This window comes from Tenrec ecaudatus, chromosome X (genome assembly GCF_050624435.1).
Source record: "Tenrec ecaudatus isolate mTenEca1 chromosome X, mTenEca1.hap1, whole genome shotgun sequence".
Lineage (NCBI taxonomy): Eukaryota > Metazoa > Chordata > Mammalia > Afrosoricida > Tenrecidae > Tenrec > Tenrec ecaudatus.
This window is the reverse complement of record NC_134548.1, coordinates 142,560,899-142,698,133: the sequence shown is the minus strand read 5'-3', so window position 1 is coordinate 142,698,133 and position 137,235 is coordinate 142,560,899. Positions and strand designations below refer to the sequence as shown.

The following is a 137,235-nucleotide window of genomic DNA, read 5'->3' as shown; positions in this document are numbered from 1 at the left end:
CAAGTGGTCATCTAGCTCAGAAGCAACAAAGCCCACATGGAAGAAGTACACCACCCTGTGCGATCACGAGGTGTCGAATGAATCAGATATAAGGCATCATCAGAACAACAAATTCTTACCATAGTGAATGGAGGGGAAAGTGCAGAGTGGAGACCCAAAGCCCATTTGTCGGTTACTACAGAACCCCTTGCAGAGGGGTCTAGGGGAGGAGATGAGACAGTCAAGGTGTGATGTAGCACTGATGAAAAATACAACTTTCCTCTACTTCCTAAATGTTTCTCACCCCCCCCCCATCCTGTTCAGAATACTACCTTGTGTGTCTGACTAGACCAGAGGATGTACACTGGTGCAGATCGGAACTGAAAATCCAGGGAATCCAGGGTGAATGATCCTTTCAGGACCAGGGGTGTGAGTGGCGATACTAGGAGGGTAGAGGGAGAGTGGGTTGGAAAGAGGGAACCGATTACAAGGATCTACAGGTGACCTCCTTCCTGGGGGATGGAAAACAGAATAGTGGGTGAAGGGAGACGTCGGACAAGGCAATATATGACAAAATAATAATTTATAAATTATCAAGGGCTCATGAGGGAGGGGGGAACAGGGAGGGAGGGGAAAAACGAGGACCAGCTGCCAAAGGCTTAAGTGGAGAGCAAATGTTTTGAGAATGATGAGGGCAATGAATGTACAGATGTGCTTTACACAATTGATGTATGTATGGTTTGTGATAAGAGTTGTATGAGCTCCTAATAAAATGATTAAAATAAACCAAAAAAAGTATGACAAAATAATAATAATGTAAAAATTATCAAGGGTTCATGAGGGAGGAGAGAGCAGGAAGGGAGGGGAAAATGAGGAGCTGATACCAAGGGCTCAAGTAGAAAGCAAATGTTTTGAGAATGATGATGGCAATGAATGTACAAATGTGCTTGATACAATGGATATAAGTATGGATTGTGATACGCATTGTATGAGCCCCAATTAAATTATTAAAAAAAGAGTAGAAAGCCCCATCTTCTCCCAAGAAACAACTGGTGGTTTTAAATCTCGGAACTTGCAGTTACCAGCCCAACGTACAACCACTATGCCACCAGTGCTCCATTTTGACCACAGGATCATAGAGTGACTAAGGCTTGTGGAAGAAATGATGAAGTAAAATTGCTGAACAGGACATTTCAAAGGGCAGCTCCAGATGACAAGTATTAGAATGAAAGGTACAAAAACCTTAGAGTTGGCAAACCAAAATGAAAGCACACGCTTGGCATGTCTTCATTGGAAAGAACTGAAGAAAAAAGATTCAAGTCTCAAGTTGCAATATTTTCCCGATAGAGTCTTTCATTATTACAACTTGAGGCTTTAATTTTCCAATAGTGTTTTAAAAATTACTTTATCTTCCATGAAAAATACACTTCAATTTATTTTCTTGGTGTTAACATGAAAATTTCAATATATATCCTTGTGTTCTTTACATTGAATTGTAATTCATACTGACTGAAACCTACCTTTTTTGTTAGGTGCCATTGGATCAATATAGACTTATGGCGACCCCATGTGGCATAGTACAACTGCTGCACATGGGTTTCTTTACAGAAGCCAATCACCAGGCCTTCCTTCCACAGAAAGGCTGGGTGGATTCGAATCACCAACTTTTCTGTGTGCAGCCAAGCAGTTAAAAGTTGGTGCAGCCCAAACCCCAAAACAAACCCACTGTCGTTGAGTTGGTTTTGAATTAGTGCTCACCTAGGACAGAGTAGAACTACTCGATTTGGTTTCCAAGGCTGCAAATCTTTACAGAAGCTGAATGCCACATCTTTCTCCCACAGAGGAGCTTTAGGGTTCAAAGTGCCAGTCTTCTAGTTCTCCGCCGAGCACTCTAACCACTGTAGCATTAGGGTTCCTTCAAGCCAACCTGAAATGAATATTTTTACCACTGCTTCCAGTAAAGACCTTTAAACACTTAACTCAATTTGTTGTTGTTAGGGGCCTTTGAGTCAGTTTTGACTCTTAGAGACCCTGTGCCCAACAGAAAAAAGCACTGCATGGTCCTGAGGCAGCCTCACCACCTTTCCCACACTTACAGCATCAGGTCATCTTGTGGAGTGCCTTCCTCTTTTTTACTGCCCTTCCACTAAGCAAGCCTGAGCTCCTTCTCCAAGGACTGGCCTCCTGATGGCATATCCAAAGTATGTAAGACGAAGCCTTACAATTCTTGCCTCCAAGGAGCACTCTGGCAGTACTTCGTGAATACAGTTCGGTTCATCCTTTTAGCAGTCCATGATACTTTCAATATTCTTCTTCAGCACCCCAATTCAAATGCACCAATTCTTCGGTCTTCCTTATTCAATGTCCAACTTTGACATGCATATAAGGCAATGGAAAAGACCATGGCTAGAACTCAATTTATTTCCCTGTCGATCGAACTGTTGTAACATGCTCTTGTTGTCATGGCTTTTTGATTCCTTATGTATTTTAAACTCCACAAGGCAATCTCAACTCTGCGTCAAAGTTATAAGTCAAGTAGAAAGAAACACCTCCCCCTCATCCCCCAGGAACCTTGTAAGTTGCTCACATGCTGCCCTATCATTTCCAGATGCTTTCATATGCATTTCATAAGAAACAAAGATTCTGTTATTGGCATCAGCATCAGAAAATGAATGTTGACAAACTACAGACAGTCCTGTCGAGTGAATAATAGCACCATGGAGCAAAGTATTGCTCAGTACAATCAGCCAGACAAGACCAGCAGGAAGCAGTTACCCAGACACAAAGCTCAGGAGGCAGGAAGGGGCAGGAAAGGAAGATGAATGAAAATAGCGAGTTCAGGGAGACAATGGGAAGACTGCTGTTATAGTGAGGGGATTATAGCTCATATCACGCTATGAAATGGGTATAAACTATTCATAGAAGCAAAAAGATAGAGCCAATCTAAATGCCCATCAATGGCAGAATGGATAAATGAACTTCAGTGCATACAAACGTAACATCAAATTAAAGAAGAGCAATCCATCTGTGAAACCCCTCCTCACATGAATGAACCTGGAGAACATCATGCTGAGTGACATTAGTCAATCACAAAAGAGCAAATAACTTTTGAGACCACTATTACAAAAAGTTATATATATATTTAATTTGATGGTTATCAGGGGTGGGAGGGTAAGGGAGAGGAAGTCATTGAATAAAAAAAATAGAAAAGTAAAGGAAAAACAGCTGAATGGAAAACTACCGTAATTTGATCTGCAAACTCTCACACCTACTACAATCACAAGAAAAAAATTAGTGTTGATGGATTCTTCTTGTGAAAGTGCTGTTGATTTTTGACTGATAGGTCCCCCTATCCCCCATTGTGACAGAGTAGCAAACCCCTTTGGTTTTCCAGGCTGTAATATCTTCCCAGGTCTTGCTGCTTATGAAGTTGCTGAATAGGTTCAGTCTGCAGCCAATCACCTAACCATCGCACCACCAGGTCTGCTTATTGGTTCATCAATACCATGCAATCTTCAGGGTTCATCCAAGATCTGTCATCCCCCCCACCCCCCAGTAATGTCCTTTATAGCCAAAGAAGCCAAATCAGTGCCATCACCTAGCATGGGGTTAACATGTCTATTTAACCTTCAATATGCTGGCTTGGGCTGTTAACCACAGGTCAGCAATTCAAACCCACTAGGCACGCTGCAAGAGAAAGATGAGGCTCTCTGCGCCCTTATAGATTTACATACCTCCCCCACCCAGGGGGATGAACAACAGAAACGAGGGTGGATGGCAACATATGTACAAATATGCTTGACACAATTGATGTATGGAATGTTATAAGAGCTGTAAGAGCCCCCCCAAAAAATGATTTCGCATAAAAAGATTTACAGTCTTGGAAACCCACAGGGTAGTTCTACTCTGTCCTATAGGGTTGCTATGAGTTGAATTTCACTTTTCGTCAGTGGATTTTTGCTTAATCTACAGGAATTACTTTGTCTTCCCTTAACTTCCAGGACCTGTGCATATAATATTATTTTAAAATGTTTTGTAAATGGTACCACTATTTTGTAAAATGTTTTCCATCTTTGGTTTATCTGATAGTAGATTTTTTCCCATGAACTTTATGAAGACCCCCATGCAGTTTCTCATTGAACTTCTCATTTATGAATTCATTTATTTAGATCGGTATGGACTCATGGTTTCCTATTTTATTCGATGTGTTTCAATCTATTGCTGTTGTTATTTATTGTGATGCTTAAGTATAGTCATTGGAAAAAATTGGTCTTTGGAAGGAAGCCTGTAAGCTGGCTTCTGTGTATCTTTTTTTGACATTTCCTCATAATTCTCTTAGCACTTCTTTATCTTTAGGAATAGAAAGAAGTGCCAAGTTCAACTTGAATTGTTCCTTCCCTGACCCTAGTATTAGGTTTTGTTTTGATTTTTCCCCTGTGTTAGTCTGGGTAGACTAGAGAAACAAATCCATAGAAAGTCTTGTGAATAAGAAATAGATTTATATACAAGAGCAGTTAAATATTGAGGAAACATCCAACCCAGTCTAGATCAAGTCCATAAGTTCGATAGTAGCCTGTATGTTTGATACCAATCTATAAAGTCCTCTTCACACTCACGAAACACATGCAATGACGTTGAGTGCAAGAAGATCATAGGCCAGTGGGTAGAAAGTCTTTGGATCCAGTAGTGTTGTAAGCATCTCAGCACTGGCAAGGGTCTTCACGTGGCATCTGCAGCTTCAGGGCTGCATCAGAGTAGGTCCATGTGGCTTCTCCAGCTTCCAGGGCATAGTGCCATATGTCTTGTCAGTAGTGTGTCTCCAAGGGAGTGATGTAGTGAGAGAGTCTCTCCTGCCTCCAAGTAGGAAATACCAGAGTTTTCCCAGAATCCTTAGGGGAAGGTCATGCCTACAGAGGCCTCATTGGCTGTGACCTGTTTGACAGACTAGACTCCTCCCCTTCACTCTTAATCCCCTCAAGTACCAAATTGACACCAGATTATGTAACTACCATATCCTCCTTGTGGAACCTTGTTTCTTTTTCGTGAGGAATGATATTTAGAAACTAAGACTTGGGTGCTGGGCATTGCCAGGAGGGTGTTATTGAACCAAGCCCTGTCATTGTGCCAATGGGGAGAAACCTGGTCTCAATTCTCCATAACATACTCACTGTTGCAGTTACATAATCTATTGTCAACTAGAGGAAGGGATGAAGTCCAGTCTGTCAATCAGGTTATAGGCAATGAGGCCTCTGTGTGGGCACGGCCTTCTTCTGAGGATTCTGGGAACTCCTGTCTTCCTCCCTGCAGGCAGGACACACACTCTCTCCCTGTGAGACATTCCTGTTGACAAGCCACATGGAGTTATGCTGATGGAACCAGAGTCCAGGAGCTGGAGAAGCCACGTGGAGACCCACACCAGCACTGAGATGTTTCTTCCGCCATTGGATCTACAAAACTTTTCACCCACTGGCCTATGATCTTCCTGCATTCAGCATCATTGAATGTGTTGTGTGAGTCTGAAGAGGAATTTACAAATGGTATTGGTCATATAGGCTAATATGGACTTGATATGAACTGGGTTGGGATGTTTTCTGAGATAGCTAGTTCACTGTGCCAATTGGCCAATAGACACACGTGGGGTTAATTGAAGGGTGGAGGGATAAATGACTTGGTAAGCCTCGCCTTTCTAGTTCTCGGGTCTCTGGTTTTCTGATGGTCGGACAAAGCTGCAACTGCCTTAACCATTTCCCTGTACCAGCTGACAAGGCTCATTTCCTGCAAGACATCCCCGAGGAGAAACCACATGAACCTACCCCGATGCAGCCCTGGGTGCTGGATCAGCCATGTGGAGACCCCTGCCAGCGCTGGGATGCTTACACACTCACTGGTTCGACTTTCCTCCTGCAGATCCAAGTGTGTGTTTTGTGAGATGGAGGAGGACTGTGTGAATTGGTGTTGAACATAAGGGGTTAATGTTGGACTTGTGGGTTTGGGCAGCACTGGATTGGGGTGTATTCTTGATGTGCACTTGCACTTTATATAAAACTCTCTTTTATACATGAGTTTCTGTGGATTTGTTTCTCTAAAGCACCCGGACTAACACATATCTTAATATATACAATTACTCTTTATATAAAGCTCTTTCTTACACATGAGTGTCTATGAATTTGTTTCTCTAGTCAACCTGTACTAACACACTTACTAATTGGTCAATCCTCCTATAAAAAGTCAATATTCCATTGCTGAAATTCCCCTTTATGTCATTGAACTTTATGAACATATTAAAATATTATTTAAAAGTCTATCTCTGAGAAGGCCAGTATCTGAATCGTCTGCTGATCTGCATCTATTGTCTATTTCTCTCTTGATTTTCAGTTCATGGTTGTCTTTTGACAAGCTTCATTATTATTGACTAAATGCTGGACATTATATAAAACTTACAAAGATAATTTGAGCTGCTGGATGATGATATCTTCTTCAAGGGGCTTTAATATTTATCTGCCAGGCACTCAAAGTAGGGATCCAAACCAAACCATGGTCACCAATTTGATTTTGACTCAATAGCTACCTTATGTACAACCAAAGGAAAACAGATAGCGTCCTCTTTTTCCCTCCAAAGCACTTTGTGGACTTGAACTGCTGACTGTGTGATCAGCAGCCCAATGCTTACTCAACAGCACTTCTGTGGCTCCATAAAGTAGGGATAGATCACATTAATTTAATTAGAGATTGAACTTGATCTCTTGTCTTTAGAGGACTGAGAGATTTCCCATTTGTATTCCTTTGTATGTGTATGTGTATGTGTGTGTGTGTGTGTGTGTGGTGGGGAGTTCTGAGCTGACATTTTGTGGTGTTAACTAGGGCTCTGCCTTTCTCATGGTACTTGCGATCCATTTTCCTCCTCTCACTTCTGTGAAACTTCTGCAAGCTCTGCTCAGTAAAAGGGAGGCATCAAAGATGATTGCCATATTCTAGCTGAGTGTTGTGGTGGAGATGAATAGTAGGTACATACAAACACACACAAATGTGAAACTCTGGACAAAGAGACACTTATTTAGGAGTCTTCAGTCTATGTATGATAGTTGAAATGAAGGTAAATTACTTGTTCGGGACCCTCATCTAGTAGGAAGAAAGACAGCAGAATAGGTACACATCCATGTAGGATTGCAAATTTGGTGGCTGGAATGTGTATAGTATATCTGATGTATGTGGTAGGTATGTGTGTACTGTGTGCATGTAGTGTCAATCAATCTTGACTGACTTTTAAAATGATTCTTTGAAAGTTGTGAGTTAAAAGAAACCATTGTGATGTTGCTGTGCATAAATACCTTTACTTGATAAGCTTCATTGATAACTGCAGTCAGCACTCTGGTACACATAGAGGGCAGATGAGAGCGCCCTACCTCATCGATGGCATTGTCTGAGTAAGGCATGTGTTCGTCATTTGGTTTTGCATTCATTTATAACCTTCAGCAACAATGCCCTACCCAAACACCTTGATGTAAATCTGCTTGGTACTCTAACAGAACTTGTGAATGTTGATACCCTCAAACTGTGGTATCCTAATGTTTCCATAGTAACTAATGCATACCAAGCTGGGAAAGATGGAGCATAAATGACAATAGCATTCTAACAAAATAAGTGAGGGACGAAGAGGTTTTTGACATGTGATTACCTCTTGTTTAGAAATAGAAGGATATTCATATCTTTAATAATGGGGTTATAAAAGTGGTTACAATGAAACTTGTCAACAGCCATTTGGATTCCATTTTTTCACCGTAACCATCACCATCAAAAGCATTTAAATACTTCTTTGCCCAACAATATTGTACGGAGTGAGTTCAGTGGATGGAGTTGCCATTCTTTATTTTTAAACATTTTATTAGGGGCTCATGCAACTCTTATCACAATCCATACATACATCAATTGTATAAAGCACATCCGTACATTCTTTGCCCTCATCATTTTCTTTTTTTCCCCTCTTTTCTTTTATTGCATTTTATTAGGCGCTCCTACAACTCTTATCACAATCCATACATATACATACATCAGTTGTATAAAGCACATCTGTACATTCTTTGCCCTAATCATTCTCAAAGCATTTGCTCTCCACTTAAGCCCTTTGCATCAGGTCCTCTTTTTTTTCCCCTCCCTTCCCGCTCCTCCCTCCCTCATGTGCCTTTGGGTGAACAAGTAAATGTGGTGAAGATAGCTGATGGTGCCCAGCTATCAAAAGAGATAGTGACTGGGGTCTTAAAGGCTTGAAGATAAACAAGCGGCCATCTAGCTCAGAAGCAACAAAGCCCACATGGAAGAACACACCAGCCTGTGTGATCGCGTGGTCCCAAAGGGATCAGTTATCAGGCATCAAAGAACAAAAAATCATATCATTGGCTGCACACCTCCATGATAGTAGCGCTGAAGACAAATGGGTGCATAAGCAAATGTGGCGAAGAAAGCTGATGGTGCCCGGCTATCAAAAGAGATAGTGTCTGGGGTCTTAAAGGCTTGAAGGTGAACAAGCGGCCATCTAGCTCAGAAGCAAAAAAGCCCACATGGAAGAAGCACACCAGCTAGTGCGATCACAGGTGCCAAAGGGACCAGGTATAAGGCATTGCAAAAAAATAGATATATATATATATGTGTGTGTGTGTATATATATATATACATATATATATATATATACATATATATATATACATATATATATATATATCATATTGAATGAAGGGGGAAGTGCAGAGTGGAGGAGTTTAGGAGAGGAGATGGGTCAGTCAGGGTGCGAGGTAGTACCAACTACCATGATCCGAATTCTACCTTGCAGGGCTGGATAGGGCATATGGAGGCACAGGGAATCCACGAGTCTATAATCAAGATAGGCAGGTTAGGCCAATGGTCAGATTCCTGCATGGCAGACAGAAGTTGGATCCAATTGAGATTAAAAGCATCTTGTTCAACCTGGTGGAATCTGTCTGCTTTGGTGAAAGATTTTACCAGCAACTCTACCCTCTCCTGGTGAAGGATGGTGGGCACAAGGTGTGCTGCTGCTCTTCCTTTGCTGTTTCACTGGCCAATCTCCTCATTCCTCCCTAACAGTCTCCCTCCTCCCCATCAATTCAAAGCAACCTGTTGTGCTCCCATAAAATATATTTACATATAATGCTAGGGAAATAGATCTATGTACATACATTTATATGTTAAGTTTTAAGGTAGCAGATGGACATAGGGACTCTACTCAAGTCCTCCCTCAATACTTTGTTCTAATAACTTGTGATGCTCACCTTCCCAACTAAATTGCTGAAGGCAAAATGGGTACGTAAGCAAATGTGAAGGAAGCTGATGGTGCCTAGGTATTAAAAGATATAGCATCTGGGGTCTTAAAGGCTTGAAGATAAACAAGCAGCCATCTAGATGGAAAGCAACAAAGCCTACATGGAAGAAGCACACCATCCTGTGTGATCAAAAGGTGTCAACGGGATCAGGTATCAGGCATCAGAAGACCCCAAACAAACAATATTATCGATATGAATGTGGGGGTGTGGGGGAGAGGAGACGCAAAGCCCATCTGTAGACAATTTGACATTCCCTCACAGGAGGGTGTCACAAGGAGAGACAAACTAGCCAGGGTGCAGTATAGCACCAAAGAAACACAATATTCCTCTAGTTCTTTACTGCTTCCCCGTGCTCCCCACCACCACTATCGTGACCCCAGGTCTACCTTACAAAAACAGCTAGACCAGAACATATACACTGGTACAGATAAGAGCTCTCAATAACAGAGAATCCAGGAAAGACAACCTCCTCAGTAACAGTACTAGGAGTAGCAATACCATGAGGGTAGGGAGAAGGTGGGGGTAGAAAGGGGGAATCGATCGCAATGATCAAAGTATAACCACCACCACCCACAGGATGACGAACCACAGAAACAGGAGGAGGGAGACAGCAGACACCTATAAGATATGAAAATAATGATAATTTATAAATTATCAAGGGTTCATGAGGAAGGGGGGAGGGAGGGAGGGAGGGAGGGAGGGAGGGAGGGAAGGAGGAGAAAAATGAGGAGATGATACCAAGGGCTCAAATAGAAAGCAAATGTTTTGAGAATGATGAAGGCAACGAATGTACAAATGTGCTTGACACAATGGATGTATGCATGGATTGTGATAAAAGCAATACAAGTCCCCAATAAAATGACTTATCAAAATCAAAAAAAGAAAAGTACACGCCACCTTTGGAGTCAGCTTAGCTTCTGTGCAAATGAATTCAGAGAGTAGAAGGAAGATGTGCTAGGAAGTGCCAGCAGTGTGAGGTTCATCAGCAGGACTTACAGCCAGTTTCTTTGGAGTTGCTACGGGCAGGTCCATCAGAATGAAAACAGTTTATCTAGGGTGGCCAGGGGTCTGGTCAGTGCCTTCAAGTTCCCAAGGGTCTTAGAGGTCAGGTGAAGGGCTCCATGTGGGCAAGGGAAACGTCTGTGTTTGTTTTGTAATTTGTGACATTTGGGGAAATGTGGGAATTTTGTCGAAACAGTTCTCAATAAAACATTTCTTTTCAGACCCAGGATCGCTTCTTTTTTTCTATCATGATTATATTCACATTTAAACAATATAAAAAACAGACAAAACTCACTGCCATTGAGTTGTTTCTGACTCATAGTGGCAGTATAGGACAGATTAGAACTGCCCCTGTGGGTTTCTGAGACTGTAAACCTTTATGGGAGTAGAAAGTCTCATCTTTCTTTGGCGGAGCAGCTGGTGGGTTTAAACTGCTGAGTTTACAGTTAGCAGGCCAACTTACAACCCTTTATGTCACCAACCAAGTGACCAACTCATGGCCTTCGAGTAGATTCTGATTCATAGCAACCCTATAGGACAGAGTAGAACTGCCCCCTCTGAGTTTTGGAATTGCAACTCCTTATGGGAGTAGAAAGTCCTGTCATTCTCTGTTGGAGTGGCTAATGAGTTTGAACTGTTGAAATTGCAGTTAGCAGCACAATGAGTAGCCTTAAAACAAGGCAGGGGATTATTTACTCCTGGATAGAAGGTCTCTGTTGTCATTTATGCCATGAAATGCTTAAACTTCCTAGCCATAAATTTGCTGCCAGACATTTCAATGTAATTTATATTTTTGTTATATTTTTAATAACTCTAATTATCCTTAACCATCACTTGTCTGTCAGTCTGTCACACTGTCGTGGCTTGTGTGTTGTTGGAAACTATGTCACTGGTATTTAAAAGCCAGCAGCGTCACCCAAAGTGAAAAGGTTTCAGTAGAGCTTCCAGACTCCAACCAGACCACAAAGAAGGAAGTCGCTGTCCACTACTAAAGAATTACCCACTGAACATCCTATGGATAGCAGCAGAATATTGTCAGATATAGTGCCACAAGATGAACCCCTCAGATTGGAAGGTGCTCAAAACATGACTGAGGAAGAGCTGCCTTGTCAAGGTAGAGTGGCCGATAATGACTTGGATGGAATAAAGACGTCGGGATTTTCTTTACTTATTTGGCACAATTCAAAATGAGAAAAAACAGTTGCAAACATCAATTAATAATTAGAATTTGAAATATGTGATGTATGAATCTAGGAAAATTGGAAGTCCTCAAAAATGAAATGAAACACATAAAGACCTCGATCCTAGAGAAATTTTAGTCAGCTGATGTGGACTGGTATTGACCATTTGGAATCAGACAATCACATGGTTTACTATGCAAGGAATGACACAATTCTCTAAGAATGGTGCTGTAGTCATTGTTAAAAATGACACTTCCGTTGGACAGGGCAAGATATGACAAAATAATAATTTATAAATTGTCAAGGGCTCATGAGGGAGGGGGGAGCGGGGAGGGAGGGGAAAAAAAGAGGACCTGATGCCAATGGCTTAAGTGGAGAGCAAATGCTTTGAAAATGATGAGGGTAAAGAATGTATAGATGTGCTTTACACAATTGATGTATGTATGGATTGTGATAAGAGTTGTATGAGTCTGTATTAACTTAGATGAAACTGATTAAATGATGGTGGTATTTATCAGCATGGAATTGATATAGAATTTTAGCTAATAAAGAAAGAAAATTTTAAAAAAGAGTTGTATGAGTCCCTAATAAAATGTTTTTTTTAAAAGGACATTTCAAAATCTATCTTGAAGTATAATACTATCTGCATATTAGGAAATTCAGTCAATACAATTATTATTCACATTTATGTATGAATAACTAAAGCTATGATTGAAGAATTGGCCAAACATGTAATCAAGATGAATTGATAATTATTAGTAATTGGAATGTAAAAGTTAGAAACAAAGAGGAAGGAATAGCATTGGAAAATATGGCCTTGGTGATAGAAGCAAATCTGGAGATCCCATGATAGAATTTTGCAAGACCAACAACTTCTTCACTGAAAATATCTTTTTCTCAACAACATAGTGAATATACACATGGAAATCAAATTGACTGTATCTGTGGGAAGAAATTGACTGTATCTGTGGGAAGAATGGAGAAAATAAAAATTAGCAGCTAAAACAAGACCATGAGTCAACTGTGGAACAAATCTTTGATTGCTCATATATGAGTTCAGGTGAAAGCTGAAGAAAATGGGAAAAAGTCCACAATAACTAAAATATGACACTGAGTATATCCCACCTGAATATGGAGAATAGCTCAAGAATAAATCTGATGCATTGAACACTAATAATAAGCTGTAGGAGGATATCAAGAACGTCATTCATGAAGAAAGCAAAATGTCATTAAAAAGACAGGAATGCAAGAAAAAATCAAAGTAGATGTCAGAAGAACCTCTGAAACTTCCTATTTTTAAAATATTTTTTGGGGGAACTTGTACAACTATTATTGATTAATTAATTTATTTTTGTTTTCATCATTTTATTAGGGGCTCATACAACTCTTATCACAATCCACACATACATCAATTGTGTAAAGCACATCTGTACATTCATTGCCCTCATCATTCTCAAAACACTTGCTCTCCACCTAAGCTCTTGGCATCAGGTTCTCATTTTTCCCCTCCCTCCCTGCTCCCCCCTCCCTCAGAAACTCTTGATAATTTATAAATTATTATTTTGCTATATCTTCGCCTGTCCGACATCTCCTTTCACCCACTTTTCTATTGTCTGCCCCCCAGGGAGGAGGTCACATGTAGATCCTTATAATCTGTTACCTCTTTCCAACTCATTCTCCCTCTACCCTCCCAGTATCGCCCCTCACGCCCCTGGTCCTGAAGGCATCATCCACCCTGGATTCCCTGTGCCTCCAGCTCCTATCTATACCAGTGTACATTCTCTGGTCTAGCCAGACAAGAAAGATATAATTCGGATCATGATAGTGGGGGTGGGCGAGGAGGAGGAAGCTTTTAGGAACTAGAGGAAAGTTGTATTTTTCATCGTTGCTACATCGCACCTTGACTGACTCATCTCCTCCCCTAGACCTGTCTGAAAGGGGATCTCCAGTGGCCGACAAATGGGCTTTGGGTCTCCACTCTGCACTTTCCCCTTCATTCACTATGGTAAGATTTTTTTTTTGTTCTGATGATGCCTTATATCTGATTCATTCGACACCTCGTGATCGCACAGGCTGGTATGTTTCTTTCATGTGGGCTTTGTTGCATTTGAGCTAGATGGCCGCTTGTTCACCTTCAAGCCTTTAAGACCCCAGACACTATCTCTTTTGATAGCCGGGCACCATCAGCTTTCTTCGCCACATTTGCTTATGCACCCATTTGCCTCAGCAATCGTATCATGGAGTTGTGCACCCAATGATATGATTTTTTGTTCTTTGATGCCTGATAACTGATTCCTTCGGCACCTTGTGATCACACAGGTTGGTGTGCTTCTTCCATGTGGACTTTGTTTTTTCTGAGCTAGATGGACGCTTGTTTACCTTCAAGCCTTTAAGACCCCAGACGCTATATCTTTGGATAGCTAGGCACCATCAGCTTTCTTCACCACATTTGCTTATTCACCCACTTTGTATTCAGCAGTTTTGTCGGAAGGGTGAACATCATAGAAGGCAAATTTAATAGAAGAAAGTATTCTTGCATTGAGGGAGTACTTGAGTGGAGGCCCGAGGTCCTTCTGCTACCTTAATACTAAACCTATAAATATAGGCACATAGATCTATTTCCCCATCCTCACATATATATTTGCATATGTACATGTCTTTGTCTAGACCTCTATAAATGCCCTTTCCCTCCCAGCTCTTTCCTCTATTTCCTTTGACTTTCCTCCTGTCCCACTATCATGCTCCATCCCCACCTGGGTTTCAGCAATACCTCTTTATTACATTACCCTTGATCATGCCCTACCAGGCCTCCCACACCCATCTCACCACCAATTTGGAACACTTGTTGTTTCCTTCTCCCTGGGTTTAACACCACTTCCTTTCCTCCCACCTCCCGCTATCCCATGTCCCCCCCCTTCCCCCCAGCTGTCGGTCCCGTTGTTTTCTCCTCTAGATTGTTTACCCAGCCTATCTTATTTAGATAGACCTGCGGAGATAATAACATGCACAAAAACAAGACAGAACAAAACCAACAACAACAAAGCACTGACAAAGAACAAAACAACACAGAAAGAAAAGCTTGTAGTTAGTTCAAGGATCATTTGTTTGCCTTTAGGAGTGTTTTCCAGTCCAGTCTTTTGGGGCACCACGCCTTGGCCCCAAAGCCCACCTTCAGCATTCCCTGGGGACCTTGCCACTCCATTCCCTTGCTGTTCTGCTGCACTCCCCCAGTGCTTTGCCTCTGTGTGGTGGGATCAGGTCAGGCGCAATTTCCACACTGTGTCTCCGGTGCTGTTCCCTGCAGGGCCATGGGTCAGTATCTCATAGTGGGACTGGCCATGTGGTCCTCTCTGTATACTGGCTACTCTAATTGAGGTCATTGTCCTCAAGGCCTGGTGGGCCAGGATGTGCTCCACTCTCTTCTACTCCCCCTTCATTTGCTCCTGTGTGTTCAGATTACAACTCTTATCACAATCCATCCAACCATCCATCCATTGTGTTAAGCACATTTGTATATTTGTTGCCATCATATTCAAAACATTTTTCTTTCTACTTGAGCCCTTGGTATACACATTTTCTCTCCCTCCCCCAGTCTCTCTCCCTCATGAACCCTTGATAATTTATAAATTATTATTTTTATTTCACGTCTTAACACTGCCCGATATCTCCCTTTAGTGACTTTTCTGTTGTCTTTCAGGGGTTATATGTTGATCATTGTGATAGGTTCCTCCTTTCTTCCCCACCTTCCCCTTACCCTCCTAATATCGCTACTCTCAACATCGGTCCTGAGGGATTTAACTGTCCAAGATTCCCTGTGTTTCCAGCTTTTATCTGTACCCATATACATGCTCTGGTATATCCAGATTTATAAGGTAGAATTGGGGTCATGATAGTGGGGGAAGGACTCATTAAAGAACTAGAGAAAGTTGTATGTTTCATGAGTGCTATACTACACCTTAGCTGGCTCATTTTTTTTCCTTGTGACCCTTCTGTAAGGGGTTGTCCAATTGTCTACAGATGGGCTTTGAGTCTCCACTTCGCATTCCTCCTCATTCACATCAATATGACTTTTTGTTCTGGATCTTAGATTCCTGATACCTGATTCCATCGACACCTCATGATCACTCAGGCTGGTGTGGACTTTGTTTCTTCTCAGTTAGATAGCCACTTTTTAATCTTCAAACCTTTAAGACCCCAGATGCTATATCTTTTGATAGCCGGGCAACATCAGCTTTCTTCATCACATTTGCTTATGTCTTCAACTATCGTGTTGGGAAGGTGAGCATCACAGAATACCAAGTTATTAGAACAAAGTGTTCTTGCATTGAGGGAGACCCAATGTCTATCTATAAATATATGCACATTGATCTATTTCCCCATCATCATATATAAATATATTTACATATGTGCATGCCTTTATTTAGACCTCTATAAATGCCCTTTGCCTCTTAGTTCTTTCCTCTATTTCCTTTTACTTTCTTCTTGTCCCACTATCATGTTTTGACTTCATTTGAGTTTCAGTAATTCCTCTGAGTTACATGCACTTGATCAACCCCTACCAGGCATCCTATGCCCTCCTCACCATCGATTTTAGATCACTTGTTGTTTCCTTGTCCCTGAGTTTGTTAACACCTACTTCCTTTCCCCCTGCCTCTCCATCTCCCCTGTCCCCCTAGAATCGTCAGTCCCATTGTTTTCTGTTCTGGATTGTTTATCCCATGTATCTTATCTAGATAGACATGCAGAGACAATAATAAGCACACACACACACACACACACACACACAGAAAAGACAGAGCAAAAGAAAACAATACAACAACAAAAATGCCAATGACAAAAAAAACATAGTTCCAGGTCTGTCTTTTTACCTGTAGGAGTGTTTTCTGGTCAAGTCTGATGGGGTGTGGTGCCCTGGGCCCAAAGTATTTTTTTGGTGTTCCCCAGGGGCTTCATTGCTTTGCTCCCCTTGCTGCTCTGTTGCATATCCTTAGAGTGAAATTTGCTCTTAATTGTAGAGTAGCTAAACAAATGGAAGAAATTATGGAGTCAAAGAGTTGAAGATAAATTTTCAAAGGGCAGCACAAGAAGACGATGTATTATAATGAAATGTGCAAAGATCTAGAGTTGGAAAAACAGAAAACAAGAGCATGCTCAGCGTATCTTAAATGGAAAGAAGTGAAGGAGAAAGATCAAGCTGGGGGTTGTACTATCAAAGATTCTATGGGCAAAATATTGTATGGCACAGGAAGCATCAAAGAGAAGATGGCAAGGCTTGATGTAATTGAACTATAGAATTGTATGATATGTAAATTATATGTCAATAAAAGTGTTGGAAAAATGTCTTGACACAATGGATGTATTCAAGGATTGTGATGAGTTGTATGAGGCCCCAATAAAATGATTTAAAAAATAAAAATAAATAATTAAAGAGTTGGAAACAAAAGAAAGAAATGCAAAGGATACATTGAGTCACTGTAGCAAGAAGAACTAACCTATATTCAACCTTTTCAAGAGGTAGCATATGATCAAGAACCCGTGGTACAGAAGGGAGAAAGAAGTCCAACTTGCTCTGAAGGCACTAGTCAAAAACAAGCCTCCAAGAATTGACGGAATGCCAATCAAAATATTTCAATAAGCTGATGCAATACTGGAAGGACTCACTCGTCTTTGCCAGGGAATTTGGAAGACAGGTAAGTGAGTAACTTACTGGAAAAGATCCACATTTATGCCCATTCCAAAGAAAGGTGACCCAACAGAGTACTCAAATCATAGAACATTATCATTGATAGCACATACCAGTTAAATTTTGCTGAAGAGGATTCAACGGTTGCAGCAGTATAGTGACAGGGAGCTGCCAGAAATTCAGGCCACCTTCAGAAGAGTACATGGAACAGGGATATCATTGCTGATGTGAGGTCCATCTTGACTGAAACAGAGACTACCAGAAAGATGCTTACTTGAGTTTTATTGACTATGCAAAGGCTTGGGACTGTGTGAATCATAGGCTGGAGAAGAATGGGAATTCCATAGTACTGATTTGTGCTTATCAGGAACCTGTACGTGAATCAAGAGGCAGTTGTGTGAATAGAACAAGGAGATATTGAATGATTTAAAATCATGAAAGGTGTGTGTCAGGGTTGTATCCTCTCATCACCCTTATTCAATCTGTGCTGAGCAAATAATTAGAAAAGCCAGATTAGATGAAGAAGAATTTGGTATCAGGTTTAGAGGAAGGTTTATTAACCACTTTTTACATGCAGATGACACTACCTTGCTTGCTGAAATTGAGGAGGACATGAAACACTTGCTGATGAAGATCAAGGATTGCAGCCTTCAATATAGATTACAAGTTAATGTAAAGCAAACAAAAGTCCTCACAATTGCACCAATAGGGAGCATCATGATAAACAAAACAATGATTTGACTGGTGATGTATTTCCTCTTGCTTGAATCCGTAATCAATGTTCAAGGAAGCAGTAGTCAAGAAGTCAAAAGATGTATCGCATTGGGAGATCTACCACACAAGACCTCTTAGGAGTATGGAACAGCAAGGATGTTACTTTGAGGACTAAGGTGTGCCTCACCCAAGTCCTAGTATTTTCCATGGCCTTGTATGCATGGGCATAAGGAAGACCAAAGAATTGATGCATTTTAATTATGGTGCTGCTGAAGAATCTTGGACTTCCAAAAAGACAAATAAATTTTTCTTGAAAGGAGTATACACAGAATTCTCCTTAGAAACCAGGATGGCAATACCTCATCTCATGTACTTCAGATATGTTATCAGGAGAGACAAGTCCCTGGAGAAGGACATCATGCTTGGTGAAGTACAGAGACAGCGAAAAAGAGAAAGGCCCTCAATGAGATGAATGGACACAATGGCTGCAACAATGGGCTCAAACATAGGAACATTTGTGAGGCTGGCACCACACCCAGTGGTGCTTCGTTTTTTTCATGCATGGAGTCCCTGTGAGAGAACCAACTGGGTGGCACCTCACAACAACAACAATAACAGCTATCCTTAAAGTTGCCACTTTAGTGAAGTGGGCAGACATTATAGTTTTGTCCAGTTTGCTTCTGCCTTATTTCAGGATAATGTAATAAAAATCATATCAACAAGGTATCTATCGTGGCAGATATTCATTACTTTTTAGTTCTCTTTTCCTCAGCATGGGATTCAGTGCCTGACTGATTGCTACAATATATATCATATATACTCGCGTATAAGTCAAGTTTTTCAGCACAAAAAAATGTGCTGAAAAACGGGTTTGGCTTATATACAGGTCAGTGGTACCCCAGCGAGGACAGTGTCTATGATGACCTCACACCAGCTGAAGCTCTGCATTGGGACATGGATGATGATGAGGAATCCAGTTTTGAAGGATTTTAACTCTTTACATTTTAGCTTAGTTGCTGATTGAGCTGAGGGAATAGTACTCTTAAGGTATCATTGTTGATACCTTATTGTTTTTGGTGAACCTATTGAACCTTACTGTGCTGGTTTACTAATGTTAAATGACTTGTTGTCCTTTCACTTATGTTTTTATTTAAAATAAATATTTAAATACATTACCCCTCTGATGTCTCAATTTTAGTAATTTTATTTTCATTTGTTTTGATTATTGAAACTCACCAATAGCTTCTGCATTTTCCACCCTAGGCTTATACTCGAGCCAATCAGTTTTTCTGGTTTCCCAGGTAATAATTAGGTACCTCGGCTTATACTCGGGTCGGCTTATATTTGAGTATATACGGTAGGCCGAATGAAAAAAGATATATACAGTATTTCACCCCTTAGTTGTGAATGTACAATAACTCCAAATTTTGGATAATAATAATTTTTAATCCACTTGTAATTTGCTGGAAGTAAAAAAATCCAAATACTGTCGTTTCACCCAGTACACTGAAGTACAGATGAATGTGTTGTCTATAGCTGACATGACAAGGGGCAGCATGTCCAAGTTATGAAAAGGTGGGCATTGGAACTTGAGTCGACATCCTTCCCTTCAAGGAGCCCTGGTGACATTGTGGTGACATGGTGGACTGCTAACCAAAGGCCAGCAGTCGAAACCCCCCAGCTGCTCCTCAGGAGAAAGATGAAGCTTTCTGCTCCTGTAAAGATTTACAGGCTCAGGAATCAGGTTTGCTATGTGTCAGAATGAAAGTCATGACAGTGAATTTGGTTGGGTTTATCCCTCCCTGATCCCCAAGTTCTCCGATCTCTTCCTTGAAGTTAACCCTTGTGACCAGTTTCTTGTGCTTGCTTCTCCAGACCTTCTGCAGCACCCTGCTTATTGGAACAGGAGTTTGTCTCTTCCCTAGCTGGTCCTCAGGACCTGACTGCACACCAAGTGTGCTCTTTGACATGAAAACAAAAATTCTGAGCAGCAGCATGGAACAGGGCGTCTCCTTCCTATTCCTTATTCCCTTTCTCTGAAACCATATTTCAAGAGCAGGTCATCATTGACGAGAGTTATATGCTATCTTTTACAACAATGAAAGAAACACAAAACAAAAATCTAAGTAGCTGCTTATTGAGGGTGCTTCCAGAAACTCTAAAAGCACTGTCATCACATTGGTGCCCACTCATAGCAACATTGCAGAACAGGGTAGAGTTGGCCCTGTGGGTTTCTTAGACTGTAACTCTTTGTAGGAGTCGAAAGCCAAATCTTTCTCCCTCAGAGAGACTGGTGGTTTTGAACTATTGATCTTGTAGTTGGCAACTTAATGAGTAACTACTATACCCCCAGGGCTCCTGCTGAGTCTGCTAAGGGACAGACAGATACCCCATGGGATGTTGGTCCTTGGCCCGAAAGATTTGGATCATGGTTTCATGGCACATCTCAGTTTATTGGCCTCAATGTATTTAGTGCTTCTATTCTACCCCTTTGTTCACCCAGTAGTACCCGGGGGTCTTAAAAGCACAACAAATCAGAACTCACTGCCATCCAGGCAATTCTGACTCATGGCGGCCCTACAAGACAGAATAGAACTGCTCAGTGCGTTTCCAAGGCTCTCAATCTTTAAGACAGCAGCAAGCCACTCATCTTTCCCCTGAGGGGTGGCTGGAGGTTTCATTGCAGCCACTCTACCCTGAGTACTTCATAAAGAAAGTACACCAGTGGGTCTCTTTTTGTCTGGGACAGATGGAGAGGAAGGTAGGAGGAAGACATGGAAATGTGGCTAATTGCCTCGAGGAATAATTGCCATCTTTGCTATGAGAACAGAAGAATTGGATGGTGCCTGGCTCCTGTTATGAAACAGTTTGAGGATTGTATACAGGTATCGTGATCAAAAGAGAAGCCAGAACAGAATTTCAAATTCTCCTGGACTACAGACTTTCTGAAGCCATGGAGGCGAATAAATCTCTGAACTATTGCCCTGAGATAATCTTTCAATCTCAAACCAAAAATCCCCTCTGAAGTCTTCTTTAAAGCAAAGAACAATCTAGATTAACTCATAAAGAATGTCTGCCTTGAACAGTCTTCTCTTTTAAAAGCTAGCTCTATGATATCAAATGGACAACAGTAGCTCAGAAGATTAGATAACAGCCACAGTGGGCAGGGAGTTGATGCTAATGAGGAGGAACAACTCAGAAAGGGAAGATTGAGAATGCTTGTACTATTTGAAGAATGTTATCAGTGTCTCTGAATTGCTCAGGTAGAAACTACTGAAATGTACAAATGTGCTTGACACAATGGATGGATGGATGGACTGTGGTAAGAGTTGTACGAGTCCCCAATAAAATGATTTTTTAAAAATAAAGGAAGAAAGAAAGAAAAAAGAAAAGAAAAAGAAACTGCTGAATTGGTGTATGTTTTGCTGTGTGTATCTTTAACAACAAAACAAAATGGCAAAAATGGAAATGCTGGAAAAGAGCAGGGTGCAGACATTGGTCTAAATAATTTCTAACTGTTCATGACAGCAATACAGATATATTCATCATGGGCACACAGACAACCCAGACACATGAGCGAGCCACGTGCCCAATATTTACTCAGTGTGTATGTGGAAAAGCAGATATTTAGGGTAGGTTGTTGAGCAAGCAGGGGGCGATGTTTTGAATGCCGCGTGGAACATGTGAAAAATTGTTTCCTCTTGTTCAATGAGTGGGAGAAGATTTCATAGAACAGGTGCTATATAAATGGCAGAAAGAAGAAACTGGCTCAACGATGTGACAGAAAGTGTTCCAGCATCAGTTACGGTGTGGGAGAAATCTCAGAAGTGGGGTTTGGAATAAAAGAAAGAGGCTAGTGTTGAGTGTTGATTTGTGGAGAGTAGAGGGGAGGGATTGGATTGGCAGGAAGAGGCAATGCAGGGGGAGTGATGTAATGTGGGCTGAATGGCTCATTTGCATTCGTGTAGAGTGAAGGCTTGTATAAGGTTCTATAGACAGAGGTCAGTCTATCTATAGTCACTGAGTGCCTGCTGGGTGCCTAGCACTGCCATCAAAACCCTCATGCTGTCTACATTTTGTTCTTTAACAGAGGCACCAAAGAATGATGGGATAGTGTAGTGGTTCTACTTCATTCCATTCTTTTCATGGGTCAAGTCTGTTTACTAACCAGCCCTAACTTTATTTAATTATTTGTTATTGGTCTGTCATCCATACATTCGTGTGAACTAGGGCTTCTCAACCTCCCGTCTATCGACATTCTGGACCAAAGTATTCTTTGTGTGTTGTAGGATGCTCAGCTTTGTCCCTGACCTCTCCACTCCCCACTCCCCTGAGACCAGGGACACCTCTCTATTTGACAACCACCTAATGTCTCTAACCCAAAGCCAAGGTTTTCTGCTCCCATAAATATGCGTATCCTTGGAAACCCTGGGAAGCAGCCTGCTCTGTCCTGCCACTGTTTTTGTTTTTTAACCCTGGTTAAGAGCTGCTAACTAAGGCCTTAGAAACCTGCTTTTTGTTCTGTAAAAAATCCCTTTAGAAAAATTAAGTTGAAAATGTGTTTAACAAAATAATGCTTGCATGTGGATACAATTTAATAAGACAAAAGGACTTAGGCTGAAAAGTAGCTATCTCCTGCCCTACCCCTCACCTGTGGTCTCCTTCTGAGGGCTGCCACTTTTAGCTGTTTATGCTTTGGTCTTTCCTGCCACTTTCACTCTTCCATTCATTTGTCTATTTATCCATCCACTCAAACAAAAGCTTCCTTGACCACCGACCAGATGCCAGGCACTGTTGTAGGCACCTGGGGTAGAGCAAGGAACAAAATATGGAAATTCCTGCTCTTTCGGAGTGTACGTTCAAGTGAGAGACAACAAAAATAGTTATAGTAATTGAAATACATGGCATGTTAAAGGATTCCTGGTGGCATAGTTGGGTACTCATTGGACTGTTAACCACAAAGTCAGCAGTTCAAACCTAGTCACTCTGTAGGAGTAAGTTGAGGCTGCTCCTATGTAGATGTGCAGCCTCGGAAACCCACAGGGGCAGTTCTGCTCTGGCCTGTATGGTTGCTCTGAGTTAGAATTGACTTGATGGCATTTTTAAGATTTAGTGTATTAAAAAATCACTAAGTTCTCTGGAAAAGTAAAGCAGGTAAACAAGATGAGGGAGTTCTTGGGGGCAGGTGTGGAGGTTACAATTTTAAATAGAGTAGTGAAGGAAGATCTAAGTACAGACCTAAAGGAGGTGATAGAATGCGCATGGAAATATCTCCCCCCAAAACACCCCAAACCGAACTCACTACCATGGACTCAATGCTGACTCATAGAGACTCCCTGTGGGTTTCTGAGACCATACCTGTTGACCATAGTAGAAAGCCCAGTCTTTCTTTTGAGGAGCTGCTGGTGGTTTTGAACTGCCAACCATGCATATCGCATCCCAACTTGGAACCACTATACCACCACGACTTCTTTTGGAAATATCTATGGAAAAACAATTCTGTCCAGAAGCAATAAAAGGTGTCAAGGTCTTGAGGTAGAAACATAACTACTTTTTTCAAAGAACATTAAGGAGGCCTCTGGGTCTGGAGCAAATCCTGTCCAGGATACAGCAGGAGATTTAAGGGTCAAGACTGCTAAGGCAGATGATCCAGTAGGGCATAGTAAGCCATTGTAATGACTGTAGCTTTTCTTTGGCATGAGATGAGAAGCCAAAGGACAAATCATGAATGGTGAGGTCTGGGTTCATTTTCTAAGTCTGCCATATGAATGACTGCAAATGGGGTGACTTAAAATCCCAGAAATATATTCTCTCCCAGCCTCAGAACCTGGAATTCTGCAGTCCAGGGGTCCTCAGGGTTGATTCCTTCTGGAGGCTCTGGGATAAAAGCCATTCTGTAGTTTTCTCTTAGCTTCTGGTGACAATTGATAAACCTTGACATTCCTTTGGAGGTACAATCTTCTAGTTTCATGTTACATGGCTGTATTCTCTCTATGTGTTGTCTCTTTCCTGTCCCTTAGAAGGACATAGGGAGGAGCCCTTGTGGTGTAGTGGTTACGAATTAGGCTGCTATCTTCAAGGTCCCAAATTTGAAACCAGCAGAGGCTCTGTGGAGAAAAGATGGGGGTTCTCCTCCAGTGAAGAGTTACAGTCTCAGAAACACACGGGGGCAGGTTTACTCTGTCCCATCGGGTTCCTATGAGTCAGATAGCAGTGAGCTTGATTGTTTTGGGTATAATGACACAAAGGCATGTTGGATTGGGATTTAGGATGATTTTATCTTGAGATCTTTAGCTTAATAATAGTGCGAATTACTCATGTTTACTTACTGATATATAGAGAATGAGATCACAATTTTCACCAGTCAAGATTCTGTTTCAAGATCTGGCTGACATATATTTTTCTTCCATTCCCCCATACCTCCCTGCAGACGAAGAATTTTGTTTCTTATCCACAGTCCCTGACAAGTGTAGAGGACCTAGTAAGCAAAGCAGGTAACCATGGACCATACTTTTACATTGTCATGTTTAATATACACTTTATGCTTGTGATTTGTGTCTAGGTTGGATTGCAAAAGTTGCAATGACTAAAAGTTGCAAATCAACAACACAAACAATAGAATTACCTTATGCCCCAGGGGGATGATTGATAATGTTCTTTATCATAAAATGATAATGATGACTTGAAAATGAACCAGAGACATATATAAACTATAGATATATGAATGAATTTGGGGGCTCACACTTAATTCTAGCCCCAGTCTAAGAACAAGTAGTTCTTATGACATGACCCTGCTTGATGCTCGTCCCCATGAAGAGATCACTGAAGATATGGGTGTTATAGAAAAGTGTGATGAAGACACTAGATTGTGCCCGGCTATCAGAAAGAATAGCATCCATTTTCTCAAGTAAGCAGTCATCTAAATGAAACATCAACTAAGTCCACATGGAAGAAGCACACCAGCCTGTGTGATCCAAGGATTGTAAATAATAAATTCCAAGTCTGAAGTGGGGAATGGTATCAAACTTTAAACTGTGAACACCTAGTTTTGAGAAGGCTGTGGATGACAGTGTAAACCCCAAATCCATCTACACATGGACCCAGTGAATTTCCTCTGTCTATAGTCCAGGAATGTGGATAGCCTTGTTATCAGACAGAGAGCATCTTAAAGTCAATTATAGCAGAGGTAGTTAAGTTAAAACATAATACTTTATCATTTAATCTTCCTTTAGACACATTTTAAAGTTGTTTTAGTTTAAACAAACAAAGTGAAAGAGAAAGACACATGAATTAAGCCTCTGATGAATCCCCTCTGAGGATAGGCCTGGAATGTGAGTAACTTTGCTACCAGGTAGAGAACATTTGTAACGTGTATTATTCTAGATGCATTTAGATTAAAATTTAACTATCACTTGATCTCCCTTTCAACACATTTAAAGTTTGTTCTAGTTCTTAATAGTTTCTGTTTTCTTTTCAATTGAGGTTTTTCTGTTATTGTTGTTATTGTTGTTTTGGGGTATGTTTTCTGTATATAAAATCCAGGATAGGAAAATTTATAGAGACAGTAACTGGATTAATGGTTTCTTGGGGGTAGGGTAAGGGAGGTTGAAGGAAAATTAAGAACTAACAGCAATGAATACAAGAAAAAAGAATGTTCTAAAATTGATCGTGGTGATTATAGTATAACTCTTTAATATAGTTGAACTATTGAAATGTATGATATGTGAGTTATATGCCAATAAAACTTAAAAATATAGTGTTTACACTTCTATGATTATAGAAATTTTTTCAGAGTAAAAGTAAGGATTGTAGTTAGGTTGCATTTTTTTTCTTCTCATAGTTTCAATGCCACAATTTCCATACCCCTCAAAGGAATCTACAGGAGTCCTGATGGGGTAGTGGTTATGTGTTCGGCTTCAATCTGCATGGTCGGCAGTTCAAAACCACCAGCAGCTCCTGGAGAGAAATACTGAGCTTTATACTCTGGTCAACAGTTGCAGTCTCAGAAACCCATAGAGGGTCCGTTATTACTCAGTATTGACTGGATGGCAGTGAAGTTTTTTTGTTTTTTAAGTAAAGAAGTCTACTCCTTGCCTCACACACAAAGTAATTCTTTTTTTTACATAATTGCTCCATATTATTATTTCATGTCTATTTTAATTTTTATAACTAGGTAATGACATTTTTGAACAAGTCTATATTTTCCTGGAATTTCTGATTTTTTTTTTTTGCTGTAGGGAGATGAAATCACTTCCTTTTGGCCATATTTCTGTTATCTTGCAGCTTTTTTCTCTTTTTGTCTATTACTCATTATCAATTTGATTCTTCTTAAAATCCATTTCTTGTGTTCGTTCAGACCAGTTCTTTGCATCTGCTCCGTGAATTCCTTTGCCAGCTTTGTTTTTCCTGGTGTTTCTCATTGCTGCTTCTTTTTGTTTGTCTCTTGTATTCTGTGCCTTTCTCGTAGCCTCACCTTTGCTCCCTACCCCAGCTCTTATCCATGCCACCCTTATTACCTGGTGTTCTCCTTCCGGATTCTTTTTGGTGATTTTCTGGGCGAGTTGGTTACGTGATCAATCATCACATTCTTGCTTCCAATTTCTATCTTCTAGAAATTTGTGAAATATATAATCATTTGATGTACCCCTTCTCGTCTTTGCTTTGGATTTATACCCTGTACTGTAATTCCAATGCTGTATTAGCGAATAAATGTATGTGGTCACTCTGCCAGATTGAATAAGGGTTATGATGCCTTATCATAGTCTGAAAATCTTTAAATTTTCAATCATAAAATTAATGCATGCCTCTTTTTAATGAATTGAGACATTAAAGAAGTGTGTGTTAGGCTTGGTTGACTAGAAAAACAAATCCAGGGATACTCATATATGTGTAAGAAAGAGCTTCATATCAAAGAGTAATTGTATAATAAGAAAACATCCCAGACCAGTCCAGATCCAGTCCATAAACCTGTTATTAGCCCATAAGTCCCTATTCAGACTCACGAAGCCACATGCAATGATGTAGAATTCAGGAAGATCACAGGTTGGTGAATGCAAAATCTTGTAGCTCCTATGGGGTTGGAGGCATCTTCATGGCTCTGGCTACCATCAGCATGGCTCAAAGTGGCTCATCAACAGGATGGTGGAGCAGAGAGGGAGTGTGTGGCCTACCTCTAGGGATAAAGAGGAAGAGGCCAGGCAGGCCTAGAAGATTCATTTATCTTGACTGCCCTCCAATTAAGCTGCCACCTGCTTGACAGGCTAAACTCCACTCCCATGTTCCTACTGGAGCTAAGTTGGCGCAATAACCTAACTATCACAGGGTATATAAAATAAAACACAAAAGGGTTGCACACCATCCTCACTCTATAGCGTTTGGTAGATACTTGTTTGGGTAACTACCTATCCACGGTAAAATCATACACATACAAAATTGGTGTTATATTGTTTCCAAAAGTTGGGTTTTTTTTCTTTGTTTTAAAGTTGGAGTTTTATACATATTTATAAACTTGTTTTTTATACCTAATATACACTGGGAATTCTTGCATGTCAAAACATAGATGCTTACTTGATTAAAAATATATATGTATATTGCAATATCACATGTGCATACAGAAAAGGAGAAAGCCTGCTCTCTTCTTTACATACTTGAAGGTACCTACAGTATAGTGCATGATTTTTAATAACTACATAGTATTCCATTATAGGAATATACAATAATTCATACACTGCTTGCTGTTTATTGTTTCTTCTTCCTACAAACAATGTTACAGTGAACATTCATAGACATACAAGGGGGCTTCAAATTTTGTGAGAAAATGGAATCAGTAGATAATAGAAAATTTCCGCAAACTTCCTGAAGGCCCCTCATCTATCTTTGCACACTTGTACTAACATTTATGGATAGAAGTAGCATTATTGGCTCCATGGTTCTGTAATGAGATGATGCTAAGAAATACTGCCAAATTGCCTTACTGAAAGATTTGCCAATTTACCCTTCTATGAACAGTATTTGAGAAGGTACAACCTTTTGAGGCAAGTTTTCTTGAAGTAGCTGGACATTTTGTTGTGCAGACTTGAGAAATTGACTGCAAAGTTTGTGTGTGTGGGTGTGTGTTTAATGAGTCCACATGTATTAGTCTTTCCTTCCTTAAATGATTTTAAGTTCCTTGAAGGCATAGATGATGTCATATTCTTGTTTGGTATTTCCCATAGTGCCCAGTACAAGCTGGGAAAACTGGGTGCTCAATAGATATTTAATGCTTAATAGATAAACCAGTTTATATTTTTGAGCTAAACTATCTCTTGAGGTCACCTGCTGGAATGAGAGGGCTTGCAGAGTCAGAGACTAGGGCTATGCCCAATTATTAGAAGATGCTCTCACTTAAACAAGTTGAGACCGTGATCTGGAGACCTGGTCTATATAAAGAACCTAGCAAATTCCCAGCTCAGAAGAGGTGCCCACTAATTAGATTGCTATGAGTTGGGATTAACTCAATGGCAGGGGGTTTGGTTTGGGGTTTACTGATGCAATGTGATATTGGGCTGCTAACCACAACGTTAGCAGTTTGAAACCACCTGCCAGCTCTGCAAGAGAAAGAGTCAGCATTGACGTAATGGTTTTGGTTTTGGCTATGTGGTGTCTCTGAGGGGCACAAATGGTTAAGTTCTGAACTACTGTTGGGTAGGTTTGAGGTTTGCACCCACCCAGACGCACCTCAGAAGAAAAGTCTGGCCATATGCTTCTGGAAAGTCATTGTCTTAAAGAGCATGGTTCTACTCTGCAACACGTGGAGTTGCCATGAGTGGGAATTGACCCAAGGGCCATACATACATTTGATCTTTTTGATGTATTGATATTGTTTAATGAGAGACTAGTCTTGGGGCTAATGTCCAGAGCTCAGACAGAACCGACAAGTGATTTTCAGGTGGAGCCAGAAATCCAGTCTGAAGATGAAGTCAAACAAGGAGCCAGATATCAGAGCCAGAGAGACTCTGCCTTCGGCAGTTCAGGTGCATTGTGATGACAAAGTCCAGACGGATCTTAGTGGTTTTTCTATATATTTGACTTTTGTGTGTGGGGCATCTTAAAGGTGCTACTCAGCTTGTGTAAGGAATCAACCTTCCCAGTACAGTCTTATGAACACCAGGGGTATTTAATAAATGAGGCCCCTTTGTTTCTCGCCTGGTGGAACAGAGAACTTTGGCTGCGATGTTGAGGATTCACTTGAGAAGCTGGTGCTGGCGAACAGACATTCAACCAGAACAAGATTCCTGTCCAGGTTTTCTCCCAAGCCGAGGGTGGGCATGGGGGGTTGCAGAACAAATGAAGCAGTCAGGGATGGGTGTAGAGGACCAGCAAGCCCAGGGGCACATGGATAACTCGGGCTCCACCAAGTGCAGAATAAGTCTCAATGTGAAACAAGTTTGTTTTGTTAGTTGCCATCGGGCTGGTGGCAACTCGTGGTAACCCTGTGCATTACAGAGTAGAACGGTCCCATAGTTTCCTTGGTTGTAATCTTTCTGGAAGTAGACCGCTAAGCCTTTTTCTCCTTTGGGATCTGTGGGTTCAAAGCATTAATGTGTAAATTAGCAGTTGAGTACAAACTGCCACCTAGAGGGGAATTTTGGCAATTGCACAGATGGCAGCATAGAGCGCTGACGGTGGTCTTTCGATATGACAGACCTTCAACACACGTTCTCTCTCACCCCTTTTGTACCTCTAACAAAGTAGGTGCCATCACTGTGTTACCCACGAGGAAACAGGTTCACCAAGCACCCATGACTTGCAGAAAGTTACAGAAGCTCTTAAGTAGCAGAGTTGGGATTTGAACCTAGGTCTGCGTGACCCCAAGTGTATGTGCTTTCTACTATAGATATGATCCAGCCGCTTCTGGGTCCAGAGATAGCAACTCAGGCTTCAGAGAAGCATGTTGCTTACAAATACCAGTTGCTCATGTGTGGGCAGGATGCTTCATAGTACTTTCTTTTGCTCATTAAATTAGGTTACAAATATGTGTTTATTTATAGTTCGAAAGCAGGGAAAAAAGTGCAGGTCAGGTAGATGGGGTGGGAAGAGATATGTGTATGGGGAGTGGATGGTGGAGATTAGAGGATATAGAGAAAAAAAGAGCTATCAGAGAGAGAGAGAGAGCAGATGATGCTGGCTTGTAAGATGGGGGTTGATTTCTGGCATCTGTTTTGTATGTAAGGAGCCTGGGGGTATAGTGGTTAGACACTTGGCTGCTACCTGAAAGGGTGGGGGTTTGAACCCACCAGCCACTCTGCAGGACAAAGATGAGGCTTTTAACTCCTATAAAGAGCGACAGTCTTGGAAACCCACAGGGCAGTTCTCCCTGTCCTTTCAGGTCCTATGAGTTGGCACCAACTTCAAGCAGTGGGTCCTTGAAGTGGGTCTCGGCCCTAATGGACAACAGTGACACTGACATCAACTCAATGGTGACACTCGGGATCTGAGATCCTTTAAGAGAAGTTTTCACCTCTTCCATGATCATCAAGTCTATTCTGACTCACAGTGACACTAGAGGACAGTAGAACTGCTCCCTAGGATTTCTGAGACAGTCAGTGTGAATGGAGCAGACAGCCACAGCTTTCTCCTGCAGAGCAACTGGTGGGGTTGGATTGCTGACCTGGGGCTCAGTAGCCCAACTCATAACCTATTACGTCACCATGGCTCCTACTTAACACTGACATACACTCCGGTACACACCCACACCCACACACCACAAAAATGGAGACAGGTATTGTCAAACGCGCACATAGCAATGTATGTCACCACACTTGGGCTGCCTTATAAAGTGGCCAGGCTCTCCCTAGTGCCACCTCATGACTGGAACTCCCCTCCCAAGGAGCCCAGCTTGGAGTAGATGCATAAGGTCTGGGAGGTTTTTGGAAAGGAAAGGAAAGGAAAGGAAAAACAAAACCCAACACCCTCAGTTGAGTTGGACATGTGCGAAGACCTTAATGACTACACTGAGTGATGTGATGACATAGCAGGAAGTGTTATGGAATGTTTGCCCATGCCAATTTCCCTTATTTTTATTTAGTGTGAGCACTAATAATAACAGATTAGAAGAAAACCAGCCCGGTTACACAGCCTCTTAATCCCGGAGGGAATAGGGCCGAGAGCAGGGAGGAATTGAGCTCAGGAATGTGCCGATTCCAGAACGCTCCCGGCCTCACCTGCCCCTGAGCTATGGACGAAGTATGTTTGCTGCCCTGGGGGTTGATACCTGACAGCTCCACAGTCAGGAGGTTGGCAGCTGGGAGGAGGGGGGCTGGAGGCAATTAGGTCCTTCCCAAGCGCATCCAGTGCTGGTGTACACAAACCTGGACATCCAGGGGACTGGTGAGGAGGAACTCTGAGGGCACAGTGATTAAGCATTCAGCTGTTACTCAAGGAATTTGGGGGTGTGACTCCAACAGGTGCTCCGAGGGAGAAAGAGGTGACGGTCAACTTCCCTCAAACCCACGAGGCCATTCTACTCTTTGATCCCGGCTCACTGTGAGTTGGAATCAACTCAATGGCAATGGGATTGGGTTTGGTAGTGGGCTGAGAGGCAGCCCTGGTGGCAGAGTGGATTATGAATTCAGCTGCTAACCACAAGTCAATAACTGTTAACCAGTTGAGAAGAAAGATAAGACTTTTGACTCCCATAAAGATTCACAGTCTCAGAAATCCACAAAAGCAGATCTACTCTGTCTTGTAGCGTTGCTATGGCTGGGAGTCAACTGATGGCAGTGAGTTCGAGTTCTTTTGCAGTGGGCAGAGGGTTCTCGGATGGGTTCCCTTCCACGCCAAGAGGGGGCAAGGCCAGTGCCCTCCAGAGTTCAGAGAGGCTGAGAAATGGATAATCAGGTTTATAAACAAACAGTGACCCACACCTGGGCTCATCTTTCAGTTAAATGAGAAACAGGTCTATAAGAGAGCAATGACAATAGGGAGTTACAAACACCTTAGAACATTCAAGCATCCCATCCAAAGGGCAGTGTTGGCACAGGGAGAGAGGTCCGAAGCCCCGAAAGGGATAGGACAGAGGGTAAGCATAGGCGGCAAGTGGGAAGAGTGCTGTTACAGGGTGAGGACTGCAGCCTATCACAAAACAAGAGCCCAGGTAGTTTAGTGGTTATGTATTGTTAACCACAAGGGGAGCAGTTTGAAACCACCAGCCTCTATGTGAGAGAAAGATGAGGCTTTCTACTACCCGCAGAAGCAGTTCTACCCAGTCTTATAGGGTTGCTATGGGTCTGTAGCGACTTGATGGCAGCGAGTTTAAGCCTGGTCACAAAACAAAATGTCTAGAAATGATTGAATGGGAAGCCAATGGGTTCTAAACTTTCCTCCCAAACACCATAATAATAAAAGATTAATAAATCAATGACTGGAAGCCACATGAATCCTTAGGAGCAATAGAAGCTTTATAAAGTTACACTGTACCAATTAATTATAATGTCTCTTTCACAAGAGAATTACCTAGTGATTAATTATTTTAAAAATTATTAATTGAAGGGTACCATGAACGTGTTAAACGGAATTGTCATTATATAGTTCGTGGCTTCATAGCATGTAGGATCCGCATACCCTGAAGGAGAAATTGGTCATGCTCATGTATATGACCCTTCAACTAGCTTTGCCAGTCTCTTCTGTGTTCACCCAAATGCCCTGACCCTCTCACTTCCATCGAGTCAGTGTTGACTCAAAGGAACCTCCTGTGGAGCAGCTGATCCTTTCCAACTGCTGTCCATGAGGATCGCATCCCAGGGTGTAATCATTACACCACCAGAGTTCCCATTACCCTGACCCTACAACAGCGTTATTCAAGCTGGTTCCTAGGTACGGTCACCCAACTATCTGGCAGGTAAGGAGAGGCCATGCTACTTTCCCTTCTATGGGGAAACCAAGCGCCACACTTGTTGAAACAGGCTTGACCAAATAGCCCATTGCTGTCCAGTGGATTCCAACTCCTGGAGGGCCCACATGTTACTGAAGAAAATTGCTCCACAGGGTTTTCTTGGCCAGATTCTTTAAGAAAGAAGATGGCCAGCCTTTTTCTTCGGAGGTACAAGGTTTCTACAAGGTAGGTTCCAACCACCCACTTTTTGGTTAGTAGCTGATCACAAACCGTGTCACCAAGGCTCACTGAAAGAGCTGCATTGTTGTTAGGTGCCGTCGAGTTGATTTCAACCTGTACAACAGAACGAAACAGCGTCTGGTTCTGCACCAGCCTCACAGTTGTTCTTATGTTCAAGCCCATTGTTGCACAGCCCACTGTGCTGCCAATCCATCTTGTCCAGGATCTTCCTCTTTTATGCTGCTCCTCTACTTTAGCAAGCATGATGTCCTTCTCCAGGGACTGGTCTCTCCTGACAACACGTCCAAAGTATGTGCCATGAAGTCTTGCTATCCTCGCCTCCAAGGAGCACACTGGCTGTCCTTCCAAGACAGATTTGTTTGTTCTTTTGGCAGTCCAAGTTACTTTCAATATTCTTCACCAGCACCCTAATTCAAAAACATCGATCCTCGGGTGCCCTTCCTCATTCCATATCTCACTGTCACATGCATATGAGGCAATAGAAAAATCCATGGCCATCCCCTTACAGAAGGGTGGCAGAGAGGAGATGCACCAGCCAGGGTGCAGGGTAGCACAGATAAAACAAACAACTTTCCTCTAGTTCCTAAATGTTTCCTCTTCCCCCCCCCCCACTATCATGATCCCAAGTCTACCTTAAAAATCCAGCTAGACCAGAGGATATACACTGGAACAGATAGGAACCTGAAACACAGGGAAGCCATGACAGATGATCCCTTCAGGACCAGTGGTGAGAATGGCGATACCAGGAGGGTGCAGGAAAGGTGGGGTAGAAAGAGGGAACCGATTACAAGGATATACATATAACTTCCTCCCTGGGGGATGGACAACAGAAAAGTGGGTGAAGGGAGATGTCGGACAGTGTAAGACGTGACAAAATAATAATAATTTATAAATTATCAAGGGTTCATGAGGGAGGGGTCGCAGGGAGGAAGGGAGGAAATGAGGAGCTGATACCAAGGGCTCAAGTAGAAAGCAAATGTTTTGAGAATGATGAGGGCAACAAATGTACAAATGTGCCTGACACAATGTATGTATGTATGTATGGATTGTGATAAGAGTTGTATGAGCTCACAATAAAATGATTTTTAAAAAAGAAAAGTCCATGACTTGGGTCAGGTGCATCTTAGTCCTTAAAGTAGCATTCTTGCTGGTCAACACTCTACAGAAGTCTTGTGTAGCAGATCGACCCAAACCAATACGTCATTTGACCTCCTGACTGCTGGTTCTGTTAGATCTTTCTGGGGATAGATAGATATACCTCTGTCCTTGGCTCCGTGTGAGAAAGAATTCATGCCGAAACCTGGTTTGTGATCCAAGTGAGTTTTATGAGCATTAAAAGAAGTTTCAGGTTTACACGGGCACCCACAGGACTCCTCACAAACGTGCAGCCTGCCTGGAAGCTGAGCCACACAAAAGTCCCCTGGTTGACTCCGGGCTCCTGCCTTTTCAATGATTCCACATGGAGGCCTAGGTGGGCCAATCCAGGTGCAGCGCCCACCCATGCGTACCTGGTGGGAAACCTGAACCTCTGAGCATGTGCAGTGTGCCACTTCTTTGTTTCCGTAGCTCGGCCCCATGGGCATGCGTTCATGGACGTCCCAGCCCTACGCTGCTCTACCTAACAGTTCCATGAGCATTGCTTGTGCATCAAGGAGGACAAAATCATGGACAATTTCTCCAGTTCACCATTTTCTCTGTTTACCATTTTACCATGATGTTACCTATTGATTCAGTTCTGAGGATTGGGGTCTTCTTTACATGGAGCGGTAATCCATACTGAAGACTGCCATCCTTGATCTTCATCAGCAAGTGCCTCAAGTCCTCACTTACAGCCAACAAGTTTGTGTCATCTGCATATAGAAGGTTGCTAATAAGCCTTCCTCCAGCCTTCTTTGTATAATCCAGCTTCTCGGATGAGGTGCTCAGCACACAGTGTGAATAGGCATGGTGAGAGGGTGCAGTCTTGATGCAGCCCCAGTGCGCTCTTTAAGGTCTGCCATAAAATTTAATCTGAGGGGACTTCAAAAAGTCCATGGGGATAAAGAGAATTGAAAACATAATATATTTTACTGCCCACAATTTTTGGGGGGAAGGCTCATCATATGTGGTCCTCAACTGGTTTTCCCACTCCCATTTCAAACTTCCAAAGAATGGAAGTCTCTCAGATTAGTAGTATTGACTGGTTGTGACATAGAACTGGGGAGGGGTGACAGAAAGAATCAATGTGGCTTGTGGGTGAGGATTCTATCACCTAACCTACCTCCCACTTACACACCCAACTAGCATAAACTCTCCAATTCTAATAGTCAGTTTCAACTTTTTTTGGCATTTGGTACTTCATTATCAACCTGGAAGGAGCCCTGCTGTCATAGCGGGTTATGCATTGGGGTGCTAATCACAAGGTCAGCAGATTGAGCCCACCGGCCACTCTATGGGAGAAAGGGGAGGCTATCTATCCCCATAAAAGATTTACAGTTTCAGAATCCCAATGGGACAGTTCTATTCTGTCTTCGATCGCAGTAGGTTTGGTTTGTTTGTTTTGAAAGGAACCATGGTGGTGCAGATTATTAAGCATTTGGGCTGCTAACTGAGAGGTTGGTGGTTCACACTCACCACCTTTCCAGTGGGAGAAAACCGAGGCTGTCTGCTTCCATAAAGCTTTACAGCTTTGCAAACTCTAAGGAGAAGTTTTACCCTGTCCTACTTTGTCACTATGAGTTGGAATCAACTCAGTAGCAGTGTGTTTAGTTTGGGGTACTAACTTGGACAAAGAGCCCTGGTGGTAAAATGGTTAAGAATTTAAGAGTGTAGCTGCAAACCACAAGGTCAGTAGTTGAAACCCACTAGCTGCTCTGAGGAAGAAAGATGTGGCCGTAACCTTCGGTGAGGATGACAGCCTTGAAAGCCCTATGAGGCCATTCTATTCTGTCTTATAGGTTGTTGAGTTGGAATTGAGCAACAGGTTTGGTTTGGGCTTTGAGTAATTTGGAAGAATTTTTGTTTTGCCAGTGGACTTTCTCTAACTTAGTTACTATCCATTCCTGTTTTCCAGACTGCACAATGATTTTCTTTCTTTTTTGCACAATGATTGCTGTGCTCTCGGGGACACTTGTCTCTTTTGAATTTCTTGCTATGTTTGTTTCCTTTATTCTGAAAGCCTTACATGTGTACACTCAGGCTACAGAAGGGGACTTGCGAGATAAAGAGTAAAACCCACAAGTTGCACTTGCTTTTGATGTAAGTAGGGCTGGAGAAGGAGCCCTGGTGGCATAGCGGCTATGTGATTGGCTGTGATTAGCAGTTTGAGACACCAGCCGCTCTGCGAGAGAAAGATGGGTCTTTCTATTCCGGTAAAGCGTCACAGTCTTGGAAACCCACAGGGGCAGTTCTACCCTGTCTTCTAGGGCCACTATAAATGGAGTTAATCCATGACCGTGAGCTTGCTTTGTAGAGGACTGGAGAAAGAAGCCTTACTGGTGCACTGTTTAAGAGTTCTACTGCTAGATTGCTAACCAAAAAGGTCTTTGATTCAGACGCACCTGGCGTCCCTTTGGAGAAAAATGAGGCTTTCAGTTTCCCTACAGATTTACAGCCTCAAAACCTTACGGAGCAGTTCTACTCAGAGTCGCTGCGAATTTGAATGGAATGAGTCCACGAGGCCCAGGGTAGACCTAATTGGGGTGAGCTGGTGTTGCTTCAGAGTCTCCCCATGTGTGGGTGGAGGCTAGTCCCCGCCCTCTCGGTCCCGTCTGTGTCTGCTTAACTATGAATTCGAGGCAGCGCGCCACGCATTGGCGCTTGGACCCGACAGGGAGGCTGGCAGTGGCTTGGCAGGTGGGCATGGAGCAGGGAGCTGGGTGGGGGAGTGGGGCGGAGGCATCTTCGAGTGGCGTTGACAGTAGCCAGTAGCAGTTTGGGGCAGGGGTGGCAGGGGCGGGATCCAATGACCATCGACCAATGGAGAGCAAGCAACTACTGGAGCGACCTGGTGACGTAAGGAGCGTTCCATTCGGCCAGCGGTGGGCGGCTGCCACAGCTGGTTTAGGGCCCCGATCATTGGGGCCCCTTGACAGGAGGAGGCTGCCTCCCGGCTGGGGAGGACAAATAGCTGTCACCTTTGACGGCCACAAGGATCCCCTGGGACAGGCCACTTTCTGCCCTCTGTCCTCGGTCGAGTTCGGGCTCCCTCTTCAGGTAACGAGGGGATAGGGGCGGGGGGGCACTCTTGGGTTCTGCCGCGTGGCAGGGTACCCCCCGGGCTCCACCAGGATCAGGGGGCGTTGGCACTACCCTTGTCAACTCTGCAGCCCCGAGCCTCCCGGACCAGGGCGCCTACACGTGGCGGCCGAGTGTGTCTGGGTGGCCGTGGCGTGCGCCCCAGCCTCCCGGGGCGGTGGTCCGCGGCGTGGCGGCGGCAGGGCGGGCCCACCGCGGCCGCGCCTGGCCCGGCCTCGGGCACCCCGCGACTCGGTCTTTGGGCGGCGGCGGAATCTGATCTTTGTTCTCTGAGGCCCTGCTCCCCTTCCTGATCTCTCTTCTCCCCGCCGGTCCGGTTGATCAGGAGGAGATTGTTTTCCAGGTTAGTTTCACACAAAGGAAGTGCTCTGGGCACCTCTGGGCCCCCTCCCCTGGTCCCAGCTCTCGATGTCCGCTGGCCGCACGTCCTCCGGGAGCAGCCCTGCCCTCTCCAGCCGGCCAGGCTCTCCAGTCGGCCGATGGTCTTCCTGGCCAGCATGGGGGCAGATGGAGGCAGCGAGTAGAGGCGCGGGCACCACACCTGAGCACTGACTGAGAAAACCCCGCCTGGCAAATCAGGAGGCTGAGTGGGGATAGGACTTAGGACCCCCTGGACGGTCCCAGAAAGCACCTTTAGGACTTTTTCTAGCGGATTCCGTTCCAGGCGCGCCCCCCCGCCGCCCCTCCCACGCCCCTTCGCTGTGCAACTGTCCCGCGCCCCTCCTGCTTAAGTCAGGCTGTCACCTGCAGGTCTGTGATCTATCTGCTGGACTGGGGAAGTTCCCGAGGGTTGGATGAGGCAGTGCAGTGTGTGTCTGTGGAGACTCGGTTCTTAGCCCTGCCAGAGGGTGACCTGGCCCCTGGTGGTATTCACATGTGAAGCAAAAAAGATGAAGCGAAGGGCGGGGGCCGGTGGTGGGGATCGCTCCTTAAAGATAGAAACTCTGTCATTGTCTTCGTGGTGGTTGTAAGGCATCAAGTCGATTCCGACTCATAGCGACAGTGAGGGAAAGGGTGAAACTGTTCCCCCACTCCCACCCCTATCCCATGGGGTTTCCTAGGCTAGACTCTTTAGGAACAGATGACCAGGGCTTTTCTTCCCTCGAACCGCTGCTGGTTTTGAACCACTCGGTGGTTAGGAGCTCTGCAGAGATATTATTTGTAACTCAAAACTCACTGCCATGGAATCGATTCTGATTCCGACTCACAGCGCCCCAACAGATAAAGTGGAACTGCCCCCTGCAGATTTCTGGAGGCTTAAATCTTTACAGGAGCCGCAGCCTCTGCCGTGAACCACCTGGTGTGGAGCCCTCTTAGTGCTGACTAGAGAGCAGTGAGCTAGGAAGGAGCCCTGGGGTAGAGTGGGCTACTGGTTGGGCTGCTAACTTCAAGGTCAGCAGTTGGAAACCACCAGCCACTCCTTGGAAGAAAGATGAGTCTTTCTACTCCCATGAAGAGTTATAGTCTCAGAAATCCACAGGGGACAGGTCTACTTTGCCCGATACGGTCGATGTGAGCTGGAATGGACTTGATGGCAGTGAGGTTTTGGATTTTGGGCATTCTAGTAGAAAGTGTACCAGCCAGGCAGTCAGCAGACTGTCTTGTAAACCTTGCCACGGGGTTTGACCATGGACACGTTATTCCCTCTTCCGGGTACTCACCGAAGAGACCATCCCCTGTACAATCCCTTCCAGTTTCAAAGTTCTATGATGATCCAGATGCCCAGTGATTACATTGGAGGCAGAGAGGTTTATTTGAAAAGAAAGACTGATCCTTTTCTGTGATAGGAAAGGGTTGTTTTTTTCTCCCTTTGAGGACAAGCCCAGATGGGAAAGAAACTTCTCTCACCCCCACCTGGGTTGTCCATCTCTGGGAAAGGAAGGTTGAAAGGGTGCTTTCTGATTCTTGCCTCATTTTGCTTTTCTTCTTGTGCTTTTTCCTCAGAGCGAGAACTTGGACTCTTGATAATGTTTGACGCAGCCGCAGCAATCGCCTGCAACGTGATTTCCAAGCTGGGTGAAGCCTCTGTTTCTTCTTTCTTGTAATCTCCAAGCTCCTTCCGGACCAGGATTTCAATCATGTCTGTGATGGTGGTGAGAAAGAAGGTGACGCGGAAATGGGAGAAGCTCCCTGGCAGGAACACCTTCTGCTGTGATGGCCGGGTCATGATGGCTCGACAGAAGGGCATTTTCTACCTGACCCTCTTCCTCATCCTGGGGACATGCACGCTCTTCTTCGCCTTTGAGTGAGTTGCCATGGGCAGGGTTGCTGGGTCCAGGGGGAGAAATTTTTCTCTTCTTCTGAGGTGTTTATGGGTGGCGTTCGCTGCCTTCTTGAGCAGCATCTATAGCTCATGCCAACTATACCTCCTTGTGTCCACCATAAACTTGGTCTTTCCTCCAAAGTGTAAGATCTTTGAGACCAATTATCTAGCTCTGATTTGGCGCTATCTGTCCCAAACTTGGGAAACAAGAGTGTTTACCTGTATATTCTTTGATGGGGTTTCAAAGGTTCGTGAAAAAATGGAAGTCAGAGATAATGGACATTTTCCACAATGTGTTTATTATTAAACACTTTTATTGGGGGCGCTTACACCGCTTATCACAATCCGTACATTCATCCATTGTGTCAAGCACATTTATACATTTGTTGCCATCATGGTTTTCAAAGCATTTTCTTTCCACTTGAGCCCTTGGTATCAGCTCCTCATCTCCCCCGCCCCCCGCCCGCCTCTCCTGCCCTCCCTTCCTCATAAACCCTCGATAAGTTATAGATGGTCATTTTCACATCTTACATCATCCTCTGTCACCCTTCACCCACTTTGTTTTTGAAGCCCCCCACCCCTTTTTTGGTAGACCTCCCTTTTCGGTTCATCTTTATTTCCCCTCGGGTCTCCTCCAGAGCTTCGGGTTTAATTACCTTTTCCTTTTCCTCCACAAACCACGACCTCACTGTCATTCTTCCACCCAACTGTACTCACCAGTTCTGTTACTCTACTCTGTGTTTCACTTCTTCAAGGCTCAGCTCTTAGCTAGCGTTGGATTGAAAAGCCAGCTCCATTGGGAACTACAGACTGGAGCTTCTGCCGTGGCTGTGCCACAAACTTGCTCTGTGCCTAACATATAAGGTCAGGTGACCAGATGTTCCGCTTTTGGCAGGACAGTCCCAATTTTTAACAAGTTTCCCCGCGTCCTGCGGCGTTAAAAAAAAATCCTGATTTTTGGAAAGAATGCACAACAAGCTAGGGTATACGGTTTTGGGCTGCCATGTGTCTATTTCAGCAGGATATGAGTTTTATCGATGGTGTCCCGCTGGTGTCCCGCTTCACCAATGTTAAAATCTGGTCACCTTAATATAGGTACTTAGTCAATGTGAAGTGCTCTTTCTTTCTGTTAGAGCTGTTCACCAGAAACCACTCTCTGTTCTCTGTGTGTCTGATACTGGCCGGGGAGTTCTTTTTTCCATGAAGTAATGCCTAGTACTAAAGTGACTATTTAAAGGCCGGGTAGGTCACTTCTCAGATGAGGTGGCCAGTTTGGTTCTAGGGTACTGTGGCATGACCGTGGCATATACGGAGAATTCTATGTACTCTAGGGATGAAAGCAATGCTGATGACTGGGAGAAGGACCTTGGGGAGCCATAAGGCAGGTGTGTGTGTAGACTGTGCACCATGGCTGCTGTAATTCATGTACACAGGTGACTTGGAAATGGGGTTCCCATGCTGAGGTGTGGCCAGGGCAGGTAGGAGGGAGCCACTTGGCCAACCTTTGTGGGTAATTAGAGTGAACTCTGATCCAAGAGAGTTCATGCTTGTCCTCCCTCTGTGTCTTAGGATTCCAATGCTGCTGCGAGGGTTCCAGTTGATACACATGTGGCTTCATTCCAAACAAAGCATGCGTAACTACGTCTCTGCCTCAGCGCATGGTAGCAGACAGGTTCTTTCATGCACTTGCCTTAGGCTCCTTAGGGTCCCTTCAAAAAAACAGGTTCATGGAACACAGTGGCTTCTGAGGAGATCAGCTGGGGCCTTTTTAAAGCAGAGAAGTCAGTTCAGAAGGTGTGGTGACTGTTTATTGTTTTGTTTTTTAATTCCAGAGGGGTGATCTGGATAGATTTTCTGAAAGGACACAAAACGATCTTGGGGCTTATTATGAAGAAATGTTAAGAACATCCAAAACTGTATTGGGGTGGGGGTGGTCCAGCAAAGTTGTGAAGAGGAATTTTTATTTTCCTGTAAGGACAATGTACCTGCACAGTCTTCAGGAATGTCCTACCACGATTTCTTTGGCAAACCTTTCCCCATCTCCCTTACATTCCTGACCTTGTCCCTTCAGACTTCTTTTTTATTCCCCCCAACTCCAAGAACATTTCAAAGGCTCATGATTTGAGTCCCCCAAAACTGCTACCTTGACATGGTGAAAATCAAAGGGCACAGAATTCTTTTGGGGGGAAGAGCTAGAGAGATAGGGATACTGCCTTCAGAAGTGTATGTACCTAGATGGGGGATATGCTGAGAAATAATCACCTCACATGTTTTTTAAAAAAAATCATTTTATTGGGGGCTCATACGACTCTTATCACAATCCATACATTCCTCAATTGTGTAAAGCACATTTGTACATTTGTTTGCCTCATCATTCTCAAAACATTTGCTCTCTATGTAAGCCCCTGGCATCAGCTCCTCATTTCCCCCCTCCCTCCTGAACCCTTGATAATTTATAAATTATTATTTTGTCATATCTTACACTGTCCAATGTCTCCTTTCACCCACTTTTCTGTTGTCCATCCTCCAGGGAGGAGGTCATATGCAGATCCCTGTAATCGGTTCTCCCTTTCTACCTCATGTTTTATTCTGTCTTTGTTTTACATTAAATTTTTAAAAATAAATATATCTATGATGTCGTAGCAATGTATTTTGACTTCTCCTCATATAACAGAAGTACCACAAGTGGATGGCTTTAACAAACATCTTTATTCTCTCACAGTTCAGAAGGCTAGAAATCCTAATTCAGGGAAGGCTTTCTCTCCCTGTTAGCTCCCAATGAAGGTTCTTCTTTTCCTTCAACATCTGCAGGCCTGGTGTTCCTTGGAGATATCAATATGTCCTTGGAATCACTCTTCCTCTGGGTCTGGTCTGAGAGGTTCTCACTGTACGGACCCTGGGTCCAAAGGGTGCACTTTGCTCCCAGCTCTTCTTTCTTGGTGATCCTTAAGTCTTTCCTCTGTTGACATCTTTCTGCTTATCTCTTGTCAATTCGAAGGTGATACTGGCTGAATCCCAGGGAGACTCCCTTTAGATCAGGGGTTTGACCTAAGTAAGGGTGTTGCATCTCATTCTAATCCTCGTACAATGAATCAGATCATATCACGCGTAACTGCCAAACCATTGAGCAGCGCGAACCAGTCACATGGACACTTTGGCAGGGTGGGGGTGGGGGGCACAGTTTGATCCATGACCCTTTGTAAGGCTGCCAGGCTTTTCCAGGGCAGCAAGAGAGAAGTTGGGCGTAGCTCTTTAGACCAGGCCCTTTGGCTGCTGCTGTTGATGATTACTGTGAAGCCTTTGGCCAAGTCAGGCAGCTTGTTGAGGGATTCATAGCCGGTCTCAAGTCTAAATTTCATTGCTGAGAGTTGTGCACGTGTACTTGTGTGTGGTACAAGTGAGCTCATGCAGTCAAGCAGGCAGATGCCTAACATTTAAAACAGCCCTCTGCCCCGCCTCCACCCCTTTCCCTCCAAGTTTGCTTTGCTTTGTGCCTGCCTTGCCTCTCTCAGAAGTACAGTGCTGAACTCTGCTCTCTGTCATTCTCCCTCACAGCTGAATCACTAGCTCTTTTTGTCTCCCTCCCCCACCTACCAACCCTGATGGTTAAATTTTTATGATCGAAACCACGGAAAACAAAGATGAGACTTGTTTCCAGACCCTGAGTGAGTTGGACGTTCTGGGCCTTGGAAACCTGTGGTTTGACAGGCGATGGGAATGTGAATTGGGAGCTGTTGGCGGTTGGTGCTCTTCGTAGCTGGGAGCCAGAAGAGAGTCTGATTTGGATCTGGTCCCTTTAGGTGCCTGAAGAAAACCGCCTGTGGAATGAAGCATATCATTAGCCGAGTTACTGTTGGACAGGGGCAGGCTGAGTCTTCTACTAAGATAGCACTCTCCCACCATCACCGTCAAGTTATTTTTTTACACTTAGCCCTCAGGGATGACAGGTGAAATTGTTTGTAAACTGCCCTGACTTCCAACTTGACCATGTGCTAAAGGAAGTAGTTTTGAAGATAGGCCTTGGGGGAGGAGTGTGGGAAGAAGAGGCAGGTGAGAAGGAAGTTGCTATGTTCTCTTAGGAATGGAATGGGGAAATAGAAATCCGAGCAGAGCGGAGAGAACTCTGGTGCCAAAGGCTTTTGACTGGAGCTGGTGGAATCTGGGTCTGTGAGCATGCCTGTGTGTGCATGTGTCTATGGTTGTGTTGCCACACGGACACCCTGGGGTGGGGGCCCCTTGTGCTTAGCCAGTGACCGGCCAGACAAGGGATAACAGCATGCTGCTAAGAGCTTGTCTCTGTCTGCGCACACAGTCAGGAGGCTGGAGTTGGGGGCTAGGGTTTAGGCACCAAGGTAGTGAGGTTTCTGTAAACCTTACCTTCAGGCAGGCTACGTGGCCTAACACTCAGGGATAATTGGCTGCTACATTTTGGTGGAGTAGGAAGATGGTGCACATCTTGGAGTTTATTGGGATCTGCCCTTTGGGGAGCAGGGCTCTGCTTGTATCAGGTGCTTACGGACAACTGTGAAGTGACTTACAGTTTCCCGTCAGCCGGGTGACTGAGGCCTGATCCGGCATGTGGGATCCCATTAATGAAGACTCTGCCATGGCAGCAGTCCTGGAGGAGTGCCTTTGGCTTTAGGATGTCACCTTTCAGGAGTCTAGACTTTTTAAGGGAGCGACTTTGTAATTCTCCATGTGTGAGACAGAACAAAACAGAAGGCTGTCCATCCAGGAGCCAGTTAGCACCTGGCCATTGTTAGAAGGCCTGCAGAAGAAGCTGGGTGGCCGGCTGCTCAAAGCTGCTGTCAAAGAGCAGAATTGGAACTCGAATCTCACTGAAGCCTCTTACACCTCTGAGAGGTGACGAGATCCTGCAGACTTGAAACTCTGTCCCCTGCTGGAAGACTTCAACCCCATGAGCTCCCACCTCTCTCCTGCTCCCGCCCCCCCACCAAAAAAAAAGGAAAGGAAGGAAGGAAGGAAGACAAAAGAGAGTATGGAAGGTTATCATTAGGTAGCTCAATGTATTTGAATTAAAAGTAGAGTGAAAAGTGTATCAGCTCACTGCCATTGAGTCGATTCCAACTTAGAGCGACGCTACAGGACAGGGCAGAACGGCCCCTGTGGGTTTGCAAGACTGTCACTCTTTACCGGAATAGAAAGCCTCGTCTTTCATCTACAGAAAATGGTATCGTGCTTAAGAGAAAAAAAAAGTCCTGATTTTGTCCTTAGCATGAGTTATTTGGGAACTTTGACTGCCTATTCCATGGAGGGCACGAACCATTTTCAGCCCCTTCTGCCCAGGCCCTGCCCAGCTTGTTCAGTGAACACATTAGCTACCCACCTGGACTAGAATCTTAGGACAGGACACTCTAGCAGAGTGACAGGGACAACCTGTGGGTTGTCCCACTGCTGCATGCTTCTTGTGGGCTTTAGTCAAACTCCACTTGTCCTAATGAAAGCATAGTCCTGGGAAAAAGACCAAATACAGAGTCTGCTGGAACGGGCTGCCAAGCCTTCTGTTTTAAGGTTGTGACGAGCTCACCAGTGGTGCTCAAGCTCCTCAGACTTCTCTTGTGATGACAGTGACTGTAACTCGTAACCTCGGAAGCAGCTTGCTGCCGTGCTCGGTGACTATTCTCTCACCGTGCAGATAAAATTCAGAGGCCATCCTTCCCAAGATGCTGCCAAGCCAGTTTCTCTCCGTCTGAGTCTCAGGGGTGCTTTTGGTGGACATGTCGGCAGAGCAGTCCTGGAATCGGAGGAACTTCCCAAGCTCTTTGTAGCCCTGCTGATTAAATGTACCAGTTCCCCTGGCCCATCCCAATCCTACCTCTTTCAAGTTCCTTCTTGCGTCTTCCTTCCTTCAGGAACCCTTCCCAGTAACTTCTGCATGGCTAAGGCTAATTGTCTATAGTTCAGATTTAACAATATGACAGGTCTTCTATTTCTGAGGTCTATTGTTATTGCACGTTTACTCGTTTTTGTCTCTGACAGTCAGATATGCGCTCTTTTAAAATCGGGAACTGTCTCCTGTGTCTTTATAGTTGTGATGATGCCTTCCACTAAGTGATACCTAGAGCAGAGTGAACAGCATCACACGGAGCAGGTAGTTTAGAAATGCTGCTGGGCCCCTACATTTCCGATGTATTTACAGGCGAACAATCTTGACTCGGAATCTTAGAACAAGAGCTGGACAGACCTGTGGAGGCTCTGTCCACCACTTTGCAGGTAAGGAAAGTGGGCCCACGGAAGGAGGTGAACCCAGTCTCTCCACACATGGCCTTTGATCTCATTGGTTCGAAGATGGGCAGCGGACCAAAGGCTAGCCCCACACACTCCAGGCCCTTGCTCCTTAGTGTTTGGGGTATCTAGTGGTGTCTAGGTTATTCGACTCTCCCAACTTCATTCTTCCTCGACAATTGGAGGCATCTCTGAGGACAACTGAGCGAGTTCTGCATGACTCTCTGGTAACTGCAGGAACAGGGAAGCCCACCTCACTTTTGTGAGGTAGCAAGGGACCCCTACCTCTATGGCCACTCCTAGTCCCCGCTACTAGGCCGAGGATGACTCAGAGAAAAATCCTTCACGGTGTGCTTGCTCCCTGCTTTGTGACTCTGCGTGCAATCCTGATGTAGACACATGGACTAGAAAAAGCAAATCTGACCATATGGAGTGACCAAGTTTGAAGAGTCACAGGGCTAGGTAGACCAAAGCCAAATGGTGACACAACAGAATATTGGTACCCGTAATAATAAAAAGGAGAGTCTGGGAAGAGGCAAATGTGAATCTATTAGGAGCTGTCGCAACGAGAGCCTTCCCTGGAGAATTGCTATCTGGATGTCTGTCTTGCGCTTCATGTAGCCAAGAATTCTGTCGGTGACTTGGCCAATGAAATGACACTTTTAAGAAGGTAGAGAGCTGCCTCCTGGTAGCAATCTGTTATAGAATGGAGCTAAACTCTACTTCCTGCAAAAGCACCTTCCCTGTGGGAGGGCTGGGCTATGTCTCCTGAACAGTTTGCTTCCCTTTCACAATTCTTGATGATTCTGTCATTCAGAATGTATCGGTATATTTGCAGCCTCCACTACTTTTGTGGTAATGAGTTTCACAGTGTCAGTCTCCACTGAATACGACTCCTATCTTTTGAGAACGAGTCTTAATTGAGTCGAGTGATCTATTTTTGGAACAGCGAACACAAAGAACAGGGATGTCCCCCACCATGCTGACATCAGCTTAGATGCTTATTGCAAGAGAGAAGATCCCTCCTAAATCTTTCTCCTCAGAGATGCCTTCGCTAGTATTCTGCTAAAGAACAAAGGAGGCACCGTATGCCTCTTTCTCTAGCAAGAAGCTAGCTCATTCAGGGTAATTAGTGTGATCGTCCTGGAATAGAGCAACGAGATTATAAGGCCAGTTACTTCAGGGTCTCTAATTCTGCGTCCGTGGAGCTTGGAGCGACAGAGAACTGTCCTAAGTGCCTGAGCAGGAGTGTATACTATAATTCCTTCTCGAATTTGGCAATAACCGAGCAGGTTTGCCCAGAGATTTCGAATTTCCTCTGTGAGAAAATGGCTCATCACCTCCGAATTGAAAATGTCTCTATTTAGTTCATTCCCCTGCCCACACCCACCACCAGAACGAGACAGGCTTGTGTATTTCCCACTTATCTTCACATAGCAGCCACCTGGAGGCCAATGCTCAACTAGGGTTCTGGTACTCAAAGAAACCTTTCCCCTCAACAGACTCTGAGTGCCCTCAGAAGTGCCTTGAAACAAACAGCCTAATGGGTGATTCAACCTATCGTAACTATTCTGCTTTCAAGGTAGGTCTTATCTAAAAGGGCAGACAGACATCAATCATTATCAGGAAAGACGGAGATCAAATAATATTTCTGCTACATGGCACCACAGGCCTTCGTGGCCTGTGATCCTTGAGCCTTCGTACTGTTCTAAACCTTGCTCATCCTTCGAGCCATCCGTCAGCTCCTGCTATTGGAGCAGTTCCAAGCAGTCACCAGCTTCCCCACGAGAGTTCTGCTCTGACCACGTACAGTCCTAAGAGTCGAAGTCACCATCACTTGATAATTGTCTTTATCTGTCTCCTTAGCTGTTTCGTGTGCTGTTTCCTCCAGTGAAATCAACCCTGATTTCTCTTGTTGTTCCTTTGGTAGGCCCATAAATACTTGTTTGTTGATCGATTGCGCTCATAAAGGAACAAAGAATAGAAGACATGGGTTGGGGGAGATGCTTACCAGGAAGACCTAGAAGCAGAATCTTTTCTGGAACATTCATTCCAGCTGCCGCTGTGAAGCGTGGCCCTACTATGGAATCTGTGCAGATTTAAAAAATATTGTTAAATGCTTTCTCTAGTTATTTTATTCATTATTTATTTGTTTTCTTAGGCACCTTTTTCTTGTGGCTTGCATGATGGTTTTCAGCGTAGGTCATGTTTGACATTCAATGATTCATACATGTTCTGTAACTTCATCCCACCTCTTCCCTGTGTTTCTTGTCTTCATTCCTCCTCCTTTTCTAACCGTACTGAACTTTGTCCTCGGGTCAATGCTCCTCTTTGATCCCAAATGGTTGATTATTTGGGTGCATGCACCTCACTAATGCTATCATTCCCCTTATTATAAAACAAAACAAAACTCACTGCCATCGAGTAGATGCTGACTCACGGTGACCCTATAGGACAGGGTAGAACTGCCCCTGTGCATTTCCAAGACTGTTAACTCTTGATGGGAGTTGAAAGCCTCCTCGTTGTTTATTGTTTGGCTGAAAATTGAGCCAAACAATTTAGTGAGTTCAATTTCAAACCTGAAGAGTAACCAAGGGCCACAGTCTTGAGGGGGCTCCACCAGCCTTATGCAACCAGCTAGTCTTGTCTCCTTGATGACTTTGAGTTTTCTTCCACATTTTTTTACCACTCTATGCAGGATCTTCAAATGCCATCCCTTTCAGAGCAGCTGAGACTAGTATAGCGGGGTACCATCTAGTTCTTTTGGTCTCAGGGTCACAGAGATTTATGTTCTAAAGACACACCAGGGTCAACTGGCATAACATAGACCACAAAGTCTACCTCCTACTTTGGTCAGTAGTGGCCGGGGTCTTAAAAGCTTGTGAGCAGCCATCTAAGGTGCAATTCATGAATCTCTTTTTAGCTTTGATTCCTTTTTGTGTTACTTGAGGTCTGTGTCATTACCACTATCCTGATCCCATGCACTAACATGCTAGGGATGGGGGATGGGACATGACACATCAGCCCAGCCTGGCACTGGTCAGTACCAACATGTGGCCCATGGAAACATGTGGAAGCTCACTCCTAGCTCAGCTATGGAAGCCTGAGGCTAGTCAAGAAGAGGATGGTTTGAAATAATGACGTCACTTCAGGTGAAGGCAATGAAGACCCAGCTGGGATATGACGGCATTTGTAAAATTATAAGGTAGAAAAGAGACTTCCAGCACTTGGAAGGAGAAAGACATCGGTGCTTTGAATACAAAGGAGAGCTCTGTTTCAAGAAGTACACGGATATTAATATTCCAAGAAGTAATCAAGATGGGAAATGTGAAGGGATTTGAAGACATAGTTGGCTGCATTTGTGGTTGACAAATGCAATTGTTCACCAAGACAACTTAGTGATGTTTAAGGGTATGCCTATCTTTTGAGGTTGATATTGAGATTGGCCTCCAAATTGTCACGTCGTGGCTTATTCCTGTGCCATCTTACTGCAATGATGGGACTGTCCTGGGGCAAGCATTTCAGATTATAACCAGGCACGGCAGACACGATGGCTTGTAGTTTGCAACATTCTCAAGCCTCTGCCTCTCTGAATTCCCCCTTACAGAAGAAAGGCCTGCTGGTCCCACATCTGCCTTCCCAGCCACACCCACCTATGAGTGACAACCGGCTGCCCGCAGCCTCATCTCTAGAGGACACGACAATGGGCCTGCTGTGCACTTGTTGACATACAGAGTGGATTGTTTGTAGCAGGTGCAGAAGACAGTCTGTGTGGAGATTACAGAGACCTTTATCCTTGGTGGCGTAGCGTAATCCAAATCGATGTTGTCCTTTGTCTGGTCTTCCAAGCAGGTGTGGGAACTGGATCAAGTTAAGCGCGGGCTCTTGTGGGCCTGGGGGTAACATTCATTTTGGCTCTCTGTCAGTCTCACTCACTCTCTTCCTTGCCTTTCCCTTTAATTGAAAAAAAAACCCAACTCTCTTTTGTGCCCAAGAGACCTCTGAATTTTCTGAGACTTTTGATTAGAGACTGTGGATCCAGGGCAGTTTGAGTTGTTTTCAAACGTTGACTGTGCTGTTGGGGTGGGCATTGAGGGTCTGCTCAGTGTAAGGATTTCCCGTAGAGCCTTGTGTTTCTCCTGTGGGCCTTGGAGTCCCTGCTCAGTGGGCACGACCTTCAGTACTGACTCATTTCTTGACAACCTGTACCAGCGAAGGGGTGCCATGGGAAAGCGGACAATCTCCAAGGCGGTGGGCTCCAAACCATAATGATCCTGAACGAGCTAGGCAGATTTTTCTGTTCTTGGAAGTTTCCCCCTTATTGGGCTTTGAGGAGAAAGCGGTAACTCATAAAAAGGAAGCTTAAAAAAAAAGAGAGAGACCAGAGACCAGGATTTTGTTAAAAAACAAGCAAGAAGCAAGCAAACAAAACAGCCCCTAAAATCATCTTGCAGTCTCAATGCCGATGATCATCATTAAAATAATCTGCTCAGCCTAATATGAGAATTGATTTGCATCCCGCCCCACCCCCACCCCACATGCACTTGTGTGTGTAGTAAGGGCAAGGTTTAGGAGCCCATGGGGGTTGTTCCACAACTGCAGCGAACATACAAGCCAGGGTTAATTGTTTGCTCTGAACTGACAGCAACTTGCTTAATCCCCCTGCTGATGAAGTAAGCCTTGTTCCTAGGCGTACTTTCTCTGGTCTCCCTCTGGTCCTCGCTCATCCGCTTCCAGCCCGCCTCCAACAGAAATTCTCTGTGTCCAAGGAGAGACTGTGCCTCCGGAGCAGAATAAAAAGAGACCAGTACTAACTCTCGTCCCACGTCCCCACTGACTTGGTTTGGAATTCAGTTCTATTCACCAAGTTGTTCCCGTCTTTGTGTTCGGCTCTGGGGGATCTAGAATCGCAATACTGTTGACTGCAGCATTTGCCTCGCATGTGCTACGTGTCAAGCTCAGGGCTAGTACTTTATTTCTATGAACACATTTAATCCATGCAACAGCCCTGTGAGGGCATAGGTTGACCCTGATGACGGTACAAGGAAACACTGCCTGGTCCTGCGTCCTCCTCATTATCGTGCCTGCGTTTGAGCCGTTGCCCCCGTCACTGCATTTTACAGATAAGGAGGCTGAAGTTGGCTAAGTCCCCCAAGGTCACTCATTAGGAGCTGGCAGAGGCAGATTTTGAACCCAAGCATTCCCGCTTCCATAAGATAAGGTATTTCTTCTCTTTGGAAGCAGACAGGCCAGTTGGGGATGAAAAGCTCAATGTGTGGAGGAACAGCTAGGAAACAATAGAAAGTTCTGGCAATGAAGACTGCAGGGGTCAGACTGGAAGATATCACTGCAGTTTATGATGGGGCTTTTGGAGAAGGCAAGTCTTGGGTTCTTTATCTATCCAAAATGGGTATAATAGGCGCTATATCCGAGACATATCGTGCAAAGTGCAGGAGGCCATCTTTGCAAGAGCAGAATGCAGTCCCTGTCAGAGGACGAGTGCTCCGTAAATTGGCGTTGCCATGATGACAATGGGGAGCTTCATACCTCTGGTACTTGGGATGTTCGGAAAGGAAGCGAAGTGGCTTTCCAGGTGAATGATGAAGAGAGGGTGTCAGTGAGTCTGGTTGGGGAAGGGCTAGTAAGGAGATACTATTTTCTTGTTTCCTTGCTTATCATCTGTAGTCGCTTATGGTTGTTGGTTATTGGTGCCACAACCTCCAACTCCTGGGGACCCTGGGTACAACAGAAGAAAGCATTGCTTGAGCAGTCCTGCACCAGCTGCATGATGGGTTGGTTGCAGGTTGTGATCCATTGTGATCCATATGGTTTTCACTTGCTGATTTTCAGTAGATCACCAGACCAGGAAGAAACTTCCACTGGAACCTGGCTAGCAACCTAACGTCATGCAAGCCAGCACTGAGCTAGGCAGTAACGGCACGAGATGGGGTGGCCAGCAATAGAACCCAGGTCTCCACGTGGAAGGTAAATGTTCTTCCACTGAACCACCACAGCCACATAGTCACCTACTAACTCCCCCCAAAACAAAACCCGAAACCAAAAAATACCCCAGTAAAGCCTTTGCCATCAAGTGTACTCAGACTCATAGCAACCTGATAGTCTGGGTAGAATGGGTCGGTAGGGTTTCCAAGGCTGTCACCTTGACAGAAGCAGACAGCCACATCTTTCTCCGACCGAACAGCTGGTGGGTTCAAGCCTTGACCTTTCCTCTGGCTACCGCTGTGCCACCAGGACTTCGACTGACTGAGCTCACAGAGGGGAGAAGAGGAATGTATGTTTTCAAGTCCATCCGCAACCCTGAGGCTTTTCATAGGCCATAAAGCCTGCTGACTCTGTGACCCTGCTACCCGATGGGGGCTCAGTCTATTTTTTCTTCTTCCCATGTAGCTCAGGCCTGAGGAGTGGGTATGGAAAGAAAGCCTCCAATATTCCAGGACTGAGTTCCAGCGGTGGTGCTTCAGTGGCTCCCAGCAGGGTGATGGGAAGGGCTGGGCTGGGGGCTGGGGGCTGGCTGGGGGAGGTCCCTTGAGGTTCTATCATAAGTAAATGATAGGTGGGGTCAATCAATCATTTGTTGAGCTCCTGCTGTGCAGAACAATGTGCAAGCAATCTTGTGTGAATCAAGAGAAATAAAGGCTTGGTCTCTGCCCTTGAGCCACTGTTGACTTTGCTGCGGAGATCCGATTGACTTTCTTGCAGCAGTCCAGGGCATGGAGGGCATCGTGGCTTTGTTGAGGAGCCTGGTGGCGTAGTGGCTGATGCTTTGACTTGCTAGCCACAAAGGCAGCATACGGAACCCATCATCTGCTCCGCAGGAGAGAGATAAGACTTCTTGCCCCAGTAAAGATTTGCAGCATCAGAAACCCACCAGGGCAGTTCTACCCTGTACTCTGGGGACTCTAGGAGTTGGAATCGACTCATTGGCAGTGAGTTTTGCTTAGTTTTGTTTGGGTAGGGAGGGTCAAGTTGATTTCGGCTCATAATGACCTTGTGTACGACAGCTGAAGTACTTCCTGGTTCTGTGCCTTCCTCACTGTCGCTGCTATGTTTGAGCTTGCTGTTAGAGCCATTATGGTAATCCATCCTGGCCGGGCCTTTCTCTTTTTCCTGATCCTCTACTTTACCAAGCATGATGGCCTTCTCCAGGAACTGATCCCTCTTGTTTACTTGTCCAAAGTACATGTGATGAGGTTTTATCATTCTCAATTCTAAGGAGCATTCTGGCTGTACTTCTTCCAACACGGATTATTTGTTTGTTCTTTTGGTAGTCCAAGTATATTCAGTATTCCTCACCAGTGTCCTAATTCAAAGACATCCATTCTTCTTTGGTCTTTCGTATTAATTGTCCAACTCAAATGCATATGAGATGATTAGAAAACCACAGTTTTGGTCATCTGCACCTTTGTGCTCAAAGTGACTGGCACCTTTGCTTTCTCACATTTTTTTTTAACTGTAAACATTTGCATGTTTATTTATAATTACAATTTACATGACTACCAACAGCAATCCCACCACTAGGTTCTCTAATCCTTGGGTATGATGGCCTACAAAAATAAACCCCGGCTTAACAGCAACTGAGTCGGAGTCGAGAAGATACAAGTAAACCTTGACAGCTACTGAAGGGGTTCCGTAACCAAGGTCCTTGTTTTCAACAAAATGCCCGTCATCGGGCTGCATGCTACACTAAAGTCTGACCTGCTCATGCAACCAGTTTATATGCCCGCCTGCCTGCCCTGGGCAGGAACATGAACTATGTACATTGAGAGGGGGCAGGCTCGCTTCCTAAGTGGATGAGGGAGGACCCCACCTGGATGGGCTTCAATCCCACCCCTGTGGAGGCTGGTGCTGCTGGCTCAGAGCAAAGTTTAGGCCCATCTTAACCAGAGGGGCCCTCCCAGTCCTCCTTGCTGCAGATGGCAAGGTGGCCAGATTGCTTTATGACACGATCCCCTGGGCTGGCCCTGGGTAGTGGGGTGGCCACCTCTGCCAGTGTCATGCTTTCTCACATTTTAAAGAGGCTTTTTGTTTCTCTGGTTGTTTGAGATGCTCCTGTTTGTTACTTGGTTCCTAATGACCCCAAATCCATTTCAGTACTTTGTTTGCATCCTCTTTTTTTTTAAAGTCACTCAAACCACAGTTTTGTAGGATATGGGATCTGAAGGGATTTTTATTTTTTAGGGGTATAGTGGTTTCAAAAATATAATTTTTATGTATACACAGCCCATCTCAAGAAATGAAATTGACCAATAGCCTATTAAACCCTCCATATATGTGTTTTTTCCATCCTCCCCAACCCTCTCTCTCCCTGTTCTCGCCCCCATCCCTGGCCTCCTCATAGTCATCAAAGTGCTATCTATTGGTGTATAAACCACATTTCTTCTTGTTTTTTTCTTATAACAATAGTGATATTAAATATTTATCTTGGTAATATTGACTGAGCTTGCTGAGCATAACGTTCTCTAGTTTTGTCCATGTCTTGTGGTGTTTTTATTAAAGGATAAAATTCCATGGTACAAATGTACCAGAGCTTGCTTCTCCATTCTTCTAGAATCAGAATTTTTACTGTTTTCATGTTTTTGCTATTACGGAAATTTCTGTAATAAACATAGCTGCGCACATATCTGTTCACGTCATGTTATTGATTTCTTTGTCATATCTACCCAGGAGAGAGATTGTTTGACCTCAGGCGCTTGTGTCTGCACCTCTTTAAGGAAGTGCCATCTCGATGTCCATAGTGGTTGTACAGTTCCACAGTCCCGCAAGCCATATAAAAGCATTCCTAAAGACATCTTTTGCAGCAGATGTACCCAATGCAATATGTTTTTTTCTTGACTCCTACTTGTAAAGGTACTGATTGTGGATCCAAGTAAAATCAAATCATTGACACCTTCTACATATTTTGTATTCATTACACTGTTGCTTATTGGCCCAGTTGTGAGAGGTTTTTTGTGTGTGGGGGTTATTTTTATGTTAAATTGTAATCCATATCAGAAAAGCTGCAGCCTTTGATCTCCATCAATAAGTGCTTAAAATCCTCTTTGCTTTTTTAGCAAGCAAAATTGTATTATTCTCTAATCCTGATGCCTGTTCTTCTTCATACAGTCCAGTTTCTCAGATTATATGATCAGCAAACAGACTGAATGTGATGAAAAGGGCAACAAATGTACAAATGTGCTTGATGTATAATAGATGCATATATAGGTTGTGCTAAGAGTTGTATGAGTCTCCAATAAAATGATTTTAAAAATACAACTCCGACACACACCTGTCCTGATTTTGGACCATGACGTATCCCCTTGTTCTGTTGAAATGAATGCTTGTCGGTCTATGGACAAGTTCCTCATGAGCACAATGATGTGTCCTGGAATTCCCAATTCTTCACAGTGTGATCCATAAATTGTTATTCTCCACACAATGGAATGCCTTTGTATAGTCAATAAAACCCAAGGAAACCTCTCTGTGGTGATGTCTGCTTTCAGCTGAGATCCATCTGTAGTCAGTCAGCAATGATACCCCTCGCTTCCCATCTTCATCTGAATCTGCCTTGAGCTTCTAGCAGTCCCTTATCTATGTACTGCTGTAACCATTTAAAAATTATTTTCAGCAAGAGTTTACTTGCATGTGATATTAAGGATATTGCTAGATAACTTCCACATTCTTTTGGATCCCAATGTAGAGTAAGTCTAAGGAAATGCTGACTTTGCCTTTCTTCAGGTGCCGCTACCTGGCCGTCCAGTTGTCTCCTGCCATCCCTGTGTTTGCTGTCCTGCTCTTCCTTTTCTCCATGGCTACATTGTTGAGGACCAGCTTTAGTGACCCAGGAGTGATTCCTCGGGCCCTACCAGATGAAGCAGCTTTCATAGAAATGGAGATCGGTGAGTTTCCCAACCAGCTGGCACGCTGCTGTGTGGCCCTAATCAGCACAGGGAAGGATAGAGAATAGTAGTTACAGATTAACAGTCATATTTAGCCATGCCCTCTGAGATTCTGATTTTGTGATCCTAACCATGCCCTGAGTCAGGTAAGGAGGTCAGAGTAGCAAAATTCTAAAGTCAGCTGTATCATTCTCCGTGGTGGGATTTCATAGCAAGATCTTGCTGTATTGTTCCTAAGAGGATGCTTTCTTAAACCTTGTTGAGATTTTCTTGAAAGCTGTAAACTGTCTCCCCATAAAACTATTCTTATCCATATACACAGTTCGGGGTGTAATTTCACGTATTCAGACATCTACTGAAGACCATTTGGCCCATCCCAGCCTAGAATCTCTATTTTAGGGTATCATGCAAGGTGAGAAGGGGACAGCTATTGTGTCAAGAACTGCAACAATTCTAAAGGAGATAAAGGAAGCAATTATAAGAGCAGTACAGGGCAGTTTTGCAGCTCAGGGTAGGAATGTTTGGGGCATAGATAAGGTGTTACATTGCTCTGGAGCCAGGATATCTTCAAGAGTTGAAGCAGAACATCCTAGGGTCAGAGAAGGGGATGTCCTGGGTTCTAACATTGGAAAAGAAGGCTCTGATGTCCGTGCTAAGAGGGACTGAGAGGTCACCAGATCTAACAGTAATGCCTCAAGTTGAGGTACCCAGTAGCTTCACTCATTTTATGTTAGGCTGGGTTCTCTAGAGAAGCAAAACCAGTGAAGCTTGTGTGTGTGTGTGTGTGTGTATGAATTTATATCAAGCAAATGACTGACACAGTTGTAGAAGTGGGCAAGAGCAGGTCCAGGCAAGTTTCAAATCTGTGGGTTATGAGTTGAAGGCTTCTCTTGGCTTGAGTAGCTGTGGGCACTGATGAACTTAAGATCAGCAGGAAGACAGTAGGCTGGAGGTTACAGATGGGAATGAATTCAAGTTTGGCAGGTCATTGATGACTACCAAGATTGTCAGGCAATATGGCAGGCCATTCATTAGCTTAAGTCCAAAGAACTAGAGGTCCATGAGCCAAGTGTAGGATTCAATCCCAACAAAAATCTAGCAAGCTTTTCCATTTCAATTGAAAGCAGGCCATACTCCCTAGGAAACTTCCTTTCAGTTGATTGCATCTGGGTTGTGATCTGTGTAAGGGTGTTGTATCCTACTTTAATCTTCTGATAAAACAGATTCCATTATGGAGTTGATTACATTGTGTTAGGTCATATCATGGGAATTTCTAGGTTTTAAGTGCCAAACCACCGAGAATCTTAACCCAGCCAAGTTGACATAAAACCTTAACGATCATAGTATCCAATCCAGATGGAGTACTGGATGCTACTGGTACTTGTAAGACTAAAGTTATGTCAAGGAGTCGATCTGTGGCTAGCCTTTAGTTTCATGAGGGGCCTTTGAAGATGTCTATGCTTCTGTACTTCTTGTATTTATTTTATCTGTCCTTCCCCCTTAGCTTATTAGTGAATTTCTTTTTGAAAACTTTTTGCCAGGGGTTCAGGAGACGGGGGGTGGGGGAGGTTGGGGCGGTGCCAGGGTGGAGTACTACATAGACGAGCATATTTTTGAACAGTGAATTTGGACAACATTGTAGTAGTCAACGCATGACAGTAAACGTTTGTCCAAAACCCATAAGACTATATAATAGTGAAGATGAACGTAAACTCTCGACTTTAGTTAATAAACAATGCATCTATAGCAATGGGTTTGTCAATTGGAGCAAATGTCCCATGGGAATGTAAGATGCTCAAAGAAAAAACAGGTGTAGGTAGGAGGGGATATAATGGAGCTCTGTGGGCTTCCTGTAGTGATTTTTCTGTGAACCTAAAACTAGTGGGAAGAATGGGAAGAAAGCAGAGGCTAGAGGTGTTGGCTAGCTTTCTAGGGAGATGAGAGCATGAGAGAGAGAGTTGTGATTGCTGCTTCTATTCTTTTATAGTCCCTTTCCATGCCCCCATGGAGAGGCTGAGGGGTCACGCCCCTGTCTTTAGGAGTTTCTTGTATCTCATAGTAATTTGTTGAAGTGACCAGCTCTTTGTGTCAGATCACTGAACTGAAGGCCCAGTCTCTCACAGTCTTGTGGTGACCCACGGATTGACATGTTAATATTGAGTTCACACTTATACTTATGTCAGCAAGCTTTCATCAACCTGTCTTCAGCCTGTATTGAATCTGCTGTGGATGGGGCATGGGGGTGGGGAAAGATGAAGACACGTGACTCTCTCCTCTCAGAGCTCCCCAATGGGTGGGGGAGCGAGGTGTTGTCTTTCCCAGGTGTCCTTATTTAAAGTATATGCAAAGGAATCTGAAGGTGGCATGTCTGAACATCCATCGTCCTCTCAGGAATAGCTGTCCCCATCCTTTTCAGATGTGTGACACACTGTTATTGTTTGATTTCACAGCATCCACCTCACTCCTCAGAAAAAGGAAAAATGTTCCATATGGCAGATATTTTTAAAATAAAAAACTATTCTGTTTTTAGAATTATGCTGCACAGTACGGGTGCAACCGACACTGGAACGCTCAGCTGCTGCCGGGGGTGGGGGGTGGGGAGGGCCTGCCATCACCACAATCTGTGTGGGAAGCCCTTTGACAATAAGTAATTTGGGCTTTAAGGGTGCATACTTTTGACCCAACAATTCTACTTCTCTAAAGTGTCCATTTAAATGAAATAAATAGAGATTTATACAAATTACTGTAGAAGGATTTTTATTACATCATTTCCCCCCTCTTCTTAACATGGGCACAGCTATTTTCATGGCAGCAATTTCATCTATTATTGCTTAGATTTCAGCATGCTTTTTTCTCCCTTTTTTCTGTTTTGGAAATCAATTTTAACAACTGAATATATTTTTTGGAGAAGGGAGGAGGGGACAGGTACTAGGACTGGGGTGGTGACCCGAGGGAATTGCAACTTTGTCCGTGAGAAAATGGTATGGAGGTCACATCTGAAGGAGAGTCCAACTCCCCAACAGCTCCAGGCCTATTGCCACAAGGCAGAGGTCAGACATGCCTCCACCCTTTTCCCTTCTTTTGCCGTATTCCGACATCAGCGATTCCTCCCATGGCATCATAGGTCTCTGCTGGGTTCCATAATCCCTTGTAATGGCTACACATAACTCACAGACAAGACGCATGATGATGAGAGTTTATTAGGGAAGTTAACTGGTTACCAAACCAGGGTCAGAAAACAGTCATCATTTGTCCACAGTAGCACCTCTTCTCAGCCAGCAACCAAATCTCTCTCTGGCTCTCAGCCTCTCCATCATGCAGTCCCTTGGTCTCTGCCTCCGTGGGCCAACAAACTGGTCTGCCGCCCTGCCTCACTGCCGCATGATCTCAGTGGAAAGGCTCCTCTGCTCTGTGTCATGGTTTTTGTGCCAGTCTTTGCTGCCTCCTTAATTTCAGACAGGGATCTCACATGCATGTCACTGGTGCCTCCTCTAGCTTGATTGTCCCCAGGATTCCCTCTCTACCTGCTTCTGAGATGGCTCTCTTATATTCAGAGGAATGGTAAAAACTGACCAATACCTGAGTTAGAGTTTTCTACACCTTATTTGCATGCTCCTACCTAATCATGTGATGGAAGTTACCGAGAAATGGATAGAAGAGCCATATGTATGTAATTTCACTTCACCACAATCTGCAATGTTTTGATTTTTTTACAGGCAGCATCACTTAAAACAAAACAGAAAAAAAACCAAACACAGGCAATGTAAATACCCAACAACATGGAATAGTTAAGCAAAACACAGTACATTCATAGGTCTACTATCTATGGAGTATTACATATATAATATATAATAAGATGGAGTATTATATATCATATATAATAATAATGGGCAATTATTCAGTGGAAATGACAGGGTACAAAATTATACTTATATCATCTCAAGTGTTTAGAGAGCATGAATGTTTATCTGTTAAATAATGTTTAGAAATAAATACACCAAAATCATTCCTATCACTGGCATTGAGAGATCATCTGTGATTTTCACTTTTCCTCTTTATTTTTTCTGTTTTGAGTCTCTAAATCTTCTGCAATAAAAATGTTACTTTAATTTTTTTTTAATTATCTAAAAATTTAATTTCCCCCCCTAATTATAAGTTTTTCCAGGCTTTTTTCTGTACATATACTATGCTTTTGCAAATGAACAGTCTTTCATGAATTTGATTTTGGCTTATATTTTCAGTTTGCAACATATTGTGCCTATTTTCCTGGATCACCACTTGTCTATACTTCATTTTATTTTTAATTTTTAATTAAATCATTTTATTGGGGGCTTGTAAAACTCTTTTCACAATCTATATGTACATCCATTGTGTCAAGCACATTTGTTGCCATCATCATTCTCAAAACATTTGCTTTCTACTTAAGCCCTTGGTATCAGCTCCTCATTTTCTCCCTCTCTCCCCCACCACCCTCCTTCCCTCACGCTTGCTAATTTATAAATTGTTATTATTTTTTCTATACTCCATTTTAAACGGCCCCATATAATTCCATTCTATGTCAGTATTATGCTTTATTTAACCTATCTCTTATTAACTCATGTAACTACCTAGCTTAATGAACCTCACTTTCATTAACATTGAGGTTATTTTTTCCATTTTTAAAATTAAAAGTGACTCTATGACAAATAGCCTTATAGAAATATCTTCTATACATGTCTTTGTGATTTTGGTAAGTTTTTAGATTCTAGAATCTAGAAGATCATATAAAAATTTAAAAACTGAGGGAGTGGGGAGTGGGGAGGGAAGGGGAGGGGAAAAAGGAAAATGAGGAGCTGATTCCAGGAACCCAAGCGGGAAGCCAATTTTGAGAATGACAAGGGCAACGAATGTATAAGCGTGCTTTGCACAATTGTATGGATTGTGATAAGAGTTCTATGAGCCCCAATAAAATGATTTTAAAAAGAGAGAGAGAGAATCTAAACAAAACAGTGACTTTCCAGAGGATCTGCTGGGTCAGTTCAGATGGTTATGGAGACTGCTTTTTTTGGTTTTAATTCCTAAGATGGTGTGATCTTGATAGATTTTCTCAAAGGACATAGGATGATCACAGGGGCGTACTAGAAAGAAGTCTGAAGAAAGCGGAAAACTGCGTTGGTGAGAAAAAAAGCCAGGAATGTGGTGTCAAGACATTGTTTTCCATCATGAACCATGGCCCTGCTCATTCTTCAAGGGTAGCAAGGGCTGGTTTATGAAGACGTTTGAGGGCCACCTTACTTCATCCATTCCACAGCCCTTCCGACTTCCTGTTTTCTCTCAAACTCAATGAAAATAGAAAAGGAATACAAATGGACCCCCTGAGGAAGCCACAGCTGCTGTTTGGCCGTGGTGTATTGGAAGAGCACAGAGTTCATCACAGATGGGGTTAGAGACTTGGAAATACCACCTTCCAAAGTGTATAGACTTAGAAGGCAGGCTGTCGAGAATTCAATAGCTTTGCCTTTTGACATTTTTGTTTAAAAAGCTTTCTAGAATTTTGCAGCAATATTTTTAACTTATCCTAATACTAACATTCGTTGAATTATAAAATGGTGAATTTTCTTATAAGTGAATTGTATCCCTATTAAAAAGATAAAAGACTGAAAAAAACTAAAAATATAAACACAGTTATCTTTATCTGAAATTTTACCCCATTCCTTTTTCTCTTGTACTCAGAATGTTACATAAATATCCTTATGCCTCAAAATGTTTTACTTATCCTTGCCTCCCCTTCTGCAATAAAAAAAGAGAAATTTGATTTAAAAAAAATTTAAAACTCCTGATAACATGGGTGAAACTGAAGGGCATTATACTGAATGAAGTAAGCCAATCAATCACAAAAGGACAAATATATTTTATGACCACTGTTATATAAAAAGTCCAGAAAAAGTTTTCACACAAACAGAAACATTTTTTTTATGGCTACCAGGACAGGAGGCAAGAGGAAGTTGAATCACTAGCTAGAGGGCAGATACATATTAACTTGGGTGTCCGGTAAGACTAAAACCAAAAATTGAATCAAAAGAAAACAGTACTGACTCATTATTAACTAAAGTGAAATAAATAAGTACAGTTTGGGCAACTACTGACATGTGCAGTAGTTACCAAAATTGTAAGAGTTACAGGCTCAGCAACTCAAAGAGGCTGTTCGACTGTGTCCCATAGGGTCACTATAATTAGACTTGACCTGATGGCAGCGAGTACATGTAGTATAGTATACTGCCATCTGCAAACCTCGTGGTGTAGTGGGTTATGCTTTGGGCTGCTAACTTCAAGGTCAGCGATTTGAAACCACCAGCTGCTCCATGACCAACGAGGCTTTCTACTTGCATCGAGTTCCACAGTCTTGAAAATCCATAGGGGCAGTTCTCCTCTATCCTATAGGGCTACTATGAGTTGGAATCAACTTGATGACAATGCGTTTGTTTTTTTGGGTTTCGTATATGAGACTGGTCTTTTCCTCAAAGCTTTCCCAACACTGAGTATTTTTATTCTTTTACATATATGTTAGTAGAATAGGTGGCACTATCTTTGTGTTTTAATTTTTGTAATTTTGATAATTTGTAAAGTTGAATGTTTTCATCTCATATATACTTGAGCCATTTTTATTTCTTGTTTTATGAATGTTTTTCTCGGGAATGAGACCAAAACACCCCTAAAGAAATCCTTTTTCATATGCATACAAAAGAAGTGTATGTTCTTCAGTGGGATTGTGGAAGGCACACTGTGACATAGAAAGTCCAGCCTGGAAATCCTAGTTTGAAATCAGAGAACCTCAAATAGGCATAGCAGGACACATTGGGCTGCTAAGTGCAAGCAGGGTCAGCTGTTCAAAACCACTAGCTGTTCCCAGGAGAAAGATGAGACTTTTTATTCTCATAAAGAGTTACAGTCCCAGAAACCTATAGGGGCAGTTCTACTTTGTGCTAACGGGTCGCTATGAGTTGGATTGACTATATGGCAGTGAGGTTTTTTTTGTTTTGTTTTGTTTTCCAAATGATGTCAACCTTCTTTACTGACTTACAGAAGCTACCAATGGTACGGTACCCCAAGGCCAACGACCACCACCTCGTATCAAGAATTTCCAGATAAATAACCAGATTGTGAAACTGAAATACTGTTATACATGCAAGATCTTCCGGCCTCCCCGGGCCTCCCATTGCAGCATCTGTGACAACTGTGTGGGTAAGTAAAGCCAAGGGGACCTTGCCTGAGGGGAACACTGAGATGCACAAGAAGAGGGTCAGGCTACCTGGCAGCCCTCAAGACTTGAAGGACTGCCAGTGTCTCACAACACTCTCGCGAGAGTCAGTTGCACTGAGTTATTTTTACTGCTTTACACTTTAACTGTTCATTTCTTGTATTATATATCTATCTGTATATAATTTAACTGTTCATTTGTGTTATATATATCTATCTTTATATATATAATTATTAGCATTCTGGTTTTCTCTTGAGAGAATCCTAACACACTAACCCTAACGCCTCACCCTCACCCCCAACACTAACCCCTCACCCTAACCCTAAACTTAATCCCTAACCCTCACCTTCAAACTAACCCTCACCCTAATCCTAACCCCTAACCCTAAACATAGCCCTCACCCTAACCGTAACCTGACCCCGAATCTTAACCCTAACAGCCCTAACCCTAGACCCTAACCCCAATCCTCAAAACCTAATCCTAACCAACACTAACCCTAACCCTGATCCTAACAAGCCTAACCCTAACCAACCCTAAACCTAACCTTAATCAACCCTAACCCTAACAACCCTAGCCATAACAACCCTAACCCTAAAAACCCTAACCCTAACCCAGTAGGTTAGAATGTTCTATGCCTAATCCTCACCCTAACAACCCTAACTCTAATGCAACCCTTATAACCTTAACCCCCAAACCCTAACCAAACCTTCACTCCATAACCCTAACTACCGTAACCCAAACCCTATCAACCCTAACCCCAATAACCCTAACAACCCTAACCCTAAGACCCTGACCCCCCCCAAAAAAAAGATTAAAAAAAAGAAGAGGGTCAGGTTGGTCACCAATTCTTGAGTAAAACCAATGGGAGAGAAAAATTAGATTCAAAATCGCTTTAGATAAGAGGAAAACTCGGGAACAACTGGGAATCAATTGTACGTGTCTACAACAAATTGTAATTTAAATATCCCGGTGGCAGAGTACTTAAGCATGGGGACTGTTAACCGGGTAGTGGATGGATTGAGCCCATCAGTTCCTCCGCGGGAGAAAGATAAAACTATTTGCTTCCATAGAGACTCACAGCCTTGGACATCCCATAGAACAATTCTAATCTGTCTCATAAGATCGCTATGAATAAAAATAAAAAAAGATCGTTATGAATAGGTATCACCCCACTGGCAGTGGGTTTGGTTTTGGAGTCTAAAGTTGAAAAACAAACCCTCAAACTAGCCTGTTCTGCAAAATCTCGGTTTTCTTCTGCTGGATCTGTTTCAGGCAGGGTCCACCTTGCATAAGAGGATGAACCTAGTCCACTGGAGGGCAGCATTGGGGAAGGAAGGGCCTTAGAACAAGCAGTGTGTTCTTGAGCGGCTACTACATACTAGGCACGGTGTGAAATGCTTGACTTTTCTCTTCAAGATTCCTAACTACCCCATGCGATAGGTCATCCCCATTTTACAGATGAGGACTTGGGTGAAGCAACTTTTATGTAGGTACATGTAATTAGGATGAGAAGGAGCTGGCTCAGGTCTGATTCCCAAACTTGCATTTACTCTATCTCTGCTGCTTCATCTCACCTACTTTGGCCATGTGATCAGGTGGGACCAGTCCCTCAATAAGGACATCATGCTTGGTAAAGTGGATGGTCAGCAAAAAAGAGGAAGACCCTCAACGAGATGGATGGACACCGTGGTCATTACAATGGGCTCAGACATAAGAGTTGTGAGAATGCTGCAGGACTGGGTCATGGTTCATTCTGTTGTACATAGATAGAGTAATTATGAGTCAGAACCAACAACATTTTAACATGAAAAAAGGTCATCTCTCCGGATAATCAGAGGAATAAAAATTAAAGCAAGAGTCTTTCATTTGTAAAAGACTTTATTTTTCAGAGCAGTTTTAGGGTTATGGGAAAATTGTACAGAAAGTACAGGACATTCCAGTATACCGTGCCTCCTGCAAAGCCTTTATCACAGTGTTAGGTGTTGGCTGTCACCTTCATGGAAGCAGACCACCAGGGCTTTGTCCTGTGGAAGAACGGGGTTGGTTAGTAGCCAAGCACTCAATAATTTGTGGGTATTTTTTATTTAAAATCTTTTATTGGGGGCTCTTACAGCTCTTATCACAATCCATTGTGTCAAGCGCATTTGTACATATGTTGCCATTATCATTATCAAAAGTTGTTGATACTTGAGCCCTTGATATCAGTTCTTCATTTTTAGTCTCCTTCCTCCATCTTCCCTCTTAATCATCTGTTTTAACAGAGCTTCCAAAATCAGCACAAAGTTGTTTCCTATGAAGTAGAGGTAAACAATATCCCAAATGTTGAATTTCTCCAAATTGCTGTACCACTCCGTCATCTCTAAGACCAGCTCTAAGACAAGCTCTGCCCCTCTCCTCAGTACACTTCCTCCTGTCTTTGGGTTCAGTAATTTGCAATAACATCACATATATATCGCTAAACTACATCTACAATTATGGAGTTTATTAAGGAAGTAACAGGTTACAACCTGAGATAAGGATCAACTTGTAGTAGAAATAACTCAGAATAAAGTTCTTGGATCAGGACAACTTCTTGGCTGCTGACACTGGGCCCTGCTCAGGGACTGGATACCACTGCGCACTGCTTGGGCAACTATTATAACTCTTAGTTCCATGGGCCAGTAAACCCCACTGGGGCCAGCTTGCACTACCTTATGCCACTGTCACTTTTGCTATGAAATCTCTTGTGTCCGGCTTATTCTCTCTCTCTCTCTCTCTCAATTTCACTCTCTAAAGTCTCTATCAGAGACACTGGTTATATAACAATCTCCATATTAATTTCCAGATATGTCCTCTTCCAATAAGACGATGAACTAACTAATCTCCTACAAAGGTTCCGTGTACTTTATTTGCATCAACACACCGTCCAGTCCCTGTAAGAGATTCTTTTACCTCATTTGCACAATTCTGGCCAGTCATTTAATGGGAGTAATGAGACCATAAATAGCTCAAACTCAACAGACTCACTGCCATGGAATTGATTCTTACTCGTAGTGACCCTATAGGACTGAGTAGAACTGCCTTTTCGGGTTTCTGAGATTTTTACACCTTTACAGGAGTAAATAGCGTCATCTTTCTCCTGCAGAGCAACTGGTGGGTTCGAACCACTGACCTATGGTTAGCAACTCAATGTGCAGCCCCATGCCATACACCAGGGTTCTCAAGACTATAGCTACAAAGGCCAGATAAAAGCGATTAATTACACCACACCTAGTGACTTCGTATATTCCTGTGATACACTTGGTAGAATTGAGCCCATGTTTCTATGAACTGAGTCCATTAGGATTCACTCTGGGTTGTGCCCTTCTCCGTGTTTTGAAAAATACGGAGTGGCATGTGCCACCATCACTGTATTATTCAGCATAGTTCCCTTGCCCTAAAAATGCCCAGCACTTTACTTATTTATCCCCCCTGACCCCTTGGCAACCACTGATCTGTTCATTCTGCATAGTTTTGTCTTGTCCAGAATGTCATATAGTGAGAATTCTACAATATATAGTTTCCCCAGAATGGTTTCGTTCACTTTTTGTGCCTTGGTAGCACCTACTAAAGAGCAGGACACCTTTTTTTAACTTAGAAAATTAGCTCAGAAAAATTCATAATGCCTAGTCCTACAATGGTAGGAGTATAAATTAGAACCAACTTTGTGGATAACAACCAAGTAAGATGCACTAAAAGCTTTAAAACATATTTAGAACAATATTTACCTCTATTGCCTTTGACTCTTACACACTTCTCAGCTTCTTCCTCTTCCTCCATCATTTTTGGCTGACCTCCCTTTCCCCGCCCTAGTTAACACGTGTCTACCCTCCAGCCAGTAGCTTCCCCTCCCTGGCTGTCCCACCCCTAGTAACCATCACATAATGTTTCTCTGAATGTGAAAACCTTTGTTGGACTTTTACACTAGTGGTCTCATGCAGTATTTGTCCTTTTGTGATTGACTGATTTTACTCCGCATAATGTCCTCCAGATTCATTCATGCTATGAGGTTTCTTGCAGATTCATTGTTAGTCTTTAAAGTTGTGCAATATTCCAATGTGTGTCTGTACCACAGTTTGTTTACCCATTCTTCCACTTATAGACACTTAAGTTGTTTCTACCATTTTGCTATTGTGAACAGTGCTACAATGAACATCAGTGTGCATATATGTATTCTCAGTGCAGCTTTTAATTCCCTAAGATATATAGCAAGTAGAGGGGTGGCTTGGTCATAGAGTATTTCTATTTTTTTAACTGTACTATTTATTCTAGGGTGGGGAGATAACTCATTTTATTTTGATTTGCATCTCTAATGTAGCTAATGATTATGAGCATTTCTTCATACATTGCTGGCCACCTGTATGTCTTCTTTGGTGAAGTATTTATTCATGTTCTTTGCTCATTTTTTATAACAGTTTTATTGACATATAATTCAGATATCATATTACAAAGAGTTGTGAAGGCACCACCACAATAAATTTTAGAACATTTTATTATTTCTTGTACTCATTGTCATCAGCTCCCCATTTCCCCTCAACTTCCCCTGCCAGACATCCAAGAAGCCATTAATCCAATTATTATCTCTAACATAGATTTACCTATCCTGGATTTCACATACAGAAAACCATACAAAGAACAGAAACAAACAAACAAACAACTCATCAACAGTAACAAAATAGAAAAACCTCAATGGATAACAAAGCAGACAATATTTAAAACTAGAGCAAATTTAAAATGGGTCAAAGAGCAGATCCAATGATAAGGCATTACATTTTAACCTAACTACATTTGCAATAATCTACCTGATAATGCACTCTGTCTGCTAGAAAGGCTGTTCACAAGGCCGGTCTATGGTCAGAGGGTATTCACCAGAGGGTAATCCCCACGAAGATGCTGCAAATGAATTTTGGGATTTCGCTGTCATCCCGGTCTTCTGCAAACTGAGTGCTCACAATTTTCTTTTTAAAAATAATTTTATTGGGAACTCTTACAGGTATTATAACAATCCATAATTCAATTAGATGAAGCATCATTGTACAATTGCTGCCACCACCATTTTCAAAACATGTTCTTTCTTCTTGGACTCTGTGATGTCCCTTTATCCAGTCCCTCCCCACCCTACCCCCCAGGATTTCTTCTTCTTATATTATTATTTGCCTTATCTTATACCATCCAATGTATCTGTTCATCTACATTCTGTTATTCGTCCATCTTGAGTGGAGTTACACAACTGCTGTTGCTATTGTACCCACCCCTCTCCCCATACCTTCAGGGAATCATTACTCCCATTGCTATTTCTGAAGGGTTTAGCTATCTTGAATTTCATGCTTTGAATGACCTTAATTATACAAATGAACAAACACAGGTCTCACAAGAGTAATGAAGTAAAACTAACACCAGAACAGTAAAGGGAGGAAATATTAAAGAACTAGAGGATAGTTATATGTTTCACCAGTGCTATACTACACCCTGGATATATCATCCCTTCCATGTGGTCCTTCTGTGAGGGATTAGACTGTCCAATTATCGTACAGGTGGGTTTTGGGTCTCCACTTTGTCTATATTCCTTCATATCAATTTGATGACTTGTTTTTGAATTTCTGATATCTATTCCCATTGACACCTCATGACCACAATGGCTGGTGTGCTTCTTCCATGTGGGCTTTGTTGCTTCCCTGAGAGATGGCTGCTTGTTTAGCTTGAAGCCTTTAAGACCCCAGATACTGTATCTTTTAATAGCCAGGCACCATCAAATATCTTCACCACATTTGCTTATAGTGCTCAGAATTTAAGATCTAATACTGTTCCCTTTTCTGGTCTTAGATTTTATTTTTTCCAATCCTTGAATCACATGGATTGGTGTCTGCTCATTTTTAATTGGATTGTCTTTTTCTTGTTGAGGTGTTGAAGCCTCTTATACATTTTAGAAAGTGGTCCCTTTTCTGGTAACATCATCACTACAATTTTTTCCTTAGTCTGTGGGTTCTTTTTCTATATTTTTAGTGCCATATTTTGATGCACCCACATGTCTACTTTTAGGGGGTCCCAGTTATCTATATTAACTTTTGCTGTTTGTTTTAAATTAAGTTTGATAATATATTTGTGTCATGAATTATGAACTCTAAATTTGTCCCTATTTTTAATTGATGATCTTTATAGTTTTAGCTTTTTTTTTCTTTTTTTACATTTTATTAGGGACCCATACAACTCTTATCACCATCCATACATATACATACATCAATTGTATAAAGCACATCCATACATTCCCTGCCCCAATCATTCTCAAAGCATTTGCTCTCCACTTAAGCCCCTTGCATCAGGTCCTCTTTTTTTTTTCCCTCCCTCCCCTTTCCCCCCTCCCTCATGTGCCCTTGGTAATTTATACCTCGTTATTTTGTCATATCTTGCCCTATCCGGAGTCTCCCTTCCCCCCTTCTCTGCTGTCCCTCTCCCAGGGAAGAGGTCACATGTGGATCCTTGTAATCAGTTCCCCCCTTCCAACCCACTCACCCTCCACTCTCCCAGCATCGCCCCTCACACCCTTGGTCCTGAAGGTATCATCCACCCTGGATTCCCTGTACCTCCAGCCCTCATATGTACCAGTGTACAGCCTCTGCCCTATCCAGTCCTGCAAGGTAGAATTCGGATCATGGTAGTTGGGGGGAGGAAGCATCCAGGATCTGGGGGAAAGCTGTGTTCTTCATCGGTACTACCTCGCACCCTAATTAACCCCTTTCCTCTCCTAAACCCCTCTATGAGGGGATCTGCATTGGCCGACACTTGGGCCTTGGGTCTCCACTCTGCACTTCCCCCTTCATTTAATATGGTATATATATACATATACATATACACATATATACACACACTTATATCGTTGTTGTGTTTTTTTGCATGATGCCTTATACCTGGTCCCTTGGCACCTCGTGATCGCACCGGCCGGTGTGCTTCTTCCATGTGGGCTTTTTTGCTTCTGAGCTAGATGGCCGCTTGTTCACCTTCAAGCCTTTAAGACCCCAGATAGACCTCTTTTGATAGCCGGGCACCATCAGCTTTCTTCACCACATTTGCTTATGCACCCATTTGTCTTCAGCGATCCTATCATGGAGGTGTGCAGTCAATGATATGATTTTTTGTTCTTTGATGCCTGGTAACTGATCCCTTTGGGACCACTCGATCACACAGGCTGGTGTGTTCTTCCATGTGGAGTTTGTTGCTTCTGAGCTAGATGGCCGCTTGTTTATCTTCAAGCCTTTAAGACCCCAGTCACTATCTCTTTTGATAGCCGGGCACCATCAGCTTTCTTCACCACATTTACTTGTTCACCCACTTTGGCTCCAGCCGTTGTGTCGGGAGAGTGAGCATCATAGAGTTCCAATTTAATAAAAGAAGGTATTCATGCATTGAGGGAGTGTTTGAGTAGAGGCCCAAGGTCCTTCCGCCACCTAAATACTTGACCTATAAATATAGACACATAGATCTATTTCCCCATCTTCCTATATATATTTGCATGTACATGTCTTTGTCTAGACCTCCATGAATGCCCTTTGACGCCTAGCTCTTTCCTCCATCTCCCTTGACTTTCCTCCTGCCCTACTACCATGCTTCATTGCCACCTGGGCTAGAGTATACCTCTTCTCTAAGCAACCTTACCCTTGATCATTTCAGATCTTTGATCCATCTAAGTTAGTTTTTGTATATACAGTGAGATGAAGGTCCTATTTTATTTTTCTGCAAATCGATATCTATTTTACTTTTCTGCAAATCAATACCCAATTTTGTCATTTGTTAAAGAGATTATCTCTTTCCCACTTAATGACTGTTGACCCTTTGTCAAAGATCAGCCATCCATAGGTGGATGACTTCACTTTGGAGTTCTCAGTTCTGTTCCGTTGGTCTGTGTGTCTGTTCTTGTACCCGTGCTAGATTGATTCTGGTTACCACAGCTGTGTTTGGAGATTGGAAAGGTAGAGGCTATATGCACTGTTCTTTTCAATAGTGCTTTTCTTACCCGGGGTCTCGTTCCATTCTTCTAAAGTTGATGATTAGTTTTCTAATGTTCTCTTTAAGGAATAATGTGAGAGTCTGAATCTGGATTGCATTATGTTTGTAGATTTCTTTGGGCAGTACTGACCATTTGTCAATGTTAAGTCTTCCTGTCCATGAGAATAGTATGCTCTCTTTTGACTCTTGTGGTAGTGTTTTGTAGTTTTCTTTGTATAGGTTGTTTGTTTCTATAGTTACATTTATTCCCAAGTATTTAATTTTTTGGTAGCTATTGTAAAGATATTGATTTTCTAATGTACTTTTCAGAGTTCTCTTTGTTAGTATAAAGAAATCTGACCGATTTTTGTATGTTGATCTTCTACTCTGCCACTGTGCTGAATCTTTTCATTGTTTACAAGAAATTTCTGAGCAACGCAAGATGGCAGCCAGCACGAGCTCAGACAATGTCTGAAAAACAGTGTGCAGGCTTAAAATAAAATGTGGACCTAAATACCCAGAGGCGCCTCCCTTTTGTAATATTTGTAACACAAATTGATATGAATGGAGTTAACAGTTCTAATGGCGGAGTGGACCCAAGAAGAGCCATATCAGTGCTAGCAAAATGGCAGAATTCTTACAGCAGCAAAGGTTTCCTGCAAGAGCTCTTGCGCCTAACGATGTCTAATGAAAACATGAAACTTCCTCAGCTGCCCAAAGGACAGTGTTACACCAGTCAGTCATCAAGAAAAACCATAGGCCCTTCCCTACCCCCAATCAAGTTAAGCAGTCTTTGTTTTCCAAAGTAGTACATTCTTTAAGACACATCTTGTAGACCTCAAAGTACTAGCAAGGAAGTTTCCATTTGAGGGCAGGTTAACTGTACATGACACTAATTTTTGGTCCATTTGAAATATTTAAGTTGTTCTATAACTGCCCCGCCCCCAACAACAACTAAAAAGGAATTTTCTTGCCACAACTTTGGGATTTTCTATGTACAGGATCATATCATTCACAAGTAGAGTTTTACTTTTATTTTGCCAATTTGAATGCTTTTAATATTCCCTTCCTTTTCTTAGACCTTTGGCTAAGAGTTCCAGCATGACATTGAGTAGGAGTGACAGCATCCTTTTCTGGCTCCTGTCCCCAAGGGAAATGCTTTCATTTTCTCTCCATGGAGAGTAATGTGGATGATGTTTTGTGTATATGCCCTTATTTATGTTGGGGAAATTCCCCACTACTTGTATTTTGCTGAGTATTTTTGTCAGGATTGGCTTTTGGATTTTGTCAAATGTCTTTTCTGCCTCAAACAATATGATTATGTGTACCCCCCACCTCTTTGTTTTATTTATATGGTAGAATACATTGTGTGTCTAATGTTGAACTATCCTTGAATACTTGGTATGAATCCAACTTGGTCATGATGTAATTTTTTATATATGTTGTTGTAATCAATTGGCTAGCCTTTTGTTGATACTTTTTGCATTTATGTTCATGAAGGCGATTGGTCTATACTTTTCTTTTTTTAGTGATATCTTTGCCTGGTTTTAGTATCAAGGTTATGCTCGCTTCATTAAATGAACTTGAGACAATTCCATCCTTTTCTGTTCTTTGGAATAGTTTGAGTAGATTTTGTGTTAGCTCTTTCTAAATGGTGGGTAGAATCCACCAGTGAAACTCTCTGGATCTAGACTTTTTTTGTTGTGAGTATGTTCGTGACTTGATCATTTTTTTCTTATAATTTGCTCAAATTTTATGTTATTTTGTGTTAGTTTAGGTAGGCAATGTATTTCTAGAAATGAGTCTGTTTCTTCTAGGTTTCCAAATTTGTTGCAGTACAGTTTTTCTTTTTTTTTCTTTGCCCTAATCATTTTTTTTTAATTAAAAATTTTTTTTACATTTTACTAGGGGCTCATACAACTCTTATCACAATCCATACATATACATACATCAATTGTATAAAGCACATCCGTACATTCTTTGCCCTAATCATTTTCAAAGCATTAGCTCTTTGCATCAGGTCCTCTTTTTTTCCCCTCCCTCCCCGCTCCCCCCTCCCTCATGAGCCCTTGATAATTTATAGATTGTTATTTTGTCATATCTTGCCCTATCCGGAGTTTCCCTTCCCACCTTTCTCTGCCATCCATCTCCCAAGGAGGAGGTCACATGTGGATCCTTGTAATCAGTTCCCCCTTTCCAACCCACTCACCCTCCACTCTCCCAGCATCGCCCCTCACACCCCTGGTCCTGAAGGTATCGTCCACCCTGGATTCTCTGTGCCCCCAGCTCCCATATGCACCAGTGTACAACCTCTGCCCTATCCAGTCCTGCAAGGTAGAATTCGGATCATGGTAGTTGGGGGGAGGAAGCATCCAGGATCTGGGGGAAAGCTGTGTTCTTCATCGGTACTACATCGCACCCTGACTCACTCATCTCCTATCCTAAACCCCTTTATGAGGGGATCTCCAGTGGCCGACGCTTGGGCCTTGGGTCTCCACTCTGCACTTCCCCCTTCATTCACTATGGTATACACACACACACACACACACACACACACACATATATATTCTTTTTTTTTTTTTTGCATGATGCCTTATACCTGGTCCCTTTGGCACCTCGTGATCGCACCGGCTGGTGTGCTTCTCCCATGTGGGCTTTATTGCTTCTGAGCTAGATGGCCACTTGTTCACCTTCAAGCCTTTAAGACCCCAGACACTACCTCTTTCGATAGCTGGGCACCACCAGCTTTCTTCGCCACATTTGCTTATGCACCCGTTTGTATTCGGCGATCGTATCATGGAGGTGTGCAGCCAATGATATGATTTTTTTCTTCTTTGATGCCTGATAACTGATCCCATCGGAACCACGCGATCACACAGGCTGGTGTGTTCTTCCATGTGGGCTTTGTTGCTTCAGAGCTAGATGGCTGCTTGTTTATCTTCAAGCCTTTAAGACCCCAGTCACTATCTCTTTTGATAGCCGGGCACCTTCAGCTTTCTTCACATTTTCTTGTTCACCCACTTTGGCTTCAGCAGTTGTGTCGGGAGAGTGAGCATCATAGAGTGCACATTTAATAAAAGAAAGTATTCATGCATTGAGGGAGTGCTTGAGTAGAGGCCCAAGGTCCTTCCGCCACGTTAATACTAAACCTATAAATATAGACACATAGATCTATTTCCCCATCCTCATATATATATTTGCATGTACATGTCTTTGTCTATACCTCCATAAATGCCCTTTGACTCCTAGCTCTTTCCTCCATCTCCCTTGACTTCCCTCCTGCCCCACTACCATGCTCTGTCCCCACCTGGGCTACAGCTATACCTCTTCTCTACGCAACCTTACCCTTGATCTTTCCCCACCAGGCCTGCCACTCCCCCCTCACTACCATTTTATGTCCCATGTTGTTCCCTTGTCCCTGTGTTTGTTAGCACCACTTCCTTACCCCCCCTACCCCACCCCAAGCAGTACAGTTTTCCATGATATTCTGTTATCATTCTTTTTATTTCTGTTGGTTTTGTTGTGACATTACCCGTTTAATTTATTATTTGTGATATTTTCATTCTATTGTTTTTCTTTGTTAAATTTGTTTAGTGTTTTTCCAGTTTATGAATCTTTTCAAGAACCAACATCTAGTCTTGTTGATTCTCTTTCTATTGCTTTTCTTTTGTCTGTTTCATGTTTTCTGCTGTAATCTTTATTATTTCTTTTCTTCTGGTGACAAGGCTTATTACACTACCCTTCTTTTAAAATTCTGGAGATATTGGGTTAACGTGCTAATCTGATTCATTCTCCTTTTTTAAAGTAGTTTTAAATTTTGTTTCTGTCTCTCCTTTTGTATTTTTAAATTTTGTTTCTGTCTCTCCTTTTTTGATGAATGTATTTATTATTCTAAGATTATTAATATATCTCACAAAGATTTTTATATGTTGTACTTTCTTTCTCATTTGAATCAAGGAATTTTAAAATTTCATTTTTATCTATTCTCATTCTCTAGTTATTATTACTATTATAGTTTATAAGCATGATGTTATTCAATTTACATGTGTTTGACATTTTTTAGCCCTTTACCTTTCTATAGTTGATTTCTATATTTAAATCAGTGCGATCTGAGATGTTTTGCAACATCTCAATGTTTTAATTTATTAAGACTTGCTTTGATTTGTGGCCTAACTTATGACCTATTCTGGAGAATGTTCCATGCGTGCTGGAAAATAACGCTTATTATGCTGTTGTTGGGTGGAGTGTTCTAGACATGTTTACAAGGTCACATTAGCTGATTGTGTTGTTTAGTTCTTTGTTCAGTTTCTTTCTAGTTCTCTTCTTTGTTGAATGTGATGTATTAATGTCTCCTACTATTATTGTAGAGTTGTCTACTTCTCTCTTCAATTCTGTTAAAGATCAATCGATTTATGTGTTTTGAGGCACTTTCATTGAGTGCATAGATATTAAAAACCTCATAGTAGGTGTACTAGAGAATGTGAGGGTGTACACAGTTTTTGGCTGCTTTCTATTGGCATTGTGTGGTTCAGGGCAACTTTGGCTGGTGTTAGCTGCTGTCCATTTTTGATTAGATGGCACAGGAGCAAGTAGTGGCCCTTGTCCAGTAGGTAGGATTGCAGGAAGTATGGATGTGGGTAGGTTATGTGGGAAAGCTTGCTGTCTCCCTTTAGGTGGGAGAGAGGACAAACAAAACCAAAAAAGGAAGGATATAATAAAGAAAAGAAAACAATCAGCAGGGGAAAGTAGGCGATCAATAGGAAAACAACAAAACAAAAAAATCAAGAAATCAAGTGGAGGAAAGTAGTAAAACAAATAGCAAGGATACAGAAATTCATAACCAAAAATAAAAAAGGAAAGGAAAATAAAAACAAGGGATGACCAAAAAAACCCCACAATCAACAACACTAAGTAGGGCAGGAACAGAAAACATTGAGGGTGGGGGACTAAGAAGGAAAAAAAGAAGAAGTGAGGGAGGAAAAGAGAAACAGAAATAGAAAAAATGAAAGTAGAGAACATATAAATAACCGGGGAAAGAAGAAACAAAGAATACCTTGGAGGGCAGGGCACCCAGTAAGGGTGGCGCGCTTTTTGCCAGCTAAGGAGCTCATGGCATGGGAAGATGAGAGGTGCGGGGGGGGGGGGGTAGGGGGGGATGCCTGCTCCCAGCCAGAGTTCCTGCTGTCCTAGTATTGTCTGGGGTCAGGGTCCCTGATATGCAAGTAGTTTGTGCAGGCTCAAAGGGCCGCTGATATTAGGATGTTTGTTCCTGGAGGGAACTCTTTAGGGCTCAGAAGGGTGGTGTTTATAGGAGTGCTTGCCAGGCCAGATTTGGCCAGGGGCAGACCCTTTGCCTAGTACTCTGAGTTCTGCTTGTCTGAGGTGGAGTTCATGCATATCCAGACAGGAGGTGTGGCACCAGGAGCCTGATCCAGAAGGGCAGGATGTGTCACTGAGTGGGTTAGGGTGGGGCCTTGCTGTGCTTCTGGTCACCAGGAAATTATAGGGTGCTAGGGGAGGAGCCCATCTTTCTAGTTCCAGCCACAGGTGTGAGCTCATTTCCTGTCTGGCTGATGTCCTGATGAAAGACTGCTTGCAAAAGCTCAACATGGCTGAGCTGTGTCAGGCCAGTTGACATTTCAGCTGCTATGTGCCTCGTTCAGGTTCTCATCTTAGTGCATATTTAATTCATTTCTTTAACCTGCTCTTTGAAATTCAGAGTTCTAGGATTATCCTCTGTATCTGTTTCATTTGGTCTTTCTTGTCTGTTGTAGTTGCCTAGGCTGCCATTTTATCAGAAGCCCCTCCCCATTATTAAATGTTTCCAAATTTCTTTGCTATTTCCACCCAAAGAAGTGGAAATAGCGAAGAAAATTTGACAAAGGAGCCTGGTGGTGTAGTTGGTTATGCATTGGGCTGCTAACCACTGGGTCAACAATTTGAATCTACCAGATGCTCTGTGAGAGAAAGACGAAGCTTTTTGTTCCTGGAAACCCCAGGGAGCAGTTCTACACTTCCTGGTAGGGTCACTATGAGTCAGAATCGACTGGTGGCAGTAGGTGTGGTCTTTTGGTTTTATTCTTCCTGAATTCAGTACACCGACCTCTTCAATTTGTCTATCTGGAAAAGCAATGACTGGGCTGTTAACCATTTAGTGATTTAGTTTTGTCATCTGTAAATGAGAACAAGAATATCACCTTTTGCCCAACTTCCATTGTGCTTACAGGAATCAAAGAAGATGGATATGAAAATTTAAAAATTTAACCGAAGGACAACACTGGAGACACAGTGCGGGGATGGTGCCTGATCTGACCCCATCACAGTGGGGCAAAACACTAAGGGCATGCAACAGAGTAGCAAGAGGAGCTAAGTGAGGAAATCCCCAAGGAATAGACTTTGGGGACAGAGTGTGGCACCCCATCAGACTCAACTGGAAAACACTCCTAAAGTTCAAAAATCAGACCTGGAACTATTTATAGGCTTTACTTTTTGTCATTGGCTGTCTTTTTGTTATTGTTTTGTTGGTTTTGTCTTCCTTTGTTGTTTTGTTTGGCTTTGCCTGGTTTTTGCGCTTATTAATATCTCTGCATATCTATCTAGATAAGATAGGTGGAATAAACAATTCAGAGATGAAAACAATGGCACCGACCATTCTGGGGGAACATGGGAAAAGGGGAGGTGGGAGAAAGGAAGGGGGGTTGTCAACCAACCCAGGGACAAGGGATCAACAAGTGAACTATAATAACGGAGACAAGGGTGTAGAATGCCTAGTGGGGCTTAATCAAGGGCAATGTAATAGCGAGGAATTATTAAGCCTCAATTAAGGTTGAACAAGATGGCGGGGAAAGAGGGAAGTAAAGGGAAATAGAAGAAAGAACCAGGAAACAAAGGACATTTGTAGAGATCTAAATACAGGCAAGTACATATGTACATATATTTATATATAATGATAGGGAAACAGATCTATATGTTAAGAATTAAGGTAGCTGATGGAATTAAGAATTAAGTCGAGCCAATTGGGCCTCGACTCAAGTCCTCCCTCAATGCAAGAACACTTTGTTCTAATAACAGCATTCTGTGAAACAATCAGTGAAGTAAAAATGGGCGCATAAACAAATATGGGGAAGAAAGCTGATGGTGCCCGGCTATCAAAAGATATAGCGTCTGGGGTCTTAAAGACTTGAAGATATAAAAGCGGCCATCTATCTGAGAAGCAACAAAGCCCATATAGAAAAAGCATACCTGCTTATGTGATCATGAGGTATCGATGGGATCAGGTATCAGGCATCTAAGACCCAGAATAAGATCACACCAATGTGAAGGTGGAGGTTGGGCAAGGGGGAGTGTGGATTGGAGACCCAAAGCCCATTTGTAGACAATTGGGCATTCCCTTACAGAAGGGTCACAAGCCAGTCAGAGTGCAATACAGCACTGATGAAACATACAATTTTCCTCTACTTCTTTAATGCGTCTTCTCCCCACCCCACTGTCATGATCTCAGTTGTACCTTTCAAATCAGACTAGACCAGACCATGTGCACTGCTAAGATAAGAACCCACAACACGGGGAATCCAGGATAGATAAACCCCTCAGGACCAACAATGAGAGTGGAGAGACCAGGAGGATAAGGGGAAGGTGGGGGGAGGAAGAAGGGGGAGAAAATGAGGAACAGATATCAAGGGCTCAAGTAGAAAATCTTTGAAAATGATGATGGCAACATTTGTGCAAGTGTGCTTGACACTGGATGAATGTATAGATTACGATAATAGATGTCAGAGCCCCCAATAGAAGTATTTAATAAAAAAATAGAAACAAGCACTTGTTATAACTGATATAGACAATGATGTGGGGTCTTTTTAAAAAACATTTTATTAGGGACTCATTCAACTCTTATCACAATCCATACATACATCAATTGTATAAAGCACATCTGTACATTCTTTGCCCTAATCATTTTCAAAGCATTTGCTCTCCACTTAAGCCCTTTGCATCAAGTCCTCTTTTATTCCCCTCCCCCCCGCTCCCCCCTCCCTCAGGAGCCCTTGATAATTTATAGATTATTATTTTGTCATATCTTGCCCTATCCGGCGTCTCCCTTCACCCCCTTTTCTGTTGTACGTCCCCCAGGGAGGAGGTCACATGTAGATCCTTGTAATCAGTTCCCTCTTTCCAACTCACTCACCCTCTACCCTCCCAGTATCGCCCCTCACACCCCTGGTCCTGAAGGTATCATCCGCTCTGGATTCCCTGTGCCTCCAGCTCCTGTCTGCACCACTGTACAACCTCTGCTCTATCCAGACTTGCAAGGGAGAATTCGGACCATGGTAGTTGGGGGTGGGGGGAGGGCAGAGGAAGCATTTAGGAACTGGAGGAAAGCTGTATTCTTCATAGGTGCTACATTGCACCCTGACTGACTCATCTCCTCCCCTATACTCCTCTGCGAGGGGATCTCCAGTGACCTACAAATGGGCTTTGGGTCTCCACTCTGCACTTCCCCCTTCATTCACTATGGTAAGATTTTTTTTTTCTGATGATGCCTTATACCTGATCCCTTCCACGCCTCGTGATCACATAGGCTGATGTGCTTCTTCCATGTGGGCTTTGTTGCTTCTGAGCTAGATGGCCGCTTGTTTACCTTCAGGCCTTTAAGACCCCAGACGCTATCTCTTTTGATAGCCGGGCACCATCATCTTTCTTCACCACATTTGCTTGTTCGCCCGCTTTGGCTTCAGCGGTTGTGTCGGGAGGGTGAGCATCATAGAATGGCAATTTAATAGAAGAAAGTATTCATGCATTGAGGGAGTGCTTGAGTAGGGGGGTGTGGGGGTCTTAGAATTGGTTATTATGTGTATAACTGTGTTGCTATTTGTCCTTTATCACTGAAATCTCTCTTTCACAGAGCGCTTCGACCATCACTGCCCCTGGGTTGGGAATTGTGTTGGAAAGAGGAACTACCGCTACTTCTACCTCTTCATCCTTTCTCTCTCCCTCCTCACAATCTACGTCTTTGCCTTCAACATCGTCTATGTGGCCCTCAGTGAGTATGCAGGGCAGTGTCTGCTATCGGGATGGGAGTGGGAGAAGACTCGACCTAGGGATTTGGTTGGATTTTCTGGTGGGACTTGACCATTGTGAATATTCCTTCGGACTAATTGGAATGAGCATAACTGCACACCTCAGCTCATCTCAGAAAGCATTTATTGTATGGGTTGGCTTTCTCTCTGGCCCTATGCTGGGGACTAGGATCATAATCACTGGTCTAATGTACTGGCTGTTTCTGAGCTTGCCCCAAAGGTTAAGGATGCGTTTTGGCTATATGCATCCTTTATTCTTCTGCCTTACAAGACCTGCCCTGTTCTAGGTAGTTGAAGGAGTTTTACCAGAGGAGTATCTTTCAGTAGCTCACTGACTACTTTGGGAGACAGACAAACCCACATAAAACCAAGTAAGGGTTTAGGATGTAGAGTCAAAAACCCGACCTTCATCATGAAAGTTTCCAGGGAAGAGCTAGATTTTAAGCAAGAGAGAGATACAGATTGGTGATGAGAGGAGGATTTTGCTTGGGCATTTAAAAAAATGTTTCTCTCATCTATTTATAGCTTCATACACATCTCTGGGTGGCTCAGTCAAGGGGTGTCACTAAGTTTTTTAAATGATGGGGGTTCAGATCCACCTGGAAGTGACTCGGAAGAAAGGCCTCTCAGTCTACTTCTGAAAGGTCACAGTCATCGAAAACCCTAAGCAGGTCACAACATTGCAGGTCCGCAATGCCTAGGGGTCACCAGGAGTTGAAGTGGGCTCGAGGACAACTGGGTCGAACTAGGGAAAATGGAAGGGGACCTACACTTGACTTCCGATGATCAACTTGGGGGTGAGTGTCCCTGGACTGAGTGACAGCTTCTCTTCTGCCAGCCTTTCACAAGGGTTTAGGAGGGAAAGAAGGGAGTAGGCACTAGATCGTGTGCACTTTTGACGAAAATCACTAATTTTTCTCTCTCTTCCTCTCTGTCTCCCAGAATCGTTGAAAATTGGCTTCCTGGAGACGTTGAAAGAAACTCCTGGCACATATCCTCCCTGGGCAGGCTCTCCCTGTGAAGCCCTCTTCAATTACTTTTTGAGCATGCTTTCTCCTAGCAGCTCTCCAACCTTCCAATTTTGTCAATAGTCAAAGGGTGCCAAAGTCTAAACTAAACCCTGTAGTCTTGGTGGGAGCCACCAGCATGGCAGAGAGACAGGCCTTAAAGGGAGTTCTTCCCCTCACTCCGTCTTCCATGCTCACCCTCCCAGTCCTGCTGATCTCAGGCTCAGCCCCACCTCCGCTGGTGGGTTGAACTTTGTGTCAATATACCTATCAGTTCCCCTTTTGGCAGCCCCACCTTTCTGTGACAGCTCTGACTTCTTTAGAACACCAGCTGCATTCCTGAAAGGGAGATGCAGATGAGATCTCTAAACATCACCGCCTGTCTTTTCCCCGACTAGTAAAAAAAAATTGTAATGTTTAATTTTGGATGGGTTTTGCAATGGCGATAATGGCCAACAAATACTTAGCTTTGAGCTGCTCCTGAAATTCCCCATGAGATAAGCAAAGGAAACAAAAAAAAACCCAAACTTACTGCCACAGAGTTGAGGCCAACTCATAGAGATCCCATAGGACAGGGTAGAACTGCCCCCATGGGTTTCTGAGACTGTCACTCTTTAGGGGAATAGAAAGCCTTGCCTTTCTCCCTAGATGAGGTGGGTGGTTTCAAACTGCTGACTTGGTGGTTAGCAGCCCAACATATAACCACTATGCCACCAAGGTTGCCCACAACAAGCTAATGATAACTTACCTAATGATAACTAGACAAGCCTTTCACGGCACTCGAGGTGCTTGTGATCTGCTGGTAGTGAATAGACTAGGAATCCTGTGGACATGGATGCTTGTCCACTTGTGACATTTGTTCCAAGACGTGAACATGGTGTGCCCAGTATGAACTGAAGCACTTGCGTCCCCTAGTATGGCTCCTTCAACATTCCTTAACATCACTCACTGTTCTGGAAGTACTCATTTGTTTCTTCACACTCTGGTCTGTCGTGGGCCTGACTGGGTTTCACACTTTCCTCGTGGCTCTCAACCAGACAACCAATGAAGATGTAAGTGCCTCTGTCCTCCCTTCACCACCCATTCCTCTCTTTCGGAAAGCCGGTTTCTGTTGTGACCTGCTAGAGAATGGAATCTCCGGGCCTGTTTGGGGCTGATGACCTGCAGGGTGTTAGCATAAAGATTGAATCGCTTCTCAGCCTTTTGACTAAGAGCAAGTTTAGGAAAACGGCTGAGAAGTTGGGTGGGTTCAAGTTCTTCAGTTGTTTGTAGGGTCCCTACAAGCTAGCTGGGGCTTCTGGTTTGGGAACAGAGGCAGAGTTATACCGAGTAAACCTTTGCTTTCTGAGAATTACCAGTAAATTCATGTCCATTGTAGAAAATGAGAAAATATAAATGACCAAAAATGATAAGAGTTTATCCATCCAACTTTTATCTCTTAATCAAAACCAAATACCCACTGCCATCAAGTCAATTCTGACACATAGTGACCCTAGAGGGTTGTCGATGTTGATTCATAGCAACCCCATAGGATAGGGTATAACTGCCCCCTTTGAATTTCCAAGACTGACTGTAACTGTTTAGTGAAGTAGAAAACGCCATCTTTCTCCCGAGAAGAAGATGGTGGTTTCGAACTGCTGACTTTTTGGATTACAGCCCAATGCCTAACCAGTACGCCATCAGGGCTCCATCTTGTATATATTATAAACTTAAAAAATAATAATACATATAACCTACTGTTCCCCATTCATCCTATTATAAATATTTTAAAATGTCTATACAATATTTCCTTACCATATTTTTAAATTAATAAATCATTTTATTAGGGGCTTTTACACTCTTATAATAATCCATACACCAATTATATCAAACATATTTGTACATATGTTGTCAACATCCTTTTCAAAACATTTTCTTTCTGTTTGAGCCCTTGGTATCAGCTCCTCTTTTTTCCCTCCCTCCCCCAGCCTCCCAACCTCATAAACCCCTGATAAATTATAAATTATCATTATTTTCATGTATTACACCATCTGCTATCTCCCTTTACCCGCGTTTCTGTTGTTCTCCCCCCGGGGGCGTTATAGGACAATCATTATAGTCGGTTCCCTGTTTCTCCCCCTTCTTCCCCCACCTTTCCCTGTTATTTCTTTACCATACATTTTAATGGGAGTCTTGGGTTCTGTCTTGCAGATCAAAGGTTCATGGACAGGGAAGAATCGTGTCCAGAATCCCTACAGCCATGGCAACATCGTGAAGAACTGCTGTGAAGTTCTCTGTGGCCCCTTGCCCCCCAGGTACCCAGGGGACCAGGAGGTCATGAACTATTAGGCTGAGTAACTCAACTGGACCCTATGACCTGATGTAAGGCATTCTTTGATGTGGCCTCTTCCTGTCAAATAGGTCTTCCCAGGATTTGACCCTTGGTGCCATATTTACATGGCACAGACCATTTCATTGGTTTGTTCCCTGGTTAGTGTGGTGGCCCCTGCCAAAGGACAGGCTTCTGTTTTCTGATCTACACAGAAGGATTCAGTGGGGTGGGGGTGAGGGGCAGGGTGACAGCTAAGTGCATTATAAACTCTCCTGTCTCCTGGCCTATCAGTGTGCTGGATCGAAGGGGTATTTTGCCACTGGAGGAAAGTGGAAGCCGGCCTCCCAGTACCCAAGAGACCAGTAGCAGCCTCTTGCCACAGAGCCCAGTAAGTATTCCTGAGTTCCAGACTGGGTCAGTGTTTAGAGTTGGTGTCGGCAAAATTTACAGCTTCCAAACCTAACGGGCAAATCTGTATCCGAACTACCCAGCGTCCTTGTCTCCACTTCTGCCTTGACATGGTCTTCGGCTCTTTCTACCCTTGAGAAGACGTGTTCATTTAATCAACATATATTGGGCCAGGCACTGTGTTACATACTAGGGAGATATGAGTGAACAAGACAAATCATGTCCCTGCTCTCCAGGAGCTCATGGTCTGGGGTGGTGGGTAGGGTGGGTGGGGTGGGAAGAATGGCAAGAGATAAGAAAATAGGGCGTTGCTCAGTGTTGGGGAAGGTGCCCTGATAAGGAAAGGCATAAAATGCTCTAAGAGCTAAGAGTGAGGTCAAGGGATCATGTTGGAGTTAGTGAGAGTTGACCTCTGTAGAAGGGGCTCTGGAGCCTTACCGGAATACTGCAGGTGTGGTGGAAACTCTACCAGTTATCTTGCCCAAGATATGCTTTATACAGTAGGCATGTTCCTACAAGGTACTACTCGAGCTTCCATTTTTATAATAGCCTGATGGAGAAGGAGCCCTGGTGGTGTCGTGGTTATGTGTTGGGCTGTGATCCGCAAGGTCAGCAAAACCACCAGCCGCTCCTCAGGAGAAAGACAAGGCCGTCAACTCCCGTAAAAAGTTATAGGTTCGGAAACTCCCAAGAGTGGCTCTACCCTGTCCTCTAGGGTTGCTCTGAGTCAGTATCTACTCAATGGCCATGCGTTTGGTTTTATTGAGATGGAAGTCCCCTAATCTACAAATCACCATTTTCAAATATTCTATCCACTGGTGTTTAGAATATTCACTGACTTGTATGATCATCACAATGATTTTTAAAATTTTTCCATTATTTCTCCCCAAATCCCAGTACCTACTACTAATCACTCCTGCGTTTCCACTCACTTTCTTCCACTCCTTTCCCGCCCCACCATCCCCCGCAAACCCGTAGGTAACCACTAATCAAATTTCCGTCTCTCTATTTCCACTCCTGGGCATTTGACGTAAACGAGACCATACAATACAGACTCTGTTAGGACTGGCTGCTTTCACATAGGTGCATTCCTACTGGAGCATGTTGCCGTACTTCGTTTCTTTCTATGGCCAAGCATTCTGTTGTGTTGCTGTACTACAGTTTCTTTACCCACTCACCAGTGGATGGATATTTGAGTGGTTTCTGCATGTGAGCTATGATGAATGCTTCTGCTATAAACATTTGCATTCCAGTTTTTATGTGGGCGTATTTTTCCATTTCTCTTTCCTTGGTCCCTGGGAGCATAACAGACAGGTCGGATGGTAGCTGGATGCTTAACCTTCCGAGGACCTGCCAGCCTGTACGCCAAAGAGCCTTGATCCCTTTCCAGATCTGCCAGCACCGTGTGAGGGATGCACTTTCCCGAGCACCTGGCCAATACTTGCTTTCTTTTTGAGATTTCATTTGAAAACTGTAGCCATCCTGGTGGGTGTGAAGGGCTAGCTCATAATAGTTTCTCTCATGACTGACTCATGAGGTTGAGCATCTCTTCATGTACTCATGGGCTATTTGTCTGTCTTTTTCTTTTTTTATCTCTATTTACTTATTTTATTATGAGTTAGGTTTGAGTGTGTGTGTGGGGGGGGCATTACTTCAGACCATCATTTCTGTATTCAACAGGTCAAGCCACTTATCACACACACACACACACACACACACACACACACACACACACACACACACACCCCGCAGTGTTCTACCTTACTCCTCCCCTTCCCTTACTTCCTCCCCTTGGCAACCTCCGAAGTCTGCTCCCTGGGGTATGGAAGACTTTGTCTAGGTTTTCATCCTTAGAGCAGTGGTCTCATACAGTGTCTATCCTTTGGTGATGGACTCACCTCACCCGGCATAATGTTCTCCAGCTCCATCCATGCCATGAGGTACTTCGTGGCTTCATCATTATTTTGCAGAGATGTATAGTATTCCATTGTGTGTATGCACCATAGTGTCTCTATCAATTCTTCTCCTGATGGACATTTGGGCTAAATATCTTTTTAAAGGGGCCAGAGGGGAGAGGGGGAAGCTACTTGGTCCCATGATTCAGTTGGGTTGTCTCGTTAGATTGAGTTATCAGAGTTTTTTATATCTTCCATATACAATGCCCCTATCAGCTATCTGGTTTGCAGATATTCGTGGCTCCTATTATTAGTATCATGAATGATAATGAAAGAATAATGGAAATATCTGTCCACAACAGATAGGTAAGCGTGGTGCATGAATACACGTCGTGAGTTGTGCTGAGTTTAGTGCTGGTGGCGTCTCTAGTATCAGTGTGGTCAGTGGGCTTCAAGGAAGAATCCAGGGTTTCTGGGTTCTACCCATCTGGGTAATGCATTTGCTCCTTTTTCTCTCTTAGGTCCCAACAGAACACCTGAGCTCAAATGACATGCCAGAGGAGAGCAGCACTCCTGAAGAGATGCCGCCCCCAGAGCCGCCCGAGCCGCCCCAGGAGGTGGCGGAAGCTGAGAAGTAGCCTAGTTGTGGAAGAGACTTTTGTTTGTGTTTAATGAGGACTATGAGAGATCTAAGGGGAGAAGAGAAACCCGAGACAGAGAGCAAGTCAGCTCCCTTTTATTGTTTTCCTTTGTTTTTTCTCCGCCCAACCGCACACTGGCATTTTCTTGCTGCAAGCTTTGTTTTCTTTAAATTTTGTTTTTTAATCTCCTGGACTCAAGACAGTGGCAGAAAATGTGAGCCATCGCTGGTAACTGGACACATGGGCCTCCTGGGCCCTGGCAACAGGCGACCCTGGCCTCAGGCAGGGAGTTCCCATGGACTGCCCTCTCATCCTTCTAAACCCCAGATCTCTTGCTCCGCATCATTGATCTGACCCTGGGGTTGAAGGGTCTTGAGAAGGGCTAAAATCCTTTCAAGCTGCCGCATGTCATGAGTCCGGAGGCAATCACTGGTCCTCAGGGCCTTCAGAATTGAAGAAGATGAAGAGTGGGGTTGGAGGAGTCGCCCGGCTACTCAAGTGCCAACATTGCCAGCTAAACCTACGAACGGGACAGTTGTCTTCCACTTGTTGTATGTATACACGTAGCTATCCCTCTGTCCCCCTCCCACTCTCCCAGCTTCTCCCCTTCCCAGTTAGCCGAATGTAGTTGCAGTAGAGAGAACAATTGATATTCTCCTTGCTACCTGGACCCATTTATTTAACACCTGTGCCATTCTCGGAAGAGATGACAATGGCATAGCCCTGCCCACTCTCTGTCTCCTCTCGCTTCCATTCTCATTAGCCCCTTTGAATTTTTTTTATCCTTTTGACTCTTGCTCCCCAGTAGGAGCTGTAATGGCAGTAATAAAAGTCTGCGCTTGGGTGGTTTCGTGTCCTCAGAGGAAGCCCAAGTGCTCACTTAAAACACTACCCTCAGACGCCCTGTGTGAGGCCTGCAGAGGCCCAGAATGCACAACTGGGGAAACCAAGGCACAGAGAGGCTTTCCTCTCCTCTCCCCCTCCGACCCCTCAGAAAGAAAATAATAATAATAATAATAATAATAAAAGATAACCAATACTTCCATTGAACCTAGGCTGAGTGAGGAGGGAAAGCCCAGCACTGCTGCCCTCCCGGGTGACCCACTCCCAGGCCTCAGCCCGCGCGCCCGCGCCCGCGCCCACATGGAGCAGGCCAAAGGGACCGCCGGCCTTCCTCCAAGCCCTGCCCCGCTCTTCCAGCCCTTCCACCAGCAGCGTCCCAGAGCCACTTCACCCTGGGGGTGGGCTGTGGCCCCCATCAGCTCTGCTCAGGACCTGCTCTATTTCAGGGAAGAAGATTTATGTATTATATGTGGCTATATTTCCTAGAGAACCTGTGTTTTTCTCTTTCTAAGCCAGGGTCCTATCTGGATGACTTCTGGGGAGGGGGGAGGGGAGTGTACACAAGAACTTTTAATCTATTTGAAGGCGATTAAACTGTGTCTAATGCAAACTGCCTGCCTCCTCCTTCCCTCCCCTTACATGTCTAGAACCCCATAGGGTGGGTTGTGTTGGTGTAGGGGTGGGGAGGGTGGGAGTGGTGGTGGGGTGGGCATTGAAAGAGGTTGCTTTTTTACCGGCCATCAATTTTTCCAGGGAAATGGCAGGCGAGCTTGCAAACTCTCCATTGGTCTATTCTACATTTCTGGGCTCAGGTTTTACCTGGTTCTGGGCTAATGAAGAAAGGGCTTTTCATGGCAGCATACGGTGCTAATAAAATGGGCAAGCGAGGGCTATATTTATTCCACTGACAAGAACACGGACCCTTTTTTAGCGTATTGTTTTTATACAGAGGGATGCCTTCATTGCAAAGGAGTCTGGACTGAGAAAGTAAGGCGCACCAAAGCCTTCCTTTTGGGATCTCTTTCAAGAGATGGAACTTAGCTCTTTGAAAGAGTCTATCTTTCAGGTCCCCGGCCAGTTCCCATCCCACCCTTCCATTCGTCGCTCGGCATTAAAGACATGTATGGTTCCCACATACATTCTCTTTGTAGCAGGATTGGAACAGAATAATCCTTCCCTCGTGAAGAAAGATAGATAGGTAGATAGATAGGTAGGTAGGTAGATAGATAGATAGATAGATAGATAGATAGATAGATAGATAGATAGATAGATAGATAGATAGAGATGCAGAGTACTCTCCTGTTTCAACTTTGCCTTTTTAACATCTGTTTCCCTCAGTTTGTTCCTGTCGTTAGGTTTTGACTAGTTCAGACTGCGTCCACAGTTGGAGAGTTTGGAAGTGACTAGCACTTTCTAGGTGACATGCCCGTCCTGTGAATGAATCCTTTCAGCCCAGCCTGCCTCATGCCTTCTCTTCCCCTGGGTCAGGCTGGACTGACCTCCTTCTACGTACCTCAGCCACGCTCCTGCTGACTCTGCACAGCCTTTCAGAGGTGAAGAACAAACATGAAAATCCCTTCTTTCTAGTGGGGAACTACGATGATGATTCTTATTAGTGTACAGGTTTTCATACTCCCTGAAGTCTTTTCCTGGATAAATCCTCAGTGTCTGAAGACTGACTAGAAAACCTGTCTCATTCATGCCACGAACCAACCGGGACTGCCCCTGGTCTTTGTTAGAATCTTGGTCAGAGGGAAGAGTGAAAAATGGATTTCTCCCATAGGAACAGGCTGTCGATTGTTCGGTCTTTTCAATGGCTGACACTCTTTCCAATTCTCCTTTTCTTCCCCTTTCCTCAAGATTCCTGTGCCTCGCACTTCCCCAGGCCAGGATGGTGGGTGCTGATCCAAACTCTCGGGGAGAAGGTGGAAGTTGGCTATTTGGGGCCAGTTCTTTATGTCCCTGGCCCTGGTTGAGGTCATCATCTTCTTCCCCTGTGTTTTCTGCCCTGGAGCAGAGGGAGTTTCTGATTCTATAGCAGCGAAATCCCATTCTTCCCGTTGTCGCCTTCCTGCCTTCCCCCCCATGGTCCCTTTTTACCAACTGACCTAATCCCTTTACCTTGTTTTGGGTTGGCATGGGGTGGGGGTGGTATTTGATTTTTAAATCTATTTTTAAACAAAAATGCAATTTTCCATGTAAATCTCTGCCTTTGTGTGTGAGTCTACCAATATGTACACATCGGGCACCCCTTCCCCCACTCTCCGGTATTTCTTAATAAAGACATCTTTCTTTTTTGGGGAAAGCCAATTCATGAAGACTTGAATGGCTTTAGAATTATAGGGATGCCAGTTTCTTTGTGCTTCAGCCTCGTTTCTTGACTTGTGCCTGGTGTGAGTGTTCTGCCCCTCCCCCTTGTGATACCACCCTCCCAGTCTTTGAGATCCCTCAATTTACCGGGGTAAAACAAGAAGGAGGGAGACCTGTCCTGTATCTGGTACCCCTCTGGGAGCACTTGATTGGCTAAAGTGGTAACCTAGCAACCTAGCTCCCCTCCCTCTCCCACTAGACTGGCTTTCTTAAGCCCTTTCTTCTGTTTCAGTTCATTCATCCTCCTGAGGCTGGGGTCAAGGCAAGGGTAGTGAGGGAACCACCAAGGGATTACAGTACATGGCTTTCAAAATAAACGGTAATTGATTCCTGTGCCTTGGCATGATTAAAACAGTGCCAGCCTTCTAGTGATGCACAAAGCATCTGCGTCCTTCTGAGAAGACCTTCGAGGAATCTCTTGCTGTTCTTAGGGGCTAGGTGTCAGAGAGAGGGTCAGACTAAGACCGTGACTATCATTCATTTCAAAGGATACAAGCCCCTTTTGCAAAAGCACACACATACACACACAAGGTAAAAAAAAAACACAAAAAAACAAAAACAAAGAAGGCCCTGGTGGATTTCATGCTTTGGGTAAATATGAAAAGAGAATTATTGTTGCTTTGTTGTTTGGTACCGTGAAGTCAACTCAGATTCATAGCAACACTATGTACAACAGAAGGAAACACTGCCCAGTCCTGTGACATCCTCACAGTTGTTGTTGTGTTTGTGCCATGGTGCCATTCCATCTCATTGAAGGCTTCCTCTTTTTGGCTAAGCCTTTAAATAATGAGCTAGAAATCTACATCTGGAAACCTTTTGACTGTCCCATAGGCTAGATATACCGGGGGTCAACCCTGGGATAATTAGCTGGTGGTGTAAGCTCACCTGTTAATCAAAAGTTTGAATCCATGCAGAGGTGCCCTGGATGAAAGGCCCACCACCAGCCACTGCAACCCCTATGGAGCGCAGTCTACTTTGACACCCATAAGGACTCCAGGGGTCAGAAAGGACACTCTAAAAACGGGCAACAATGCTCTTATATTTTTAATGCATACAATGAATTTCCAGGAAGGTAACAGCTGTGCAAATTAAGGGAAGGTAGAACATTATTTTGTTCAGAAATTTACCAACAGTTGGTCACAACTTTTGAAAATCATGTCATTTGGGCACATTTAAGTAGCCAATTCAACACACCTGCATTAGTCTTCATGTGTAGCCTTGTCAGAAATTCCACACATCGGTGAAAATGTCTGACTACCTTATACACATGTCTTTTAGTCTAGTCTTGCCTGGGTATTTGCATATTGAAATGCTCCTTACCCAATTACAAATTCGACAGCTAGAGATGATTGGCTCTGATTAAAGTGGCCTTATGGACAAAAAAATTAACTGGTGCCCGGTCCTCTGCCATCCTCTTGACCAGCGCCAGCATATATGTGGGCCCATCATTGCTGATAATGTGCCTATCTATCTACCAAGGATTCCCCTCATCCTCAATGGCCCTTGACTTAAACACACAAGATGTTCTCTGCCAAAGGATCCCACCCGATGACCTGTCCAAAGAAAGTGAGTAGGACCCTGTTCTGCTGTGATCCGTAAGGTTTTTGATGACCAAATCTCGGAGGTAGATCACCAGGCCCGTCTCCCATATCTGTTCTTAGTCGGGGACCATAGCTTCCATCATCCCAGCAGTGTGCAAACTCCCAGCACCTGTCTGATAAACTCACAGACTAGTGGCAATATTATACATTACTTCCCTCCTCCCTTTTATTTCTCTTCTGCATTATAGATAGTACAGTATATTTCTACTCTAGAAATTATATCTATGAACAGGCTATAGTAACTATGAAAGTTAATTTAGGGTGCTAAAGGGTGTCCTACATAATATGATATGTTGTGTATGACTGCGTGAGGGCTGGGTCTGAAGGGATTGAGGACCACTGAACTAGATCATCTCAGAGAGATCCTTTCCTCTCTTTAAACATTTAGTTAGCTTAGAAAGAAAAAAGGCCAACAACTCCTTCCTGTGATACCTTCACTGTGCTTTACAAAAGGATAGTCAACATGACACATATTCATTATTGAAACCTGGAAAAGGTTAGAAACGTAAGATTTTTAAAAGAATCACCCACAATGTGTTTGATATGATTAATGAATTGTTTTAACAGCTGCAATAGTCCCCAATAAAAACTATATAAAAAATCACCCATAACCCCATCACCAAGATAAGCGATCACTATTAATGTTGGATGTTATTTCTGTCTAGTATTTTTACCCCATGCATGTATTTTTGAAAAAATCACTAGAATCTAACTATATATATATTTTTTGATTCCTGTAGCTTTTTAAAAAACATTTTATTAGGGGCTCATACAACTCTTATAAATACATCAATTATATAAAGCACATCCGCACATTCCCTGCCCCAATCATTCTCAAAGCATTTGCTCTCCACTTAAGCCCTTTGCATCAGGTCCTCTTTTTTCCCCCTCCCTCCCTGCTTATAGTTTTTTTTTAAGATAATACTTTTGTCCTTCAAAACCATTTTATTGGAAGCAAGTACAGCTATTCTACCACTCCATAGTTCAATCACATCAAACAGTATTGTATGATTGCTACCACAACCCATTTCCAAACATTCTCTTCCTTCTTGAACTCCTTGATGTCAGTTCTCCTTTACCCTCCCCCACCCCCACTGTACACCCGCCCTCCCAGGAACCTTGATTCTGCATGTTGTCTCTGTCAGTTCATCAATCCTGGATTTCGTCGTATACCGAAAAACTGAAAATACTTAACAAAGATTCAAGAAGGCTACCCACAATGACAAACTACAATAGAGTTATAAAAAAATATGTTAAACTTTATTGTGTTTTTGGTGGACGTTTCACGGTGTGTTTGTCTGGGTACTTTAGAGAAACCAAGCCACAGAAACTCATGTATAAAGGTTAAGTGCACATCAAGAAAACATCTCAACCCAGTGCTGCCCAAACCCACAAGTCCAACATTAACCCATATGTCCGACACCAATCCACAAAGTCTTCCATCTCACAAAACACACACTATGATGCTGACTACAGGAGGAAAGCTAAATCAGTGAATGTGTAAGCAACTCAGCACTGGCAGGGTTCTTCACATGGTGCTCCAGCACCCAGGGCTGCATCGGGGTAGGTCCATGTGGCTTCTCCTTGGGGAGATCTTGCAGGAAATGAGCCTTGAAAGCTGAAGCAGGGAACTGCTAAGGCAGCTGCACCCTGGTCCGACCATCACAAAGCAAGAGACCTGAGAACTAGAAAGGCGAGGCTCATGGAGCCATTTATCCCTCTGCCCTTCAATTAGCTCCACATGTGTTTATCAGCCAGGTTGGCAAAACAAAGTTTAACTATCTCACACGGCAAATTAGGTTCTCATTTAACAATGCATATACAAATTGCTCAGTACCATTGTCTATTTCACAATGGGTCGACATTCTTACTGTTATCATTCTGGTTGTTCCATTTCCAGTACTCTAGTTTCCCTGTCCCCTTACCTTCTCATCTTCACGTTATTGTTGACCAGTTGGTAAATGATTTATTTTAAAGGAGCACACAACTCTTGGGTGATATTCTTTATTATATGAGCCAATCTGTTAATTAGGTAAAGAGTGATCACAGAGGAGGTTCAAGGTTTAAAGATTATCTCAAGTCCAAAGTCTCAAAGAATCCTCTAATCTCAGCCAGTCCAATAGATCTGGACTGTTTAAGAATTTGAATTCTGTTCTAATAAATATATTTTTGTTATATTGCTTTTTCCCTAGCATTTTAATCATCACACCTTATTTGAAAACATCCTAATCACTATAATATGTATATAACAATTGCCCTATCATCAGATATTTAGGAGTTTCTAATTTTTCACTCTTATAAACGTTGCTGTGAGTAACTGTTAGATTTCTCGAGTGGGAAATACATAGATTCTTGGCTTCACACGGGAAAGAATTCATGCCGAAGCCTGGTTTGTGATCCAAGTGGATTTTTATAAAGGATAGAAGAAGTTTCAGGTTTTACAGTTAACTAAACATAGGAATGTACCCCACACGTGGCGACTGAGGGGTGGGGAGAGAGGGAGAGGGAGGGAGAGAGAGAGAGAGTGACTGAAGTAGGAGGCAGAGGAGCAGGGGGGGGGGGCGTGGCGGGGGGGGGGGGGGGGGGAAGCTGGATGGGCTCCAGGTTCCAGCTTTTGGGAGCCTTGCCGCTGGGAGGCGTGGTCGATGGTACTGATTGACCTCATTGGTTGAATTAAGCCCACCTGACCTAGATTGGACCAATCCAGGTGTACTACCCATCTACATTTACCTACCCCATTTCGGGCCCTGAACTGGCTCATGCCTGGTGGGCACCCTGCTCCCTGTTCTACCTAACAGAACTTCCTTTAATGTGGGTATAAAAAAGAAGTCAAGCCCATTAAGTCGACTCCAACTCCCAGTGACCCTATAGGACAGAGTAGACCTGCCCCTGTGACTTTCTGAGACTGTCACTCTTTATGGGAGCAAAAAGCCTCATCTTTCTCCCACGCAGAAAAGTCAGCAGTTCGAAACCACCATTTGCTCTGTGAGAGAAAGGCTTTCCACTCCCGTAAAGACTTACATACAGTCTCGGAAGCTCACAGGGACAGTTGTACTTTGTCTTATAGAGTCCCTAGGAGCCAGCATCGACTCAATAGCAGTGAAATTAATTTTATATGTGGGTATGGCTGTCATTTTTTCCTGGATCCTTGCTAGCTTAGTGGAGTTATTCATTGGGCTGCTAACCTCAAGGTTGGTGGTTTGAACCCACCAGCTGCTCCTGTAAAGATTTACAGCATTGGAAATCCAAAGGGCCAATCCCACTCTGCCATATAGTGTCACTATGCATTAGAATCGACTTAGTGGAAGTGGATTTAGTTTTGATTTGGTGATAATTTCCATCAGGCAGATAGATCCCTAGAAGTGGAATTGATGAGTCAAAGGGAATGTTCTTTGACAGGGTCTTGAAAAATATGGCCAATCTGCTTTGCAGAAAAGCTGGTCCAGTTTGTCCTGCTAGCTGTGTTTCAGAGGGCCGGCTTCAACTCAGCTCCTTAAACACATTTGGTCATTTGATAATTATCAAATAGTATCTTACACTCACTCACTGCCATCAAGTTGATTCTCATTCATAGTGACCCTAGAGGACAGAATAGAACTGCCCTTGTGGGTTTCTGAGGCTGCAAGTCTTTACTGGAGCAGAGAGTCTCATCTTTCTTCCAAAGAGCAGCTGGTGGGTTTGAACTGCTGCAGCTCAATGAGTAACCCACTGCACCACTCTTAGTGTTTTAAAATTTCTGTTTCTTTGGTTCATAATAAGATTCAGCATTATCTGTATCTCCTTCTGTCTCTCTTTTTTTTTTTGTCACTTGTATTTCTTCTGCAGAGTGTCTGTTCAAGCCCTTGGTCACTTTTCCTTCTGCCATGAGGGGGTTCTCCAGTGGATTCGTTAGAGCATGGAGTTCATAATCCACCAGGGAAGACAAGGGTCCTGGAACTAAAATGCTCTCCCTAATAGCTCAGGCCCCTTTACTTTCCTCAGGCCACCCCCACTTCCCAGGGTCATCTCTGCCAACACTGCCCATCTGTGGCAATTTGGCTGGGCCACTTTAGCTAACAAGGTGATAGTTTTGTGCCCTAAATAAGAATATGGTGACTATTTGCCATAAAATACAGGTTCTGGTGTGCAGCGTTTCAACAAGAACGCATTGCTACAGCAGTCCACGCTGTGTATTCTCTCGCTGGCTAAGTATCACGACTTACTTAAGGTCACAGAGCGAGTATAGCCAGGAGCAGAATCCAGAGCTGCTAACCTGAGTCCAGAGAACTTTCCTGACTACCACCCCCCCAACGCTGCCCTTTTGTCAAATAAGGGAGTAGTCAACACGTGTTGACTACTTCTTGGATTCACTCCGGGGGAAATTGCACTCCTGGGTCCCGTTCTCTTTTATATGAAGAAATAGCAGTGCTTGTTGTATTAATTTTTAAAAATCATTTGGGATTCCTTTTATCAGTGATTGCTCCATATTAGGTCTAGAGTTGAGCTGATCTGAGAGTGGCTGAGTTAGTTAATTTATTGTGCTAACCTGGCCGATAAACACATGTGGGGTTAATTGAAGGGCAGAGGGATAAATGGCTCAGTGAGCCTTGCCTTCCGAGTTCTTGGGTCTCTTGCTTTCTGATGGTCGGACTAGGGTGCAGGCTGCCTTAGCCAGTTACCAGCTTTAGCTGGCAAGGCTCATTTCCTGCAAGACATTCCTGGGGAGAAGTCACATGGACCTACCCTGATGCAGCTCTGGGTGCTGGAGCAGCCATGTGGAGACCCCTGCCAGTGCTGAGATGCTTACACGTTCACTGACTCAGCTTTCCTCCTACAGTCGGCATCACTGTGTCTGTTTTGTGAGATGGAGGAGGACTTTGCAGATTGGTGTTGGACAAATGGGTTAATGTTGGACTTGTGTGGTCTTGAGCAGCACTGGGTTGGGATGTTTTCTTGATACACACTTACCCTTTATATAAAACTCTCTCTTATACATGAGTTTTTGTGGCTTAGTTTCTCTAAAGTACCCAGACTACCACAGTGGTGGATTGGTTTTTGTTCTAACCTGCCATCTCTGCAGTCTCTCTCCAGACCCCTGCCCTTGAGTTGAACTGATGGTGGGGTTTCATTCACACAGAAAGTCAGGAAGTTGGCTTGCCGGGTTCCCACAGTCAACTTGGCGGTCCCTTTTGTGAGGGCCATAGCCCTGGGTTCTTTCTGAGCTCTCCCTGGGCAGTCCCAGAGGCAATGGTATACAAATGCTATATTGGTCAGCGTGGAGTTATAGGAAAAGGTGAAGCCCACATATCAAGTGCTATAGAATTCCGTTTATTTAGGGCCTTCCTGGAGGAGGAGTCTTGGCTGGGGTCTAGAGGGGAAGCAGTTCCTTCCCACTTGATTGTGTTGGTGACTGAATAGTGTGTGGCGGTGGTGGGAGAAGGTAAGGTCACCTCTATTGTGAAGGAGAGGTGTGAGAGCTACTTTTCCACTCCCAGCTGGGAAACTGCAGACCTCATCCTGAATTTCCTGACTTCAGGGTGAGGCGGGGGGTAGGGGTGGTGATGGTATTTCACCCTATGGGAGACCATGATGATCAATGTCTTTTGTTTTATTTTCCCTCAGCAACCTCATTTTTGCTTTTGGTGTAATGCCCTTGGGCTCTACTAGCCCACGTAAAGCCTCACCCCTACTGTGAAAAAACCTTGGCCAAGTGAGAGGTTGGGAGCTGACTAGCAGGGGCTGGCTGGGGGCCTCTCTCTGTGCCTCGTGTCAGAGTAGACTATTGTAGGGTTGGCAGGAAGGAGAGTGTAATTGGGTATAGGGAGGGTCCTGAAGGGACCGATCAGAACCTACCTGGGGCAGTCCAAATAAGGTGACAAAAAGAAGCAGAGAGTGAGAGAGGAGAGAGTTCACCTGATTATGAGCCAATTGCCTGGGCTGCTAACTCTGGCGGAATGTGGGGCCTCAAACTCTGAATTGGTGAGCAGGCTGAGCTCTCACTCTACTTGATTTGAGCCTTTAGCTTTTTCCTCCCAGCAGCCCTTGGGAGTTCTATGGAGTTACTGCAGATAAGTCTAGCCTTGGGCTAGTCTTCTTCCTCTGAACTGAGCTACCCCAGGCTACTCAGATGGGCTTCCCCTTCACCCCTGCCTCTTTGAGAACCTTCTACCCCGAGTCCCCAAGCCCTGTGGGCAGACAAGCACACAGTGATGTGACCTTTGTGACCAGTCTGGTGCTCAATATCCTGGAGGTGACAAAAAGTCCAGTGGCTACCATTTATAGGCACCATGTGCCAGGAACTTTATACACATTACCTCTTATCTTCCTCTAACAACTTCAAACTAAAACTAGCCAACCAAACCAAGCCCCCATTACTGTGCAGTCCATTGTACTTCCTAGAAACCCCATAAGACAGCATGGAACTCCTTGTGTTAGTACGGATAGACTAGAGAAACACATTCATGGACACTCATATGTGTATAAGAAAGAGCTTTATATACAAGAGCAGTTGAATATTGAGGAATCATTCCAGCCCAGTCTGGATCAAATCCATATCTCTGATAATAGCTCATATGTCCGATACCAATCTATAAAGTTCTCTTCAGACTCATGAAACACATGCAATGATGCTGAATGCAGGAAGATCACAGGCCAGTGGGTGCAAAGTCTTGTGGATGCACTGGCAGTAGAAGCATCTCAGCACTGGCAGGGGTCTTCACATGACTTCTCTGGCTCCAGAGGTCTGGCTCCATCAGTCTCTCTCCATGTGTCGTCTCCACAGGGATGTCTCCCAGGGAGTGAGCCTAGAGAGAGAGTGTGTGTCTCCCGCCTCCAAGGAGGAAATCCAGGAGTTTCCAGAATCCTCAGGAGAAGGCCAGGCCTGCACAGAGACCTCATTGGCTATCTCCTGAATGAGTCTAGACCCCACCCCTACACTCTTAATCTTCAAATCTACACCAGATTATGTACCTACCGCACTGCCCCATCGGATTGCCGAGGCTGTACGTTGTTCCAGAAACAGACTGTAACATCTCTCACCGTTCAAGCAGTTGCTGGCTTTGAACTGTCAACCTTTTGGTCAACAGCCAGGTGCTTAACCATTGTGCCACAAGGGCGCCTTCACAACCCCATGGTTGTATTAAATAATTATGAGGTATTATCAGATCATTATTCCTATTTGATAGCACATAAATGTGTACATATGCACCTTTCTTTATCATGTAACCAGTAGGTGGCGGAGCCAGCATTGGTAACCATTGTAGGTGAACTTCAAAGCCCTTGCTCTTGACCGCTACACTCAGGGTTGTTGGGTGAGATGAGCCTTCAAGGGTGGGAAAGAGGAGTAACAGGTGGTGCAAATGTAGAAGATGGGACACAATCTTTCACTGAGCAGTATTATGTGCTGGGTTGCATAGTGGTTACACGTTCAGCTCCAATCCACAGCTTTCTATGATTCATAATGCACCTACAGGACAGCAGAGAGCTGCCGCATAAAGGTTCCCAGGCTCAAAACCTTGTTGGAAGCAGACTGCCTTGTCTCTCTCTCTTGGGGCAGCTGGTGGGTTTGAACCACTGACCTTTCAGTTAGCAGGCCAATGAGTAATGATTGCACCACAAGGGCTCTGTAGATATACGTTCATTCTCACAAAACCAAACTCACTACCATCAAGTTGATGCTGACTCATAGTGATGCTATCGGCTAGGATGGAATTGGCCCTGTGGCTTTTCCAAGACTCCCTCTATGGCACAAGAAAGCCTGCGTCTTTTGCCCATGGAGTGCCTGGGGGTTCAAACTGCCAACTTTGTGGCTACCAGCCCAACGCGTAGCCACTACACCGGCAGAGCTCCTCTCAGATATGCATTACTCAGGAGCTTAAAGAGGTGTAGGAATTTCTTCTAGGGGGTATAGATTTTAACCATGATGGGCATTAGCCCACTTCACACCATCTTTCCAGAAAGCCCTGCCAAAATTTACCCACCAGGCTTTGCTGCTACCCCCAAATGTTAGGCCAGTGGCTTGTGCCCTATTTGGTTTGTGTGGTTTCGTTTTGTTTTTGTTTTTTTTTTAATTGAGGTATTATTCCTTTAAAATGGATAGAAAATGAAAAATTCCCCTTCATTCTTGGCACTGAGTTAGGTGTTGAGCCGCTAACCCCAATCAGCAGGTCAAGTCTTCTAGCTCAGGAGAAAGATCCTCCCCGTATTTTCTCTCTGTTGTATTTTCCCCTTTCTTTCAGTAAAAATGGAATCACTGTATACATCGCGTTTTAATATTTGCTTTTCCCCTTGACACAGCATGAAATTCATTTGAATGTGTGTCCAGTAGTTGTATCATCCTCACATTTAAAATGGAAGAATGAAAAATCAGGAAGGCTTCCCCCATGTTTGACATCATTTTTAATGGCTGCATGGTACTGTACTGATGGACCCCAAGGCAAGCCATCTCCCATTTGTGTGGCCTCCAGCGATTTTTAGTATGGATGAAGCTGTCGTGGATGTCTGTCCACATTCCTTTGCCCCCGTGTGACAAATTCTGTCAATGCTACTCTAGGAGAAGCCATTCAGTGGAACCCAAATCCCACTGCCACTGAGTTGAGTCTGATAGAGTGATCCTGAACAGGGACTTCCAAGGCAGTCAGTCTTTACAGGAGCACTCAGCCTCTTCTTTCTCCTGACCAGCAGCCGATGGATTTGAACCTCTGACCTTGCCATTAGCAGTCCAATGCTTGCTCGGCAGCACCACCAAGTCTTTAGTAACCTCAGCTCTACAGTTGGACCAATTTCTTGCTCTCTGGCTTTCTAGTCAACATCTTTGATCTCTTTGCCTTGGTTTCCTCCTCGGTAAACTGGGGTTATGATCATGTCTGTCCCAGGGGAACCATGAGGACTATAAGGCAGCACATATGATTATGTCTGTGCTCACCACCTGATGGCAATTACTCAATGCCATTGGACTCGAGGTGAATTAGGATTCCTTGTTTCTTTGTGACAGTAACACTGTCTTGTTCCATGGTCTTAGTGCCTAGTCTCCAAGGACTGGGGTGAGCGCAGCTATATGGCCTCACTTTCACTCTGGTGGCAACTCTTCCTTGGGTGGTGGGACTCTTTTGGTTGGCAAGGGGGGCGGTGTCCAAACTGTTAATGTGCTTGACTGCTAACCAAAGGCTTGGAAGGTCAAATCCACCCAGAAGTGCCTCGGAAGAAAGGCCTGATGATAACTTCAGGGAGCACAGTCTGACTCTGCTGCTCTGAGTCAGAATCAACTCGGCAGCAATGGGCTTGCTGTTTGCTCGCCTTTGCCTTCATCGTTTCTTGGCTGACCTCCCACTCATTAGATCTTGCCTCCCCTTCCCTTCACCCAGGTTATTAGGATTTGGGTTTGGTTTTTACTTCAGTGGCAACATTCCCACTTCCTGTGACGGACAGCTGGGTTGGTTCCTGTGCAGCTGCCTTCCCCCCTCCCCCTCTCACCCCGTCAGGCAGTGAAGATTGGAATGTTGCTTCTGAAAATCAGTCAGTGCACACCCTACTGATCATGATGGTCCAGTCCATGAGCACTCGTAGGAATGACAGAGGCCCTGGCAGCATGTCCTTCCAGTGTGCATGGGGCTGCCATGAGTAGTGCCCAAGGGCAGATAATGCTACCTGATAAAGGCAGAAAGAAAGGGTCTTGTCTCTATTCCATCTCCCAGGAGACAGGGTCGTTTCAGTGGGTGGACTTCAGGAAGCAGCAGTGTTAAAACATAGGCCATGCTAATTACCAGGCTCCCTTTCTTGTCCCCTGGGCAGCCCCACACCCCACATCGCAGCATCTTCTTTATGAGGGTGAAGGTCTATAAGGCTCTTGTTAAAATGAACAATTCTAGGAAGAGGGAATGAGTGATCCCAACCCTCTTAGATCCCAGCCAGGCCTCGGGACTGTGAAGCTGGAGTCTCTGTTCTGATGGACAAAACCAGCTAGGGTTTCCAAGTGGAGCTGTCACCCAGCAACATCAGGGTTCCCAAGCATCTTTGGGAAGAGAACGATGATGCTGTGAGGACCGTGGCAGGACATCTTGCTGGCAGAGTGGGCATTGGACTGACAGCATGATCACCAGTTTGACCCCACCAGTTCTCCTCTGGAAGACTACAGAGGTCCCCAAATCATTTTTGGTTAACCACCCCCTTTTCAGAAAAAAGACTCAGCGCCCCCCAGCAAGAAAAGACATTTGTCCTCTAGCCCATAGTCTAGGATCATGTGTAGACAGAGAGTTCTGCAGCCTCACCCCACCTGGACCCTTTCAGCACCTCCTCAGAGGCAGGATCACCCACTCGGGGAAATGGGGATTTACAGCGGCAGCTCTCCTCTGCTCTCGTGAGTGGCTGGGAGCCAGAATTGACCCAATGGCAGTGGATTTGGTCTGTCCCTCCCACCCCTCTCTCCATCAGAAGGATAACTGGAGACCGTCATTTAGTTTCACCCAAGTACTTTATTAAAGGGGTCCTGATGGCACTGTGGTTAAGCACTCAACTGCAAACCCCAAAGTCAGCTGTTGGAACCCATCAGCCATGCCTCGGCAGAAAGCGGAGGCAGCTTGCTTCTGCAGAGATGTGTAGCCTGAGAAACCCCGTGGGGGCTGTTCTACTCTGTCCTACAGGTCACTAAGAGAAGCGTCTCAATAGCAGTGGGTTGGGATGTACTTTTACTGCTACTAAGCGGTCTCCCTCCAACCCCCACCCTCACCTCATATTTACACTCAATCCCTTTCCCAAAGCTAGCTTCAATCAAGGTCCCCGGAAGAAGGCGGGTGGCTGCCCACGAAGCAGGCAGCCCTAGATGCAGTGGGCACTGTGGTCAGCAGGGATACTCTGGGGGCATCGGGGCAAGACTTGGTACAAGAGTCCAGGAGGCCCTCACCAAGGTACTCGCCCTCCTCTTCTTGTGCTCCGAGTACATGAAAACCTTTAGCAAAGTAAAATGGGGTCAATGGATTCCCTTGTAGCAAGCTTCATGCTTTCTGGGATTGTAAAAACCCAAGCGAGTGGCCAAAGCCAAGGCCCAGATCTGCATCTGGGACAGAGAGTCCATTCCACTGAACACCTGTCATCAGTCTTGGGGGTGGGCAGAGGGGGCCAGGACTGGGAGGGGAAGGTAGGCAGGCACTGTTCCAAGGCTGAGGATGGTTTCCTGGTGCGAGTTGGAGGTGAAGGGGGAGGGGTCATTTTATTTGGCAGCCAGAGGGCCCTGTAGCTCCTCAGTAAACTCCACTGGTTCCTGAGCTACTGGTAACAGGAGAGCTAACTTGTGATGTCACTGCATGGTTTTGGCAAGGTCCTTAAGCTGGTTCAGTCCCACCTTGGACCCCTCCAAGGCTCAGAGGCTCTGGGCCCGGCTCCCGTTTTGATGTTGTGGCCAGACCTCTAAAAATGTCAAGGAGCGAGGATGGTGGAGGGGCCCATGGGGCCTGCTGTAAACCTAGAGGTAAATGTGGGTTTAGTCACCCTCCCTTGGCCTTGGAGGCTGCCCTGAAATAAAGACCTGGTCCCCCTTTCAGAAGCAGTGTGACAGGGGCGAGGAGGGTTTGGGGTCTTGATGGGGAGGGACATGGGTATTGTCCCCCATTGACACATGTGCTGTGGCTCCGGTGGGGCTGTGTTGCCATGAGTCACTGGGAGGGGGCTCTGGGCTCTGGGATCTGAGCCAGGTGAACAGCCCTGGGCAGTGCCTTACCCCCTCAGCGAAGTCATGAGGCTCAGTCAGGCCTCTGCAGCCCCAGTGTCTTAGGAAAGCAGGACCAGGCTTGGGGTCCAGTTGCGGAGATGCCGGGCCCAGCCTGATGGTGGGGCCCCCGCAACTCCGGCCTGGCCTCACCTGCCCTGCCACTCCACTTCAAGATTCCTCAGCCAAGTAGAGGCGGTGCAGCTGCTCTTCGGTCGCTGCCAGCTCCGTCTCATCGCGCCCGCTCTCTGAGCCCTCGAAGCAGCCCGAGTCCCGAGGGATGTCCACCTTGGGTTCCGATTCTGTGTGTGCCACTGGCTCCTGGATGTTCTCGGTGCCCTCTTCTGCCTCCTCGCTGCCCGCTGCCAGGGAGCAAGGGAGGAGGGGACGACAGAAACTAGGTGACTTGGACCTCCACGCGAGCCACTGTGACAGCATCTCCCTTCTGGGTCCCCGCTCCTGCCCTTCTCCCTCTCCCCACATCCTTCTGGAAGCCATTGGGGGTGTGACTTCCAGGCCACCTCCCCGGCCAGGACCCTCCAAGATCATTAGGGCTAAGCCAGGAAGCCGGGCCAGGAAGCTTGCCTGTTATTTCTTGCTGAAAGCTTTGCCGCCCTGACCATATGCCTCCCCTTCTGCGACACCCCGCCCTCCCAGAGGTACACATTCAAGGCGGGTCAGGGTCTTCCGGCAGCCAGAGCACCCTTTGGCCAGCAGGCCCACTCACTGTCATAGTCCAGCAGCAGCTCAGCCGCCGTGAGCAGCTTGGCCTGGTGCTGCGGGTCCATGATATTCAGCTCGTTGAGATGCGTCTCCCGCAGTTCCTTGAAGTCCTCCAGGGTCTGGTAACCATTCAGTAGTAGGGTGGATGTGTGCTCCTGCGGGCAGAGGACAGGTTGCCTGCCGCTGTGGCCACTTAGACATCACCCTTGCAGACCCCATGCTCAGCGTTGCTGCCGTGCATGCCCCCCCTGGACCCTCCGCCCCACCCCGCCCTGAGCTGGTACCTCCAGGCCAATGCGCTCCAGCAGCTCATGTAGGGTCTTGGGCTTGGGCCTCTTTCCCTTGCTCTTGCTGCGGCTCGGGCGTGCAGGGCTCACACTCTCCTCGGGCAGCACGTCCACATAAATGAACTTGAAGGATCCAAGCCGGCCGTTGAGCAGGCCCAGCCACGTGCCCACAGGCGGCTTCTCGATGATCTGAATGATATCTCCTTTCTGTGTGGGAGGACGGAGAGGCTTGGGGGCACCCCTGCTCTGTGGGGTCTCCTTGTGAGGAACCACCTGCCAGGCTCAAGAGGCTGCCCTGAGGCCAATCTTACCTGCAGTTTCAGTGAGTCACGGTCATAAGGGCTTGGGGTGAAGTCTGTGTGGACGCGTGCCCGGCCACAGAAGGGTCCTGTGTATTGAGGGGCAGGCGCTTCCTCCCCCGAACTGGGGCTGCAGAGCTCGCTACCTACAGGAGAGGGGCGAGACGGAAGCCATGAGTCAGTGTGCAACAGGTGCCTTCCGGGAGTGTGCCTAGGAATCCCCAAGGTGTAGATGATGGTAGCAAAGCAAGGGCAAATCAAGAGGGCGCCTGGGTCAACGGCCCAATGAGCAGATGAGGAAAACTGAGGCCCGACAGGCAAAGGCAAGGCCCTTGGGCAGCGTGGTGTCCAGTGGGCTCCAGGGCTCTAGGCTCCTATTCCGGGGTTCTCTCAACCCGGGAAGGTGCATTACTCACACCCTGCCTAACTTTCTCTGTTGGAAAAGTGGCAGGGTCGCAGTGCCACACGGAACTCAGATGGACTCTTTCTTGGTGGAGAGGAGGGGGGTGAGGAGCATTGGATGTGGCTTTTAAGGGTGCACGACATGGTCTCTGGACCCAAAGAAAGAGCCTGGAACTTGGAATGTGACCACAGGCCAGACCTGGAGGGGTGAGCCAGGCGGTGGCCCCACAGTACTGCAGCCCAGGCCACCTCTAGTATTTGCCAATTAACTAACCAAGGTCTGAGGTCCAAGAGGCTGAGGCTTAACTGATGGAGACTCCTGACTCCCAGCCTGGAATGCCCAAGTATCAAGGAGCTGTACCCTTTAGCTCCCCTGAGAGATGGGGCATGGGTTGGTCCAACAGGATAATGAGGCTCTTTTGCCAGTGGCCCCTTCCAGGGCCTGGAGAAAGCAAGTGGAAGCTTCTCAAGGGTAACTAGAGTTCAAGTCTCGGCTCTGCCACCCACCAGCTGCGTCATCCACCTTGGACAAGTCAATGAACCTCCTGGAGCCTCAGTTCTCTCATCAATCAAGTGAGGATCTTGATTGTTCATCACCATGGGGTGGTTATAAAAGTTGAACCCGAAGTGGACTAGTAAATTTCCCAGTGGGCAAAGAGTAGAGGTCCATATTTCTCTTGTCCCTCCCACAGGCAGCTAGCCTGTGTAGCCCTGACCTAATTCTTGCCCCAGCCCCTTGCTCACCTGTGGATGCCTGGCGGCTCAGTGCAGGGGTATCTCGCTCCTCCTGCTCGGCAAAGGCCAGCGCCATCTTTTCAGGTCCAGGGCTGTCTAGGCTGCAGTCTGGGGATGTCGGGGAGGCTGAGCCCTCTTCCAGAGGGTCTCCCTAGAGGGGGAAAGGGGTGGGCAGGAGGTGCTTAGCAGTCTAGGCACACGGGGTAGCCCCCGAGTAAAAAGGCTAGGGGCCCAGACTCCATGGGTCCAGGCTTGTGTGTTATGCTAGTCTCTGAGTCATTTCCTCTTCAGGAGCCCTGGTGGTGTAATGATTATGCACTGGACTGCTAACCACAAGATCAGTAGTTTGAAACCATCAGCAACTCCATGGGAGAAAGATGAGGCTTTCCACTCCAGCAAAGAGTTGTCATTGCTAAAGCTTGCAGGGGCAGTTCTACTCTGTCCTCCAGGATCTCTGAGTAGGAATTAACTCCATGCCAGGGAGTTTGGCTTGGGGGGTTGGGTTTTCTCCTTGTAAGACCGGAATGATGGTGTCTGTCCTGCCTGCTCCATGGAATGAGGCTCAGGCAGTTGCCGCATGAACTGTGCTATCAGCTCATAGTGCAGATAGGCACCCCGGAAAGGCCCTGGTGGAGGGGCCCACGTCTGGGGCGAGGACACGGGCAAGCATGTTGTTATGCGGCAGACGAACTGCTTTTGGCTGCGCTCCTCACAGGGTGCATGCCTCTCACGTCATTTCATCCTCGCAGTGATGCTGGAAGGTAAGTGCTGCGAGTGTCTGGAGTTGACAGAGAAGGCCACTCAGCAGTACGTGCTACCTCAGGATGCCCCCAACCACCCATCCGTGCAGTGGCATGAGGGGAACGCATCCAAACAGCTCTCTCCCAAAGCACGGTGCCTGGGTCTGCCAAGTCCGTGTTGTAAATACTGCCCACCCTGTCACGCTCCCATTGAGATGTGACTCAAAGCAGCATGCCATCAGAGGGTGTTCCCACCACGCAGACCCATCCCCTAAAGCAAGCCTCTGCCACAGAGTGGATTCCAATTCAGGAGAGCTCACAGCCTCATCTTTCTTCCGAAGCGGTGGCTGGTAGGTTTGAACCCATGACCTTGTGGTTACGGGGCCAGTCAGCACTTCCTGGACAGCACCATTACCAAGAGCCTAGATCAGGGGTCCTCAAACTTTTTAAACAGGGGGCCAGTTCACTGTCCCTCAGACCCGTTGGAGGACCGGACTATAGTTTTGAAAAAAAACTACAAACAAATTGCTATGCACACTGCACACATCTTATTTTGAAGTTAAAAAACAAACAAACAAATGGGGCAAAAGCACTCGGCGGGCCAATAAATGTCCTCGATGGGCCACATGTGGCCCGTGGGCCGTAGTTTGAGGACGCCTGCTCTAGATGATAGGAAATAAAATACAAGAATTGTTGTCGTTAGTTGGCATGGAGTTGGCTTTGACCCATAGTTGCCCTCTGAACAACCGAACAAAACACTGCCCAGTCCTGCGCCATCCTCACAATGATTCTTAGGCCTGAGCCTGTTGTCGCAGCCATGGTGTCAGTCCATCTCCTCGGGGGCCTTCCTCTTGTGCGCTGCCCCTCCTATCTACCAAGCATGATGCCCTTCTCCAGGGACTTGGTTTCTTCTGACAACATGTCCAAAGTACGTGAGACAAAGTCGCCTCCTCTCCTTGAGAGCACTTTGGGTGCACTTCTTCCAAGAGAGATTTGTTTTTCCTTTTGGTACTCCATGGGACTTTCAATATTCTTCACCAGAAGTAGGGTGGGATTAATTTTGAGTATTCATTACCTTAACTTTACAGTTAATTAGTTTAATTGTAGGTGTGTATAATTTAACCTTTAATAATGTCTGTGTTTAACAACTGGCTCGCAAAATTCCTGAAAATAGGTCCCATGGCCCTCGGTGGCCAGTGTAGCCACAAGCCTCCCCGTGATATTAAGCTACTTGGGATCTGTTTGCCCAACAGCCATGTCTGTGCCACCTTCCTCCTGACCAGAAAGAAGCCAGGTTTGTCTCCTTTCGGACACAGGGATTTTCTTTCCTTCAGCTCCTCAATCCTAGGAATTTTAGTTCCTAGAAAAACTCTTTGGTGGATGAATTGACCTCAGGCAATCCCACCTCCTTTTCAGCTGCCCTGCCCCTCATGCCTGCCTTCTCCCAAAGCGTCTGTTCCCCCAAATATCCTCCCTTCTCAGAAGCCACCTTTTCCAGCCAGAGGTCTGCTCCCACACCTGCCCCCAGGCCTCACCATCTCCTCCGACAGGGCCTTCACCATCATCTTGCCCGTCTTCCTGTTCATGGTTCTTGAAATCACTGCCCTCCACTTCTTCCCCAGCTTTTTGCTACTCTTCCCAGCATCTTCTGGGGTAGGGACGCCTGAGTCATCTTCTGGAATCTGTGGAAACAAAAGGGAAGGTCCAAAAGGACCCTGGTAGGCCTGCCTGGGTCGACTTGGAGGCAGAAGGAGGCCCCATCTCCTTAAGCCCTTAGCCACTAGTCTTGTCTGCATTGGTGAAGCATTTGTACACATTGGCAGTCGGGGCCCACCCAGTGGCTTCTCCATAGGAGAAAGACTTCGTGATTCTAAAACTAATCACCCACTGCCATCGAGTTGATTCCGATGCATAGGGACCTTATAGGGCAGGGTAGAACTGCCCTTTGTGAGTTTTTGAGACGGCAAACCTTTTATGGGAGTAGAAAGCCATATCTTTCTCCCACGAATCAGCTGGTGATTTTGCACAGCAGACTTTGAGGATAGCAGCTCAACTCGTAACTGCTATTCCACCAAGGCTCCTATTTTGTGAGTATAGACCAGGAAACCCGAGGGAACAGCTCCACCCTATCACCTGGGGTCATTGGGAGGCAGAATCACCTAGACAGTCAAAGCCAAGTCCTGTCTTCAACAGTCTTCCCCTGTTGGGGTGGGGCGAGGGCTCCCTTTTGGAACGCCAAAGACAGCAAGTCAGTTCTTGGGGCCCAGATCTAGGTGGACAGGCCTAGTGGGCTTATGTGTTCAGCAAGTCCTGTCCCAACAATCTGAAAATCTTCTCTTTCTCCAGCCCGTCTACGCCCCCCTCCCCCACAGCCCCTTCTCTCACACCTCTCCAACCAGGGAGCCTCTGAAACTCACGTTATCATCCAGATTAAATTCTTTCTCGCTCACCACCGGAGAGCTGGGTTTGGTTTTGGCAAAATCCTTGAAGCTGCTGGAGCGCTGAAGTGAAAGCTGGAAGACCAGAGGTGTTGAAATCAGTAGGTTGAAATGGTTGCCAGAGCAGCAACAACCCCCCCCCCCCCCGCGCCCTTGGGCAAAGAAAGCCACATATGCCTTGAGGGCACAGAGCTGCTAAGAGGTGAAGTGCCACAAAGGCCTTAGACTTCTAGACTTCTAGCTACCTGGTTTCGGGCTATGCTTCAACCTTGCCTAACCCTGGCTGAAAACCAGGCTCCAGCCCAGGGCCTCAGTCAGCTGGCCTTTCTATCGCTCCCTGCATTTTGCTGTTTGGAAGCTGGGAAGCTTGGTGTGAAAGGTTAAAGGAGGCCCAGTGAAGATATCCTCCTGCTAAAGATATCACAGCTGCAACATGGGCTGAGGCAATAGGAGCAATTGTGAGGAAGGAGCATGACTGTGTAGTGTTTCCTTCTGTTGTGCATAGGGTCGCTATGGGTGGGAATTGATTTTCTGTCACAACATAAGACATAGAACACAACATAAGAATGTTGCCTTTACATCCCAGGCATTAGTTGCTGGGGAGTCAATTCTGACTCATGGGTACCCCATGTGTCAGAGTAGAACTAAACCCAAAGGGGTTTCAATGACTGCTTTTTAATTTTTTAAAAAGTGTTAACAGTTCTATTGACACTTAGTTCACATATCATGTAGTTCAAATGTAAACATCTTAAGAGTTGTACCATCATCACCATGATCCATTTTAGATCTACATGGCCACTTGTTTACCTTCAAGCCTTTAAGACCCCAGATGCTGTATCTTTTGATAGGCTGGCATCATCAGCTTTCTTCACCACATTTGCTTATGCACCCATTTGTCTTCAGCAATCATTTCGGAGAGGTGAGCACACAATGATATGATTTTTTGTTCTTTGATGCCTGATACCTGATCCCTCACTGTCATTCGTAGCCTTCTGCAAACTGGGTGCTCAGAATTTAGGCTCCAATACCGTTCCCCTTTCTGGTCTTGGATTTTACTATTTATACTCCTTGGATCACATGTGCTGGTGTTTCTTCCCTCTGTCTTTAGCTACACCTCACTTAGATGGCTGCTTGATTTAAGACAAATTGGCTGCTTTTTTAGAAGGAGATTGCCAGGTCATTCTTCCAAGGCACCTCTCTCTGAGTGAACTCAAAACTACAACTTTCTGATCAGCAATTGAGTGTGTTAATATGTTTGCACTTCCCAGAGGCCTTTAGCTTTTTCTAACTAAGAGCAAATCCCTCTCAAACCCTGTGGCTCTGGTGGACCCAGAGCGTGGTCTCCATTCATATCTAAGTATCCTGGGGCTTCCAGTCTGATAAATCTATATCCCAAGAAAAACAGGGAAATCTTACTAGGAATCAGCAGGACCTGGCATTATACTTTCTGCAAAACTGAGTCAACTCAGTAACTCACTCACATCAAGTTGATTCCAACTTAAAGTGAGTCCTACCCTATAGGACCAGGTAGAACTATTGAAACTCAAAAACCCACTGACACAAAGTCTATGCCGATTCAGAGTGACACTAAGAGATGGGGTAGAACTGCCTCTGTGAGTTTATGAGGCTGTAACTCTTTTTGGTTGTAGAAAGCCTTGACATTTTTCCATGGAGTGGCTGGTGGGTTTGAACCGCTGCTCTTTCAGTTAGCAGTCCAATATGTTATCCCTATGCTACCAGCACTCCCAGTATAAAGCTACAGAAAAGGCTTATTCACAAAAGGTGCCCAAAGACTTGGGACACCAATAAACCGCGGCTGTTCCAATTCACAGTGACCCTAGAGGACAGAGTAGAACTGCACCACAAATTTCTGAGACTGTAAAAATTCTTCATGCCTCAATATTTTGTATTTTGCTCATAGAGTAGTGGGTGGGTTTGAATCACCAACCTTTTGGTTAGTGGTCCACTGCTTGATGTGCTGCTCTACCAGGGCTCCTGGGACACAAATACTGGGGGCTAATTTAGTAAAAGAAAACCACCATTTTTTTTCTTCATTCAGCTCTACTTTTAACTTTAGCCACCAAAGCGATGAGTGGCTACTCTTGGTGGTTTCCTGTGTTTGGACTTTGGGGCATGACTGATTGTTTGTGTTGATAGTTTTTTTTTTTCTTATTCTTTCTTCTTTCAGGAAATGAACTTCCTTAGCTGTATATTCATGTGCATGGCAAGATAGCAGCTAGAAACCAGGGCAAGCAAGGTAGGTGAGGAGGTTTTAGATATAAGAAGTTGAGGCAGAGTCTGCTATCAACATAAACAGTCAAGGCCAAAAGATACACACAGGAACCAGGGGTCACAGATGGCCAGACAGATAGAGTGGGATTGACTGCAGATACCGGAGATAAGGGCTTGAGGAACTAAAGCCTGAAACCCACACAAAGCTGAAAATTTCACATCCTCTTTCCTATTAAAGGGTGTGTGTGTTTGTGTGTATGTGAGGGGGTGTCCAGTGATAAGCCCTCAGACAGGGGCTCTATCACCTGCCACTCTGTTCCCAACACACAGACAATTGGCTCCAACTTCTGAGGATTGCAGTGTAGCAGTTTAGCACTCTTGGTAAGTCTTGACCTAAAAACCAAGGCCGCAACCAGGGGTAAGGGACTGGGAACTGGGTTCAAAGTCATGCCAGCCAGACATGACCACTATGAGGGCCTCATTTGTGGAATGTGCCTGTGGCCTCAGCCTAAAAGTCTCTTAGGTGCTCTACTGAAGAGCTGGGGAAGGGGGCTGTGAGTTTGGGGGGAAAAAGGGCAAAGCGTGATCATGGGGTGCCCACTTCGTTCCCATGCTTTGCCATCTTCCTTCCCGGGATTTCTCCTGCCACTGTCTCTTTCCTCTTTTTCTCCCATTCTTTTCCTTGCATTCCTCCACCATCCACTTACTTCCTGCCCTTCTGTAGCTAGCGAGGATGCAGCTGCCTGGATAACTTCCCCGTCTTAGTGCATGGCAAAGAGGGAACAGAGAAAGGGTGGCACTGGTCTGGCTTCGGTCCTCGGAAGGCAGACAGAGCTATTTATATGGGTTGATGGGGCCTATTGTGGCCTTCCCTTCACCACCCCACAGCCCGCTCCGCAGACCAGGAGGCTGTTACTTCAGGGAGGGCTGAACCTGGAAAGCAAGCTGAAGAGCAAGCGTGGGGCCAGAAGTAGGCTTTGTTGGGGAAGAGTAAAGTCACTGCCCAGCCACTCTCGAATTGCAGCTCTTTCCCTTGTCTTTCCCTGTTGTTATTAATCTGTAGTCTAGGGGCTGGGATGGGCAGCCTTTGGCTACCAAGGTCTTGTTTTAGGACCCCTCGATACCAGCTTTCCAACAAAACTGTAAGGGAAAATTCAAAGAGCACATGGAAATGGTACTGGGGCATGGGCTCAGCCAGTTACTCAGCCCAGGGAGATGGATATGCCTGGAATGCTCTCTGGGCAACTAATGTTAGGAGGCATCCAGAGTGGTCCTTTGATGAGCCTACTTCCAACCTCAGGAACATCCCCAAATGTCCTGAGTGCCTTTCAATGACCCCAAAGTGATCCCCTCAAGGATGAGTTGACATCCTTTTGTGTCCTTTTTTTATATCCAAAGGGTGAGTGGTGACCTATACATGTACAGTGTTTGCCTCTCAGACATAGTTACATTTCTGGTGTTAGACTAAGTTCAACTCTGGGCTGGGTGACCTTTGGTGAGTGACCCAACCTCTCTGAGAGTCCATAACTTCACTTGATTGCAGGTAGTCAGAGTTCAGATCTTGGTTCTGACCACAAACTGGGGATTTTTAATTTTCAAAATTTTAATCAATGACATACCAGTCAAGGGTCTACTCTTTAAAATCCATAGAAGGCTTCGACATTTCAACATGAAAAAAGACAAACAATTTCATTTCAAAGTGGGCAGAAGACATGACCAGACAGCTCCCCAAAGAAGTGGCCAGCAAACATAAAGAAATGCTCGTGAATGTTAGTTAGCTACTGTGAGAGGTGCAACTCAAACCGATGGTGAGTTATCACCTCACCCCAGCATTGATAGCAAAGTCAAAACCCACAACAGCAACAACCGCCCAGCAAACAGATACTAGAGCAGGTGCAGAGAGATTGGAACCCCCATACATTGCTGGGGAGGTGGCGGTAAGATTGGGCCGCCACTGTGGAAAGCAAGGTGGTACTTCCTCAAAGAATGGGAAATAGAAATTCCAGATGTCCCAGCAAGCCCTCTGCTTGGTATATACCCTAAAGAAGTAAAAGCCACACACCAATAGATGTGTGCACACCCTTGTCCTTCACGGCACTATTCCCAAGAGCAAGAAGGAAAATACCCTAACTGCCCATGCATGGAAGAGCGGGCAGTCTGTGGTGCATGCAAAATGGTATGCCATGCGTGGCTCAGGACTCATGCTGCAATGACACAACCCTCAAGGCATGGCTGGCTACGGAGAGGACATCATCCCAAGTCAAATAAGCCAAGCACAAAAGGATAAAAAGGGTATGAAACCACTATAGAGAGTCAAGAATAGGTTTTTCACGCTAAAAAGAAACTGACTTTGATGGTTACTGGGGCTGGGAGAAGAAGTTACCGGCTCACAGGAGGACAGCTGTTCACCTGGGGGAAGGAGACGATAGTTTCCAACAAGAAAATGGGGGGAACAAAAGATGGAAAACAAGGCAACCCACTGGGAACTTTGAAGGACTTTTGAATGTGAAACTGATGATGGGTAATGTAAACCCTCACTTGATTTGCAGTAAAAAGTTGGTTGCTGGGAACCGATCACAGTGAGCTACATGTAGCCCCCTCCCTGGGGGATGGACAACCGAAAAATGGGTGAAGGGAGACATTGGTTAGTGTAAGATATGAAAGAAAAATAATAAATAATAAATTATCAAGGGTTCGTGAGGGAGAAAGGGTGGGGGTGGGAGGGGAAAAATACGAGGAGCTATTACCAAGGGTTCAAGTAGACTGAAAATATTTTGAGAATGATGGTGGTCACATCTGTACAAATGTGCTTGACACAATGAATGGATTGTGATAAGAGCTGTACGAGCCCCCAATAAAATATTGGGGGGGTGGTGGTTGGTATTGCTTTTCTCTTGCTTCCGTCATGTATTAGCTGTGTTTAAACCGGAGTCCAGTTACTTTAATTTCTCATCAGGAAAACAGAGTGGCGCCAACTTCATAGGGCTACTCTAAGGGTCAGGAGCCCTGGTGGCGCAGTGATTACACATTGAGTGGCTAACGGGAAAGTCAGCAGTTTGAAACCAGCAGCTGCTCTGTGGGAGAGAGACGGAACTTGCTCCTCCCAGAAAGAGTTACAGTCTGGGGCACTGGCAGGAGCGGCTCTGCCCTCTCCTATAAGGTGCCGATGAGTCGGCATCGACTTGATGGCAATGGGCTTGGATATTTTATTGTGGGGGTAGAACGAGTTGACGCTTTCACAGGACCTAGGTCATTTCCTCCACAGGGTACAATCTGCCCTTCTCCCAGGTAACCACTTTCTCCTCGCCCACAAAGTCCAGTTCAACTGAAAACAAGCCAGATACACACTACCTGTACGCTGGATAAAGTCGTTCTGGTTCAGCCATACAAAAAAACCCATACACCGCACCGAGAGAAATACCGCCGTCCCCACAATCTGGAGGGACCCCTCAAGGAGGGCGGTGAACTAAAAAGCAGAGGCCGTATGGATGCTTCCATGTGTATGAAACCCTCAAAGGGACCGAAGTTTGAAATCTGGATGGCAGTTATTTCGCGGGGTAAAGGGCAGTGGAGTGACTGGCAGAGGGAGCTCAGGGAAGATTCTGTGTCTTGATTCGGGGACTGCTCTGTGGGGGTGTTCAATTGATGGAAATACATCAAGTGGCACACTTACAATTTGTGTATGTCTCTGGAAGTATGCTATATGTCAATAAAATGTTGTAGCCACTGAATTCTACATGTAAAATGTATGTGTGAATAGATAGTAGATAGATGATAGATAGATAGATAGATAGATAGATAGATAGATAGAGCCTTGGTGCTACAATCCACAAGATCCGCTGTTCAAAACCACCAGCTGCTCCATAGGAGAAAGCTGAGTCTTTCTACTGCTGTAAAGAGTTCCAGTCTGAAAACCTCACAGGGGCAGTTCTACCTTGTCCTATAGGGTCTCTACTCATTTTCTGTCCAGTCCCTTCCAGCTCCTGGTGCCCCATGCATGCAGAGGAGAACTGCTCCACAGGGATTCCAAGGCTCTGACCCTGTGGAAGCAGATCGACATGCCTGCCCCTTCTGAGGCACCTCTGGGTGGATTGAAACAGCCTACATTTGGGGTCAAGTACTTAACTCCTTTAACCAGGCACTTTTGTGCTGGGGATGCAAAACCTTTGTGGGAAAATTCCCTACCTTTTAGTTCCATTTTCCCACGAACTTTTGGAAGCCCCTTCATGTGTATGTGCCTTGACGATAATAAAAATTTTAAATCTGAAACAAGATTGTTGGAATGCAGTTTAAAAGGCATGGGAGGGTGGCGCACTTCACCTCAACTTCCCTTAAGCCTCACGCTGCCTAGTTGGCATCCTCTTCCTCTGTCTCCTTAGCAATCTTGGCTCTTGCAAGTGTCTCCCCAAGGACCCTCTCTGCTCTGTCAGGGTAACAGACATGCATAGGAGCACCCTCAGCGTGCCAGGTATTGGCCTATGTTTGGGGGAAGGGATCTAGAACCCGGGGGGAAAGAGGGAGAGAGAGTTATTTGTGCCCCGAAACGACCACTGTTGAATGGATCCCACTCGTACACTGAAAAGATGGCAAATTTGTTGGGACATCTTTCACCAACATCTGTGAATGAGATCTCATTTGGAAATAGGGCCTCTGCAGATTTAATTCATTACCATGAAGCCAGACCATGGTAGGGTGGGCCCTTGTGCAATATGAATGGCCTTCTTACACGAAAGGAAGAGAGGCACAAACAGATTCAGAAGGAAGGGGCTCAGGTGAAGGTGGAGGTGGACACTGGAGCTAGACTGCTATAAGCCAAGGACACCTGGCAGCACTGGAAGCTGGCAAAGTCGCAGAGAGATCATCCCCTAGCGCCTTCAGAGAAACAGCGGTCTGGTCATGAAGTTAGACATCTGGCTTCCAGCACTGTGAGAGAATCAGTTTCTGATATTTTCAGCCAGCCTGTCCATGGTCTTTTGTTATGACAACAAGCACCGAGGGCAAAGCAGTTCCTCTGCTAAGCACGCCTTGGTGTAGTCACTCACTCAGCCTCTCCACAGTGCCTTGCTCCATTCCTCCGTCCTAGCTGAGAACACTGGAGTCTCAGAGAAAGGAGTAGCAGGAAGAGCAAGGGCCTGAATCCAGGTCTGTTTCTGGACGCCTGTCCATGTGGCTGCACTCCCCCCCTCAGAGCTCGGAAAGTAGTCACTAGTATGGAAGCCAGTTGAGCACATTGCCAATCGTGAGGGGTGTCCTGAGCAGAACTCCCAGGACACCAAGTGAAAGCTTGGGGGTGGAGTGGGGAGAAACTCAGGAGGGCTGCGTGAAGGAAGTGCTATTGAGCTGGGCCATTTCTCCGCGGGAATGGTGGGAGGTGGAGCAGAAACCATAGCAGGGGTCACACCATGTCAACGATCTTGGGTCTTCCTCTGTGGGCAACAGAGAGCAATTGACCAGACAGGAAAGGGGTATGTCCTGCCAGAGGGGTGCTGCAGGAAAGGGAGCGGAAGGGAGGAGTGTGGTAGGAATGGGCGACGCAGGGCCAGGAAGAGATTGGAGGGAGGGGAGAGATGAGCCGTGGAATGGGCGGCTGCATGCCCCTCCATTGCTCCAGTGGGAGGTCTAGGGTGTGGTGGAAAGGAGTGAGGTGGGGTGGGACTATCCTTAAGGGAAGCAAATCACAGGATAAAGTCCTCTACTCCTTGGGCCTCTGACATCTTGTTTTCTCAACGCCTGGGCTGGAAGGATGGTGCCGCCTGCTCCCAATCACCTGAAGTCCTTGTGTGGGTATGAACTTGGGCCAGAGAGGTCGCTCACATTTGGGGACCAGATCCCAGAGGGAGTGAGATTTTTTTTTCAGAAATAGGAGGAAAAGGAAACCAGAAGAAGGTGAATGAATTGTCCAAGGTGCCAGAGCTTTCTAGAACCAGGTAGAAGCAGGGGTCCGCCTCAGCTTTCCTGTCCCCGGCCCAGCCCCTTCTCCATGCGGCCAGCACGGGCAGAGAAATGGGGGTTTCCCTACCTTGCTGCCTATGTGCTCCCCGTCTCCTCATCCTTTCAGCCTCCTAGAAGAGGCTGGCCTGGGAGGAAGCTCTTTCCACTTTAGGAAATCTCAGCTAGAGAGACACCTAAACTGACTGCCATCGTGGCAACGCTGAATCCCTTGTGGATTCCTGAGATGGTAACTGTTTACAGAGTAGAAAGCCTAGTCTTTCTCCCTCGGAGAGGCTGGTGGTTTTGAACTGCTGACCGTGCGGATCGAAGGAGGCGACACATCTCCAATAAATCAACCCAGGTGCATGCCCCTTGCCCCAGGGCCATCCTAGTCCTTCCTGAATAAGTGTCCCATGCCAGTGCCCTCATCCTCTGGCCTCTCCTTACCCATTAAGCAAGGTAAGCACAAGCTTCTCTGTGTTTCCTTACTTATCTGTAGTTAACAATTGCCCATGTTTTTTCCCCCCACCTCATCAACGGTTCTGCTTCTAGGTCTGGCTGCCACCTGTCTCGCTCCCAAGCCCACAACACCTCCCTCCAGAATCAAAGTCTTTGTTCACATTTACAGTCCCCGACAGGGGACGGGTGACCCAGTTAGCAAGGTCGGTATGGGCCTCCTTAGGAATCTGTAGTGAATAGCTCCATGAATTTATTTCACAGTAGCAAAGATGCTTAACCCACTTGCAGTTGTTTACCAGATTCCTAAGGAAACAGAGGGAGGCCCATGTTTACCTTGAGTATTGGGTCATTTTCCCTGAGGTAAGCTGGTTCTGGCTGGGGCAGGGGTAGGTGAGGTGGAGTGGGCCCTGGTGTCTCCTGGGAAGCCACCTAGGGGAAATTCCAGAGGCCCACCCAGCAAACACAGCCTCTGGGGAGTTCACTGATGTCAGGAAAGAAGAGGGGACTTCTGTGCACTCCCGGGCACCTGCACCGGAGGCGGCACCAGGTCCCAGTAGCAACGTGTCAGCTCTTTCTCAGACTCCTTCAGCTCCGCTCCCCTGTGGTTGGGGCCCAGCAGCATCAGCTTCCCGCCCCCACCAGTCGCAAAGCAAGGGGAAGTGGCCCTGCTCATAGAGGAGCAGCAGCCAATGGCAGGCCTGCTAGGCCTAGCGCTAGGGAGTGGTGACAGCCCGTGTGAAGACTGAGGATCTCGCCCATTCTCACCTCAGCTGCAACCTCAGAGGAGCAGCTGGGGTGTGGAATCGGGCCGGAAATGGCAGCCACCCCTGGCCCTGAGAGGGGACAGGATGTACACCCCAGTGGCCCTGGGCTCAGCCTCTCAGCCTCTACTCAAGAGCTGCTCCCCCCACCCCACCCCACCATACACACACACACACACACACACACACAGAAAGGGGCTTTCCTACAGGGCTATACTCTAGGAGGTAGGTCTGAAGAGAAGGAACCATGTGGGGCTGGAAACACCAGACCTTGGTCTGGGGCTGGGCCTCTTGGACCTGGTTCAGGCCCTCTTTGGGATGGTTCTAGACTCTTGTTGGACGTGCAGGAGATACTTATTGATTGCCTGGTATAATCCCAGAATCAATCAATGAAGTCTAGGAATCTTAGATCTGACAGAACCTTCCAGGAATCTTCTCATCTGGCCTGTGGCCTAGGAAGATCAACCTGAGAGTCCTCTTCAGCAGTTGCTCCCCCACCCCCTGACCTTTATAATCGTGTTGCTGAACTTCCCTCCACTCCTACTCACCAGCTCACGAGGCCTCATTTCACATTGGTGACAAGTTATCTCTCCCCATCATCTAGGGAGACCCTTTATGTTCCCCCAGCCCCGCCACACACACACACACACACACACACACACACACACACACACACACACCATGCAGGTTTGAAGGTCCCTTTCCTGAGGCTGGAAGTTACCATCAAGGTGACTGAGCCAAGTGGGCCATGTCTGGACCACACTCCAAGGGCAGGGGACTAGGAGCATCATGGTTCTAAGGTGGGCGACTCAGTGGGGCCTTTTGAATGAGCTAACCCTGCTGTGGTAGAAATGGTGGCAGATGGGATGGAGCGCAGTCCTAAGGTGCAACTCGAGAACTGTATTTAACTATTCTTGAATTTGAGTCTAGAATTCCAGACTCTCAGTTTAAGTCTCCAGCTCTTCATGTTATGGTTCAAGTCTCTAATGCTAGACTTTAATATTTTTTTTTAATTCTAGACTTTTTAGAGCCTTTTCTGTAAGCCAGGAGCAAGATGGCTCTTTCTACTCCCAAAAAGAGTTAAAGAGTCTCTGCAACTCACAGGGGCAGTTCTACCCTGTCCTGAAGGGTGACTGTGAGTCAGAATCAACAGTGAGTTAAGTTTTTTGTTTGTTTGTTCGTTTTCTCTAACTCTGTGAACTCTAGAATGGCAAGGATCTTCTGGACTTCTGTTCCCCTAGTCCCCTTTCGGGCCCTGCCTTATTGCTTTCTGGGAGAGTGGCCCTCACCTACAGCCTCAAGACACATGGCCTTTGGCTCTTCCCGAGTCCTCCCGAGGGGGAAGGGAAGAGTGAGGCCCCATAGATGCTCCTCACCTTTCTCTTCTGCGTGGGCTCCTTCTCGCTGGCGTTGGAGGGCTTGCGGCGCAGCATGGTTGTCTGCCCTGGCGAAACTCTGCCCCTACTCCCCTAGGTGTCAAGACGCACAGGCCTCTTGCTGAGTGGCCAGCACTATCCAAGGGGTACAGCATAGACTGGAGCTCTGACTGCTGCAGCGGCAGCTTGGGGGTGTTAGCCATGGACACCCGGGCGGCAGAGGCAGCAGCAGCGGCAGCAGACAGGAAGCCCTGCCACGTGACCTGCCCTTACAGCAATCGCGGCCCCTTCTGGCCCCAGGGGAGGAAGGAAGTCCCAGCTTTCAGTCTCCAGAGATTCTGATACAGATGGTCCTTGGGTTGAACAATCAGAGAAAAGTCCCTGCCCTCCTCTCTCAGGTCACTTATCATCAGTCCCACTCCCACTCCCTGGAAGTGGCCGGTCTACTTGTTCAAGCCTTGTGTCTCACTGAGCAAACCCAGAGACCACAATCAGACCATCTTTCTGCCTGTTGGGTGGAGGCTAGCTGGTCACTTTGCATCACCATGGTTACCATTGGTGTGAGTAGGTGCTAAGTGGCTTAAATACAAAGGAGGTGGATACTGGCGTCTACATTCCTCTCCAGCCCAAAGGAAAGTGGAGGGTAGAATAGAAAACATTTCCTCCTCAATGAAAGAGACCAGAGATAGTGGAGATACTGAAATGGCCCAGGGAAAGACAGGATGTTCACACAAACCAGACAATGACTAAATGGACTCTCTTGAGTTTTGAGTCTGAGACAAAAGCACAGCCTGAAGTCTGGGGGATGGGTGGGGGGTTTGACAGAGTGCTAGCAAATGCAGACCTGAAAGGAGGAGGGACAGTGCAGGGGACCAGGCAATCACAGAAGACCCATTAGAAAGCCAGCCTTTGGTGGGGAAATCCACCGTGAGTCAATATAAGGTCTAGCATTACGGTTTCCCGTCCCAGCATTTTAGACTAGCTGAGGTTCCTTTGGACTTCTTTTGCCAAGTATCCACCTGCACTAAACTCACTCTTTCCATTCAAACGTTTTCTCTGATTCTTTTCTGAAATTGGTCCCTGGCTTGAAATCTTTCCTGTGAGTGGGACAAAAACTGAGGAGTGGCGAGACTTGAAACTCTGAGCCTCCTCCCGGTAACATGGCCATCACTACCAACTACCTTCCCCTCAACAATCATCATGTTACAGTGACTGCCCTTATAGCCATCTTCTACTGCTATCTTCTCTCCTGCCACCATCACCGTACAGTCATAACCCCGACCACCAGTCCCCTCGAAGTTGTCCCATCACCCGACAGCTTCTGTCCTGGCGGCCATCACCCTCACGGCCATTGTACGCCGCTTACTGATGCCAGACATTACTCCTGCTGTCAATACCCCTCAGCTGTCATTTCTGTAGTTAGCGCACCTTTAATCATTATCATCCATCACTGCCATCATCTTACAGCGATCATCCCTCCAGTTATTAATCACTGTACTCACCCCACTACCTTTAGTAGGCCCACGGCCGTCCCTCGCCATCACCCCTACAACCATCACCACAGCTACCTCCTCCAGCCCTCGAGCCTCCACCCTACGCACATCACCTCTGTAGTCAAGCATCCCCACGAGTTCTCTCACCTGTATAACCCTCACTCGTACAGTCTCCCTCCTACAACCACCATGTCTCGGGTACCATCACCAGAGCCATCATCACTGCAGCCTCCGTCTCTCAGCCATGCCCTCGCAGGCACCATTCCCAGTGCCACTAATACACTTCCAAGCCTCCAGCATGAGAGCAACCACACTGCCATCTACACTCGGCAGTCATCACCATCACAGCCAGCAGCACGACAGCTGAAAAGTATTTGCAGACAATCCCACATCACCAGCCGATGTACCATTCAACGGGCATTTATTATGCGCCTATGGGGACGGACAGCATGCCTGGTAAAGTGGAGTGGCAGCAAAAGGGAGGAAGGCCCTTTGCAAGATGGACGGACACAGTGGCTGAGACCATGAACTCAAGTACAGCGAGGATGGCGGTGCGGAGCAATGCAGTGTTTTGTTCTGTTGTTCTATAGGTCTCTATGGGTCAGAACCGACTCGACCGCACCTAACAACCACAAAATGCAGTAAATTGAGATCATTTTTGTGGAGTATTTGTGGCAGATATTTTAATAACACAAAGACTTATTTCAAGCATAAGTCACATTTGCTGTAGGTAATTTAGTGAACACAGCTTTTCAAAGAAAATGAAAACATTTTTTCCTCAAAATTTTCTTCCACGTTGTTTTGTGGAATTTCCTTCTCTGTGATAAGTAATCTTTGTCTAAATAAGACATTTTAAAAACAAAAATGTCATTACACAGAAAGCAGCCCAGCGGTTGGGGTGCACGGGGAGAAATGAGGGAGAGATGACAAAGGTGCAGAAGAGAATGTTTAGGGGTAATGTATATGTTCACTGTCTTGATGTTTTCATGGGTATGTTTTTTAAAAGTAAACAGCCTACTGCCATCGCGTCAATGCCAACTCATAGGCACTCTATATAGTTTCTGGGACAGTACATCTTTCTCAGAGCAGCTGATGAATTTGAACCCCCGAGCTTACAGTTAGTAGCCCAATGTCCAACGCACTGCACCATCAGGGGTCCTTGGCGTATCTACAAGGGGAAGTCAAAAAGTATTTCTAATTGAGGAATCAGCAAAAAGGCAACAAATGAAGCACACCAGAAGACGTATACCAGCACGTGTGATGCAAGGATTGCAAACAAGATTGAAACCCAGAGGAGGGAACCATACATTCTACATTCATAAGTCTACATTCTAAGCATGTGGTTTGTAAATTGCTATAGATGATAGTGGAAAGCCAAAATCCATTTCTAGGGACCCTAGGTAGATTGAGTCCTCGATGACTCCCCACTGGCCACAGACTAGCAATGTGAACAGCCCCAATATCATACAAAAAGCCTTGTAAAATAGATTTTAGCAGCAGTACTTCACCTGGAATGTAACACCTTATCTTTGGACCCACTTTCAATTTGTCCTACAATTTTAATATCATTTGTTTTTTCTTAGGTTGAGGTCTTTCACCGTTTTATATGATCATTGTTGCAGGTCCTTTTCTTTCCTGTTTTTTGTCCTTGTTTCATGTATTTTTCTGTATGGAGAAGCTAGGATTTATGAAGACAGTAACTGAAATAATAATTACCTGGGGTCATGAAAGGGCAGGGTAGGGGAAATGAGGAGTCAAGACAAATGGGTCCAAGAAGGAAAAAAATGTTTTAAAATTGATTGTGGTGATGACTGCGCAACCCTTCTTAATGTGATTGAATGATTGAATTGTATGATATGTTAATTATAGCTTAATAAAGCTAATATTTGAAAGTACTGCTACAAAATAATAGAAATCAACACAAACATAAAAATGTGAAGTTATGGTTTCTTAACAAATCCTCCCTTAGAACTATACAGTTCTGAAGGCTGTGCTTCTGGCTCTCTAGCTCTCCCCTGAAGAATCTGAGCCCTTCCTTTCACAGCATGCCAAACAGTTGTGTTGGCCTCTTTGAGGATCTTCAACTCATGTTCCACTTAAATATTCTTTGAATGTTAGAAACATAAAAGAAGGCTGAAGGGGCAAGAGGAGGAAAAGTTTTCCAGTTGACTTCTTTTAGGACAGCCTTTGCTATCCTTGAAGAATGAGCAGATGCCTGATCACAGCGGAACGAAACGTTTTCAGCCCAGCTTACCTGGCCTTTCCCTCACCAATGCAAAGATCATTTTACTTGGGGCTTTTACAGGTCTTATAACAATCCATACATCAATTGTATCACGCATATTTGTGCATATGTTGCCATCATTATTTTCTAAACACTTACTTCTACTTAAGCTCTTAGTATCAGCTCCTCTTCCCACCCTCCACCCCCCACCCCTCCAGGGCCCGTTTTCACAAGCATATGAGGTCATTGAAAATGTCCTGGTCTGGGTCAGGCATGCCTTAGCCTTCAAGGTGCTATCTCGGCTCTTCCATAGTTTAAGGTGGTCTTATACGGCAGATTTGCTCAATGTAATGCATTGTTTGATTTCTGAGCTGCTGTTTCCCTGGGAGGAGCCCCGCTGGCATAGTAGTTATGCATTGCACTGCTAACCACAAGGTCAGTAATTCAACACTGCCAGCCGCTCCATAGGAGAAAGAGCTTTCTCCTACTTCTGTAAAGAGTACACAGTTGGAAACTCACAGGGGGCAGTTCTACCCCATCCTATAGGGTCACTAGGAGTCATATCAATTCGTTGACAGTGAGTTTGAAATCTGGGGCTTCCACGGTGAAATCTTTTCTCCCTTTATCCTGATTTTGCTTCTTGGTCCAGTTGAGATCTTGGTTTTCTTCACACTGACTGCTCATCCGTACTGAAGGCGTCACCAGTAAGTATTTAAAGTCCTCTGCACTTCCACAAGCAAAGTGGGCTCATCTGTTTATAGCAAGTTGCTCATGAACCCTTCCATCCCAATGCCTCCTGTTCTTCATATAGTCCAGCTTCTAAGACGTTCCGTTTAGCATATACACTGATTCGGGATGAGGAAAGGATACAGCCATGGCCCACACTCCCTGATGTTTAACCTGGTACTTCATTTCTGACAATGAACTCATGGAGACGCTATGGATCACAACCGGGCAGTGGCCACTAGAGTGCGGGAAGGTGAGCCCCCGAAATGGAAAGGCAGCTGACTGTGTTCCAACAATAACAAAAGCAATGCAGAAGCAGGCAATTATTTTTCTGTTGTTACACAAGGACACCAGGAGTCTAATGAGACTTCATGGCAACTAGCATCAACAGGGACGTGTAATTTTTTTTTTAGTGAAAAAAAAAATCCGAAAACTCCAAATCATAACAGAGAGCAGACTTAGTGGTTGAAATAGAAATTGCTGCAAACCCCAAGACAATGAACCTTCATCAACCTTCTGATCTGGAACTGAAATTACCCCCATGGCTCAATTATTTAGCCAAACACACACCTTAGGGCAGGTGGGCAGGAATCATACCGCACAAATCTGCTATTTTAAAAAAATCAGTTTATTGGGGGTTCATACAACTCTTATCACAATCCATCCATCCACCCATTGTATCAAACACATTTGTACATTTGTTGCCATCATCATTCTCAAAGCATTTGCTTTCTACTTGAGCCCTTCGTATCAGCTCCTCATTTTTCCCCTCCCTCCCCCGCTCCCCACTCCCCAAATCTGCTTTTTACCCTGAACAGCTCGATCATTGATTTTTTTTCCCCCATGCCATGAAATATTCTTCAAGGACATGATTTATAATGACTGCTGACCATCGTGGCTGGCTTCTTGCTGTTGTTGTTCGTTGCCACCAAGTGGCTTCTGACTCATGATGACACCACCCACAGAAGTGCACTCCATAGGGTTATCAAGGCTGTGGCCTTTTGGCAATAGATTGCCAAGCCTTTCTTCTAAGGTACCTCTGGGTGAATTTGAACCACTGGACTATGGAGTAGGGACCACCCAGGGATTCCTGGTGCCTAATGAGTTGCCAGTTGTGCTGCTAACCAAAAGGTCAACAGTTTGAAACCCTCAGCTGTTCCTGGGGTGGGGGAGATGAAGGTCTCTACTTCTGTAAAGATTTACAGTTTCAGAAACCCATGGAGATAGTTCTACTCTGTCATGTGTGGTCACTATGAGTCCGAATAGCAATGAGTTTTGAATGACATTAGGTTGGTGCTCTCTCTCTCTCATTTAAAAAATCATTTTATTAGGGGCTCATACAACTCTTATCACAATCCATACATGCATCAATTGTATAAAGCACATTTGTACATTCATTGCCCTCATCATTCTCAAAACATTTGCTCTCCACTTAAGCCCCTGGCATCAGTTCCTAACTTTTCCCTCCCTCCCCACTCCCCCTCCCTCCTGAACCTTTGACAATTTACAAATTATTATTTTGTCATATCTTTCCCTGTCCTACGTCTCCCTTCACCTACTCTTCGATTGTCCATCCCCCAGGGAGGAGGTCACATGCAGATCCTTGTAATCTGTTCCCCCTTTCAAGCCCACGCTCCCTCCACCCTCCCAGTAGAAAGTAGAGGAATGTTGTATTTTTCATCATTACTACATCGCACCCTGACTGGCTCGTCTCCTCCCCAAGACCCTTCTGTAAGGGGATGTCCAGTGACCTACAAATGGACTTTGGGTCTCCACTCTGCACTCCCCCCTCATTCACTATGGTTCTGATCCCTTCGACACCTCATGATCACACAGGCTGGTGTGCTTCTTCCATGTGGGCTTTGTTGCTACTGAGCTAGATGGCCGCTTGTTTACCTTCAAGCCTTTAAGACCCCAGACACTATCACTTTTGATAGCCGGGCACCATCAGCTTTCTTCACCACATTTGCTTATGCATCCATTTGTCTTTGGGTGCTCTTGCTTTTTAAACTCGTCACTGAACATCTTTAAGGGAAAAATTGAAAGTACCATGGACTGCTAAAAGAACAAACATTTGCCTTGGAAGAAGTACAGCCAGACTGTTCCTAAGAGATAAGAGTGGCAAGACTTCATCTCATGTGCTTTGGCCATGTTGTCAGGAGAGACCAGTCCCGGGAGAAGGACATCATGCTTGGTAAAGCGGAGAGTGAGTGACAAAAAAAAAAAAAAAGGGAAGGCTGTCAATAAGATGGATTGACAGTGGGTGCAACAATGGGCTCAGGCATAGAACCATTGTGAGGATGCCGCAGGACTGGGCAGGGTTCTGTTCTGTTCTGCATAGGGATGCAATGAGTCAGAACCAACTCAATGGCACGTAACAACAACAAGGAAAAAAAGTCACTCAGAACGTTCCCGTAGGATAAATTCCAGGAAAGAGCATTGCTGGGGTATGCACCTCTTTAAGGCTTTTGCTGCTGTGGCTGACTGTTGCTTGCACGGCTGACTTTGCTTTGCATGCTGTTCCTGACTTCCTCTTCTGCCTCTGACCCTTGCCCTCCCATCATCCTTCAGGGTGAGATCAGAAAAGTCTAGGCCTTTCTCCCCCAGGCTTTAGTCTTAGTTTCAGTGACTTCCAAGCGTCCTCAACCTATGGCCCGCGGGCCACATGCGGCCTGTCGAGGACATTTATCCGGCCCTCAGGGTGTTTTTGCCCCATTTTTTTTAAACTTCAAAATAAGATACGTGTAGTGTGCATAGGTATTTGTTCATAGTTTTTTTTTTATAACTATAGTCCGGCCCTCCAACGGGTCTGAGGGACAGTGAACTGACCCCCTGTTTAAAAAGTTTTAGGACCCCTGCTTGAGGCTACTCAGCTTTCTAGGTCCATTCAAGAACCTAACTCTGAATCATCGCCCTATTGGCCTGGGCGTGCCTGCCAGCCAGTCCCTTCCAGAGCGCCTGGGCCGTGAGCGTTGTAACCTTGGATCCCAGGAGGTTGGGGCTGGCTGACAGCTCAGCAGGGTCCTGGATCGGAGGACCAGGCTGCAGGGGTTTCCCGACACCCAGGGCTCAGGTGGTGGGAGCAGAAGGTGGGCGGAGCTGGCAGAACCTTCCAAGCGTGTGTTGGGCAGCGCGTCCATGCCGCCAATAGCGCGCAGGATGTGCACTGCTTCCTGTTTGCAGTGAGCCTAGCTCACACGCTAACCGCAGAGCCTTCAAAGGCAGCCAGCAGCGGCGCTGGGCGGGCGCCCAGGAGACACCGCGGGCAGGCAGCGAGCGAAGGCAATGGAACCTTAGAGACAGGGGAGCAGGCCACGCCCCAGCTGGCTAATGGACCCTAAATACTTTTAATGGGTTTCTCCTTCCGGCAACACATTTGCATTTTATAGGTTGTGTTCCAGGCACTTGGAGCCCTGGATTAGAGGAGGCAGCCCAGTGGGGTCAGTAGTTCGGGGAACAAACAAGCAGAACACGAAACTTGTCTGGTCAAGTGCATTGGACTCAGGGAAACTCCAGAATAGGGTTTTCTTGAGAAGCCCTGGTGGTATAGCATTACAAGTTGGGCAGTTCGAAACCACCAACCGCTCCGTGGGAGACAGATGGGGATCTCTACTCCCGAAAAGAGTTGTAGTCTCAGACACCCGCAGAGGCAGTTCTACCATGCCCATAGGGTCGCTATGAGCCAGTATTGACTCAATATCCTTGAGTTTGATTCATGTTTTGTTTTGTTTTTTTAATAAGGTGTCCTTGTCTATAATCTTAAACCGTGCCAGGCCTTCCTTCTGGGAAACAACTAGATGGGTTTGAACTGCCTTCCATTAGCTTTGTAGTCAGTTGCAATCCCTTGAGCCGCCCAGGCACCGTGTGGTGAAACAGAACACGTGACAATTGCTAAGTCACCCAGCAGGCAGGACTTAGAAGCTTGTTCCAGAGAGAGTCTTGCGCTGGGTACTGGGGTGGGGGTGAGGGGATACAAAATAAATAGCTGTCAAGGTCCCTTGCATCCGGGAGCTCCTTTCCTAGATGGGACAGGATAGCAAACATGTTCTTTGCCAAGTACTACATTAGAGACTTCAAAAGTGATATTTAATTCTCACTTCTTCTCACTGCCATCGAGTCCATTCCGATTCACAGTGACCCTATATAAGGACAGAGCAGGACCGCCCCTGGGGGTTTCTGAGACTGTCACTCTTTACAGGAATAGAGAGCCTCAGCCTTCTCCCGAGGAGACCTTCCGGTGAGTTGCTCAATGCATAACTACTACAACACCACCTGAAAAAAGGAGCTCTGGTGTGCAGTTGGTTGCACATTGGGCTGCTAACCACAAGCAAGTTTGGAAGTTCAAACCCACCCACTGCTCCTCAGGAGAAAGATGAGGCTGGCTGTTCCAGTAAAGATTTACAACCTCAGAAATCCTAGGGAGCAGCTCTACTCTATCCTATTGGGTTGCTCTGTGTCAGAGTAGACTCGTAGCTTTTAGGGGAAAAACTTTCTAAAAGGAGCCATGGTGGTGCCATGGATTAGGCACTGGACTATTAACGGAATGGTCAGTGGTTCAAACCCACCAGCTACTTCATGGACGAAGGGTGAGGCTTTCTGCTCCCATAAAGATGTACAGCCTCAGACACCCACAGGAGCGGTCATCCTCTGTCAGTGGGGTTGCTATGACCCGGAATCATCCTGAAGATAGTGGGTTTGTTCTTTTAGTTTTCCAACCTAATGGTCTCATCTTCCAGTTCTATGCTGGGCAACATTCGGTTGCGATCCATAGTCTTCACTGTCTACCTTTTGAAAGTGGGTTCATTTCTTCTTTGGCCTTGGCATGCTTATAAAGTATCTCTCCTCTCCAAATGTGTTGTTTCCTGGAAATCTTTATGGGCACAGACAACCTTATCTTTCTCCCGCAGAGCGAGCTGGTGGGTTCAAACCACTGAACTTACGGTTAGCAGCTCAATTCTCAACCCACTACGCCACCACCAGTATCCATACATGTTTGGATAAAATGTCCCAAATAATGTTTATGCTCACCTTCACACAGGCAATGGCTTTACAAACCACCCTATCTGGGCAAACACTAAGGCACAGAGGATTCAGCAGGTTCCCCAACACCACACTGGTATTGAGGTGGTGAGGGGTCGTTGCGTCCATTCCGACATATAGCAGCCCTATGCACAACCGAACAAAACTCTGTCTGGTCCTGCCCCTTCCTCACAATTGTCCCATGTCGGAGCCCATGGTTGCAGCCACTATGTCACTCCATCTCCTGGGAGGGTCTTCCTCTTTCTCCCTGCCCCACTACTTTCCCAAGCATGATGTCCTCCAGGGACTGGTCTCTCCTGACAAACGTCCAAAGTACGGGCGACAATGTCTCACCATCCTCTCTTCTAAGGAGCACTCTGGTTGTGCTTCTCCTAAGAGGCACGGCTAGTCAGTTGGAACTGCCAGTTTAGTCTTGGTCTGGGGCCCATGCTATTAATCACTAAGTTGAATTGCCCTTGAGATCTTGAGCAAGGAAGAGAGAGAATTGTGGTACCTTGTGTTCACAGTCCAACTTGGCTGGTCCTGGTGCCAAGTTATGGGTGCTAAGTTGAAGGGGACCCAGAGGGCAGTGAGCAGGATGGGGAGGGCATCTGGAAGTTGCATGGCATGCTCCCAGCTGTTGCAGTAGCTAGGACTGATGAAGGGGAGGGGCGGTCCAAAGGGAAGCCTTTGGCCTGAGGTTGTTTGATGCTGTCAAGCCAACTCTGGCTCATAGCAACCCCAAAGCAGGACGGCATAAAACTGCCCCATTTGGGTTTTCTCTGCTGTACTCTTCACAAGCAATGATCACCACGTCTTCTTTGGCCATAGCCTGCTGGGTGGGTTCAAATGAGCGACCTTTTGGCTAGCAGCTAAGAGATGAACCCTTGTGTCACCAGGACTTCTCGGTGGAGCACTAAACACTTGTTATACGGAGGGTGGAATGTGAAATCACGTTGATTTCCAACAACCCGTGGTGACGCCAGATGCATGTGTGGCCAGGCATGATAGGAAACAGATATGGTGGGTGGGGGAGGGGTGGCTGGATCCACCCATTCCTAGGGAGAGGATTAATCCTGGCAAGTGGCAGTCTTCTCATCTCTGGAAATGTCCAGAAAGAGATCGGGTGGGTATTAGCCTGGTTAGTGGTGGTCATCGGAGGCAGCCAGGAACCTTGGTGATGCAGCAGGTGAGCGCTCATCTGTGAGCCGTGGGAGAAAGAGCTGGCAATCTAGTCTTGTAAAGCCAACACTGCAACTTCTCTTTGGGTATTGTGATGGCAAGAAAGAACGCAAGTGAAATCATTGACCACGTCATAAGGATATCCTATGTCATAAGGGTTAAAATAGACTTGAGGGCAGCGAGAAGCATGCAATAAGGATCACCCGTGCTCTGATTTAGATGGCACGTTTCCTCCTCTGTACTGCAAGCTCACGTCAATGTCATCACCCAAGACAATTCATTTTCATGACTTTGAAACCCTCAAAGGAAAAAAAAATAAATAAAGATGGCAGCCCAGAAAGCCCTGGGAGCAGTTTGCTCTGTCATACAGGGTTGAGTCCAATCCACTCGAAGACCTCTAACACCAGTAACACCCACTGCCTGAACCAGCGGCCCCTTGCTGGACACAGGGGACTTTCATTCACAGGGAGCAGGCCTGGGTGGGGAGGGGCCAGTTATCTCTAAATCTCTGAACTAGTGACTCCCCACCACCCTAAAAAAAAACCCCACCACTTGCAGGCAGTGCTGTTATGAACATCAGCCAGTGACTCTGGTCGACCTGGAGGAGCTGGGCTGCTGAGCCTGTGATTCAGTCACAAAGTTCCAAGGACAAAGGTCTGTGAGCCAAATGGACCCTATACCCCCAAGGGCATAATTGTCTAGGCCTGGAGGGCCGGGAAAGAGCAGGGGAGCCGGTAGTGTTAGGCCAGTGATGCCTTCGATTGCTAGTGATCCTGGAGGACAGAGCAGATACGCGCCGGTGAGATTCCGATGCTGTCATCTCTTCCTGAGCAGACTGGTACCTCCTTCTCCAGGGAAGCTGCTTGTGGGTTCAAATAGCTTCATTGCCAGTGGCGTCCCTAGGCTGATGTCTCCCAGTGCAGTAACTCCTGGCATTAACCTGCCCCCATGCCTTGCCGTCCAACCCAATGGCATCCCCTCCCACACCAGACCAGGCAACTTCCTTAGTACTGTTTCTTATCCATTTTAACCACAGTACAATATGGAATATATTTGTAACTGCTTAAAATCATTTTTCTCAGATTACATGACTACTCGCAGTGGAATTGTTTATAAAGTCTTTATACACTGCATTCTAGCTTTGCTAGTAACTGAAGGGAAGGAAACCTTAAAAGCCATCTTTCTCTTTCGCTTCCTTTCATTATGGCTTCATTCTCAACAAAAAATTTGAGATAGATTCACAAATATTAGGTTACCACACTATGATAGCCAGAACAGGAGGCAATGAAAAAAATCCAAACCCAAACTCCCTGCCTTCGAGTCAATACAGCCTCATGGTGAGCCTCTAGGACAGGGTAGAACTGCCCCTGTGAATTTCTGAAACTGGAATTTTTTCAGGAGTAGAAAGCCCTATCTTTCTCCCTCAGAGCAGCCAATGGTTTCAAACTGCCAACCTTTCACATTGCAGCTCAACTCATAACCATTGCGCCACCAGGGCTGAATCTGTGACTATTAAAAACACTGGCCGCAATGAAAACAGTAGTGTGTGCTTGTAGTGCATGCAGAGGAAACCATGGGATTGGAGACATCATTGTCTCATAATTGGGTAATAATAACAACTCTAATCGGAGTGCGTTAACCAAAACCCACTGCCACCGAGTTGATTCCAACTCGTAGCAACCCTGTAGGGCAGAATAGCGCTGCTCCTGTAGGTTTCTGAGCCTTTCCATCTTTACAGGAGCAGACACCCTCGTCTTTCTCCCTCAGAATGGCTGGTGGGTTCGAACTGCTGCCCTTGTCGTTATCAGCTACTTGAGTAACCCACTAAGCCACCAGCACTCCCATTCAAAAGGTAAGGGAGCATAAAGTTTTATCCTTGTAGGTATATTGATACATGGAAGCTGGGCGTACAGGGGGAAAATTTTGGTTGTTTCAACTCACTCTAGGCATATTGTCATTGAAGAGAAGACTAAATTCCTGCTGAAACACTACTCAAACATTTTGTTGACTATCATTTTGGTGTCACCCCCTCTGACAGTGTCAGCCAGTATGGTCCACCTCCTCCCCCCACCCCGTGTTTCAGGCACAGCATTGTGGTTAGAAGCTGAGGCGCAAACAGTAACCCCATGAGCCTTGCTTGTGGGAGTGAAGCCAACACAGAGGGCACATATAAGCACCGTGCCCGCTCAATGCTCGTGGGAAGTTCTCGGTACCCCTTCAGCCCACCCAGGGCCTCACTGGCCACTTCTCCTCTTGCCAAAGTCGGGAAGCCCTCGGGGATGATTGGAAGCTGCCCTGGGCTCCCTTCAACAGTCTCTTAACACTTTTTTTCTATGTCTCATCTGTGTGGGCCCCATCTGCCTGTGGCCTAGATCCTGAGTGTTGAGGGCAGGGTTCCTCAACCCAAGCTCTTCTAGAACACAGAAAGTGTGACAGGTAACAGGGCTTCGAGCTGCCCTAGACCCACTTGGAGACCAACTAGCTTTTCTGCATCACCCTGCGCCTTGCCATGGACCAGTGGGACTTTCTCAACCACCCATCCGACCCCACTGGGGCCGTTTGCTCAGTTCCTGTTTCACAAAGAAACAAGGAAGTAGAGGGCTGGCCAGCCTCAGGGCAGGGGCAAGATGAGTGAGAGCACGGGGTGCGGGGGAGGGCAAAGATGGGGGGGAGGAGCCACTGCTACTGGGCGTTTAATATGGTTGGTAGATCTGGCACCAAGTGTGCCCAACTACTGGTTTGAGGAAGTGCCCAGTGAGTTGGTAGAATCCACTGCTGAAGGGTTGCTGATCAGGCCCCTTCCAGGTCCTAACCTGGGAAGAGCTTGAGCCAGCGGCACATGTGAGGGAGCCGCCTTTGTTCCCAACGGGAAAAAGAACTCGTGAGACTCATTGTGTGTGGAGAAAGATGAGGCTTTCGGCTCCTGTGAAGTGTTCTAGTCTCAGAAACCCATTGGGGCAAATCTATTCCGTCCTACAGGGTCTGCCTGAGTCAGAATCAACTCTATGACAATGAGTTGTTTTGTTTGTTTGATTGCTTGTTTGGATTCTATCATCTATCTATCTCTATCTATCTATCTATCTATCTATCTATCTATCTATCTATCTATCTATCTATCTACCTACCTACCTACCTAAAATGTCAAGACATGTGACTAAGAACCATGACCATAACAGTTTGTCGCTGCTATGGACACCTCAAACAGGTCCTCTTGGATTTCGGTGACAATAAAGGATCGGCAGTTCACATGATCAAGTGCCATGGAGTCAAAGCTGATTTGTGGCTGCCCCGGCTGTGTTAGAAGAGACCTGTCCTTTGTAGCAGGTTTCATGGCGGGTCTTTTGTAAGACCTGCCCCGAGCGGGCGGTACCTTTAATGAGCCCTTTACTTGTTGCCGTTTCCTTAACTGTCCAATGAAGGAACTGAACCCACTTTTCAGTTGTTTATGGATTTGCTGGGTCATGCGTTCCTCTGTCTAGGAGCAGCCCCATCATTTCTTTGCAGGGCCTCCCATTCAGAATTGAGGATCCCTGGAGGCACAGTAGGTTATGGGTTGGGCTGCTAAGCACAAGGTCGGCAGTTTGAAACCATCAACCATTCTGAGGGCGAAAGATGAGGCTTTCTACTACCCTAAAGAGTTACAGTCTCAGAAACTCACAGGGGCAGTTCTACCCTGTCCTACAGGGTCGCTGTGACTCAGCATCGATGAGATGGCCATGAGTTTGGAGTTTTCATTCACAATGGTAAGAATTTCAAGGGAATAATAGCAGAGCATTAAGCCAAGCCAGAGCCCTTCTTAACCAGGGTCAGCCCTATAATGCCTGCAAATAAAGTGGTATGGGCAGCTCAGATTGGTTGGCGCTCTCTGTGTTCCTTGGGGATCCCTGTGGCAATTCTGAAGAACATCAGGCAGCAGAGCTGAGAAAGTGTGCTAGCTAGTCTCTCAAACACCTTTTAGAGGCCATGGTGGCTTAGGAGGATTCTCACCTTCCGTGGTGGGGAAATCTGATGAGCAACCACAACTGTCTGTCTTCAGGGTTGCTATGGCAATGCCATGGAACAGGTTTCTGTAGAACTTCTAGACTAAGGACCCGGAAGAAACGCCCGGTGCTCTACTTTCAAAATTCTGTCCATGCAAACCCTGCCGATCACACCTGTCTGACCCACAGTCCATTGTGGGGATGGCCTAGGACCACTATTTTCTTGTGCATGAGATGACTCAAAGCCTTTCTGATTTTGACAATTTATGCTGAAAACTTGGGTCTCTGATCCCTTCCTTACCTACCTCCCAAGGGGAGACCAGAGTTGGAGTGGCGCTGAGCAAGTGAAAGCATTTGCATCTCTTGTCTGTGTGGCTTCCTGGCTTACAGAGGGCTGCCATATCCGGGTCCTGTGAGCCTCTCCCTACAAGCTCAAGAGGAGGCAGGGCAGGGATTTTACAGACAGGTCACTGAAGACTAAAGAGGTCAAGTGATTTTCCTGAGGCCACACAGCTGGGACTAGCACCGCAGAATCCTAATTTCCAGGGAAAGAGCTCTTCTCTATGGTCGTAGGGAGCTGGAGAGTGGGGCAGTGCAGGTCGGTAAGCTCACTCCTCCAGTGTTGGGAGCCGATAGCCATTAAGACCCTGGCCTCAGACACGTAGCAGAAACTTGGCCGCTTTCTAACAACAAGGCTTTTTTTCCTGCCCAACTTCGCCCCCACATTCCAAGCTACGTGCTCAGTAGTATGGGCAGTTGCGATAACTGACCTTGTTGCCATTAGTCAAAGTACTGAGCACCCATTGAACTGCAGATATACCATATTAGGAACATAGTGATAAGTTCACCCGGTAAGCCTTGATTTGCATGCGGACGTCACCACGGACGTCTTTGAGTACTGTTGCGCACCCTTTGTACCTTATTGGGAACATGTGGCTGATTGGTTGTTGTACAGTGTGCGGTTGTTACACAGTGTGCTTCATTGGAATATGTGCCTCCCACTTCCTTCTCTGTTGTGAATATATACCCAGAGTTTTGGCAAAATAAACGGCTTGATCAGCACTTGTCTTGTCCCACGTCTCTGTGTCTTTCTTCCATCCAGGTTCATTGCCCCTTTGGGTCACTGTGTGAGGGTCTCGCTGGACGAGACCCTAACACTCCAGCATGAAAGCAAAGAAGTGCCCGAGGGGGCGTTTATTTATCTCTACTCCCTGCAAGTGTGAGGGAGTTTGGCTGTGTGAGCCTCCTCTCTGCACCATCTAGAGTCTGGCTCCACCCAGGTCCCAGGGAAGACAGGAAGTGGGGATGAGGCAGAACTTGAAGGACTCGAATGGAAGAGGGAAAAAGCTGGATGATGTGATTCCCGGGGCTGAAAGACCTGGCCAAGCCCCCAGTACCATCTTGTTACCCATGGTCTACCAGAAGCCCAGGACCCAGTGTCAGGATGCCAAGGTGGCAGTACGGGCTGGCAGGCAGTCTGGTACAGGGCATGGAAGTTGGGTCTGAGTTCTAGTTCTGCTTCCCTCCAGCCTCAGTTTCCTCATCTGCAAAGTTGTTAGTGTTAAGGGCCATCAAATCAGCTTTGGACTCACGACAGAGTAGAACTGGCTTCTAGGGTTTTGTAGGTGCTACTCTTTACAGAAGGCTCCCTGGTGGCACCGTGGCTAAAGCACCCAGCTGCTAATTGAAGGGTTGGTGGTGTCTGTGAGACCAAGATGTGGCCGACTGTTCCTGTAAAGATCTACAGCCTCTGCAGAAATCCTACTCTGTCCTGTCAGGTTGTCATGAACTGGAATCAACTGGATGTCAACCTTTCAGTTAACAGCCCCTCCCCTCGCTTCATCTCTGCATCACCAGGTCTCTTGTCCATAAAATGGCGAGATCCTTATCACTTGACAGGAGTTCTGGTTTCTAGAAGCAGACTCACACAGCTTTCTCCCACCCAGTCCCTGGAGTTAGTGGGTTATAAGTTGCACTGTTAGCCACAAGGTCAATAGTAGTCTGATCCCACTGACCTCTCCTCAGGTGAGAGATGAGCTTTCCTGCTCCCTTGAGGGCCTATGGGAGCACTGTGAGTGGGAACAGAATTGATGAGCTGAGGGGTTGACTGGTTTCTTCCTCGGAAAGAATGGATTTGGAGGCATGGTTTGACACCTACTTCTCCTCTAGTGGCCTTGCAGGAGTGGGTCCCGCTTGCCGCTGGGGAAACGGGCAATGTTCAAGGCAACTTCCTAGAGGGGGTTGTAGGGATCAAATAAACCAATGCGTGTACAGCTTTCTAGCACAGGGCCTGGTCCACGCTCAGTCCACGCTGGTATTGATGATCACTTGATTATGAGTTGGATTTGATCCGCTGGTGGTGAGATTGGCTTAGAACACTCTTTGTGGATGAACAGATGAGAAACAGGCCCTTGGCTGGGAGTTCAGGGGTGGGGCCTTCCCATGCCTGCCTGCTGCAGCTCTCAAAGGTCACACTCATGCCATACTCTCCTGCCTGGGGCTCTGTGAGCGCCCCCTGCTGTGCTCCCCAGAGAAAAGGGGCTGGCTCTGCCTTGGTGGACCACCTTTCCTGCTTCCCTCGGGCCCCCTGCCTCCCTTCCTTTCAGCACTGCCTGGTTGCATGGGAGGAGGTACCACTGCTCTCAGGGCCACACATACACACGCTCCTTCACAGGCGTATTCTCCAGCCCACGTGTGCTTCCCCCCACCCTCCTGCCCCCACCCCCACCTTCCCCACCACAGAAACCACCAGCAACAGCAGTCTCCTCCGCCACAGCAGACACAATGCACAACTGAGAGGCAGGCGTGGCTGGCAGGCTGTTTTGAGCATCTAGCAGAATGTGAGCCCAGGTGGCTAACGGCCGCCCCACCCCCACCCCCCACCTCAGCTCACCCCGCCTCCGGAGAGAGTGTGAGAAGGGGATGGGATCCTTCCCGATGCTGAAGAGCAAACAGCTGCTTATGGGCCTACTTCGGCGGAGTTCAGTTTTTCTATCTGGGGGGGGGGAGTGGGGAGCAGACGCAGGGGGAGGACCAGACAAGGCACCCTCAAGGACATAGTGGCTATGTCCGGGAAAATGAAAGACACACACACAAATCAGAACACTCAGTGCTTTGCCGCAGAAGCCATTCTGACTCAGGGCGACGCCATGTTGTTACAGAGGACACTGCTCCATGGGGTGTTCTTGGCAGGAGCAGGTTGCCAGGCCTTTCTCCCACGGTGTGCTGTTGAGTGGATTTGAACTGGCAGCTTTTAGGCTGAGAGTCACCCAGGCCTGGGAAGTCCAGCTGTTCCTGTCTATGGTAGGGCCAGAACCCACAGACAACAACATCACTAGAGTCCCCTGGTGCCAGGCACTAGGACCAGGTGGGCCTTCAAGGATATGGAAAGACCACAAGTCAGGACCAGTGTGGGTACATCCAGCAGAGGCGCAGGTTAGGGCTCTCCTAGGGCCCTGAGCTGCTGGGGGAGGGGGGAGAGACCCTGCCCAAATGGTCTGGGTGTTGGTGGGTGGGCAGAAG

The 137,235-nt window shown here is 45.4% G+C and overlaps 2 protein-coding genes across 3 annotated transcripts; one reads left to right on the top strand and one right to left on the bottom strand.

Annotated features, from left to right (window-relative positions):
* The first annotated feature begins 37,007 nt into the window (after window positions 1-37,007).
* Window positions 37,008-87,668, top strand: ZDHHC9 (zDHHC palmitoyltransferase 9). 2 transcript variants are annotated; one of them, XM_075538908.1, is made up of 10 exons: window positions 37,008-37,197; window positions 39,184-39,484; window positions 55,484-55,644; window positions 62,707-62,865; window positions 79,779-79,916; window positions 80,896-80,944; window positions 81,910-82,012; window positions 83,151-83,254; window positions 83,563-83,659; window positions 86,096-87,668. In XM_075538908.1, the coding sequence occupies exons 2-10, from the start codon at window positions 39,318-39,320 to the stop codon at window positions 86,210-86,212; spliced, it is 1,095 nt and encodes a 364-aa protein (XP_075395023.1). In that variant the 5' UTR covers window positions 37,008-37,197; window positions 39,184-39,317; the 3' UTR covers window positions 86,213-87,668. The 2 variants fall into 2 exon arrangements, with proteins under 2 accessions (XP_075395023.1, XP_075395024.1); XM_075538909.1 differs by lacking the exon at window positions 37,008-37,197 and adding an exon at window positions 37,458-37,582.
* Window positions 87,669-102,877: 15,209 nt separating this feature from the next.
* SASH3 (SAM and SH3 domain containing 3) lies at window positions 102,878-119,146 on the bottom strand. Its single transcript, XM_075539299.1, has 8 exons — window positions 119,090-119,146; window positions 108,310-108,405; window positions 107,428-107,574; window positions 105,162-105,303; window positions 104,028-104,161; window positions 103,714-103,923; window positions 103,434-103,584; window positions 102,878-103,068 (listed from the first exon to the last, which is right to left on the bottom strand). Exons 1-8 carry the CDS (start codon window positions 119,144-119,146, stop codon window positions 102,878-102,880), a joined length of 1,128 nt encoding a protein of 375 aa, XP_075395414.1.
* Window positions 119,147-137,235: the final 18,089 nt, after the last annotated feature.

Bases quoted from the DNA above. Each gene is read 5' to 3' on its own strand.
- ZDHHC9 (XM_075538908.1), top strand. From the start codon at position 39,318: ATGTCTGTGATGGTGGTGAGAAAGAAGGTGACGCGGAAATGGGAGAAG. The intron at 55,645-62,706 runs GTGAGTTTCCCA...ACTGACTTACAG, and splicing joins TTTCATAGAAATGGAGATCG to AAGCTACCAATGGTACGGTA. The intron at 82,013-83,150 runs GTAAGTGCCTCT...TCTGTCTTGCAG, and splicing joins ACCAGACAACCAATGAAGAT to ATCAAAGGTTCATGGACAGG.
- SASH3 (XM_075539299.1), bottom strand. From the start codon at position 119,146: ATGCTGCGCCGCAAGCCCTCCAACGCCAGCGAGAAGGAGCCCACGCAG. The intron at 108,406-119,089 runs GTGAGGAGCATC...CTGGTCTTCCAG, and splicing joins AGCCCACGCAGAAGAGAAAG to CTTTCACTTCAGCGCTCCAG. The intron at 105,304-107,427 runs GTGAGGCCTGGG...TTCCCCCTCTAG, and splicing joins AGGCCCTGTCGGAGGAGATG to GGAGACCCTCTGGAAGAGGG.